Below are 119,139 nucleotides of genomic sequence, written 5' to 3' on the forward strand. Positions count from 1 at the left end.
AAAAAACCCGAAATTTTAAAAAAATTAAAAATCACACACACTGAGAGTCTGAAAGACCAAAGGTAGCATCAGAAATAGCCTGCAGCGTGAGAGGGAAAGATCTCACCTTCCACAGACTCCAGCCCCAGCCTCAGGTACTCCCATCTACTCCCCACCAGACTTCTTTGAAGAAAGAATGTGCTAATAAATTGAGAAGCCCGTCTGAGAGTAAACACCTCTGAATAATTCTCACACTTCTGTCTTCTACTATTACTTCCTCCAAAACAATATCCCTCAAGCCCAGAAAAAACAAACCCCGCTTGAAAAAATACATTTTGAAATTCTACCAAAATCTCTTTTCTGTTTTGTTAACCCTTGCCTAGTCAACATCCTTCTCTGGCCTCAAGGAAAGCAGCTGCCAAGAAGTAGCCTTCAATTCAAACTGCAAAGGCTTCATAACAGAGACATTCACCTGCCAGAGATGAGTTCCAGCTGGATGTTGGTATTTTACATTATTCCCACATGTTAAATATTTAAAAATATACAAGTTACTTAAGCTTTAAGCAATGTGCTAAAATACAAAGACCAAAGCTTCTCCTTTATTAAGGCTTTTAAAAGACAGTACATTAGTTCCACTGATCTCTGCTTTTGCTGAAACAGGTGAAGTTACAGCTCACTTCACGTGTCCTTGGCCATTATTCCCTACTGCACATTCAACTTCCACCTTATTAGTCAGACACATTGTTTCCAGCAGAAACTCCCTCCCATTTGAGCGAGCCTCATGTTTAAACAAGAGGGGCTCACATCAGCCCCCATCTCCTCTCACTCCCTTCTTGCTAATGAGGTAATGGATCTTCACGATTCTTGTAGTTCTATAATTATGGGTATAAGATCTAGGACTTCCTTCTATTTTTAAATGGTGCCAGCTCATCTCAGAAGGTTAAAAAAAATAAAAGCTACAAATCATCGTATACAACAGACTAATAAAAGGCTATGCATCAGCATAACAGACAACATATAACTAACAGTTCTGCTTGTGGAGGAAGTTATGCAAAGGCTCCTGCTGTTAAGCATCTGGAAGGCAAGAACACCCCAGCATGCTATAAAGTGATAGCCCAGCTCCTGGCAGCTCTTTGCTTGCAGGAGAATCAAGCATGTATTCCAGATATCCAGCACTGCTTTCCCTTGTGTCAGCAGCTCTTGTGAACAGGTCCAATCCATTCAGGCAAAGAGGACACACACCCTTTCCATCACTCAGCTATGGTATACTTGAAGAAAGGCACACAAGTTTCAGTCTACATATGCGGAGACTAAAACACAATCAGGCAGCAATAGAATAGAACTGTAGGAAGGACCCTCAGGCACGTCCTTGTTCAGTCATTTTGTTTGCTAGAGTTGCATCTATGACACAGAAGTACTCAAGGCTTTATGGGTTCCGAAAGGGGCTACAGAAGCCTTCCTAATTTCAGAGGCACGAGATGGGGATACTTCTACATATCCAGAGTCAGCAGAATGAAGCAAACATCAAAATAAATTCCTTTAACTTCATGTTATGAAATATATAATCAATAGCAAGATCACCACAATGCAGTAGTCTGTGCTGATGCCTCACAGAGGCCGGAAGAGCCTTCTCAGCTGTATTTCCAGTTCTCCTTCTCATCATCACCTGAAAGGGTGTGCAGCGAATCCTTGGGGGGGGGGGACGGGGGGGGGGGGGACAGACACACAACATGGACAAAACCAAAAAAAATATTGGTTTGTGCGATTTGAAAACAAGAGATATTTTTTTTTTATGTGTCTACTTCCCCTTCAGTCCTTACTGCAAGAGATGGACCAAAGAATTCCAACTCATCCTTTCACCCACAGGGCCAGGTTATACAATCCCAACACTACTATTTTGCCACCAAGATCTGCCCCACCACATTCCACCTCTGGAGTTTCACCTCTCCTGCCACTACAAGTTTTAGTTTGAATCATCTTGCTTAGGAAGAAAAAGAAGCATCTTGGCACAAACATCTGTCATCCTCATTGCACAAGGCAGGCTTTCCTAGCATGAGATTTTTCTTTACCTGGGTTACAAGCTCATGTCGTCTCAGCTGTCTATAGAACTGCAGCACAGAGGGATCAGCTCTCACTACTTTTGGGTCAAAATCCAGAACACGGAGACCTGCAAGGCTACGGGCTCGGGAGAGGGCTACATAAGCCTGCCCGCTTTCAAAGACACGAGACAGGGAGATTTCCACACAATCTAAAGACATACCCTGTCAAAGACACAAAGAAGTTTGTTACAGAACAACAAACAAATAAAACAAGAGCACTGTGCTGTATCACCACTAACCTATCCTGTGAATCTGTCAAAGGTGCAGTCTTGATTTTTATTTAAAAAAAAAAAAAAAGGGAAGTGTCTTGTTCAACTATGTAACCAATTAGAATATAGGGATCGGTAGAAATGACAGTTTTCAACTGTCAGGAAATTGCTAGCAAACAGTCCACTGACTAACTCCAGTGAGCCTCTTGTGTGAAACTCCACAAATCCCATATAATCAACACAACAGGGAAAGAAATCCTGCTGTTTTCACACCTAATAGATAACTGGAGCAGCCACCAGTCTCAGGCAGTCCTCCGGCAAACCATCTGAGACAGAGTTTGGGTAAGACCCAGCCAGCTGTGTCTGCATCAGGAGACATCCCAGGAAGGAGAGGAATTTATCACATGGCCTGGTTTAAATAGTGTCAGAGGAACAAACTCACAGGTCTCCAAGACAAGTATTTACCAAAGTGTACGAAGTCTTCTGGAAAGGTAGGAATTGTAATAATTATATTGAAAAAATCCAACACGTACCACTGAAGGGGGAGACCAGCCCAAAGAGCATAACCATGACTCCTGCAGCTTCCTCAGGGTCATTAGTGCTGATGACCATCAGGGAAACACTATCCTGACCCACCCATTGTGGTAAATAATGCTGTTTTATAAGCTAACACCAACTATGCAGGTAGCAGCACACCTATGGAAACTAGCAGTATTGCTAGCCCATCATTAACGCTATAGACAAGCATCACAACCAGAAGAGGTGCTGCCTTCGCTGCAGCTAGACACACATATTCTAGAGGGCCCCCACAACAAGGGCCTTTCAGTTTTCTCTCCTGTTTTACCAGCAACTGAAGCTCACCCAGGGAATAAGGCTTAGGATGGTGTAAGTCTATAGACAGCTGTATAAGAACACCCACCTGACTCTTGTGAATGGAAATGGCCCACGCCAATTTTAAAGGCAACTGTTGACGACTCAGATGAGCTCCTGATGGTCCTTTGAAAACCCATTTCTCCATTTTTATGACCTGTGTGACCCCACAGAGAAACCTCACCTTAGGCAGCCCTGGAGGAGTAGGAGCAGGAGAGAAACATGGATGTATTTCTGACACTCAACAGCCAGGAAGCAGACAGGCTAAGAACACTTCCCCCCCCCCCCCCCCTCCTTCCCCATGTCAGTCTTTCATGAATTTTAGGGCTGCATTAAAAAAAAAAAAAAAAAAAAAAAGTCCCACAACAAAACCAAAACCAAACCAAACCACAAAAAACAAACCCTAAACGCACACACAGTAATCAGGATGTCCTGAAGTGATGTTGGGACCTACTTAAGCAGGAGAATTAAAGTCAGGTAATTTGTCAGTTGAGATGCAGAGAAAAATACATGTTGCAGGTAGCAGAACATTATTCCGAGTAAAAACAAACAAAAATTTACCCCACCAAGACTTGCTTCAACAGGACAGGAAAATGCAAATGAACATAGAGATCTAGAAAATAAAGAAAAAAATCCACAAGAGGCCCTACAGATAGCTACAGCTGATGTAGCACGTGATATTTTAGCTGACTAGAGCCCCAAGATATTCACTGCAGAGAAGACCTGCTCCTGTCTTTCCCTTAAGTTATTCTTACCAAGCAGTAAAAAAATAAAAATTAACAAGTCATAGCTGTCAATGATAAATTGTTTTTTTTTCCCCTCTTCCTTCAACTACAACATCAAAAAGCTTACTTACCCTTCTGCTCACTTTCAAATCCTACAACAACTCCTCGTGCACCATTCACCAGTCCCTGAGACACATCCAGATTCTTAGCTAGCATCACCTACAGAGAAAAAGAAAATCCCTTAGCACGCTGGCTTTACAGCCTGTTCAGCCAGCTGCAGTTAAGCTTCTAGCCAGGAAGCATAAACATAGCAGGCTGACATGGCCACAACCACATCATCCTATTGCAGGATAGAGCACAACCTCCCATTTGATTGAAATTATTTCACAGCCTTTTCTTCCTAGGATTCCCAGCTACATCATCAGGCAGCACTTAACACTTCACTTGAGCTGCTTGTGTCCACAGCCATGAGCTCAGCTCCAGGCAACACATTCCACTTCCCCAAACACCAACCAGCCTAGACATACAAAGATTCTAGGAACACCCAAGGAACAACTTTCCAAAGCAAACAGTGCTGCTGCTAGGCACAGTCCTGCATCCTTTCCACTCTGACAGCCCTAGCTCACAGCAAGATGCCCAGCCCTGCCGATTTGGCAAGCTGTGCCATACCCTTACAGGCCGGAAGGGCTGCTGCACGTGGAGCTAAGACTGCAGGCAGGGACTGCCTGTGCTTTTTTCTACCTGGAAGCTTCTAAACCAAACTAAAAATGTCTGCCAAAGTCATAGCAGTCAGAGTCCACAAGATACGGACCTGCACTCAAATCAAACTAATTCTGTCTGGATAAGATTCCAAGCAGAAACGATACAAAGACCGAGATAGAATCTTCTGTTGGCCTGACATAGCTGTTCTATGCAGAATCTACATTCTGTACTTCAAGCTACTCTATACATTTATCTGCTATTCCTTTGTTTTTCTTATGCTGTTTGATCCACTGGTCTTTCACAAACATGCGCACACACCTACCTGAGCTCCAAGCTTTAGCTCAACTCTACCACCCACAGGACACTGAGCATCAATTAGCTTCACTAGCTCTGGGTCACTGTCCAAAGCCTCAAAAGCGTGCACTTCTCCTATTAAGGACACAAAGATGTGAAAAATCACAACCATTGAACATATTCCACACAGTGCTGCAGGAGGCTTAGCGCTTATTTCTAACAGCAATTCTTTTAATATCCATTCTGCATTGCTGGTAGGACATTTTCACACAAAGCTTGTCACATCTAAAAGCAGAAAGCTCGTTATGGCCTCTCTTCCAAACCTAACTCCAAGAGCATAAGAAGGCTCAGGAATCAAAGGCCAGCAGGAAATAAGAACTGAGCAGTCACCATTTTGAGCATATGACCAGTTTCGCTTGCTGCCAAAACCAGATCTCCGAAGAGGATTAAGGAAGAATCCTAGGGCCAGACAGGGAGGCAAAAATGAAATAACCCTTAATCCAAGCTGCGGCTCGATAAAGCACAGCCTTTCTTAGTCGCTGTACAAAGAAAAAGCAGGGGTATGAAAACAATAAATCATCTGTCCTACCTCACAGCAAGCAATTAGCTCACTGTCTATTACACACCAAAAAGTAACAGTGTGGATTTTTAAGCAAAAAAAGCTGTGAAGTTTTTCCCCATGCAGCTCAATTTCAACATGCACAGCTTGGACTGGTGCTGCTGGGCATAACAGAACACCAGTTCCTCCTGACACCACAGTATCGACATTGCATCCACTCAGAGCTCAGCCCCAAAGCCAGCAGTGTCCTCCAAGTTGTTCACCTGACAGCTGTTGCAAGCATCTCTCATTAGTTATTTCTACGTCATCTTTATGGGTGCATAGCCGCGTAGCCAGGATCCCATCACGCTCAGACCTGTTAGCAGCAGTCTGCATCAGCTGTCTGGTAACCTCCTCTGTGCACCTGGTAACCAGGAAAAGGGAATTATTATTTAAAGTGATCAGGAACAAGTCTTGAGCAGCAGTAACCTCCACACAGCTGGATCAGCCTGTGTGAGCCCCACGCCTCTAGAGAGGACAGAAAAAGGTAACTACACAAAGCTGACAAGCAGTACAAGTGCCCCAGCCCTGCCCTGGCCACTTCCAGCTCAGGATTCACTGAATTCCTTTGCAGAAATTGCAAAGAGCCACCCTAGAAAGGGTCCTGCCTTACTAGTGCAGCATATACAAAAACTGCTTACATTAACTAAAGCATTTATAGCTACTGCCCCCAGCCACGCGTTCCCAATAGAGCACAGAGAAGTAACACACCACTCTTTCCTCTCCTCCATCAGTAGGGAGCAAGGATTGCAAAGAAAGACAAGTTTCTCCTCACCTGCCTAAACGGATTGCACTCAGGAGCGACACAAAGGTCTTGTCGGTCTGTCTCCGCACTTCAGTCAGCTCCATGTTTACATGGATGCATTTCCTCCAGCTTTTTGCCTGGTAAATAATTTTCTTGTTAAAGAGGAAGACTTGAAGCATGACAATAAGTTTAGGGACAGCTTTGTACCTGGAAGCAGAATTTGGTTTCTTCATTAGCCTTGCAGACTGGGGGTAGCTGCAAGAAGTCTCCACAGATGATTAGTTGAATTCCTCCAAAAGGCTCATCCCGTTTTCTGACCACCCTGAAAGGTAAGAAAGAGAGACATTTGAGTGGCATCCATGACCCGGACATAGTCAGGTCTCAGAAGTTACTTCTTAGTCCATCAGTATATTCAAACATATACTACCTGCAGTAAAATATGATTTTCCTCAGCTGTGTCAGAAGAGCTCAAATAATAAAGCAATGCTCTACAGACATTAAATATGCTTTGCTTACCCACCCCAGGAGTCATTACCAGCCTTGGTTCTTTGGTAGCTGTTAACTACAGCTGCTTCTCTCTGCAAGAGAAAACCGCTGGGCACAGCATAGACAGCTGTATTGTGGACTCAGCTCTACAGACAACACTTGGCTCCACAGAAGGAAACAGCAACCACAACAGCCACAGCTAGAGAGCAGGGACATGATCAAAACCTATCTCAAGAGAAATATCTGCCCAAACGCTGGCTGTGATTTCACACTTCCTTCTGGTCCTATGCCAGCAGTTGCCTTGTATTCCTTCACATAACCAGGGAAAGGAAGCAGCCTGAAAATTTAGGGAAATTCATTTGTTAATTGTGCAACCTGAAGGTTGCTCACCTCGCCACTGCCTCCAGCTTGTCAAAGAACTTGCCATCCACCATGGAGATCTCATCGATAATTAAGTGCTGGCAGGCTAGCCAGTGCTGCCGTACCCCAGGCCTTTCTGCCAGCTGAACACACTGTTCCAGTGGTGCCTTCCCAGAGCCGATCCCTGGCAGGGGAGAAAAAAGCAAAGCTTCAGGAAGCTCCTGATTCTTTGGGAGGAGAGCAAGAGCCCCCAGCCCCTCGCTGTCAGGCAGACCATTACCTGCGAAGGCATGGAGAGTGGTGCCACCAATGTGGCAAGCCGCCACTCCTGTGCTGGCCGTAGTGTAGGTGACACTCGGAGGGAGGGAACCCACGATCTTCTTCAACAGGAACGATTTCCCGGTCCCTTGAAGGAGGGAGAAGAAGCAGGTCAGCAGCGATTCCCGAGGACTTTACCGGGTGACAGCCGCCCGGCCCGCTCACCTGCACAGCCGGTGAAGAAGATGCTCTTCCCACTCCGCACGGCGCCCAGCACCGCCTCCTGCTCCGCCGAGAGCCTCACCGGGGGCCGCCTCTCCGCGCGGGGCACCTGCGGGACAGGCGGCGGCTCGCCGTGAGAGCAGGCCCGGTAACGAGGGCCGGTAAGCGGGGCTACCCCCCAGCCCCGGGACTCACCGCCGCCGGGCGCTGCCCCCGCGCTTCGGGGCCGCGCAGCAGGGCCCGCTCCTGCGGCGGGCTGATGACGGCGAAGGCCGGTGACTGCCGCTCCAGCAGGCGGGGTGTGCGCGGCGGGCCCCGCGGCCCAGCGAGAACCTTGAGCCGGAGGAGTCGGAGGAAGCGGCGCAGCGCGTCTGGGGGACAGTCGGAAAGCAGGACCTGGGCATGGCCCGGCCCCACCCGCACCGCCGCCCGGCCCTCGCCCGCGAACCGCGTAAAGAGCCTCACAGCGTCACCGGCCAGCACGAAGCTCAACACCGACGCCGCCTTGCCGCTGCCGCCGACCACCCGCAGCACCGGCTGCCGCAGCTCGTTGCGGCCCAGCAGCACCAGCGCGCCCCGCATGACGCGGCGCCGCGGGGCCTGTCCCCCCAGCAGCGGCTGCTCCACGGCCACCGTGCAGCGCAGCTCCGCGTCCTCCATCCCTCCGTACCGGCCGTTCAAACCCGCCGCGTGCCGCCACCGCCAATCAGCACCAGGGGCTTTAAACCGGCGGCCAATAAGGAGGCGCGAAGGTAAACGGCCGAGGGGAGGGGCCGAAGCACCAGCCGAGCCAATCAGTAGCCTCGCGGAGGACCACGTGAGCCGTCGCCAGCCGACGGGACGCCGCGTATCTGGGCGGGGCCATGGCCGCCCGCGGCGGGCAGCGGGAGCCGCCGGACCCGGTGCGGCAGAACCAGCTCCTGTGCGAGCGGGTGCGGAAGGAGCGGCAGTGCCAGAGGCTGCGCACCCAGTACAGCGTGAACCCGCTCCACCGTGGTAAGGCGGTCCCACGGTCACGGAGAGCCGGCGCGAAGTCCCGCGCCACCGGGCTGGGGGCAGGCTCCGGGGGCTAGGCTCCGGGGCCGGCCGGTGTGAGGCTGCGGTGGGTCCCGCGGCACTCGGCTGACCGTCAGGGACAAGCGCCCGCACTCGAGAGAGGGGTAGATCTAGAAGGAGCTACCGGTGGGCTTTTCGTTTGCCCAGGGATCCAGCCTGCACGCCCACAGAGCAAACGGCGGCAGGGCCAGCTCACCCACTCGGGTGGTGCCTTGGTAAAGGTGCAGAAGCGAGGCAGCTATTCAGGAACTAGAACTCCCAGGTCCTGAGCAAACAAACCCCTCAGAGCTAAGAAGGGTCCTTGGCAGCACAACGCTACACTGTGTTCCTTCAGCCCACCAATTCATGGTCATAGCGTATCATCATCTGTGCTGGCACAGATGGGTGGTGTGAATTGATTCACTCAGGTCTAGCTTTTACAATAAACCAAAAACAAACCAAAGGAAAATAATTTCCTGGAATTTGGCACTCTACAAGCCACCACTTGGGTGGGGTAGATCTTTGCTGTGGTGAACGCAGGCAGCACCCAGCGAAGGGCCTTTAGCATGTCTAACTCCCTTCCCTTTCTGGGAAGTTGCTGTTAGTCTGCACTCAGCTCATTTTGTTCTGTTCACGTGCAGTTCTTCCTTTACAACAGGGGTCCTCAAACTACGGCCCATGGGCCAGATACGGCCCCCCAGGGTCCTCAATTCGGCCCCCAGTATTTACAGAAACACACACACACACCCCGCCAGGGGTTGCGGGGGGAGGGGGAACCAAGCAGCTGCAGATGACTTGGTGCCACTTAATCTGCGTGCCAGCCCCCTGTTTAAAAAGTTTGAGGACCCCTGGTTTACAACTTAAGTGAAGCAACTGGGCCCAGACTGGGGAATAATTAGAAAGAACATTCACCAAAATAGATATCCTACACTTGGCTATGATGCTAAATTCACATTAAAGTAATTCACCTGCATCGTTTCTTTCCAGTTCACACTATCACCAAGAAGCCTATGTCTTGGCATGATAATATAGAAGAGCCAGCAGATGGTAAGAAATCTCTGAACAGCTTATGATAAGCTTAAGATAAGAAAATGACTAATAAGTAAGATTTTAAAAATCAAATTACTCTAAAAGATGACATAGGTGGAAATAGTCCTCTGACAATATAAGAAAGTTAAACTCATTCATGATTTTTTGATAAACATAAGGCGGGGGGGGTTGACCTTTAGGCCCTTTCCCATTACTTTTCATTATCAGTACAAGCTTGCATTCATGCAGTTATGCTTTTATTTTTGTTTTTAGTTATCATACTATAAAATTCTGCTTGAGAACATAAACCTCTTTCGGGGGAAACCAAAAAAACAAAATAAAATCTAGAAATATGTTTTATATGTACACGTTGCCTGCCATTGCTGAGTCTACCTAACCACCATATATGGTAAATTGCTGAAATGGCTGCTGAGTCTTGCTTTAGAGCACTAATATCAGGAACCCTTACAGCAACTGCTCCCTTATTTCTAACATGCCAGTTTTGTCTAGAAACCATAATGGCTGGTTAGGGTTGGCCTACTCTAGTCAAGGATGGGGGGTGGGGTGGAGAAAACCAGAACAGGGTAAGGCAGCAGGTCTCCTGCAACTGAGAAAGATGAGAGCTAACATGGAGCACTGGTTGATACTAGATGTGATGTAAGATGCTGCAATACAGTAGACAGGGATGACAGAATTAACAGGACAGGACAGCCAGGCAAATCTTGAGACTTCCTCAGGATGAAAATTTGAGTACAAATGTCAACCTGCGTTCTCTTGTAAGATCGTTAACAGAAGCACAGAGGTTGCCTCCAGCCTTGGCTTTCTCACTATTGCTTGGACAGTGTGAAGACGTCCCATTCTAACACATATCCACAGGTGACTGGGTTTTAAACGTACTTTCTTTTACTTGTATTTGTGTCTCTTAAACCAACAGCTGCGTTTCTCAGTCTTATTCACCATGCAGCGCTGGAGCCAACAAAGAAATATTCAGAGCCACAAACTGAAAGCCAAGAAATTGGTTGGAACACACAACCTTTGGTGAGTAGGGTGCTTAAGGACCCAGCTCTTTGCATGGTTTAGACAGATTCAACCCATCACACTGAAAGATGTTCATGCAAGAAATAATTTGTGGCAAACATGGAAAACAGGAATGACTAGGGATTAGGAGAGCTGTTCATGGACAACAAGATTTTACAATTTACACCTAAAATGACTTCACATAACATAGGGTTGTGAACACAGAAACAGTAGACTTCTGAGAAACTTTTATGCAAAATACCTGCCATGACAGTTGACTCCAAGCCTACTGCCAAATGCTGCACACATAATCACGGCTGCTTATTAAAGCATTCAAGCCATGAGAAATGGCATAGTGAGCAATGTGAAGTGACATACTAAGCACTGTGAAAAGAAATGTAATGCTGTACAGTATCTTTCAAACAAACTGCAAGCAGAACCATAAAATCAATAATCAGTTAAGTATACCCGAGGCAGAATACACCAGTGAGGATTCATTTGAGGAAATGTGAATAAATAAGAGGAAAAGAAATCTTATTAAGAAGCTGAGACATCAATCGTATCTGACAAAGCAATAGCTGTGACAATGACTTTGTAGATTAGTGTTTTGAGAAAGGCAAATGAGGACCTCATTAATTTTGGTGTGTTACAAAGAAAAATGAGGCAAGAAAATAAGATGGTCTTCTGCAACTTTTCACATTACACTTCAGGTAAACTAGTTACTCAGGACAAGGCTAGAGACAGACATCCCAGCAGGGCTTTACACTGTTAGATACTGCTGTAGGATTAGACTATTTGTGTGTAGCGAAGTGAGTTACTTTTAGAGAGTCAGTACTCGTGATGCTGTTTCGTATGTTAAAGTTGGTTTTTTCCACCAAGTTCTACCATAACAAAGCAGTGAACAGTGTATTCTCAGATAAGTGGTACCCTATTCATTTGTGACTCAGGCATTTCTCAGCAGCAAGAACACCACACATCGCTCTTCTCAGAAGGGACTACTAATAGTAATTCTAGTAAAAGCACATGACTATTCATCATTTTTCTTTCCCAGATTCACGTGGACCGTACTGATTGCAGGCTCTACTTCCCACGCCGAAGAACTGACATCACTAAATAAATGGCTGCTACAGGGCACAGCGAGGAGCAGTCAGAACTGCAGTAGTAGTGGCAAAACCACACAACTTAGATAGAAGCAGTTAATGGTATCTCCTGTTAGGCCCTGCTTGTTATTAGGTAGACTTCTGGCAAGAGAAGATATTGAGAAAAGGGAAGAGAGAACCTCAATCTGTCCAGATTTTCAGCCTGACAATAGTTACAGAAATAAACCTGTTTATAAGATTGCTGCATTTGTCTCACTGCTGTTTCAAAACACATCTATATAAATAGTCTAAAAATCACTTTAACATCTTGACAGGCTCCAGACTTCTTATTCAGACATTGGCAATGTAACCCAGAACTCAAGTTCACCAAGTACCTGTCAACAGTAGCTGTGGAAAAAGCTGTCAGAATGAAGGGAACACAGAGTAGGCTCCAGCCACCGTTCATAAAACAGCTAAACATGAATTAGACATAATTCTGTGCAAACCATTTAATGTGTTCACACATCAAAGGTTTAAGTAGAAAACAATCCTTCAAGAAAACTGTAAGAAGAAATTAGTGATAAGGCACTAGTTTCCACTTGCCACTTGGAAGCATCCAGCCAGCTCCACAGTGAGCTGCTTGATGACAGCAGAAACACATATCGCAACACACAGAAACACAGGAACCCCACTGGGGAGCACAGTGCTCTTAGCGCGCTCGGCTCTTCATCTTCTGTCTTGCTCTCTTTCCAGGTCTCTTCTGCAAAAAAAGACAGATTATGATCTTTATTTTCATGTCCTCAATCTCTGTTCTAGCTCTACAGCTTGAGCAGGATACCCAGGAGAGGATATTTGTCAGTATCTCTGGACAGGGAGGTTTTGGGACACAGGTAGCAACAAATATTACTTGCTAACTTCCCCACTCATTTCCCTGCTGAGATACTGAACCACTGTCTTCAATTCCGTCCTCAACTGAATAAATGTTCAGCTCCCATCTCTTCCAGATGCTGGAAGCACACATCATATACTCAGCTCTCCCTCACAGACCAGGGCTGGCTTCCTAGCCAACCAGGATTGTTTGCATGCAATTTTACTTACATTGAGGGCTTTTTTTCCTCCTTTTCCTGCTTTTCCTGGGCCTTTGTTGTGAGCCACTTTTGACCGGAAGCTAGATACATCATTAAAACTCTCCTTTGTGTTCCACTTTGAGCCCTTCTTCTTCCCACCAAAACCAAACTTCTGATTCTTGTATCGTCTTTTGGCATTTGGTCTGAAAAACAACCAAACAGCATCATTGCCTATACTCCTTTTCTCACTAAGCTCTCAAGAAGGCATATGTATTTGCTGATGGACTCCCATCAGCCATCATAAACCTTTCTCTTCTTCTTGAAGAGGCAGAAATTAGCACATTTCAGTCTCCACTCCCTTTTGGCCATGGTTTTTCTCGTCTCTAGGGACAGAAAGCTACCTTGGACTTATTTTACATTAATCGGAACAGGTTGCTTGATCTACAAAATTATTCCCTAAAAGACTGAATCAGAGATTCTGCGTTGAAATATCTTTTCTAGTCTCACCCCTTCTTCATCCGTTGACTTGCGCCGCCTTTTTTATTCCCCTGAGATGATGTCTGCTCTTCATCTAGAAAATCCAGCTTGTCAGAGAGACCTGCAAGAACAAAGACATCATAGTTACCACCACAGAAAATACAAATTTTCAGTCTAAGCAAGAAATAGCAAGAAGTCACCCTCACTGAAGAACAGCTACTTGGGAGGATTTTCACTACCACTGCACAGCAGCAGCCTTTCAAGCTCAGTGCCCAGCATTACAGATTGACACCACACATCACGCTGCCTTACATTGCTCACACATGACTATTCCCATTACACATTTGCTCCCTTAGACAAGTTAACTTTACCTTTCTGGTATTTCTTGACTGCATTCAACATATTTTTTTTCTCCTTTTGTCTCCTCTGCAGAATCTCAGTTTGCACCTGAGATTAGAAGCAGAATGTTAGTGTTGTTCCTTGCACTGTTCTCTTTTTTTATTTATTTTTTTTAAGGTATCCCATCTTTTGCTGTCTTCCTTAAAACCAGCTAGATTGAAGACTAGAGAGATTCCATGTATTTTAGCTATGTAGTTCCTCCTCACCTTCTTGCCATATTTTCTCATTGCACGGAGCTGTTTTGCTTTCTCAGACCTTTCCATTGCTTCCTGTTTACTCTTAAGCTTCTGTCGAATCTTATTAGGGGATAGAAAAAACAATGTATCAGTAACACAAAAGAAAAGATGAGAATGTTATGATTGCTGTGTAGTCCTGTAATCAGTAATTATATGTGAACTATCAATGCGTCTAAAAAAACCAATCAATCAGATAATGCCTTATAAGGCATAATGTTTTTTCAGCTCAAGGCTTTAACAGTATTACAGAAACGCCTCAACTGATCTGTAGCCAAAATCTGGTTGTAAAGACAAAACTCACACAGGGACAAGACAAAGCCTTATAATGAGCTCTGATGGAACCACTAAACCCAGAGTATCTTGTCAGTCTAATCAGGTGTGTGTAGAAGACTTGATAGTTTCTTTCTTGTCACCATTAAAACTAAGGCACTGAAGAAGAGTCAACAAACCTTCCGTGCCATAGAACACATCTTTTTCATTCCTTCCTTGCTCACAAACATTTCTATAAGGATGCCACATTACAAGGGATTACAAAGATTTCAACATAGATCTTCTGGATGCAGTCTGTGACTCCAATAGGAGATAAAACCTGTTCTTCAAACAGTTCCCAGCAAAAGAAGGTAACAGTAATGTGCGGAATTAACTTAAGCCTCAGCACAAGCTAATTATTAATTTTCACCTTCTCTAGGAAGATTCTATCAGCCAACAAAAGTGACCAAATCATACATGAACCTCCAAATTAGACTCCAGCTCATGTTTGTTTAACTTACACAATATAGTCTTTTTCTTCCAAAACTAGAACAAAAAATAGGGTTCCGTTTTGAACAAACACCACAATCAAGACGCAAGTCCATTAAATTCTTGTGTCCTACACAAATCTGACTTACTACCGGCAACAGATTAATTCAGTAACACACAGTTTAAAATCACAGAGAACCAAAACACACTGACTATAAACAAAGGGTGAAACTTAAACAGGGAAAAAGGATCATGTTAATGCTACAGCTGACTGCAAGTCTTACGACAAAGAGCATGAACACAGCCAACCTTACAACCACTGTTACACATATGGAGAAGTCATCTCCATTTTTAATATTAAATAAATTCAGGACAGAATATAAATTGGCCTTTTCTACTTTATGTTCCAACCTGAAATCCCCACATTGCAATGAAATACCTACACAGGAAGAAATTTCCTGTCACTAACAAAATTTCAAAACACAAACATTGTCACAGGCATTTGTCAGAGAGATGAAGGTATATATTTGCACATCACACCTTCAAGTTAATCCCTAACACAAGCTAAAACCAACACATAACACAGGAAAGAAAGCCATTATTCACTGCACATACCTTCTGCATCTGTTGGTCTGATTTGGCCATCTCTGCAAAGTAATCATCCGGCCTTCTAGTAGGAATTTGGAGCTTATGCAGCCGCGGTAGGGCTTCCAGGACCGCTGCCTGAGCCTGCCGGTAACTAGGGAGACAGCGCAGCACCAGCTCTGTCACTGGGTACCGGGCATCTCACAGTGCTGACAGAAACTCTGCTCACATAAGAGTAGCTGATACTGGAATCTACACTGATCTAGAATTATATCAACATTCTATGCCCTACAGCATTCAGTGCTATTAAAAATAATTTAGGGCCAGTACAATATTAACCCTTTTATCTTGCACACATACATTTATCTAGTTTCCAGTTAATTTTATATGTTGGATTATAAAAGGCAAAGCAAAACATGAGAACTGTAATAATGCCAAAACAAATCCACAAAGAAAAATACATATCCTGTGTTAAATCCATAGCGCCACAACCAAGGAACTTTTAAAATAAACTTTTCAGCAAAGGATGGAAGTCTGCTGCGAGGAAGGAAATTACTTCCAGTCACAAGACAAGTTAAATATACCGAAATTAATTTGTAGCTACTCTGGAAAACATTCAGAGCCATCAAATATAAAATACATGGCCCCAAAGTGCCACAGTGACAGCCAGCGCGGCAGTCTGCAGCACACCTGTGGAACACAACTGACATGCAGCAGCATGCCGACACCCTACAAGAAGTCCTCCTTTTTGACACTTACAAGCTCATCTCTCTCTGGAAATCATTCTCAGGGTCAACAGCTTCTTTGTTAGAAGCACTCTGTGAGGTGGGGTCCACAACCTGGCCCAAAGTGACGTCCAGCCTCTCCACCCACTCCAGCTGCTGCCTGAATTCGGACAGGCACTGCTTCAGGCCGTTCTGTGAAGGAAGCACAGCTCTGCACAGCACCGCACAGACACCACCACCCCCACCACACACAATGCTGCAATCGCTGCATGAACCTCTGCTCTAGTGTGTAAAGAAACTAGCTTTTAGCGTAGGTCGGCTGTGTCCTTGGGGCCAGCTATTGTTTAGGCTTTGTAACTCTTGTATGTAGCTACTAATCGCCCAAGGAAGCATTATTTTAGTCAAGGAATAAGTTAAGAGGGAGTCTGCAGCAGAAAAACCAGGCCAAGCTGGTTCTGTGGTTCGTGAAGGTGTCAAGCTGGGGATATGTGCAGGAACTTAGGGGGAGTCGTGAGACAAACAACGGGATGAAGCGGAGCGAAGAGGCAGTACCGACCACCAGACCGACCACCAGACCGTCAAGACGACCACCTAAGGGGCGTAACTGCGCAGGCGTAAAAGGACATAATAGTAATGAAGGTCCCGAGAAGACTCATACATATGCAGAGAAATCCTGGAAATATCATGAATATGAATAGCTGTGTGATATAAAATGGGACCCGCGAAACTGCTCGGCACCCACGTTAGGTGGGGCGACGCCCCGTGCACCCGGTGCCGCCACAAGTAACGCCTGCTGCTTAATGCTACACCGGCCTGAAGGAGTTTTATTCCCGATTTTCGGTGACGCCAAGGCCGGCGGGGCTGAACACCCAGGCTGCGCCCCCAAGGCCGCTGGGTGACGCCCCAAACCACGGCAGCAGCGCGGGGACCCCGGAGGCCCGACCCGGCCCTGCCCCGATGGCCCCGGCCCCGCCGCTACGGGACGCGGGTCCCGGCCCGGGGCTCCCGCCCGGCCCCGGGAAGGCGCCGCCCCGCCCCGCTCACCACGTCGTTGCGCCGCTTGGGCCTCTCCTCCAGCACCACGTTGAGCCCCGGCTTCAGCGCGCCCCGCGAGAAGGCCTCCTGCAGCTGTGGGGAGGGCACGGTCAGCCCAGCCGCCGGCGGGGGCACCGGGAGAGTCCACCCCGCGGCTACCGGGAGCAGGCCGCGCCGCCCGGCCCCGCCACCGCCGCCTCACCTCCGAGTCTGAGAGCGAGGAGTCGTCCGAGTCCGAGTCGGAGCCGGAGCCAGAGCCGGAGAGGGAGCCGCGCCGCGCCATGCTGCTGCTGCTGCTGCTGCTGCTGCTGCTGCCGCTTCCGGCCGCCTGCGCGCGCCGCCGCCGCCGCTTCCGGGGGCGCCGGGGACGCGGTTGCCACGGCAGCGGCGGCGGCAGCAGCAACATGGCGGCGGCGGTGGCGGCGCAGCCCGTGGCCGTTTTCGGCTGCCGACCGGGGGTCGCCGGCGGCGTCTGCTTCTTGGAGGAGCAGGTCGTGCTGCACGCGGCGGGGGCGGGCTGCCTCCGCGTCCACCTCGAGCAGAAATGGCACAAGTTCATCCCAGGTGGCCCCGGTCCCGACCCCGGCCCCGACCCCGACCCCGGTCCCGGCCCCGGCCCCCCTCCCGGCCCGCCCTGACCCCGCTCCTCCCCGCAGGCACTGAGAAGAGCCGCGGCGTGCTGGCGCTGGCCGTCAGCCCCAACCGGCGGTACCTGGCCCTCTCGGAGGCGGTGGCGGAGCAGCCGGTCATGACGATCTACGAGCTGTCGTCGGTGCCGGCGCGGCGGCGGCGGACGCTGGCCGCGGCCGAGCTGCCGGCGCGGGAGGCGGTGTCCCTGGCCTTCTCCCCCGACGGCCGGTACCTGGCGGCCGCCACGGCCCCCCCCGACGGGCACCTCACCTACTGGCTGTGGGAGAAGCAGCGGCTGATGGCGGCGGCCCGCGTGGAGGCCCCGGGCGGTGGCGTCTGCCAGGTAGCGGCCGCAGCCCCCGGGCTCCACAGCCCCCGGGCTCCACGGCCACCGTGCGGGCCCCTTCGGCCCCCCCGGCCTTGCCGGGGCGCGGGCTGCACACGCCTGCCTGCAAAGCTGGGCTGGGCCGGCGTCTCTGCAGCTTTTAACGTTTCAATTCAGAGTTGACTGGTAGTTGACTGGTTCTTTGGGACCCTGTCGCGCTATTTCAGATGGATGAAAGAACCAAACGGTTCAATGAGTGCCGGGTGCCAGGTAGCACGTAAGCTCGGCCTGCAAGATATGTGCACAGTTTTCCAGAGGAAGAGAGGGAGGAGAGGGCTCCCCGCTGTAGATTTTATGTAGTTTCTGTGGCTTTTCTTGGCGTCTGCTGTTGGCCTTCCTCAGCAATAGGACGCTGGGCTAAATAAATTTTTGCTTTGACCATAATGGACATTATCTTATGTCTGTGTCTCATATATCACATGAGATTCTTTTAAGAGATCTATGGTATAAGGCCAGTACAAGTGGCCAGAGTGGCCAGTGAGTGTGCAATGTGTCCCTGCAGAAATACTCTTTAAATATATTAGCTGTGCTCGGTAGTGTAACACAGCTTGGAAGCTCTCAGCGTGCTCATGTACCTTTTCCTTCCTGCAGTCTGTTCTGTGTGCAGATCAGAGGAGTAGCTCAGGAAGAGTAGCAAGGAGCAGGCTGATGGCACTCAAAGAATTCCTGCATCCTGCTTTGGGTGCCCTTTTTTAGTATCTTTCTTGCAGGAAGGTAAAAGGCTTCCAGTACATGGGTTGGTTGGACCCTAGCTGCTGTTTTTTTCTGGGGAACAGCTACAAGCAGAGGTTGTGTGAACTACTGACCTCATGAGCTCAATTCCTAAATAGAGGAGAGTGACTGTAAAGATAACTGCTGTCTAAAGTCCCGTTGAGCATGAAAAATAAGGTGTAACTACCCCTGCTGTCCTTCATACTGGGTCTTGAGATGGCTATTCTACTGTTTTCACCAACACCTAATTATGTGAATTAATATGTATAATGGGCAAGGTTCATCTGAAATACAGAGTTTATTCCTGGCACTTAAGAATGAATGATGCCACTTTTCAGGAAGCTTCCTACTGGAAAAATTAATTTTGTCATTTAATCCTGAAGGGCAGAGACAACTTTCTCTTCAGTATTGCCTTGTGATTCAGATAGTGTCTTAGCTTAATAGAGTTAATGTATTTTGTAGCATTGTGTAAAATTGATATACACAGTCTTGGAAAGGGAAAAACTGCAATATGTAGTTATGATGGTTATTTCTTAGTCTATTCTGTATTCCTATATATTTCTATGAACCTTCTTCCCTTGTTTGTTTTCCTGTATTTGGTATTGAAAGTCTTCGGAACAGATATTTGCTTATTTGTGAACATACTTGTATAAAATAATTTATGTCTCTCTTGTACCGTAGGTGAGCTTTAGTCCGCAAGACAACGCACAGGTTTGTATCACTGGAAATGGCTTTTTTAAACTTTTTAAGTACAGTGAAGGAACTTTGAAGCAGATGAATTTACAAAAGGGAAAGCCACAAAACTACTTGTGCCATGCCTGGCTGTGTGAGGACAAAGTTATATGTGGCACTGATGCAGGCAAACTTACCTTGTTTAAAACTGGAGAGCTGCACTGGGAGACAAGTGTACAGTACAAAAAACCACCCAGGGAGCTAGAAGAAGATACAACAGAAGAATATGAGAGGTAAATCTGTTAAATACTATTACTAATAGTTTCTTGCTTGTGCATGCAGATTGGTTACAGGCCACTCACTTATTTCCTTCTTGTCCAGTTTATGAATGCATTCTAGTATTTCAGTTGCTGATGATGAGCATTTTTTGTTTTGTCCTTTATTGGTCTTAAGTCTTTGTGCATTTCCTGCTTGCAGTTCTTCTGATATCTCTTGTGGGCTGTCCTCTGAAGATAATGGTTCACAACAGGATTCTTTGCCTCAAATATCTGCACTTGCAGCTTATTCCAAGGGCTTTGCATGTTCATCTAGCCCAGGGGTTGTTCTTCTGTTTGAGAAGGCCAAGGAAAAGGAAGCCTACAAGGAGAGTCAAGAAATCTGGGTAGGGAGAAAAAAGCTTTTACAAGTAATTATGCAGGAGAGGCCTGTATAGAGGCGTGGAGGTGCTTCTGAATCAGATAATAATAATCATTTTAGCATATCTCTAAATTACATTCTAAGCATTAGCTAACTGTGCTGGTGTTATTGAAAGGAAGGGAGTTGCCAGAGGTCACACTGAAAGTCAGTGACAGACGTCCTTTTGCAAGGTAGCTCTGCATGTAAAATGTACTTTGAGACTGCCAAACTTCAGGAAACCTTTAAGAAACTTTTATTTATGGAGACTTTTGAAGCTAAGGAGTAGTCTACATCAGTTTTGAAGAACTAGGCTGCTTGGCTTTTTTCCAAGGCAAAGCTCTTCTCCCCTCAGATATTTATTGTAGCTGCCATGAGAACTGTACATTCTTAAGTAATCTAGTAAGATTTCTAACCCTTCTATAGTGAGCTGTATGTATTGACTTACTGCATTTTTTAGATAAGAACATTTAACTGTGATGACCTGGTCAAGCCTTCATACTGTGGGCCTAAAAGGTCAGATCTTCCCTGTGCACAAGACCCTGTAATAAGACCATTATCAGCCTGAATGATACGCTGCAAAGAACTGTTATTCTGAGATCACGATCTTCAGGCAGTTTTCATTCTGACACTTGCTAGGGTTTTTTCTCAATACTTTTCTGCTACCATTTTCATTTTTGTTTAGCGCAGTACTTAAGATTACTGCTGAAATGTCCTCTGATACTTTTTTCAGCTGTAATGCTATAGGTACAGTTAGGTTATTTTGTCCTCTATTCCCTGCCTTGCAATAGTTATGTATTACTAAATATCCAAGTTGTCTTACTGATATTATGTATATGCTTATTAGACTAGCATTACAGCAAAAGTTTATGTGTGTGTGTGTATGCCTGCTACTAAAACATGGAGACCTGGAATATCCCATGTGATGCATTTCTTGTGCAGCTTCCTCAGGACCTGTTCAGCAGCGAGCCAAAAAAGTTGGGCAGACAGGACATTATATGTATATGCTTCAGCCCCTCTGGGAAAACAATGGTCGTTAACACAAATGAAAACCAGCTTTACATGTTTCCTATGCTCTCCACTAATCTTATGAAGGTAAGTGCAATCCTATCACATTCCACAGCCATCATGTCCAGTAAGGGGTGTATTGTGATGGTACAGGCTATTCAGTATCGCTTTCTATGATGCATTCTCATCAAATCCATCAAAAAACGTCTGAACCCTAAAAACTCACGATATGAAGTGCTCTGCATGCTTCTCTGAGAGCTGTATTTCAGTAGTCCCTTGCTGAAGCATCCTTCCATATGAATACCTGATGTTATTTAGCAGAATGATAGACAACATTGTGAAGTCCTTTTAAGGGTGCCACTTAAGTAAGGCTTTAACAGAGAGATTTTTAACGTAACTGTAGTAGTTTATGCTCCACTGTAATATGCAGAAACCTTAATGCAACAATAAAGCTGAACAGCTATGGGAATCTCATGTTACTCTAAAAGAATAGTTGTTGAAGTCCTGGTTAGAAGTGAAACCTCTTTGTTAAGGACAAACATAATGCAAAACATTCCCTACTCTGTTAAATAATGCAAAGACAAGAGATAAATGTATGATTATGAAATAGACTTGCATGGAGTTAAATACCTAACCTGTGTACGGGTGTACAGAAGGATATTTACAGGAAGAGGTTTGGTAATTACAGGTCCTTTTTCTGTATGCAGCCTAAAATTTAATTGGTGCTTCACTTCCAGCATGTACTAGCTAAACATCCCAGTTAAGTTGCTTATCATTCAGCACTTGATTATTTTTAAATATCAGAAGGTCTTAGCTGAATTCTCTCAGGTCCAGTTTTATTTATTTATCTAACTTGCATTTCTTTGGACACCTGATTACATTCTGCTCCCACTAGTGTATGAGAACTATGGAGACTACATCTTCCCTGCATCACTCTTCTTGATTTTTAGTTATGAAGTTAAAACTGATTCTAACATTGCTATGGTTTTATCATTATTATGTTCAGACCAGTGCAGTGAAAGGATTAAGGAGTTTCCTCAAATGTATTTGATTACTGTATGCAAAGAGCTGTGATAGATTTCTTACCTGACTTTCTGCCTGCAGTGAAATATTTGTGATTTTCTAATGTCTCATTGCTTCTCAGGAGAAGGCAGCTTATTTTGCATACCTGAATTACCCATTGCATTCTGCTTCGATTACTGGTCTGGACATCTGTGTTTGGAAACCCATTCTTGCTACTTCTTCCCTGGATAGATCTGTCCGCGTCTGGAATTACAAAACGAAGTAAAGAGTTTGTTTATTATTATCTCTTGGATTTTTGTATATTACATTTTGCAGGCAACAGCAGCAATCTTATATGAATGAGAGTGTTTCTGGTAAAATTCTTGTGTGGTGTGGAATGTAAATGGTCTTATTGACATGATTTGGGGAGTGTGAGTATGCTGTGCCTTTAAAACCAGTGCCAAAAGAATCCACAGCCTTTTCTGTTAAGCCACTTTTGTGTCACACTTCCCATGCATTTTGGAAAAAAAAGTCTTCAGGAATGTTTCATTCAGCTTTGTCTTAAGATATTGTTGTCCCATCTCCTGCTTCATAGCCGTAGTTCATAAGCAAAATGACTCCAGATTTTAAGGTTCTGTGGAGGGAGAGGGAGAGAAAAACAAATCCAGATCTCAGAAGGGATGTTCTTACAGGTTTGCAATCAGCGGTTCATTTACCTTCTTCATTATGTTACAGTAAACAAGGGTTTGCTCTTGCACCTTCCGCACCTTCTCTGTGAACCAGAAAGCTCAGATTTGCCTTTGTTTCCTGTAACATCTGTGTGATCATTACTTAACTGAATGACAACACATTTCCTCAAGGACAAGGCATGGTCAGATTGTAGCTGCAGGTGTCTTTGCCAGTGCAGATAATGTCCTGTCAGCTGTGTGTAGGGAGTCTGTACTATTCTGTACTGTGCAATGGTTTTCTCTTTCAGCACTTTGGAGCTGTATAAGGAATATCGGGAGGAAGCATACACAGTATCACTTCATCCCACTGGCCTTTTCTGTTTGGTTGGGTTTTCTGACAAACTACGATTTATAAGTCTGCTGTATAAGGACATGCATGTTTTCAAGGAGTTTGCTGTGAGACAGTGTAGAGAGGTAAGGAATGATGCAAAAATGAAATTGGGGAGTTATAGGAAGCAGAGTGGTGAAGAACATGACAGAAGACAGAAACATCTCCAATAGATCCTAGTAGGATTTAGGATACCAAAGCATAGAGGAAAGGATTCCAACTATTGGAAAATAAGCCTGGAGACTGACGCATAATTGTGGACCTGGGAAGCAGCAGAAGGGATGGTTTGCTCACAAATACTTAAGGACTGGATTTTACAGGGGAAAGCAGTAAGAAACTAATTATGTCATGGAGTTTTCTTTTTGTTTAACATTCTGATATTAGATGATGTCATTGGAATTCAATGCATGAATGTTTTTATCCACTGCATCTACAGTAATGGGTAGTTATGTTCTTTTTGTAGTGCTCCTTCAGTAATGGAGGCCATCTTTTTGCTGCAGTTAATGGAAATGTGATTCAAATTTATTCCAGCATCACCTTTGAGAATATTAATAATCTGAAAGGACATAGTGGGAAGGTTAGTAAACAAATCCTGTATGATACAAATCATAAAGTATGAACTAGTTAATAAGATGCATTTTGAAAAGGTGAAGTACAATTTTGGATCAGAAAGGGGCCCTAAAATTAAAAATAGAAATACCGAAGTCAGAAGTCAATGGATGCATGCACTTGATACATCTAAAAAGTCTGTCCTTAAATTGAAGGTGAATGATTGGCAGGTAGCTGAACCAGGAAAAATATCCCAGTAATAAATTTTAAAAATGTACTACTGACTATTCAAATGAGCTTTTCCCAGTGTGTTCATAAAGTAGTTCTTACTGATTTATTTTTTTTTAATGCTAAAACAGAATTAGTTGCAAAACATCTAGAAGTTTTAAGTAAGACTTAGAAGTATGATTCCAAAATTGTCATGGATGTACCAGTTAAGTGACTCCATGCTGCATGTCTATAACCTGCACATCAGGCTCCTTGGTATGTTTTGCTTTTGCCAGATACATGCAGTTAAATGGAGCACAGATGATGCTAAATTTGTCTCCTGTGACACACATGGTGCTGTGTATGAGTGGAACGTGTTGACAGGTCAAAGGGAGTCAGAGAGTGTGCTCAAGTCCTGCATCTACAGCAGCATTGCCCTGTCCTCTGATACCAAAGTCACCTTTGCTGTTGGATCTGACCAAACTCTCAAAGAAATTTCAGAGTCTTCGGTGAGCTAACACACACTGTGTGATTTTGCTAAGTTCTCTGGGGAAGGTATTAGTGCTCTGGTTTCCTTATCATCCATTTGGTAAGCAGGAATCAATCTGGTTTTGATAGCTGTGATATTTTCTGACACTTTTCTTGTGTTCTTATGTCCTTTACCGTGAAACCTGAGATTCTGTTGTAGTTTTGTATTTTTGTAACTTCACTTGGATTTACTTAGAAACCATCTCATCCAGTTCACAAACTTAACTTGGCAATGTTGTATCAACCGCTTTGCTGAAATAGAAGTGTGTTGCATCTACCACTGTAGGCTACATGCATTTTGGTTTTTACCAGATAAGTAGTAAATTGCATGCTGTAACCATTACATCTTTCAGAAGTGATTAACATGTGGACCTCGGCTTGAAATTTTAAGAGTGTGTATCTATAAAGCTTAATCCTAATTATTGTTCATGGCTGTACTCCTATAAGTATGTAGATTCTTCTAACTGCATGATTTGCTGCAGAAGAGGTATGACAATTGCTTATGCAGTAAGTAATCAAATAGTATTGGGGAACTTAATGTAATGCAAGGGGTTCGCGTGATTTTCTCTTGTTTTTGTTTTTGTTTTAGATCCAGAATGAAGTGCCTGCTTTTGGTGTTGTGTATACTGCAGTAGCCGTTTCTCATTCTGGACACATGGTATTTGTTGGTACATCTCTGGGGACAATTCGAGCTATGAAGTACCCATTACCTTTGACAAGGGATTTCAATGAGTATCAGGCCCACGCAGGTGCTGTTACAAAGGTAACAGGGCACTTTATTTTCCCTGCTATACCAGCCGCACACATCTTCTTTAGTGCTGATTCTCCTTCCCATTTCGTGGCATAGTGTGTTAAAAATAAACATGGTAAAACACATTGTCTGGATGGTCCTGCTCATACCTTGCTTCTTCAGGGGGCTCAAGACAAACACCACTGGCATGTTAAGGTTGTCGTTGAGCTCCCTGAGCTCACTGTCTAAGTTAAGCAATCCCTAATTAAAGACAAAAGACTTTTTCGTAAGCAGTAATCAATGTAATAAATTTTCACCACGGTGGGGAGAAAAATTTGGTATAAAATAAAACTGTGTCTCCATTCTTGCTTATCTCTACTATTATTTTGGTTTTCCCTCTAAGATGTCTGTAACAAACGATGACCTGTTTCTGCTGACTGCCTCAGAGGATGGCTCTATATTTATCTGGAAAGTGTGTGATAAAGAAGGTGGGACACTGAAATGGGAAAAGGAAGTTGAGTATGCTGAGGAAGTGCTGATGATGAGATCAGATGTAGAAGAGAAGGTAGGAGGAGCAACTTGTGAATATGAACCATAGGATTCCTAGTGTACAGCTTGTGAATTACATTTGCATAATGTTTGTGACTAGCTGTTCCTATATGGCTTTCTGTTTAAGAGGGCTTGCATGGCTTTTGTCATAAAAAGGTGATACAGCAAGTAACTGCAGCTACTTGTTAACATGCAAGCTGCATTGTATAAACAGTGAGTGAATACTTTCCCCAATCTCTTGAAAGCAGTTTTAATGGAGTAGAGAAGTCAGAAGCTGTATTTCTATAAGCCATCTTGTAAGATAGTAAAGGAACCTTACTTCTGGAACTTGATCTGTCTTTCTGAAAATTCTCTGCAAATGCTATCTTTCATAAATATGTGCATGTAAATGTGTGTATAATTTGCTAATGGCAAACAACCTCTCCAGTAAAATTGTCTTCTCATCCATGTCCTAACAGAGTCAGGCAATGCTAGACCTGCAGATTCGTGTGAAAGAGCTACAGACAGAAAATTATTACCAGCTACATCTCAAAGACATGTACTGTAATGAAAAAATAAAGGAATTAGAAGAGAATTTCGCTCAGGAAATAGGCTCCCTTAAAACCAAACACCAGGTATGATTCATATTGCAGAACCAAATACCAAGAAATCTTTCACTGAAGTTGAAATCAAACTTGCATTACATATGTATGAATGCCAGAAAGCATCTGAAAAATGAAGCATTCCTTTCCAATAAAGATGTTCTTGATATCTGCAAAGCATGAAGCTACCTTCAAGTCAAGTATCTTGTAAGTACAAGGGGATGCAAGAGTTCTCCTAGGTAGCCTTTATGTAAGTATCTTCACGTAAAAACAGTTCCAGTAATAAATGCTGTCTGAGACCAAGGATCAGTAAGCTATGTCACCCTTGAGTAGAAATGAGACCATCCTTTAAAAGCTCCATCACATGTAAGGTTGCAGCTGCTGCAGGATCTTATGCCCTGGCTGCTTAGTTTTTTTAAGAACATCTGCTAAGGTGCCTTGTACGCTTTTTAAAAGCAGAAGTAAAACATATTCCTTGGGTTTCTTCTGTTCACATGTTTATTGATTTCTCTGTGGTCATGAAGCAGGACTTCTCTGAAAGGCAACAGCCATGATAATTCTTCCCAGTGTCTTATTTATCTGTGTCTGTTAACTATTCTGTCCATGTCTGGTGCACACACCGGATTTCTGACCTGTAATTTGCCATTTCTGGACCCCTTTTTATAGGTAGAAGGCAAGTGATCCATTAGCAATTTCTCTGACAGTAAAATGGCTTGAAGTGAGAGATTACATATCATATGATTCAAATCTATCAACCTCATGTTCTTTTTGAGCTTTTAGATGAATGTTACCCTGTCCTGGTGATTTGCTACTGCTCATTTTGTGGAGCTGCACATAGTCCCTTCAAGCAGTATTTCTGTTTGACTCCACATAAAGAAGGATTCCAGTATGAAAGCTTGACAAGTTAGTTACTAGTTTTATTATTTTATGGTCTTGTCATTTTCAAGTGCTCCTTTTATACCTTTCCTGTCTTTTGGCCCTACAAATGTTCTGGGAGGTTTCTGATTTTTTTTTTTTTTGAGGAAGTTTAATTTTTAATTTTAATGTTTTCTTCAAGTTGTTATGGTTTAACCCCAGCTGACAGCTAAGTACCACACAGCTGCTCACTCACTCCCTGCCCCCAGCAGTATAGGGAGGAGAATCACGAAAAAGGTAAAATTTGTGAGTTGAGATAAGAACAATTTAATAAATGAAATAAAACACAGTATTATAATAATTGTATTGAAAATGACAGAGAGGTAGAGAGGAATAAAAGCCAAAAGGAAAAAAAAACCCAAGTGATGCACAATACAATTGCTCACCACTTGCTGACTGGTGCCCAGCCAGTCCCTGAGCAGCGACTGGCCAGCTCTGGCCAAGCCCCCCCAGTTTATATACCGAGCACAATCGTTCTGTGGTATAGAACATCCCTTTGGCTAGTTCAGGTCAGCTGTCCTGGCTGTATCCCTTCCCAATTTCTTGTGCCCCTCCAGCCTTCTTGCTGGCAGGGCCTGAGAAACTGAAAAGTCCTTGATTTCTTATAAGCATTACTTAGCAACAACTAAAAACACCTGTGTGTTATCAACATTGTTTTCATACCAAATCCAAAACACAGCATTGGACCAGCTAGCGAGAAGAAAATTAACTATTCTAGCCAAAACCAGGACACAAGTAGTTCCTCAGGCTCATTTTTTTTCTCCTTGTGGTTTTTGCATTTAAGTAACCTGAGATTTAACCTTTCTATTTTTCCTCATTTTCGTATAGCTTGAGGTTTTACAAAAAAGCCATTTCACTTCTTACAGATTCCTCTACCTGTGTTTTATCTGTGCTGGTTTTCTTCTGTGATTCTTCAGGTCTTTTCCTAAGTGGTGCTTGGCTATAGATTTATAATAATCTCAGCTACAAAGAAACTTCTTTAGGCTTGTTGATTATAGGTTGCGAGCAAATGCCCTTGAAAGTATTCTGTTATTGAAGTTTTCTATGCAGGCAAGTTGTACTTCCCATCCAAGTATCAGCACATGTTCAGGTGAAACTGAATGACAGATTTGGACAGGCTCAGGGCTAACCTTTGTAGTTGTTGTGTCCAGCAGGCAAATGGAGTATTTCTGCTTATGCAAGACCCATACAGTCTTTAAGAAAGTGCAAAAATTGTACCTATGGTACAATTCCTAACTTTTATGGGAAATTTCTTACCTATTTTCTTGTTCCAGTTCTTTGGGCTTTTTTAGGAGACCAAGACATTTGTAGTGGTAGTCAGACATTCCAAGCAAATGGCATTCAAAATTTGCTTTTGCTTAGGCTTATGTCATCTATGCAAATGTCAATGTTTTAGGACCTCAAGGCTGCTTCAAGTGAGACAGGAAGCAGCTTGAACTTTAATATCTGGACAACAATTTGTGGAACTGCAAATTCTCCTCAAGCATGCTCACACAAAGAAGTGGAGGCTTTTGCTGCTCACAAACTTTTCTCATTAGGTTAGGATTATACAGTATCCTGTATTATATCAACTCCATTTGCTACTTTCCCTTAGCTTTCCATAGTTCTGTAACCTGTCATAACAAACTGCTCTGTGAGAAAACTTGGCATCTGAATTTTGGTGAGACACTTGAAAGAAATTGTGTTGTGTATGTGTTCCAGACCATGGGCAAGAGTACAAACAATTTGGACACTGCTTTGCCTAGTTTCAAATTAAAATGTATTTTTCTTATTTTTTTCCCCAGATTTTACAGGCAGAGAAAGAAAAACAGGAGCTACAACACCAGTTTCAACTGTCCGAGCTGATGAATAAACAGGCCAGGAAGGTGCAGCAGCTAGGTTAGATTGTAACAAGTGTTTGTAACTACAATCTGGAGGAAGAGCGTTAGTCATAGCAAGTAATGTGACAGGGATTACTAAAGTACAAGGGAAAAGCATGTGTGTCACATGGGTGTTGCAGACCAAACGTTTGTCTGAACTGCACCACACACATGACCATGATGAGAACATGCACATGGGCACTGTATCTTAGATGTTCGATTTTTGAGATCAGTAGTTTCTTCATTTATCTTATAGCTTACCATGCAAGAGTAGTGAAGTCATACAATTCAGCAAGGAGGCTAATGTACAATGCACACAACATGGAAGTACCCAGACCCCAGATTCGTAATCCAGATAAAACATAAAAATTTCAAATTAGTACCAAAAAGCAAGTCCACCCATAAACGGGTCCATTGCCTGCTCATACTCTGTAACAGTTGTGCTTATGCAGCTCTGTCATGGTTGTCATCTCAAGGGAATGGCTAAATTAGCTGTCATTAATTTTTTGTAATGGCAGAGTAGAAGATTTTGGTGTAGGCTTTAGACTTGTTCAAGCTGGAACAGAACACCCTTCTGTCCCAATGCAACAAACAAAGATATAGCAGAATATTCAAAGACACAACTGGGAAAGGTGAATGACAGCTTTGGAACGGGCATTATTAGTGAAGTGGGAAGTAAAAGGAAGAGCAGGGAACTCAAGAAATGGTTTTCTGATGTAAAATTTTGTGTGGCCACAGAGTCTAAACCCCCTGTATACCTGATGAAGAAAGTGATGAAGTGCTTCTAGTGTAATTTATTGCAACCAGCTGCCAAAAAAGATAATAGAGAATAAGACACTGATGACTGTAGAAGGGTAGGATAAACCTCTTTCCTATTAGTTTTATCTGTTTGTATGTTTCCTGTTACCAGAATCTGACAGTGATCAGAAACTTTTAATGGAAAATGAGAAATACCAGGAGCTGCAAGTGAGATCCCAGAGGATGCAAGAGGAATATGAGAAACAATTGCACGATTTGGAGGAAAGCAAAAGCAGGGCTGTGAAGGAGCTAACAGAGTATTATGAGGAAAAACTTAATGAGAAATCTCTTCTGCTGGAAAAGGTAGGAAACTTGATTTGTTGTTTGAATTATCACAGTTGGTGATAAATTTAGTTAACAAAGTGTCTCCTAGGACAGGAGAGGTTGGCTTCTTCCATGCAAATCCTAATCTGCCTGTAATCTTGAGGAAATATGTAGACAGAATAGTACTGAGGGAGACCCAGCTGAGTTAACAACTTTTCTGGGCTTCACACCTTGAGTAAGTAACCTGCTAAGATTAATATCCTTGGCCATTCTCAGCTTCGCCTCTCTTTCTCCTAGATCCAAGAATTCCTGTTTGTTAATGTGGATTAGATTATACATTTATTGTAATTGAAGAAAGATTCAATCACCTTACTCTAGTGAAGAGATAACATTTCTAAAATGGTGGATTCTATTCCTGATTCCTTGAGGTTCCTGCCTGCATAATTTGGGGAGCAAAGACAAATACAGAGTATTTAAAAAAGTCCTGCACATTGATGTCAGATTTGGCTTGACAAAGGGCAGCCAGCTAACTGATACTTGTATATCTAAAGTCAATAAATTCTATCAACATTACTGTTTGCAGCCCTATGTTGCAATACCAAATTTGGAAAGAATGTGAGGAATTGAATGTGAGAAGAGAGGCATACAGCGACTGATGCAAACCTAGGTGGTTTTTTTTTCGGAGACAATGTATCAGAGACAGCAATGTTAAAAGATGTTCTCAAGTGTTACTTATGTTTGCATTTTCTGCAGCCAGAACAAGTTTATGCTGTTAGTATTTGGGCCACATTCCTAACTTGAGTCATCCAAGCCTTGAAAATAAATTTTTTTAAGAATAATTTTTTTATGTTTGTCTCAACAGTTTTTAAAGTTACTTTAATCCCTTGAGAAGTTAAGTTACCCTAAATAATAGTGCTGCAAATGAAGAGTCTGCTAAATAGAGATCATCTCAGGAGAAACGCAGCTCAAATAAAGAATTCTCCTCTTCTTTATTGGTCTTTTACTGTTTGTTGTCTTCTCTAATGTTGGCTTTCCGTAACTGCAGGCAGGGGAGGACATGAAGCAGCAGCTTCAAGCACATGAAGAAATTAAGAAACAAATTGAGGAAAACGCAGACCAAGAAATCCTGGAAATCAAAATCAAGTATGAGGAACAGCTCTTGGAAGAAAAGGAGTCAAACCTGCAACTGAAAGGTGAAACAGGAGTCATGAATAAAAGGGTATGTCTTATTCTTTGATAGGATCAGACTTGCACGTGGAGACCTATAGCCAAAGACTGGATGTGATTCATGGCATGTCAATTTAGTCTGTTAATTTAGTTTGTAAATATGTGGCATTTCATGTGAGAACAGTAGCCTCTTCTTATACCAATTTGAATGTTTTAGAACATTTGTGCAGATGAAGCAGCTGTGTGCTGATTGTATTTCTGATATGATTAGAGATAGATAATAGAGGAGGTGTGTTTTTATTAGTACACTTTCTTTTATCTTATATAGTTTTAAAGTATAAGTAATAATATTGTTCATCCTATGATGGGAAGGAAATGAGCCTTTTCATTTTTCCAAGATGTAATGCATTGCTTTGTCAGAAAAATACTTCTACTGCTGCATTCGATGCAATAAACAATTTGTATTTTGTATGCATCATCATTTCTAATTGGTTTTACTAGGATTTTTAAGGAGGCATGAAACCTTTCAGCTCCTTCACTGACTGGCTATTACATTTGCCTAAGGATGTTAGAGGGACATTTTTTCTTTTCAGTTTCTTCAGTACCTATCTGGAGACACAGAGTTCTCTTCCCTCCTACTCCCTATTATCATGGTACTGTCTTCAGTTGTGTTGTTTTTTAGACATCAGGAATTTCTTTGTGGGTTCTCACAGTTTGACCAACACCACTTCTTGGTTCTGACTTTCTTGGGTTCACAGATCTTAGTACTGAGGTGGGGATTTTGAGGGTACCCAAGAGCTATGAAACAGGCATCCTTCCAGTCTACTTTTGACATATTTAGAGACATATGACAAATGATCACCTTAAAATAATTTTCCATGGCTTGAAGCTGATTCTTGGATATGACATCCACACTCTTCTTGCTTCTGGATGCAAATTCCTTGATTCCTTGTAGTGCAGTGAATATTCTGTCAGAATATACAGAAAATGCAAAAATGGATATTCAAGCCCCTTTTGAGTTACAGGTAATTAAATGATACGATGCTGCTTCATCATATCTTAGGTGGATATCCTTTATCCCACGCTGTCTGCAAGGTGTCTTACAGAGTAGAATGGCTAATTTGTGCACAGCGTTTGGAGATTGTTCCATTCTTGTTTGCCTCTCTAGCTGAACAGCCTACAGAAAGAGCTCAAGGAGCGAAACAGGGATATGGAAGAAATGCGACTGGAACAGCTGAAGCTACAAGGCATCATTAAGTCACTGGAGGAGGACATCTTGGCACTGAAGACAGAGATTCAAGAGAGAGCCAACACTATCCAAGACAAGGTGAGAGACTGGACAACTGGCTAAGATCAAAGTCACCCTCCCTTAATTTAACACAGACATTTATTTTAATAGTATAATTTTGTGATAATATCACATTACTGGAAACTCAGTTTTAACTTAAAGAATTTGTGATTTTTAGTTTGGGATTTTCATTTTTAGTTGACGTTCTAAACTTTTCTTGGGGAGCTCAAGTTCAGGATGCTGAGTTTATTGTCCCCCGTTCTGGGATCTATACGTGGCTTTCTGCATTATTTGCCCCCTCCCTTCCCACCCAATCTGTGTACATGTGCAACTGAAGTTCAGTCTTCCACTAGATCTGTGACTGCTGGTTTTGCCTCTACCATATTTGTGCCTTGTCCTAGGGATCTATTTGAGAGTGCTCTGTCTGATTCAGATCTCTGTACCTATTTCTCCCAGGAGAAGCATATATATGACCTAAAAAAGAAAAATCAGGAACTTGAAAAGTTCAAGTTAGCACTGGATTACAGAATAGAGGAGTTTAAGAAGCAAATAGAGTCACGTGAAAATGAAATTAAAATAACGAAGGAGCAGATCCATGAGGTGAGTAACATTCTTATTTGGCCTCTGCTACTAAGCCATTTGTCTGAATACAAAGATGACCCAGCAAGTCCCATGGAAGACTCCACCCTGTTTGTTCCTTGACTTCTTTCAAGGATACAGAGCAGTGATTCAGTATCTTTACAACTAATAAAAATATTTGTGCACAATTAGCTGCTATTTACTTTTTTATCACATGCTACCAGTGATCAACACAGTTTTTTAAGCTCCTGTTTCAGTATTTAATTCTAGCCTGTGAGTAATACAGTCTATTTGCTTAAAATATTTGCTTAAAAATAGATCGTATCCTTATGTGGTTGCCCTCCACATACCCTGCAGAGTTTGTAAGACACTCCCTTTTCCAATCTGGAGGAAGAGAGAGTGAACTTTTCTCAGAAAAATTGCAGATTTATGCAAACATAACTGTTCAGGGGTTAGGTATGTGGGAAAATTACTGTTCATCAGCTGCTCCATGGAAAATTTCCGTGCGTTCATACTTGGCTTGCAGCAAATTCATTGAGGCAACTTATTTATGATACAAACTTACTGTGATCTTTCCATAGATGTACCTTTCGCTCAGCCAAATTAGGACTACGGTGACATAGCTAATCAGTGATGTACTAGTTTTCGTAAGTCTGTTTATTCAGAACAAAAGGCTTTTAAATAAAATGCAAACTAATGAACAATTTGTATGTACATCAGACTAGCATGATGAAAGCCCTGTTCTCTCTTCTGGTCACCATCATATGCCAGTAAATGCTGTAGTACCCTTATTGCTTTTTTTCCCTGTATTCTATGTACGTACCCAGAGCTTTTCAATGCATTTGTTTCTTTTCGGTATCAGGTTCTTCTTACTGTTGTACTTACTCTTTCCAGTATTGACTGTTAATTTCCATCTCAGCCATTTTTATTCAGATGGAACAGTAAAGCTCCAGTGCAGGTCAGGGAGATGAAGGGGCATCACGTTACTTAAATACCTGTAACTCAAAAGGGAGTTGAACATCCATTTTTGTGTTTTCTGTATATTCTGGCAGAGGGCAGTGTTGTTCCAAAATTAACTTTTTTCGTGTTGCAATTCAACCTCAAGGGGGTTCTACTCCCTGAAGGCTGTTATTTCCAGCCTCTGGTTTTCCTGTTATGTGTTGTTATTTCACATCTCCTTTTAGTCCTGATTTCCTCCTCCTGCTTCCTTTCAGAGGGAGGGTGAGCTGGAACGATTCCACAAGGAGAGCACACAGCTGAAGCTGAACATCACACAACTGCAACAGAAACTAAAAGCAACTGATCGCGAGTTGCACAGAGAGAAGCAGAAGGTATGGTGCAACCACTATGCAGGTCCTACATAATGAAGTTTGTGGGGACAGAGCACTCCAAAAACATTAATCTGAGCAAACAGACGCTTCAGGGATACTGTCTCCAAAGTCCAGGAGAATCTCTGGTCAGCAGGGACAAAGACAGAAAATTTCCAAGCCTGCAAACAAGTTAGAGAGTTGATTTTAAAAAAATCCAGTTATGTGTCAGTTTGTTCAATCAACATATATTCTCCTGGATTTAACAGAGCAGTGAGGCAAATGCTTAACTGACTACTCCTCCCTGCCCAAGCTTGACATCTGGGGACACTTGGCTTGAATAGGAGCAGCATGTAGGCTACCACCTACAATGATAGGTAGGCATTAGTAGGGTGAATTAGTAGGTATTAGTAGGTATTAGTAGGAATTAGTAGGTGGGCTTCGAAATGGGGGAGACAAGGACCTCTTGTGTTTGACAGCAAGCACGTCAGACATGAGGGAGGGAAAGGGACTACAAGTGATGGTGAAGGACCTTAGCAGGCAGTGCAGGACTGAGAAAGCAGGTCGAAGGGGCCATGTAGAAACCAAGTGAGAATGAGAAGGCAGTCTTGCCCTTACCTTCTATCATTGTTTGTGTGTTGTTTCTAATTAAGAATATAGGTTGTTTGAGAAAGGACAGTGGGGGGATAGCATTCATGACAGTAAGCCGCAGGTTTTCAGATGAGATCTCTGGACATTACCCACAGCAAGTATCTTGGATTAATATTACTGCTATTCAACAGGTAGTGCTTACATCTCTGATGGGTTTCTTAATGTAACGCTTCTTTTTTAATTAAGTGAAAGTATATGAGAGTTTTTGCCAGTTTTACTAACTTCCTAGAAAACTGCACATGATAGAGTGCTCTGATGAGCCAAATAAGAATGTACCTACATCATTCTTGCAGAAGCACAGTATGGAAACTCTCATCAAACGATTTAAAGCAGATCTTCATAATTGTGTGGGCTTCATTCAGGATTCCAGAAAAATGAAGGATGTGATCCGTGAGCTCTACACCAAGTATGTGCAGCAATCAAACTTGGTGAGTCAGGGCCTTTAGCCTTCTCCTTGCAAATGGATTTCTTTGGTAATGTAATTACTGAGGCAACATGCTGTGCCCCCTCAGGTGGAGACTGAAGCAGTAGACACAGATTTGCAGCAGGAGGACATGAAACAGCGAGAATATCTTGAGAGGAATTTGGCAGCTTTAAAAAAGAAGGTGGTGAAAAATCAGGAAATACACCAAGCTGCTTATATGCGTGTCGTGCAGGTAATAAGCCTTTTCCATGTGGTATGGAGAGGAAAAAAGGAGGCAGCTGCGCTAAAGAAACTTTAGTAGCCTTACCACTATGGCTTCTTAGGACTTCGAAACAGTTTTGGTTTGCTTCCTTGCCAGAAATTCCTAAGTTTTTCAAGTGCTTCCATTCAAGGATATTGAGCTACATAAGTTGTATGATTTTCTGGACAAAAAGAGCAAGATCTCTGAAGTCAGAAATTGTTGCTATTTTGTGGATACTTTTGTTTATCTCTCATTCCCTAATGTAAAAGGAGATAGGAAATCTCTGCTGCCTGGATATCTTTAAAGCAATTCATGTATTTATTTCAAACAGTATTTGTAATTGCCATCATAGTCAATTTGTACCTGTCTGAGTGCCAAGCCGTACTTGCTGTGTGGTAGTGTTTAGGAACCAGTTCCGGAGGAACAAAAGAAAAAAAAAACCTACTTGCTTTGGCCACATAATCTCATGCCTGCTGGTCTGAATTCAGAAGAACTTTCTGCTTTTCACATCCAGTTTTTTTGAGGAAGTTCAGAAACACATGATGAATATGCCTATTCATACCAAGATTTCTTGCACAGAATCCTTGTTCCTTACAAGGCAAGGTAAACTTGTGACTGCTGGGGCCAAAGATGCATTTTGTTTTCATCTGGAGTGAGAAGATTTAAAGCCCCACGCCAAACATCCTAAAAGGACAGCTCTTTTATAGTCTCTTCTTACCATGATCTCCTTCTCCTCAGTCAGCATTTCCTTTTCCCCTCAGTAGCCCTTTTTTTCATTGTTACTTTATTATACTTCCTCAGGATCATTATACCTCAGTCCACTCCTAGTTCATCTGTTCTTTGCTGTTTATTCATAGTGCTTCTTCAGGTTTAGGCAGCAGTGATCTTCCCTGGCCCTGTTTTGATTTTTTTACTCCTTCTGTGAGTTAGATGTTTCCTTTGGCACAAAAGCAGACAGCTTCAGAAAATAACCTTAAGAACTTCCTTGCTGGAATAGGGTGACAGATGGTGCTCATAATGATAATACTTGATGTCTTGGATCAGTAAGCCTAACATGAAATGATGATTAAAACCAAATTAATAAAACATCTGGAAGATGAAGATATCAAAGGTTCTAACCAGCCTGGTTTCTTCAAAGAAAAAGCAGTTCTCTGAAGTCTAGTACATTAATGAGACTTTACTGCCAGGAGGAATTAACATGATCTTCTAGTCCTTCACAGGGGACTTTTAAGACTAGTTAGACAAACTTCTATGAGGACTTGGTTTGAAAAAGTAAATGACATCTTGATGGCCTTCCAGCTCTGTATTCCTGTTATTCCTCAGTTGTGCTTATATTTCCAGAGCTGTGCATTCCTCTTGGAGTGACTATTCATAGGTACATTCCACTAGCGACTGCTGCAATGGATGATTAGAACCGTCAAGGTAATTTTAATTATTCTCACCAATTGGCAAGTTGATTGTTTTAGACTATTAGCTTTTCCTCTAGCCTTCTGTATATGTAATGGCTCCTTTGGTCACCTGGAGACATAAGAACAGACACACTGAATAATCTTGTTAAGTAACACTGCTTAAACTGAAGCATGTATAGGATGATCTTTTCTACAGTGTGTCCTACCTGTCTCTGACAGTCAGCACTGTAGGGACTTCCTAGGCTATAGATTGCATCCAGGTGTCATATGCACTTGTACCTGACGGCCCCATCCTCTATGCATTTGATCTCTCCCTTTTCTGAAACAATTCGTATTTTGCCACAACATCCCATAACAATGAGTTTTACCATGAACATTTATTTTAATCCATGGCATGATCATTGCATTGCAGTGCAAGCTTTCTGTCAGAATGAAAAGATTGAGTTAAACTCTAATCTCTCTGCATAGCATGTCTCTTCAGAAAAACAGTATCAGTGTCAACCAGCAGCCTCTTTTAACACCCAGCAAACCAAACAAGAAATTTCTATGTAGCCCAGATGGCCTCATACAAGATACTATGTATTATACTGTCTAATAGACCAAAAGCATGATCTTCATTTTATAGCAGCGTTCAACTACTTGAACTCATGAAGATGTTCGTGACTAAAGTACACCTAAACAGAAATGCTGTGACCTAACTCTCAAAGCTGGTTAAAAGACGATTACCATGACTGATTCTTGGATGTTATTCTTTTCACGTGTTCCTTTCAGAATCAAGCTCTGGGATAAATGCACAGCAGTCAAATTTCCTCTGTGTTTAAAGACTTCAATTAAACAAATCAGAGTCAACAAAATATTATGGTTTCAGAGCAGGCTGCCTGAGCTCACCAGCCCATGCTACATTTAGAGTCCAACACAACCACTGCAAGAACAACTGTTCTCTGTTCTTGCCCAACAAGTTCAGACCTTAATGCACCCCACAATCTTCCTCCAGTCAGTGACCTTCAGTTGAGGGGAAGGTAAAGCACAGTTGGTGTACTTGTCTTAGTGTGAAGTGTTGAGAATCTTGGCACACACATGCACCTTGAGTTATTGCTGCCAACCAGAACTCCTTGAGTGCATCTATATACAGACAATTGCAGCAAGTGTTGTACTTTGTTACTAACCAGTTTTCAGCGGTGTGGTGCCAATACTTTGTAAGTGTACTGTAAGGAACCAAATCATATGCCTTGCATATATCTCTTATGGCAACATAATTATCTCTTATCAACCAAAATTACAATTTTTAAAAGATATCAAATTTGAAGACACCTTTTTCAAAGGAAAATGTTATTGATCCTGGTTCTTATCTCCTGTTGCTTTAGTGAGTTCTCTATTGCTTGAGACTGGTATTATGTGAGGTACCCAAAGCATACCTTTTGGCCATTTATTTTTTTGAAATATTTCCATTTATGATCAAGTTCCAGGGGTTGGAATGGTGCTGTGTTCCAAAACTTCTCTAAAACAACCACAGGTAGCTGAAATCATTGCTATTCTTGATTCAAGTATGATGGCCACTGTTTAACGTTTGCATTAGCTGTGGATGTGATAAGGTATTTCACTGTGTTTGTAAGAGGCAAATGTACAATTCCACTTCTCTTGAATTCAGAAAAGCACTATTTAGTAAATGGTGCTCCTGTTTCTAAATCTTGAGCAACAGTTTTATTGTACTTCACGAGGTTTAGTCCATACTGTTTTTGCTGAAGTCTTTGAATATGTCAAAACAATGGGTAAAGTGCATTTACTTGTACTCTCACAACTCCTTCAGCAAGATGCTTTGCGGTAGGCTATTAAAAAAAAAAATCAGAGGATTGAACTTTTATGGGTTGAAAACTGCCTAAAAAAAGAACAAAAGATGGATACATGGCTAAGTTTTTCTCATAACAGCATGTTAGCAGTAGGTATCTCAAGTCTCCATATGCTTTATATATTCCTTAATAATTTGGCAGGAGTGTTGGAAAATGATGTCTGTCAGAACTAAGAGGGCTTTGTAGAACTGCAAGGAGATAGATAATTTCAGTGAACAGACACATAGTGGTAAATGACAAGCAAAATAATGCACACTGAAGGAAGAAATGGGAATTCTTCACATTAATTCTGAATTAATTGGATCAGTCCAGGAATATACCTGAGCTTCCCTGTGGAACTGGTAAAGAAAATACCTTGGAGTGCAGCTGCAGCCAGAAAAGCAGAATAAATATTAGCTTATTGAATTAACGTGGTTTGAATATTATCATGTTTTGTGTCAAATCTACTGTGGCCTTATCTGAAATGTTGTGTACTGTACTGATTGCCCTGTATCTTCTGCTTGTGATACTGATTCTGTGCTGTCCAGTGGCCTTCCCAAAAATATGAAGACACATATTGCTGAGCGAGATAGTACATGTGCTTTTCCTCATAGAGCATATTGCTTTTGCAGGAAAACGCGAGTCAGATTAAGGAAATTAATGACTTGCGGCAAGAACTGAAGGTGGCCCACACCCAGATACGTGACCTCCAGTCAACACTAAGATTAACCAAGAGAAAACAAGCAATTCAAGACACAGGTGAGTAGTGCTTCTTGTATGTTTTCCATATTGCCAGTACTCATTCCAGAAGCCCTTTTTGTCCTTGGTGAACAATTCTATTACTGTCTCCACATCATTCCAGCTTGTCTGCCTGGTGGTACCTGTTCTGTTGTAATCTTAGTTGTAGAAGCTGCTAAATACTGCAGAATATTACTATTCAGCTCTCCTTCAGCTCCGAAAGATGCCTTTCCTTGTCCATGCCAAAGAATCATGCTAGCTGGAGCTTTTTTACTCTGCTTTATCCTCTCTGATTTTATCTTCTAGCTCCCTCCAGTGAACTGCTGTCCAGCCCAGCTGTCGTGAGGCTGAATGCAGAGAAGGAAAGTGAGAAAATCATAGAAATGCAGCAGCTAGAAATTCAATACCTGCGAGACCAGATCCAGGAAAAAGGGGCAAGTCCTTGCAGTTCAGCCTCTCTTAGAAATCTTCCTAATCTGAATCTGGAAAGAAGCGACAAGACTCAGCAACAGTGACCTGGTTCAAGGATGCCTTACATAATTACATTGTCCTGGCAAGATCAGAAATGCAACAGTTAGATTAGACTTCCATGATCCTGTACTCTTCCACTAGAAGCATTTGTGCAGTGCTGTGAACACAAGGCAGCAGCCTTCACTCCCTTTTACTTTCCTGGAATCCTCCCTTTCCATGAGGCCTAGGAGCCAAGAGAAAATAAAAATAAATTTGTGTTAGTGCCAGACTGATCTTTGTGCTTTCATGCGAGGGCAGGTACACACCTTTCTCTTGAAAAACAGTGTGTCCTAGTTCAGAAGAGCTGGTCAAACTCTGTAAGCCTTTTCTGCTAGAATTCTAATTTGGTGTCATTTTGCTGCAAAAATCAACATCAGCCTTTTATTTTCCAGTATTGAATTGCCTGTGTCTATACAAAGGACTGCCTGCACGTAAGACAGATATCAGTGTTATTCCAAGCCGGTATTTAGTCACAGACTGACATCAATTACCTTGTGAGGGCAACCTTTGACTAGTGGTCAGACACACCTGAGCTAGAGCCTTTGCTCAAGCCTCTGCCTCCCTTCTAGAGACGTGCTCTCTCATCCGTTGCAATCATTTCGGCAGGACAAAAAGGCAGCCCAGTTTCAGACTCTGAAAGCTGGAATAAAGTCCAAACCTTACATCTTAACTCTCCTATAACTTTGATAAACTAATCTTTGATTGTCTTTTTTCCAACAACTGCAATCCCTTCAGTTTAGTTTTTCAATGAAATTCTCCTGAAAAGTCACTCTTCAAAGTACTCTTGTATAGAAAAAGATAGGGAGTAATTCCTTTGATAATGAGGGGTGGGAAATTAATTTTTTCACCCTTTGTTGTCAGTGCATGACACACTGTCTCACTGCAGAATACTTCACATATATCAGAAGTTTAAGCTACAGATTGACCTTGGAATTACATGCCAGTATGTTACTTTTTCTATTTCCTATCCTGAATTGTAGAGAAGTGATGAGTGTTTTCTATATACTATTAATAACAGTATACAGAAGGTGCTGGTGCCAAGGCTGCATAACACGTAAGCTATGTTACCATTAGGGGTACTAGACTCATTTCCAGGCTAACACCATGGCAAACAGATGGTTCAACAAGTTCCTGTGACCTGGGAGACTTCAGCTGAGTGCTTGTCCATGAACGTGGGATTAAGTTAAGTTTTTTTATTCTGCAGCTTTGACCTGTATGAAGCATAGGTTTCACAGGAACAAAAGGAAGAAGTTATGATGGAATTGGTCTGTTAATGCGCTAGCTTAACACCCTTTCTTCCTCCTCCCCTCCCCATATAATCATCTTGATACTTCCTGTACAGAAAGAGGATGTAATTAATGTAATTAGCAAATATTTTAGAAACTAGTTCCCTCTTAGATTTTCAGAACACACCCATTTTAATTTGCCAGACTCCTATGTGGTATAATTTTCTCCTCTCTATGTCAGAAACAGAGTTGTAGAAGCCACTGCTTTAATAGATGTGATTTAGAGAAATGGAATCAGTCTTTCTGAAAAAGAAGAACCTTGTCCTATTAAGAGGAAGAAGCATATACAGGTGAAGAATGATTTCTAAGTGGTGATTAATATGCTTAAGAGTATGTCTGGGTGTCACCCTCGTTAGAAAGATTTTAAAGGCAATACAAGGCCTGTCAAACGAAGCCTCGGTAGATACCTGGCCAGCAAGGTTCAAAAGGATTCTGAACTTGGTCTTAAGTGGCTAAGAGGCAGCTAAAACGTTGTTTGTAAGGGAGGACATTGTCAGGCACAGCAGAGTGTTAAACTGGGCTTTATCAGAGACTTGCTGGAAGCAAAATAGATGTACAAGCTTCTTCTGTACTGGGGAAACTAGACCGAGATCAATCTCCCACACACGTGCTGTAGGAATGTTTTCAGAGTTAAGTTGTAACTGGATTATGGCTTTGTATGCTAATGGTCTTCTGAATTCTCTCGGGTGCAAAAAGACACTTTCCACTCCATCGTCTCTTGGTCTGCGTTGTCTTGTTTCTCCTTTTGCTACCTCTCCAAAGGAGCTGGTAAGCATCTCATGCTCTTATAAAGTTATAGCACACTTTTAAAATTGAATATATGGCTATCTTTAAAGCTGATTAAGGTTTCCTCTTGGGTGACATGTTTGTTAACTGGCCCAGCTAAAGGACAAGGTTTTCCAGGGTAAGGACAAGCTTATTGTTCAAGGGTGTTTGTAGAGTGAAATCCACCACATCCCATTTGTTGGTTTAGGACAGCAACCACTGGACAGGTGATATTTCGCAAGTTCCAAAAGATCTATCAGATTTTACTCAGACAAATTCCTGAAGCTGTCACACTAATTGGTGTCTGTTGTATTGGTGTACCCTAAGCTTCCCTTCCCATTGCCTGCTAAAAAACTAGCATGTGGCTTAATAGCTGAGTCTCCTTTTCCTTTAGTCGGGTGAGAGCTGTTCAGCCCCCTTCTCTTCTTCCTACACCTCCCAGGAGATTTTCCAGCTTCTGAGACTCACAGTAGTGATCCCTTCTGCTGTCATTAAGCCCAGCCACAAAGGATGGGGCATGCACTCAGCCTGTGAGTCCCATTCCCCTGCTGACTTCAGTGTTCCCTGCTGCTCCCTTCTTTTCTCTTCCTCTTTCAAATGAGGCCTTTGCTGTTTTCCTAATTCCTCTCAAAATGGTCACCTTTGTCTTTCCACTACATTACCAGAAAGTCAGCTCTTCTGCAGCTCGGTAGGCTCTGCTGATGCCACTGGCTCCTAGAGAGGGGGGTACCACAGCTGCCTGGTGATGGGGAGATGGCACCACAGTGACATCTCGCCTGACTTAGGTGCCTGTCTGGGCTAACGCCATATACGAAGATCCAGTCCTGATGTGACCTGATGGCCCTAGCCCAGCCAGTGGTGCAGGAGCTACTTAATACTGCATAATACCAAACACTTGCTGTACGTGTCAAATCTTTCCCAGCGCTGCCAGCCTGGCTGCAGGCTTCCTCTCACCTGCTGCCTGGGAGCTGCTCCCTGGCTCGGCTGGGAGGAAATGAGCCACCTTCCAGGATCGGTGCGGTGCGTGGCCAGGTCCTGCCCGGGGAGGGAGGGGTAGTGCCTGCACACCGGCGCAGCGCTGGAGCCTCTCCAAAGCCAGCAGCAGGTTTGCTGAGACGCCACCCTGCCGGGGAATGCACCTGCCCGGGCGAGAGGCGAGAGGCGAGAGGCGAGAGGCGAGGGCTCCAACCTGTCGGTGCTGCCTGCGCCGCACCAGGAAGGGCAGCCGGCAGAGGCACCTGTTCCTTGGCAGGCAGTTGCCAGAGGAAGGGAAGAGATTCGCCCCGTGAGTTCGCTCGTTAGCTCGATCCAGTGGAAGGAAAGCCAGGAAAAGCCATTGCTGCCAGCCAGGAGCGGGGAACGGTGCTGGGCTGTCGTGTGTGGGCAGCGTCTGCTGGAGGTGAGTGAAGCCCCCTCCCCGGGACCCGTGCGTGTGCGGGCAGGGCTGGACTTCATCAGGAGATGCTGGCAGGTTTGGGGGTTTCTTCAGACATGCTTCTTAAAAGATCCTGCCTCTTGCCTCCATGTCATTCCTTGCACCACTGTGTTTCCTCTTGGCACGTAAGGCTCAGGAGTTTTTTGTCCCTTTGGGACTCTCAGGCTTCCCTCGGCAGAGGTGCATCAGGACAGGCTCTGTGGGGTCAGGATGATGGATGCCCGTTACACAAACAGAGAGGAAGGGGAGCACGAAACTTTATAATGGAGCATACCAAAGCTTTCTAGATTTCTGTGTGCTGACCCTGTTACAAGCCCTCCACCATCCTTACCCCCGGAGCCCCTAGGCTTGGTGAAAGGAAGGAATGGTCCATCATCACTCAGGGCTTTCCTAGGGCTTCCCAAATGATGTCTGGTGGCAGGAGCCCTGGTGGGACAGACAATCACTTCTGGAAAAGCATTATTCCTCTGGCAGGGTAGAGGACAGGCTCTCCCCAGAGCCACAGATTAGTCAGTATAGGTTTGCCTGGGTTTTGAGCAGCCCCAGAAAGGAGTGCTGGGAATTGGTGGTTGATGTAGCAGCCAAAGGAGTGTGGATCTCTTGCTAGGATTTTGGGTGAGACAGACAGATACCACATAGAAGTCCCATTACCCCAATTCCCTATGCGTTCCTCTATCTCCACTCCTGAGTTCTCAGAAGAGAGAAGAGCTTCCCACACATCCCAGGGCAGTAGTGTCCCTGCTCGCAGGGGCACAGGCAGACCTTGAACACTACGACATTCTGAGCTGCTGGGTTGTTTATTAGCAGTAGTTCAGGCTTAAAACAAGATATATAAGCTTCATTCTCTTTGAGCCTACTAGTAAGTTACAATAGAATAGAATATGCTTTAGGAAGCATTTCTTTACCACGAGGGTGGTCAAACACTGGAACAGGCTTTCTAGAGAGGTGGGCGATGCCCCAAGCCTGTCAGCGTTTAGGGGGCATTTGGACAATGCCTGTAATAATGTGCTTTAACTTGGTCAGCCCTGAATTGCTGTAGGTCCTTTCCAACTGAAATAGTCTGTTCTATTCTATTCTATTTCAGCTGGAAGGGACCTACGATGATCATTTAGTCCAACTGCCGGACCACTTCAGGGCTGACCAAGTTAAAGCACTTGGGGCATCAACCACCTCTCTAGGAAGCCTGTTCCAGTGTTTGACCACCCTCATGATAAAGAAATGCTTCCAAAAGCATTGGAAGTTGGAAAAATCACAGGAACGGACAGAAAATACTTATGCCTGTTCTGGACTAGAGGTTTCTGTGAGGCACAGAGTGGTTGCAAGTCCATCCCAAACAGGCTATGGCCAGACCTGGCCAAGAAACAAATAAGCTGTGATGGACTGGAGAAGCATAGGAAGGAGACAGCTTCTGTTTGAGGTTGCGGGGCTCTGTTGGCTCTCACCTAGATTGCTCATGCGTTGTTTATGTATTGTTATTTTACAGCAAATCTTGCCGGACTCTCCTGGTCTCCACCATGCTCACAAAGTCCACATAGCTGCATAAAACCCCTCCAAGGCTGGAAGCGCTGCAGGAGCCTGTCCCACCCCCAGGCTTCCCCTCCTGAACGCTGTGGGTAAGCAATGTCTCATGGTGTACCCTGGGTTCAGGGAGAGGGGGGAAGTGTATTTCAACAGCCGAGTTGTATGTGGCTCTGAAATGAAAGTGTTAGCATACAGTCCGCGGCCAGTCTGTCAGATATCAGACAGTCAGACATAGAAAGTCTCTAAGTAAATAAATAAATAAATGCATATACCATTCCCAGGTGGTCAGCAGGCATGCGTCTCCCACACCTGCAGACTGGAGTGACCAGAAACCGCTTGATGATGACCTTCAATTCCCAGTTAAATTTTGTCAGAGTAGGAAAAAAACCCTCAACAATGAAAAAGGAAAAACATGGACATTTTTGTTTTCCTGCATTCCCAGTGCTTTCCTGTTCTTCCTCCCCAGCTGCCAGCCAGCAGTGGGGAAGGACAGCCTGTCAATTTTTTTCCTAAAATGTGACCTTCAGTCAGAAAGCACCGTGTGGCTGGGCTGGCCCACGACTCCTTTTTCTCTTGCTAACAAAGAGAGCACTGAAGTTACTGGGTTCAGCAGTAAGTAAATGGTAGAGATTAATGACTTGTGATACACATTATCAAACTGGCTAATCTGATGGGCCAACTGGCTTATGCTCCCAAAGGGTCTGTGTTGTGGTCTAGCCCAGACCAGTGAGAGCAGGTAGCCCAAAGAAGAGCTACATCAGGGGCAACCACTGTGGAGAGGCTGTCCTTCCTCTGGCAGAGCAGGGATCAACATCCCTTCCTTCCGGTCCGATGTGGGCAAACTGATGTGATGCGTGATGCGGAGAAACCAGATCAGCCAAGCTGCTGTGAGATCTAGTTTCACCCCTTTGCACCCCTTTCACCCCTTTAACACACCCAAGCAGTGATGGGTGACAGCCCAGGATAGGGCTCTTTGGTTTAATATATAAAGACAGTCAGATTTTTCTTAACAGGAAGGGAGGCAATGCACTCATGCTTGAGGAATGGGGAACTATATTTAGATTTAAGGAAAAATGTATTCATGGTGAGAATGGTTAAACACTGGAATGACCCCGGAGGGACTGTGGATCCTCCACCCTTGGCAGTATCCAGCACCCGAGTGGATGGGGCCTTGAGCTACTCAGTCTGACTTTGAGGTTAACTCTGCTATAAGCAGGTGAACGCACCAGGTGACCACAAGGTCCCATCCCGCTTGAATTATTCTGTGATTCTAGGAGTAAAAATACTGTTATTAGCAGCACAAACTCTCACAGTCCGGAGAAGGCCAAGCAAGTGTGGATGCTTATAGAGCAAAAGTTTATATTCCCAGAACATTTTAAAACAGACACAAAGAAACATGGAGGCATACCTCAGTGGAAGCCTTTGCCCCTTCAAATAATTTCTTTAATAGAGGTAAATATAACACCGGGAAATACATGTTCGTACAAGTCACACCTTATTTTGTTCTGCAGCCAGACGCTCTAACAGTTTTATGTTGCCCCCTGACCTTCTTCTGAGCAAATAAAAATTAAAATGTGTTTAAATGGTTACATTTTTTTAAAGTAACATGAGAATGCAGTGCCGTAGCTTGATTTTTGGGTTGCATTTTCCCTCACTTGGTTTGCACTGTTGTGGTTTGTTGGGTTTTTTTGCTTACTGTTTGACTTACAACTTGTGTGAGCAACTTCGGTCATGCAGCAGAAGGCCACAGACTTTGCACTTCTCCAAGCTTTATGTTTTCTTAGTTCAAAATCTCAATCTAATCTACAAACCTGCTATCTACTAGACTCACCCGTTCACTGGTAAGGACGAGATAAGGCACCTCTGTGCTTGGAGAAGGAAAGGCAGGAGGAAGTAGTGCTTAGGATGGAGCTGGTTTGCGTAGGCTGGGGGAATGTCTCCAGGCTCACCATCTTCTCGCTTCTCCACTTTGAAAGTGCCACATGACATCCCCACCTTCTCGGGGACCCGTGTCCTGGGCACATGCGGGCAGCACAAGGTATCTTCGGTCTCATGCAAAATCGAGGTAGGTCCCAGCAGGCACAAACCGGCATACTCCGCCACAGCTGGGTTTTTCTCTCTAATTGATGCTTTCTGAGCTAGCCAGGAGCCGCAGATCTGCCACAGGCCACCAAGCCAGCATTCCCTCTGGAGCCCAGGTTTCTGTGTCCTAGCTTGCTCTCTGACCAGGCACGTCACGCACCAGCAGCTGTGCAGAACAGCACAGTGCACAGTCCACATGGCGCGGTGGGTCCCGCGCTTGCAAACCCGCGGTGGTTAAGACTTCCTGGACACGTGCTGCCAGCTGGCAGCATGCCCTGAGCCACGTCCAAAGTGACCTCATGTTCCATCACAGCCTGGGGAGTGACTCAGGAGGAGCTTGGCCTGACACGGTCAGGCAGTGTCTGGTTCGAGCACCCCCACGCTATTGTCCTCCCTCTCCCCCCCACCCTACGTTGGCTTATCCCAGAGGGAGGGGGATTTCGAGGCGTTTGCTCGTAGCAAAGGCATTGCCATCAGGGGATGCGGCGTGTAGAGACTGCCTGAGGGACAGGGAGAGCTGTGGGAGGAGAGATCCCTGGTGTGTGCAGAGCTGCCATGCGTGGAGGTCAGAAATCATCCCCACCCGTCTGCAATGAGCCCGGAGTCCCAGTGCCACGCAGAGCTGGGCACAGAGGCAGAGGGAGTGTGTTTGGCATGGGCTGACGGGCTCCTAGGGGACCATTTCTAGCAGGCAGGGTGCTGCATGGCCACCCCCCCAACCTGGGCAAAGTGACACAGCTCTGACACAGGGGATCTGCATCCGCTCCCATCCCCGCCACGGGCTCCTGTGGGACTGAGCCGTTTGTGTGTGTGGCTGTGACGGGCGAGGGTGCGCCATCCATCCTGGAAGGTGACCAGCGAGGCAGCTTGTGGGTCTCCAGGGTCTGCCCCACGTCTCAAGGGCTCAGCCATACCCAAGATGCTTGTGTGTTGCCTTCCCCAGCAGTCCTTGCATTGGGTACTAGCTGTGCTGGAGGGTCCCTTTGGTGCTGTGGGACCAGCTGGAGCACTCACATGCCAGGGCAGAACATCATATAAGAGCAATGCAAGTGGTTTCCACTCTTGGTGTAAAACTGCACCCAGAGAAGCGCTGAGAGGGGGCAGGATGCTGGGGAGGCGATGAGCCCGGGAAGCCGAGCTGCAGGTTGAGGCAAGGCGCTGTGCTGAGGGGACACCAGCTAAGCAGAGCACCACAGAGCCTTCCAGTGGTGAAGTGCTTCAGGGACCAGCAGGGAAGAGAGCAGAATTGTAGGGTGCCAGGTCCCAGCTGTCTGGGGGCTCTTTCTGGGGAAGTGCTGAGATCACTGGAGATGTAACCTTCAGGTTTCTGTAGGCAACTTGGGAGGGGAACCCACTGGCAGTGCAGAGGTAGGAACATGGCTGAGAACACACAGCAAGGGCAGCTCTTGCTCTTCCAGCAACTGGACTGGAAGGGTTAAGCCCCGGTCCTGACCCCCACCTCCCGCTGTCGTTCTGGGCTGCAGAGCCAGTTGGTGACAAGAGGCTGATGCTGATGAGGGAGCATGTGAAGCCCGAGCTGTGAATGGGGCTTTATCCCAGGAGGGACCTGCCTCTGCTCCATCCCTGCCCTGCTGCCAGCACCAGCTGCAGGCGCAGTGATGTGCCAGTAGCCTCTGAGCTGGGAGGCAGGAAACTCGCCCTTGGGGCAGGCTGAGGTCTCCCTGCAGTGCGTGGAGGTCTCCTGGGAAGACATGCATGGGCAATCTGTGCTCCAACGCATAGGGCCTTTGTGAGGGAGGCAGGAAAGGTCTGCAGGCCAGCCTGGCGCAACCAAGGCCCAGGGTTTGGCGGGGGATTGTTTGGTACAGGGGAGCAGGGTCTCTGTTTAATGATATCTTCTCTTCTTGACTCTTACAGATGAAAGACACAGGAAAGGAAGGACACAGCCCTGGTTGTTCTCTTATGGTGCTGCTCTGGGGATGCTCTACCACGTCCTGCAGCCCTGCCTGAGGGGTGGGCTCAGCCCCAGTGCATGGACCATAGCTCTCCAGGTGGCACTGATGCAGAAAGGAGCTCCACTAGGCTCCAAAGAATGAGACAGAGGCATCCCCGCATAAGAAATGCAGCTGCATTTGCAACTGCTGCTGCCTTGGCTCTGCACTTTGCTGTAAGGGTATAGATTCATCTGTGCAACCGCCCCACTGTGCCCTCCCCACCCAGCCACCCACCATGCCAGAGCTGGCAGAACTGAGCAACCCCCGCACCCCTGCGGACGCGGACCACATCCAGAGGAACATCTTGGAGGAGCATGTGGAGCTTTGGTGGTTCCAGGACCCCAAGAAGTCCATCCTGTGCTATGGGATGGCTGTGGTGCTGATCCTGGCCTGCGGGATTGGGGGCATCATCCTGCTGTACAGCACTAGCAGCCGGTCTGGGGAGTGGCGGCTGGCCGTGGGCACCACGCTTTGCCTCCTGGCCCTGCTTGTGCTGCTGAAGCAGCTGCTGAGCTCTGCAATCCAGGACATGAACTGCATCCGCAGCCGGGATCAGATCGAGCTCCTGAAGAGCGGGGGCTTCTCGGACTGCCTGATGCTGCTGCTCAGCGCCCTGGTGCTGGTGGTCTGTGGGGTTGTGCTCACCATCCTCTCCACCACGACCATGCAGCTCAGCCCCGCGCGGCCACTGGCCAGCATGTTCACCAGTGGGGTTGTCCTCCTGACTGCTGGCAGTGCCATCCTCCTCTCCCTGCTGCTCTACCTGCTCTGCACCTCCTGCCGCCAGGCTGCTCCTCGGAGCCTGGAGACTGGCGACATCCGTGTCTTCACCATCTCCGGCCGCCTTGCTGCGAACAGGCGGCTTCCTCCCACCTCCAGCATGGCCAACCTGATCTGACTCAGGACACCCCTGCATGAGCTTCACTGGATACGACCCATCAGCAGGGCTTGTGCCAGCCTTTCCAGAGCATTGCGGTGTGCCTCGTGCTTCTTCTGGAGATGACTGCTGTTTGCTTTGCCCCAGGCTGACAGCACAGCAGGGACCTGGGGTGCCTGGACAGGCTCCGTGACCTGGAGAGCGCAGCGCTGGCCTGTTGGTGTTTTATTTCCACAAAGCCTTCTGCAACAGCTGCTGCCTGCCCGGCTGTGACCTCTGGGACAGAGTTAAGGTGAGCCTGCCCTTAACCCTGAGGACCCCAGGAGTTGGTTCCTGCGGTTCCCAGAGCTGCGTCGTGTGCTCTCCTGGTCGAAGGGGCTGTGATCGCAGGTGGCATAAATCCACCCTGTGCTCTGTGCACAGCCACCAGCTCCCAAGCAAAGTAGAGCCTTTAGCAGCTAATGAACGGCAGGAATATTCTGCGTGTCAGCAGGAATGCAGCACAAGTGAAGGGAGCTTAGTGGGAGGTACGGCTGCAGGGTTTGCTCCCAAGAAAGCACCAGTGTGTCTGTGGAGGCAAGTGTGGGATTTGCATGGGATTCTGTGTGCCAGAGCCCCAGCATAGCTGGACCTCACATGAAATGCCATTTGTGTTTGCAGTGCCAAGGTTTGTTCCAATATTACATTTCTGTAGCCCACCATCTTCTGTGGTGGTTTATCAAAGGGGCGATCACATGGTGTTGGTGTCAGGGCTGAACTGTGTGTTAGGGCTCCGCTATCATGCCAGCGTGCTCCAGCCGTGCCAGCCACAAACAGCAAGGTGCAGTCACTGGGGGATGATGGTGGGATGCCCAGATCCTGGGGCTGCTGCTGTGCCAGGGTGGTGCGAGGGGGGAGCACTGTTGCCCTCTGACAGCACTTTCCCAAGCAGAGGCATCTCTGCTGCCACGGGAGCACTGCAGCTCATCCCAGTCCCTGCACGTTCCCATGCTGTTTGTCTCCCAAGTGCTGCAGCTGCTGCCGGGCAGAAAAGTTCTTCTGCTTCAACTTGGCCCTTACCTGGAGCTTTTTTAGTGTTTTCTTTCCACAAAGTGTCTATCACTGAGGTATCTTTCCCAGAGGCAGACTAACAACTCATCCCTGGGAGCTTTTCTTGTGACTTGAGGCTAATTTATCTGTCAAAATTCTCATTTCCTCCATAGACCCATGAACCATTTCACTGCCCTTTCTATCTATAGACACAGATCCTAACCTCCTAACGAAGCTGCTCCTGTGCAACCTTCTCTTCCTTTTCATCTTCCTGTCTCCTCCTATCACCCCCTTGCCTGAGCTGCTCTGCCCTGGAGGTTATTTTAGCTCATTATTTGCTAAGTTCCCTCTGTAATGGGACAAGACTGAGCTATTATTTTTTGGTGCCTGGTAGCGAATTTATTTGGAAGAGGACAGTAGCTCATTCCCTTAGTAACAGCTTGAATCACTGGCTATGTTACACCTGGAGGCAGTGTCAGAGTTCAGCATCAGTGAACCCCACCAGGTATATGCTGGACAATGAGGACTTCATCCCTTTGCAGCTCCAGACCACACCATCCCGATGCACTCAGATAACACGAGGGTAATTCTGCATTCATCCACTCTTGCCCTGCACCTGCTGGCTTTCCTTACCCTAAAGACCTGGTTTGTTTTCTCCAAAGTATGGGAACATCATTTTGGCTTCTCTTTCTGTACCTCTGTTACTTCTACATTTTCATCTGCCACTTTCATATTATCCATAAATTTTATTAAACTGCTGTTCCTCCTGCCTCCTCATCTGCCCAAGAGTTCAGAGGGTGTTACTAAGCTCAGGTCCTTCTGTGCTAAACCCTCTGCAAAGGAAAAAGGCACCCTTCCCCTCCAGGCTGTTTGACTGTGGGTCCAGTGGGGACCCCTGTGCATACACTGGGAGGGACAGGCCAGAGCTGACAGTTTTGCACCGTCACTGTTACTGCTGCTCTGCACGTCTGTGTCAGTGCGTGTGCAGAGCTGCACCACCTCTGCCCACATCAGTGCTTTAGTAGTTACTCCCAGCTCCCCCAACCTGCACGTGTGGACAGGCCACAGCTGCCTGCACACCAGCTGCTTTGCACATCTGGGCATTTCTGTGAAGATGCGTGACTGTGCCTAGCTCACAGCTCTGCACTGCCTGCATGGCAATGCATCTTCCCCTTCGTAGCCCCTCCAAAATGTGCCCCAAGTATCCATGAATTGTGCCAGAAAACGATGCTGGTGGGCTGCGTCAGCAACCCAAGGAAGGAACGGCTGAGGACAAGCTGTTCCTGAAGGTGGTGGCTTGGGTGTCTGGTGCCCGGATGGACAGCCCGCACTGCCCCAGTCACTGACTCATCTCTGCAGCAGCGGTACTGGTTTGTTCCTTTCTTGGTTCCTATGTTGTGCGTGGAAATACATAATAAAGTGTTACAGAAGTCGACCACGTTGAAGGCTGATGCTTGAGCGTCAGCCTCTCTGTGAAGCGCGAAGTGGCAGGACTATGCAGAGCTGGCCTCTGCTCAGGCTGAGCCCAGGGCAGAAATCACGACAGCCCAGGTTCCCTCCTGTGGCCATGGTTTTGGCTCACCAGCTAGTGTGGCAATGCCACCCCAGTCCCCAGATGCATGTACTTATTTCCTGATACACAACTCCCACCTCCAGATGCGCATGCATCTCCCTCTGCTTAAGGACAGGGAAGGCATAGCTGGTCCCCCTTACCACTGCTCTGTGAACCTAAGACCTTGCTGTGCCCCTGAAAGATGCTCGTGTGGAGCACGCAAACCTCCTGAATGTGTCAGTGCTGGCTGGTTTGTTTATAGAGAAGCTGTTTCGCCCTGTGGTGGGGCCGAGCCTTGAGCCTTGCGGCAGCAGCTGCTGCCTGCAACAAGCCTGGAACCAGTCTGCCTGCATACCTGCTGCTGCTCCCGTCCACCAGCCTCAACCGTGGCCCTTCCAGCAGCTCCCTGGGGGGACACCCCTGGAGAAAGCTTCTCCTTTTCTCCTCTGACGCCCTTGTACTCCCAGCTCTGCAAGCCAGATGCATTACCCCCCCATGCAAGCTGCCAGGCTCCTGCCCGCTTGCACTGGGGCTGCCTGGAGAAGGGTCAGAGGGGCGGCCATGGGACCTGGGCCCCCTGCATGCCAGAAAAACAGCCACATCTGCTCAGTTAAAGAATAAATGGGTGGGCCTCCCAGCACGGTCAAAGGAGACAAGCAACCCACCACTAGGCACTGCAGGACAAGAGCCAGCAAGATCCTGGATAAATAAGCCTGGGCAGCTGTTCTTTTAATCTCAAAATTTTAAGACATCGCTGAGACCAAAAGTAAAATAATGCATCTAGCAGTTCACGTGATTGAAAAGCCCAGAAAACACCCTCCAAAAGATAACCAAAATGCATTTTCCCAGCCCTCAGATTTGTCTCCTATCTTACCTGAAAGATATCGTGAATTTCCAAAAATTACAGCATATATTCCAATTTCACAGGTAACTGTTAACATGAGCCCAGAAGGCAAAACATGAGGCAGTGACTGCAAAAGTAAAGGTCGGTTTAGAAATACAGCATTGAAGAGTGAAAACTGGCTGACCACTGAAACAAGCCAGCAGGTTTTCCTCCTGCTCTTCATGACTTCAAATGGCACGTTCCCTCTCTGGAAGGTGCTTTAAGTCACTGGCCTGTATCACCTATCCAACACCTAACCCAGTCGTCCCCTTTGGTTTACATTCTGTGATGTGTATTATTTACTTTTGTACACACTGTGCTCTATAAATAGCTTAATGTGTAGGGAAAGAGAAAGGCAGTTACAGTGACATGGGGGTTTGAAGGAGATTCAAGCATTAGCTGTGCGGCAGGGCTGCAGAAATGCTGTCGCTTCATGCTTTGAAGCATGACAGAGAGATTCCCGTGCTATCAGGGACGGTAATGACCAGGCTGTGCCCTGGGAAATCTTCCCAGCTGGATGGTACCAGTCTTGTGAATCACTTACTAAGGAGCTGAATGCCACTGCTGCTCTCTGCTTTTAACTCCAGCATGACCCACACAGGCATGACCGGCTACAGCAGAAACAGCTTGCAGTTACCTATGTCTCATGTGCTGTTTGTCGTACCACAAAGATGACAGGAATGCAAAAATTATAATGTGCGTATAACTCCACGGGTAGAGATACAGATGGGACTCTGTAATGGGTGCCAGGGGACAGGGCTGTCTCGCCCCAGCGCACGTGCCTGCCTGACGCCACAACTAGTGCTGCCAAGTTTGCTCAGCTGTGCTGAGCTGACATGGGAAAGGTAAGTGCCCTTCTAGCATGTCTTGCTGGAGAGGGAAAAGAGAGAAGGGACATGGCGGGAAGTAACACTGGAGAGATATGCACAGAAACCCTGCAACGACACACCAGGGCTGCCTGCGCCACAGCAGGTGACAGATTTGATGCACAAGAGCACTCTATGCCACAGACCTGTCCTCTCACCGCTGCGGTTAACAACGTATGCATTTATGGTCCTTGAAAGCACATGCAAAAGAAGTTGCACCGCAGCTATGGGCTGGGGGTCTTCTCCCAGCACCACTGCTAGGATAGCCCCAACAAACCATCACAGGCAGCAGCAGGGTTAAATCATGTTTAATCACATCCTGGAGTGACACAACATTGAGGGACAGAGCAGGGCTGGGTCTGGTCTTGTGGGTCAGTGGGGCTGGTGCCTGAGATACCGTAGGAAGCACAAGGTCGGTCACCTCTTCCCACCCCACCAGGCTGCCTGGACACAAAAGGCACATTCTCTTCATCTTCAGCGTCCAAGCAGGGCTGGGAGAGCCGCAGAGGGTCCATTGTCCCTGCCTCATGCTGAGGCACCATGGATCTGGCTGCCTTCAGCCTCCATCACCACTCCGAGCCTTTCTCTCCCCTCCTTTCCGCTCCTTTCCTCCTGCCCCCAGCCACGTGGGGCCAACAGCCAAGGGAAAGTGGGAAAGAGCAGGAAGGGGATGGAGGCAGGGGGGACAGCAAATGCCGCAGCGGTGGTGGCTGGGCTGCAGGCTCAGATGGAGAGGTGGGACTCCCGCTCCTCTTCCCCTGGCAGCTGCTCACTTGGCTGGATGTAATTGTCCTCAATGAAGCCATCATCATCCTCAGCTTGCAGGTCGGCAGCACCAGGCATGGGGTGTCTCTCGCAGGCCCCCCGGCCTGAGGAGACCCTGTCCCAGCCGCTGCCATCCTCCATCGGGCTGCCTCCGATCGAGCTGGTTTCGGGCAGCGGCCGGTGGCGGTAGCTGGCGAAGTTCTTGTGGAAGAGCTTGCATTTGGCACCCAGTGCAATCAGGATGGAGATGACAATTGCTGCCACCAGGAAGCCCACGAGGTACGGCCAGCTCCTTCCCCCCTTCCCGGCAGGTGGTGTGGTGGCTGCGGCACAGGAAAGGCACATCAGGGCATGGCCGCTCAGCCTGCAGCGTGTCTGGTGCTTCTCAGCAGCCAGCCACATGCGTGCTTGCAGCATGCAGCCAGCGCTGGATTGCTTTCGTTAGGAGCAATATAAATGCTCTTCACCAGAGTGTGTGAGCACTGTGGGGAAAACTGCCAGATGGCTGTCTGATACTGGTGTCCATCACCGTGGCGTCTGCGCTCCGTACGGCTTTGTGGCATCTGCGAACTTTTCTGTTGCAAAGCCAGCAAACACCTCCAGGTGGTGGCCACTCTCCCCACCAAGCCACCACTGGAGGCCACCCTTCCCACCAAGCCACTGCACCAGCGGTGGCCAGGCAGCCTGAGCACCTGGGACTGTGGGGCAGAGCAGGGGGTCTCTGCCTGCGGTCCCCTCTGGGGTAGCAGGGGCAGGAGGGAGATAGACCTTACAGAGGCCGCTGCGGCTCCACAACTTACCGTTGCTGTGGGTCACTGGGATCTGCCGCGCCGTGCTGACCCCCCGAGGAAACCGCTGCTTCATCCGGCAGCCGAGGTCCCGGGGATGCAGGGCAGCGAGCTCCCGGCCCCGCAGCCCCGGGGGCGACGCGCAGGTCACCTGCACAGCTGGGAGACACATGGACTAAAGTGAGATGGGGGGTCTTTGCCCATCCCCTCCCCAGTTTAGAGAAGACAATCCCCACTTTCTCCTGGGTTAAATGGGACACATTGCAAGGTGCTCCTGGCCCTGCCCTGCAGCCTCACTGGCCCTCAGGATATTGTAAGGCACAACCAAAGAAAAGATTCCCTGACCAGGGACCTATGTGTGACTGTGATGAGCAGGCTCTTTTTAACTGGATAATGCCAAATTCATGGATACTGATAGAAACCCCACTGTCGCAGGACTGCTCTTGCCTGGGAGCTGGGCTCAGAGGGTTGGCCTGATCCAGCTCCACTGGAAGAGCTGCCAAGTGGTCAGCAGCTCTTGAAAATGTGGTCACTCCACTTAGATATATATAGGTGAATTTAGGGGCTGAAGTGTATGTGCAGCCCCTTTCCCAGAGAAGTGGCTACATTATCCTGCTGCCATTCCTAGAAATCTTTGGTATGTTTGGCATGTAACTGCAAGCAAGGAACAGAGACATCACCTTTCAGTTTGCTGTCCCTCAGCAGGGTGGGAAAGGGTGGAGAACCATTTGAGAGCCTGCCCAGGGGCTGGAGCGAAAGGATTGAGCCGGACATCTGCACCCAGGGTTCCTCCTGCCCAACACCTCTCCTGCCACCTACTGCCATCTGCTCACCTTGCCTGCGCTGTAGCCACTGCTGCAGAGGGTATGCGGTGCAGTTGCAGCCCCAGGGGTTCCCTTCCAGCCGGACCTGTGGGACTGCCTCCATCAGCTCCAGGCTCAAAGCGTCCACAGAGACCAGCACATTGTGCTGTAGGTCCAGATGGAAAAGAGCCTTCAGCGGCAGGAAGAAAGGGACCTCAAGCTCTTGCAGACTGTTGTTTCTTAGGAGCAGTGTGTGCAAGTTTCCCAAGCCCTTGAAAGAGTCCGTGTGGAGGTAGGCAATGCTGCAGCTACTCAGGTCCAGCAGACGCAGTGCCTCGAGGTTGGAGAACACTGCTGGGCTCAGCACCAGCAGGGCATTGCTAGAGAGGTTGAGGGAGCGCAGTGAAGGGAAATGCATCAAGAGAGTCCTGTGACGGGGCATGACCAAGGAGTTGAAGGAGAGGTCCAAACTGGTGATGTTGCTTGGAAGAGAACTTGGAGAGTGCAGGAGGCTCTTCCTGCTGCAGTCAGCCCGTCCCTGGGAAAAGACCTGCTGTCTGAGATAGACTATCCATGCTGGAGAGGACCTCTACACTGAGACTCCCCAGAAATTCATATGTCTTAACTGATTATCCTTGCAGAGTTTAAAAAAGCAAAGACACAAACAAGTTTAAAAAACACATGAGCTGCTGGTTTGGTGTGGACAAAGATAAATGGACAAAGATGAGCAGGACAGCCCAGGACTGAGAGCAGCAAACTGAAGGAGTAAAGGAGGAGCATAGGGAGCTGGACGGAAACCCAAACAGACAAGGTGGGTGCAGAGGGACCAGGTTGTCACCCTCTTGTCCTCCCTTACAGGGCAGTTGTCATATGGGGTCACCTTGCAGAAGGCCTTCCTCTTCCTTCCCCCGATCCCCACCTCCAGCCCCTGGGGAGCTCTTGCATGATACGGGGGCATCCTCCCAGCTGGGGCAGGGAAGTGGTCGAGACCCCTGCCCGCTGTGACAGCAGGCAGGCAGGCAGCTGGGCTGCTGAGTGGTGGGCACCCGCACCAGGCACCCATGTCAAGAGCTGCTCCCCAGGGCCTGTGCAGGATATAGCACCATGCCTCCAGCCCTCCTGCATTTCTAAGGAGGCACTACAAGCAGCAGCAGCTTAGTGCAGGCTGGCTGTGGCTAAACAAAACAGACCAGGGACCATTTGCTGCCCCAAAAGACCAGCAGCATATGCTGGATGGGTCGATCAACCCAGATGGATGGACTTCTTTCCCGAAAAACAGGGTGGCCAAATTCAAGTTGCTTTTGAGGAGCAGTCCCCAGCATGTATTACTTCTGCCTGGGCTTTATGTGGGGAAGGGCCAGCTGCCCAAACTGAAGCTGCCAGAGAGCAGGTCAGCAGTTTAGGTTTGATTGGGCAGGCACGGGCTCCTGCTGTGTTTGAGCCCCGCAGGCAGAGATGCCATGCTGGAAGTTCACTGTGGTCTATAGTCCCAGGTTTCTACAGCTGGCTGCTTTCCAGCTAGCTGGCCTTTCCATTTCTTTGCCTCTCGCATGATCACATCTCTTTTCATTCTCCTGTATCCGGCCCTGCTGTCCCGGCTTGCTAGAGGAACAGATGTGCACTTATAAACCTGGGCTGCCGAGGACGGGGTTATAATGGAGCCAACCCATGCGGGCACCACACAGATCCTGTCTCAAGCTCAAAGAGGGCTGGGCGCGGGGAGGCTGGGGAAAACAGTGCAAACCTTTTGAGGGAGTATCTGAGAGCTGGATGGGCAGCGCTGCCCTGTGCCATCCACAGCAGCCGCTTTTCCTGCCTCCCCCTGGCTCCCCTCCATGCAGCCCAGCTGCAGGCTGCAGTGCGTGTCCCGGTGGGATGAATTAGTTACAATTCCTGCTGCTCCTCGCTAGGCGCTCAGGGATCCTGACCCCATGGTTGCCCTGACCCTGGCTTCAGTCACTGCACCACCACGCACCGGAGAAGGGAGTGAGGGGTTGGGAGCCCTTCAGGGATGTGCCTGGGTGCTGCTCGCCATGCACCCCTTATGGGTGGCTGTGTTATGGCTGCAGCCAAGAGGCCCCCGGAGCCAGACATGCTGTGGCTCAGACAAAGCCGTGCCAGCCCTGCCCTGTGCCGGCGGACAGGCTGGACAGCCTGACGTGGTCAGGGGCTGCGGGGCTGGGAGTGAGACAGCCAGGCTCCAGCAGTGGGTGAGCCACCCCGGTGGCTAGTGGCCACTGGCACAGCGCATCTCGCAGTCAACTCCGCTTGCTCCTGTGGGGTTTCATTGCTCGTCATCTCTGGCGTGGTGCGGAGCAGGAGCTGCCTGCCAGGGCCCGCTGCCCCGCAGGCACAGGCTGCCGCCACCCCGGCTGTGTCGGAGCGGGGTGCCCCTGCCTGCCCCCGGCTGCTGCCCACACCGCAGCCCCCTTGGCCCCCCTACCTGGTGGTCGAGGCTGCAGGGGTGTCCCATCACCACTGACCAGGCGCCGAGGAGGCTGCAGATCCCGAGCAGGCAGGCAGGAGCCATTTGGCTCCAGGAAACTGCCGGGCAGAAAAACAAGTCTCAGGGAAAGCTGGGAAGGCAGCGGAGCCGGCCGTGCCGGGCGAGGTGTGGCCGCGGCTGCACGTCCCGGGGCCCCCAGCGAGCCCCGCGCCCCGGCCGCACGGCCCCGCAGACCACCCGCACCTGGGAGCCGGCGCGGCCGCCGCCGAGGCCCCGCTGCCGCCCGAGGCCGGCGTGCGGGTGAAAGGTGGCGGTGTGGGTTACACATTAACTGCCGCGCCCCGCCACCTCCCACCTGCTGCCTCCTGGGCCACCACCGACTGCCAGCACCTGCCCGGTGACCGCGAGGTGCCGCGGGGGGCACCTTGGTGGGAGAGAGCACCAGGAGGGGCTGGGGGGCTGGGAGGGGGCACCCCTGTGCCATCCGCCATGAGGCGGCCGGGCTCGAGGGGAGCGGCCGAGACCGGCCCCAGTGCTGTACCCCGGCCCCACGCACCCAGGGCAGGGCAAGCCTCGGCCAGAGGAGCTGGGGCTGAGGCAGCAGGAAAGTTTGCTGCAGGAGAATAAGTCTTGCTGGGATTCAGGTGGAAGAGGATTAAAATGTGCAGCAAATGGGCAGGTCCCTGGGCCTGGCAGTGGCTCCTCGGTGTTGGCTTTCCAGCACTGGGGAGTCACCAATAAAAAAGTGACCTCCCTGAGCAGCACCCGGTGCTCCTGGGAAGGTCCCTGAGGATGGGGGAGCCCCCCACCAGACCTCATCAGCAGTGGCCTCTGCTAGCCCTGCTGTAGAGTCACTGAAAATCTGGGAAATCGTGTCAGAGCAGCATCTTGTGGGTGTTTGCTGGCACGTGGTCAGGTAGGACACGCTCCTGTGCCCATGTGCTTCATGCCGGAGTGGGTGAGTGGGCAAGGGCTGGCAGACCCACGGCCTGGGCAGGGGAGGTGCTGGCAGCGCCCGCTCCCAGCTTTGCCGCTGCAGCAGGAGGGAGCCTCAAGCTCTCTGCTCCCTGCTCCCCATTCCCACTCCTGCTCAGCATCAGGAAGGCGCCTGCCAACAACAGCACTGCGGATCTGCAGTTTCCACCCCAGAGGCAGCCGGGACAGGGCGGCCCCGCTTCCCCCAGCTGCCAAGGGACTCCTCCACAGCCGCGTGTCCCACCCTTTCCTCAGGGAAAGGGCTTCCCAGCAGCCTGTCCTTCATCCTGCAAGTGCGCGGTGGATGCCAGCGCAGTCAGGCAGCTGCCTGCTCCCCAGCCACGCTGCCAATGTGAGCAAGCAGGCTGGGGATGCTCAGCGCTCTGCTCCTGGGCTGCTCTTATGTCTGGCAGCAGCAGCCCTTAACCCAGCCTTGCAGGGCCTCCATGGGAGCCGCTGTGCACGTAAAACAAAACAAACAGCTGGAGAAGCAGGGCTAGAAAATGTTGCTGAGGCAGCCCAGCCCATCGGTGGATTTGCAGGGCGTTTGCGTTTCCTATCAGGAAACGTATCGGTGCGTTATGGTTTCTGGCATACGGTGCCGTGCATTAAAATGTGCAAATGATAACAAAAAGGGGTATTTTTGTCACACTTTTCTTTTTTTTAGCCTGTTGTGATTCAGCAAAAAAGTCGAGGTCTGTGAATTCAGCAGAAATTCAGGTGCTTTCAGTGTGCTGTGGGTTGGGCAGCTGGCGCTTTCTGTATTACAGGAGAGCAAGTGTGGCAAGCTGCTTTGGCTGGGCTCAGCGGCACCCAGCTCCCTTGTTCCTCCTCTGGAGATAGTAAGGTTAAATGGGAGCTGTAGGGTCCTGGTTGGGTCTCCCCACAAAACCTCCCAGCAAGCTTTCTTTCCTACTCTGCTGCCAACCCAAGGGATCTGCACAGATAGACGCGGCTTATCCAGGTGTTCCTAGAAAAAGTGGAAAGGGACAAATCAGCTTGGGTCAGATCCTTTGACGGATCACTGAGATCTCCTGAGCATCACCTGGTGTGGAGAGCTGACCCCAAATGTCTCCCATTCCCTGAAAGAGCAAAGCAATGCGCCATTTCCCCTAGAGCAGTAAGAGGAGCCATGCTCTGCTCCCTGGAGGAGCACACTGCAGGGCCCGCAGTTGCAAAGCCTTCCCATAAAGCATGTTTGTTCTGTCTAAATAATCCTGTCCTCAAATGGATCCTCGTGTCAGAGGACATTTCAGAGTGCACCATAACTCATGTGCACTGGCAGAGCACAGAACAAGTTGCTTCTCCAAGCGCAGCATGTGTAAGCACCTGGTGGCACAATGGCAATTATGGTTCTGAGCATGACTGGCCTCTACAGCCAGTCACCCAGGGGAAGAAGCCATTTATTTGTCCATTGGTGTATCCATTCCCTTCCCACAGCTGTGCTGAGTGCACGGATGACTCCGTGACTCAACGCACTTGCAAATGTGCTTGGGGTTTGCCAGGCAAATGGGGATGTGGGGTTCCCCGGGAGGGCACTCGTGGCAGGAGGGACCAGCCTCTGCTGCCCAGCCCTTGCATGTCCCACTGCAGGACGGCCTTGTGCTCCACATCTACATTATGGTTGTGCCGCAAGTGCCCCAGGTGTCTGCCGAAAAAAGAGCCCCTCGTCTATGCACAGCCCATGGCAAAGCATTGTGCTTAGTGTTCCAGGCAAATGGGGGCAGCTGCATTTGGTGTCCAACTTTTTCAGTCCGCTCCATCCCTCCTGTTGCAGGGTGGCTGTGCTGGAGGAGGCCCTGCCTGCTGCCATCGCTCCCTCGGCACACTGTGGGCACCGCACGGCCCCGGAGCGCGCTGTAAATAGTCGGAAGTGATGAATGGATTTCCCCTTCCTCTCCATGTGTGCTTTAGATTTTTGGCCGGATACAACATGGGCTCGGGACACACCAAAACATGAAGCTCACTCCCCAGCAGCCCTGGCTTTCACGTGGGAACAGTTCGATTTGTGGAGCAGAGTGAGGTTTGGCAGGTGAAGCTTACCGTGATTTCCTGGGGAATGCCTTTCAGTTGCCAGGCAAAGAGCCCAGATCCCACTGGAGGCCAGGGGCAGCCTTGCAGGAGGGTGGGTGTGGGAGCCCCTGGGGCTGGGGGGGCAGCAGGGCCATGCCCTGCCATCCCTGTGCCACTGCCCCCGCTGGCGCTGTGCGTGGGAAAGCACTCAGGGAAAGCCAGGGTTTCTGCTGCTTCCCGCTTCCTCCCAGACATGTTTACTGCAACATGGAAGGTTTTCTGCCCCCGGCAGTGGCTGCCCTCCCACGCCAGCTTTTCGTCGTCCTGCCTGTGCTCCCCCTCAGCTCCTTTCAACCCAGGCAGTGGCCCCGCGACAGGCCACTGCAGGCATGAGTCCAGCCCCGGCATAACAGCCCAGGTGGGGCCGTGCCTCAGCACCCTGGCTCGTGGCGGCAGGAGGCCAAGGTGTCACGAGGTGTGTACGGCCTCAGCATCGCTGCACGCCGCTCGCCGGGGGTCAGTCTGTGCAAGGCAGCTCCCGCCAGCTCCTGGAGTCAGGGCCGTCTCCAAACAATGGGTGGAGAGCAGGAAACGCCGCATGGGAAACAGGATTTGGCTCCGCCGCCGCCGCCGCCAGCCGCGGCCCCTTGGCCCCTTTCCTTTCCCTGCTCCAGAGAGCCCTTCCCACAGCCATCAGCCCCGGGGCTGCACCGAGGGGACAGGGATGCTGCCACCCAGGCGGGCTGGGGCATGAGACCTTCTGCACAGCGGGCAGGGAGGGGGGTCGGGGCACCTCCCGCTGGGCTGGGGGCTCAGCATGGCTTGGGGAGCCCTGAGCGTGCAATCCTAGCCCTGGAGGGGTAGGTGCCTGCTCCCTGGAAGAGCTGCCACCCGGCAGGGGACATCAGTGGCCTCTTCCCCACCAAGCCCTGCTCCTGAGCAACCAGGTGGTGATTGAGCAAGTGGAGACGGGGGCATCTTCCTCGCCGTGCCCAGGCTATGTGCCAGAGGAGGTGGTCCCAGCTGCCCCAGACGCCAAGCAGCAGGGTGCAGGCGAGGTGGGGGCCATGGGCAGGGAGCAGGGGTCCTGAGCTGCCGCTCACGTGGAGCCCCTAGGCAGCCGCAGCCTCCAGCTCTGACACCCGTGGCTGGGACATGCTGGGGATCTTCTGACCTCTGCCAGATTTGGGACACACTCCAAGGACATGGGACTCCAGGTTTATCTTCTACTTCTCCTCCCATGGTTGGCAGGTAAATCGCCCCTTTCCCTCTGCCCCGGGCAGCCGCCCCTGCCCCAGGGAGGCTTGGTGGGACGAGGCATCTGTGGGAGCTCAGTAGCGCTGAGCAGGGTTTGGAGGGAAGAAACATCCCTTTGTGATCAGCCATCTGGAGACCTCAGAGGCCAGCAGTGCCCTCCCCTGCCTGCCTCTCCCAGCACAGGGCCGGGGTGTGGGCAGCTTGTGGGAGGAGAGGGGCCCCAAGACCCCTGTCTTGCTGAACGCTTGGCTCATGGCAGGGGGCTCAGCCCATGGAAATCTCCAAAAGGAGAGTGGAAATGTCCACTGCGTCATCCTGATGGATCTGCGCCTGACTTGGCTGTGCCTCTCCTGGGCTGGGGGTGGCAAAAATGTCCTGGAAAGGGGGTGGCATCTGGGTGATGGGGTCTGGCCCTGAGGCAGGGCTGTGATGGCCGTGCCCTTGTCCAGCCATGACATGCCCTCGTGCTCTCCCACCCCAGGGGCCATCCTGGACATCACCCTGATAGCCAACGTGCGGAGCCTGTCCCACTCCGACTTCTTCCTCTCCTGCGTCATGGGGGAGCGGGACGTGAGCTACCTGCAGATCGAGCGGGAGAACAAGATAGTGATGACACACCCCAAGACAGGCTTCCAAAACTACCGCAACCGCAGCAACCATGTCCAGGCCAGGGGCTTCTCCATGGCTGACCTGGTGGGGATCCTCTACTGCCTGGGGCGCACCCCAACCGAGCAGGCACAGGTGGTCTATGTGCACAACAGCCACAACGGTGAGTCGCTGGGGGGGCAGCAGGCAGCCCCCCGCCTGCTAGCTGGGTCCATGGGGGAGCTTCCTGCCCTGTGCTTCGCAGTCCCAGTGCCATCCAGCATGGTGGGGGGATGGCTGTGACCCACAGGCTAGGTTTGGGGTCCACTAGAACCGGTGGGATGGAGTGGGGAGGGATGTTCAGCTGGAGTAGTGTGGCCGAGCTCCATGGAGGCGTGCGGGGACAGGCAGCAATGCAGGCAGCCCGCTGGGCTGGGAAGGGTTCCCGGGAACAGGGCAAGGTCCAAGAGGAAGTCGGCCACCCTTGGAGGAGGCAGGGGGGTCTGGAAATCATTAACCAGGGTGGGGGGCAGCCCATCGGAGCTGTGTCAGCCTTGTGCCCCCACCACAGGCTCCCAGGGAGGAGGTAGCACCAGGGCACATCTCCAGCAGCCTCCCCAGGCGCTTGGTGAGAACCATGCCACAGCAGCACGTCGTCGCTCTAGCAGTGGGGTCTCACTGAGAGGCACTGCCAGGGCGCGCTGCAGCCAAGGGCAGCACTGGGCTCTTGTGTCCTGCTCCCATTTGGGGCCATATAAGCTGAAAGGCCCCCCAGGTCTGGCCGGTGGCAGGGATACCACCTGGGGCAGCACTATCCCACATTGTCCCCGCAACCTCTGCTCCCTCCGTGCTTCAGACTTTGCAAAACTATCAGGACTGAATTTTTTTGTGATAGGTGTTTCCCTCAGGATGCTTTCTAGCTCTTTTTTAGAAAGTTTTGGCTAAAGCAGTTGACCTTTTGCTGAGAATGAGAGGTGGGAGATAAAAGTTTCCCTGCTTGTGTTAAAACACAGCTTTAGCACACAGCTGTAGCATCTCCAGGCTGGGGAACAGAGGCTACCGGTGGTGTCCAAGCATCCCCCAAGGAGCAGGGACCAGCCTGTATCCTCGGCCAGAGGCTCAACCCAGAAATGGCTGCAGTCTTATCAGAAATGGAGCCTGCTGGTCTGGGCAAGCAGAGCGGCACTGAGGCGCCGAGGAAGGGAGGCAGAGGCACCGGGAGAGAGTGTGGGGGACAGAGGGGACTCTGCACCCCCAGATGTACCTGAATATAGGTCACAGAGGAAGGTGACAGCCCTGGGACTCCATAGGCGTGACAGGGTGTTCCCTGGAGGAGGGTTCCCAACCAGCCCCCTGCTCCTGGGTCAACACAGCCAGGCCAAAAAAGCACTGTGGAGGAGATGGTCGGTGTCCGGATCCCAGCCCCTGCAGGAGTTACAAGTGCCGAACAAGCTGCTGTTGCTCTGTTTAATTTAGAGAAGTAGTAAAAGAAAAAAGGAAAAAGTAAGCAAAGAAATTACATCTTTGCAGGGTGAGGGCGGGCTCGGTACAGAACCCACAGGGGAGGCTTGGCACGTATCGTCTCTCCTGTCAAGCCCAAGAGCGCACCAAAGCAGGCTAGGGTGATGAAACAGAGGGTGGGGAATGCTGTCAGAGGAAAGCTGGCATCTCCTGAAAGGTCATGCATGAAGAAGAACATAGGAAGGATGATAAACCTTGGAAGTTTTTCTGTACAAAGTAAAGCAGATCAAAAAGATCCTGAGAAGCAATTTTCAGAAGGGTTTAAGTCTGGCAATAAACTATTTTTTACAATACCCAGAGCAGAAAGATGCCCAGAAAAACAGTTGCAGAAAACCAAAATAATTTTGGGTTTGCATCCATGTGCACAATAGAGAAGTTGGGAAAACTTGCTGGGAGATCTGTCTAAAATGCCAGCACTGGTAGCAGGAGACAGGTAGATGGAGCAGCGCGGCATGGCCAGGCCAGGCTTGCCATGAGCAGGGCTGCACCGCTGCCTGTGGGGCATGAGTGGAGGGTGGGTGGCAAGGCTGCTCCTGGGACGCCAGCCTTTCCTAAAAGCTTTCTGGGTAGGGAGTTACAGGCCTGTAAATCCAAATTGGGACCAGGCAAATTAGCAGAAACTGTAATAAAGGGCAGAAATTGTGGTTATGTGATCCCTGAGAAAGAGGCAGCTGAGTTTGCAGAGGGAGGGTCTCTGGGGTAGCAGCAGTGAGGATGCTGTGGATGACCCAGTTGACACTGTCTGCTCGGGTTCCTGGAGAAAACTGGGAAAATTCCCTTTCAAAGACTCTTTGGGAGCAACTCTGCACCCAGGGGGTGGCATGGGTAAATAACTGACTAAAAGAAAGGGAGCGAGAACAAGAGTTAATTTGTTGTTCTCGTGACACGGGGAAGTCCCCACCGGCATGGCATGGGGTCTCTGAGGGGACCTGTGCCACCAGTTGTGCTTACAAACAGCAGAACAAGTGGCCAGGCCAGCTGCTGTCCCCGTGCTGCCAGGAGAGCCGGGGAGATGGATGAGCCCTTGCGGGGGGCTGCAGATGCTGCTGAGCAGTGATGGAGTGACGGATAAAATTCAGTGTAGGTAAATGCAAAGCACTGTGTTTGAGGATCCCCAGGGGACGTGTCAGGCTCTCACTCCAGTGAGTGAGATGAAGCGAGACAGAATGGGGCCCACACCTGTGTGCCCTTTAAAAGGGACTGCAAAGTCCATGGTGGAAAGATCCCAACTAAAGGGATAGGCGGGGAGGCGATTCTGTGGAATTACTAGGACGCGGGACCCGTGTTGCCCTTCCCCGGGTGCCTGCGATGTGTGCCACCTCCCTCCTGGCCCCCGGCCACGCTGGGGCTGGATGTGCCTCAGCTCCAACCCAGCATGGCTGCTTTTAGTGGGTGCAAGCCGGCGTGCTGGCAGGCTCCGAGAGCAGCGCCCGTCTGTGCCATCTTTTGTGTCTGTCCTGGCACACCCAGGGCTTGGTTTCCCAGGCCCCGTTTGTGCTCGGAGCTGGGCTTCGGGTGACTCATGTTAATGCGCTGGGAGTTCATTGCTGCTGCATGCCCCAGCCCCTGGGAAAGCTGGAAAGCAGCCATGAGAGGGCCACTGGTGCTGTGGGCTGGAGTGCAGCCCTCCGCACACCCGCTTCCCCGCTCCCTCCCGAGCCAGTAGCCGGCCGGGGGCACCGTGTGGATTTGTCCCAGCTGTCACTTCCCCAGGCTGCTGCCACTGGCATCCTGCACCCGGCTGGGGCTGGCTGGCCGTCAGGCAGGGTGTCCCATCCCAGACCTTGGTGTGTGCCTGTGGGGGATGGAGGGTCGCTGCAGGGGCTCAAGGAGGTCCCAGCTCCCACACGGGGCAGGGGGGCTGGCATGTCAGGGTGTGCCAGCCGAAACGTGTGGCGAGTACTGAGCTGCGCCAGGGCAGTGTTTTGGGGTGGCAGGTCTGGGGGTGCGGGTGCTGCCCTTGGGTGTGAGCGCCCTGGGGGCAATGACTGCTCCGCTTGCTCGTCCTCCTCTGCAGCCCACCTCTTCCCAGTGAAGGCCACGCAATCTGTGAACGTCGGCGAGCCAGCCACCTTCTCTGCCAGGGTCCTCAAGAGGAAGGAGACAGACGTTATGTGGAAAAGAAATGGCAAGTGACCCCAAGAGCAGGCACAGGGCTGGGGCTGCTCCCAGCCAGTACCTGGTGCCTGTCCTGGAGGTGGGGAGGTGGCCCCAGGTCACCCCCTACCCCCTTGCAGGCACCTACTACCAGACCACGGACCGGGGCGAGGTGCGAGGCGACCTCGTCATCCTGACACTCCCCAACGTCAGCGTGAGCGAAAACGGTGTCTACAGCGCCACATTCATGGGGGACAGCCCTCTCTGGAGTGCCTTCTACCGCCTGATCGTGAGAGGTCAGCAAGGTCCTGGCTCCCCAGGACGTGGAGACAGGCAGCTGTACCCTGCCTTCCAGCCCGGTGTCACCCTGTGCCCCCTCTGCTCTCCCCGCAGCCTGCCCTGCAAAGAAATGGGGACCGTCCTGTGAGAAGGACTGTCCCGACTGTCTGAATGGTGGCATCTGCCATGACCATGCTGGTGAATGTGTCTGCCCTCCCGGGTTCATGGGCACCCGCTGTGAGCGAGGTAGGTGCTGGGCTGCCCAGCAGTGGGAGCTGTGGCCAGGACACGCGTGGTGGCCCCGCTGCACCAGTACATCCCTGACCACAGTGGGCCCTGTTTCGGGAGCAGGGCTGGACCATCCACCTTCTCAGCAGGACACGGCTCCTGTGTCTGCTCCGGGTGGAGATACGCAGCTTGGGACACCCGAGCCGGTGCTGTGCTGTGCACGAACAGCACGTGGGTGCATGGCAGGTGAGGGCAGACCACACTTGTTTTTCCAGCCTGCCGGGAAGGCCAGTTTGGCCGCAACTGCCAGGAGACGTGCCAGAGAGACCAGGGCTGCAGGGGACTGAGCTTCTGCCTGCCGGACCCCTACGGCTGCTCCTGCGCCTCAGGCTGGAGCGGCTCTCGCTGCAGCCAAGGTACAGGGATGTGGGCATCCATCAGTTGATCCATCCAGCCTGGGCTTCCTTTGGGGCCTGGCTCTGCTCTGCTCTGCGGCGGCAGCAGCACCTGTGCAAACATCTCCCAGCCGAGAGTTGGCATGGGCTGAGCGGTGCTGCCTCCACGGTACTGCACCACGGCCGCCGGTAGCAGTGAGCTCTCCTCTTCCCACAGCCTGTCCCCTGGGATACTACGGCCCTGACTGCGCCCTGAGGTGCGCCTGCCGAAATGGAGGCAGCTGTAACCGTTTCAGTGGCTGTGTCTGCCCGGCAGGCTGGCATGGGCAACACTGTGAGAAGTCAGGTGAGGCTGGTGCGGGGCTGCGGTGGGTTTCTGTCCCCCACCCTCGGGTGGGCTCCAGCTTCTTCCTCACCGGTGACTGGGGGGGCCATCAGCTGCTGGCCTCACCAGCCCCCCGTTGCCTGCAGAAATAACCCCCAACCCCATGGAAACCAGGATGTTGCAAGGGGAGGATCTGATTTGGTCCCCCGGGGCTGGCCATGCCGAGAATGTTGCTGAGCCTGGCACATGGGTGGGGATCAGGGCTGGACCACAGCGTCTGGCACCAGCCCCCTGGCACCAGGGTCTGGCTGTGGGCAGGACCGGGGAAAGGTGCCAGCCTCTCTTGTGCCCGGTGAGGAGTGGGGCCAGCCCTAATGCCGATATCTGTGTGCCAGACCGGTTCCCCCAGATCATACAACTGGCCTCAGAGCTTGAGTTCAACCTGGGCTCAGAGCCTGTCGTCAGCTGCGTGGCCACTGGCAACCCACTGCCTACCAGCGACAGCGTGGAGCTGCGCAAGGCTGATGGCACTGTACTCAAGGTACCACCCCTGCGCCCTTGCCCCACCACGGTCCCCATCTTTCCAGCTCCTGGAAAAGCACCCATCTCCCCACCGGGCTGCTGGGCAGCTTCAGGCTGGTGCAGGGAGCCAGGGAGCTGACGGCACCCTCTGTGCCTGCAGCTCATCAAAGCCATCATCGAGCCGGGGCAGATCACCTGTGAGTTTCAGGTGCAGCACCTGACGAAGGCAGACACCGGGCTCTGGGAGTGCCGGGTCTCCACGACTGGGGGCCAGGACAGCCGGAAAGTCAAGGTCAACATCCGAGGTGAGAAAAGGGCAGCGGCATAAGTGGGACAAGTCAGGCTTGCTGGGGGAGGCTGACAGCATGGTGTGGCAATGCCAGACCCCCTGCACTGGACTGGGTGCCACCCGTCATGCACCGCAGTGCCAGCAGGCAAGTTTTGGTCATGATAAAAGACTTCCCTGACAAAGTTGGAAGGAGCTAAGAGGTGGTGGATGTACCCACACTCTGCTCCTTGTTGCTCCCAGTCCCACTGGTATCATTCCCTCCTTCCCCCTCAAGTGCCGCCAGCGCCCCTGAGTCCCCCCCGGCTGCTGGCCAAGCAGAGCCGCCAGCTCGTGGTGTCACCAGTGGACTGCTTCTCTGGTGATGGGCCCATCGTCTCCATCAAGCTGCTCTACAAGCCCAAGGATGACACCTCAGCATGGTCATCCATTGTGGGTATGTGTCTGCTGGGGGGTGGGGGCACAGGTATGACCTGGGTGGGAGGGGACAGCTGCCCCAGCCAGTGGAGGTCTGGGGGGTGGGCAGAGGTCTCCGTCCTGGGACCCCCATGGTGACACCAAGGAGGGCAAGTCATGGGTGTGTCTTTGACATGTCATCATCTTGGCCAACAGTTGACAACAGTGAGAACATCACCGTCATGAACCTCCGGCCAGTGACCGCCTACATTGTCAAGGTGCAGCTGAGCCGCCCAGGGGATGGTGGGGAGGGCAGCAAAGGGCCCGAGGCCGTCATGGTGACTGGGTGCCTTGGTGAGCCTCCATCTTCCCCAGCCAGACCCTGACTCTGACCCTAATGCTGATCCTACCCCTAACCCTGCAATGCACAGTGTCTGCAAAGCCCTGGGACTGATGCGCCATGACGTTTTGCTGCATTTTTGTTTGCAGAGCCCACAGTCAAGCCTGTGATTGAAGGCTGGTCCATAGAGGATAAAAACACACTTCACGTCAACTGGAAATTGCCAAGTAACTATGAGCCGGCACATGGGTTCATCGTCCGCCTCCTTGACTCTGCAAGGCGGCTGGTGTCTGACAAAAACATCACATCCATTTCTGTGCTTTCTGCCCGCATCGAGGGCCTGGAGTTCAACAAGGAGTATGGGCTGGAGGTGCTGGTATACCACTGCACCAGCTTGGGGCCCCCCTCCGACCTCTACAAGGTCATGATCAACAGCAAAGGTGAGTCCAGCAGAACACAGGGATTTATCACACGGAACTGCAGTGGTAAGTCAGTTAGAATTTTAACAGCGGCCGTCCTCAGGTCTGGCTGCTCCTGTATGCCATCTCTGATAGAGCATGAACAGCTGCTTGGGGGAAAATGGGTCCTCCTTTCCCCACTAGACCCCACATCCTCCAGAGCCAAGCAGCTGAGAAACATCCCAAGCTGAACATAACATTCATCAGGCTATCACTACTGATGCTCACAAACAGATCCATCCTCCACACCCTTGCCCAACCCTGATGGACCTGTCTATACTTGCAGCATTTACAAGACATTGTAGCAACAACCTAATTGTACTCTGCATGAAAAAACTATTTCCCTTGGGTTTGCTTTAACTTTGCTGCCTGGTAATTTTGCTGTATGGTCACTAGGGCTTGGGGAGACCTGAGGTCCCTCCTGTGGGCACACGCACACATGCACGCAGCCCCCCATGTAGGTGGAAGACCATGGGGAGGTGGAGCACCAGCCTGACCAACCTTTCTGGCAGCCAAGGGGGAAGGAGTGCATGAGGCTTTCAGTGAGGCTCAGTGGCAGCTGGTACATGTTGGGAGGGCTGGTGGGTGTCAGGCTTGGAGGATGTGAGGTTTTCTCCGCTCGGTGCTTGTAGGAGCTTTGTGGGATTTGGGGTTATGAATGTGGGCAGGCTGGAGAAGGCTCAGAGAAGGCAGTGGGAGCACTGTGTGTGAGGGAGGGTTGAAGAAATAAAATATCCCAAGGGTTAGTCAATACAGACATCTAGCTTGGCAGTCCCTGAGGCTGGGAGCATTTGGGAGTACAGTCCTGCCCCACTGTTGTACCCGGAGAGCAGCTCCACCTCCTCCCGCAACTCCTCCAAGCAGGGGCTGGGGGTTCCTCAAACCTGGCACAGCTTTGGTTGCCGTTGTCATCCACGAGGTCTGGTCTTCACTGCAGCATTCAGCCCCTGCAGTGCCAGGAGCCCCGTCCCGGGACTGACACTCTCCTCTCCTTGTCCCAGGGCCCTCCTCCCCACGGTTGCTCTCAGCAGAGTCTGTGTCCGACACCGCCATCAGGCTCTCCTGGCAGGTCCCCGAGTACCCCAACGGGGGCATCACCAAGTACATTGTGGAGCTGCAGCAGGTGGGGGGCACCAGTGAGCCCCAGTGGATCGACACTGACAATGGTGCCGAGACCACCAAGATCGTTGGGGGCCTCAACGCCAGCACCAGCTACCAGTTTCGCGTCCGTGCCAACTCCCATGTCCCGGGAGAATGGAGTCAGCCCGTGAAAGCCAAGACCCTGGGGGATGGTAAGAGAGGTGTCCCAGCAGGCAGGGGCCACATGGCTTTGCTAGAGCTTGGGCTCAGCATCTGGGTCAGCAAAGAGTGACCAGGGAGCTCATTGTAATCTCCGAGAGTGGCTCTGAAGCAGCAGCCCAAGCCCACAACACTTGTGGGCACCTTTAGAAATCCTGCTCCTCCTAGTCCTGATGGGGCAGGGCTGGCATGGTGACAGCACGGCACCCACAGAGAGGCTGTGCCTTAACCAGAGGGTGATGCAGTACATGAGGGGCTAGAGGAACAGGGCAGAGATGGCATGGGAGGAGCTGGTGGTTGGACCCAGAGCTGGTTGGAGGTCCAGAAACTGGCAGGTTTGGTGGCAGGCCCCGGCAGTGACACCCTCATCACTGTGCCACCATGGCACCAGGAGCTCAGGATGTGGTTGTGGTGTCTTCATAGGGTCCCAGGGTGCTGGGAGAGGGCTGCTGTCTTGGTGCTTGGCCACCCATGCAGCCTGGGCAGGACTCAGCCACGGACCACGACCCTCCGTCCCTCCTTTTGACAGGAGCGCTGAGCGTCCCCCCCAGCCTGGGCAGCCAGAGCACCGAGCAGGCAGGAATAGACCAGCAGCTGCTCTTGGCCATCGTTGGCTCCGTGTCCGTCACCTGCCTCACCATCCTCTTTGCCCTTCTGGCACTTTTCCTCATCAAGAAGAACTTTTTCCACCGGCGCCGCACCTTTACGTACCAGTCTGGCTCGGTGAGTGCCGCCTGCCCCACCAGGACCGTGTCCCCAGCTCCCCACGTCCCAGCCCGATCCAGGTCACGCTCCGTAGCCTCCAGTCCAGATGCAGCCAGACCTCACTTCCACGCAGAGAGGGTGCGGAGCCCGCCCTTGCCCACGACACCTGCCCTGCCGGGACTGCCGCGCGGGCAGAGGGGTGCCCGGTGCCTCTAACCTCACCTGCTCCCATCTGCCAGGGGGAAGAGACCATCCTGCAGTTCAACTCAGGAACCCTGACACTGACACGCCGGCCCAAGCCACAGCCCGAGCCCCTCAGCTACCCCATCCTGGAGTGGGAAGACATCAAGTTTGAGGACATGATCGGGGAGGGCAACTTTGGGCAGGTCATTAGGGCCATGATCAAAAAGGATGGCCTGAAAATGAACGCAGCCATCAAGATGCTGAAAGGTGAGCCTGAGGGGAGGCAGTCAGGGTAGGATGGGGGATGCTGCTGCATCCTGGGCCACGCTCGGGTCTGAGGAGGGGCAAGAGCCAGAGGAAGGGTCTTTATTGTAGGACTGAGGTGTCCATCCCTTCTTTGCTTCCAGAGTTTGCTTCGGAGAATGACCATCGTGACTTTGCCGGGGAGCTGGAGGTGCTGTGCAAACTGGGCCATCACCCCAACATCATCAACTTGCTGGGTGCCTGTGAGAACAAAGGTGAGGGCTGTCCCCCTCTCCTCACTCTCCAGCCCCATGGCCCCTGCCCAGCTGTGTATTCCTCTTTGCTGGGGAGAGCCCCATGAGCCCAACCTCCTTCTTCCCCCCAGGCTACCTGTACATCGCCATTGAGTATGCTCCCTACGGAAACCTCCTCGACTTCCTCCGCAAAAGCCGAGTCTTGGAGACAGACCCGGCCTTTGCCAAAGAGCATGGCACCGCCTCCACACTCACCTCCCAGCAGCTCCTCCAGTTTGCTTCAGATGTGGCCAAGGGGATGCAGTACCTGAGTGAGAAGCAGGTACAACCCCAGCAAGCCTCTCAGAGCATCCTTCCCCTGGGGCCTGGGGACTCCTCATCAGGGCATGAGACTCCTGTGGCCAGCAGAAGGGAATGTGTGGCTCCTGCTGACTGCTGGCCTTTCTCAGTTCATTCACAGGGACCTGGCAGCCAGGAATATCCTGGTGGGAGAAAACCTGGCCTCCAAGATTGCTGACTTCGGCCTCTCCAGAGGGGAGGAGGTCTATGTGAAGAAGACGATGGTGAGGCAGGAGCAAAGCATCTCCATGGGATCTGCACCAATGTGGTGGGCGGGACCCTCGCCATCAGCAGGAACAACCCATTATGCCGGGACCAGCTGGGTCACAGCTGCCGTCTATCCGCGGGGCACCCCCACTCCCCTGACAGTCCCTCTCTGTTTCCCCAGGGCCGCTTGCCGGTTCGCTGGATGGCCATCGAGTCCCTGAACTACAGCGTGTACACCACCAAGAGCGATGTGTAAGTCCTGCAGGCAGGGGCACTGGGGCTGGGGCATCACCATGGCCACCTCCATCCCTCTCCAGGGTGGTCAGTGCAGTAATGCTTTTGCTCTGGGTGCTGCAAGGGCAGGAGGTGATGCTGATGCATCTCCCTGGGGAGCCGCTGGCTTGGCCCAAGCCCTGGCTGCCCACTTCTCCCTCTGCTTTGTCCCATGCCCATCAGCGGGGCATGGCTGAGGGCTCCATCACAGCCTCGGCTCCTGCCCTTTCAGGTGGTCATTCGGTGTCCTGCTCTGGGAGATTGTCAGCTTGGGTAAGGCTCTTCTGTGTCCCCTGCCTCCACTCAGGTCCCTGCAGATCTGGTCCTCCTGCAGCCCCAGAGGGGACACCCTGGGTACCACCCCTGTCACAACCAGCTGTGTGTCTCTGGCTGCAGGAGGGACACCATACTGCGGGATGACGTGCGCTGAGCTCTATGAGAAGCTGCCCCAGGGCTACCGCATGGAGAAGCCACGCAACTGTGATGATGAAGTGTAAGTGGGCAGAGCCCCAGCTGATGGTGGCACCTACATCTTCCCTACTACTTCCCACCTACATCAATCCCCACTGCCCCACAGGGTTCCAACCGGCTTGCAGTAGCTCTTGCCTGGTTCCCGCCTGCACTGAGGCTGGGGGTTGACCTGGGGTCCCACATCTCAAACACCCTTTCTGGGCTTTAGTTTCCTGCCTGCTTGCCCCCATCTCCCACAAACAACTTTTCTGGCCCCTCTCCCCGCCCTGTGCATGCTGAGCCACTGCCGGCTCTCTGCCCCCAGGTACGAGCTGATGCGGCAGTGCTGGCGTGACCGTCCCTACGAGCGCCCACCCTTCGCCCAGATCTCCATGCAGCTCATCCGCATGCTGGAGGCCAGGAAGGTGAGTGACAGCAGCTCAGTGGGAGCGATGCCCACCCTGCGCAGGGTATGTCCAAATGCGGGGGGGCTCGGGGCAGGGGGACATCCAGCAGCAGAACCTGTGTGACCCCAGCATGTTTGGGAGTAACGTTTGGGGTGTGGGGAGCCCCGTTGTCTCCCTCCAGAGCACAGCACCCACAAGTGTGCCGGTGGGGATGGGAGGTAGATGGGGACAGTGTTTACAACTGGCTGCTGACTGGGGTTCCCCCACAGGCCTACGTGAACATGGCCCTGTTCGAGAACTTCACCTACGCAGGGATTGATGCCACCGCTGAAGAAGCATGAGGCTGCGCTGGCACCGCACAGAGGGGCAACGCTGGCCCCAGCCTGCTGGGACAGTGCTGTGGGGACAAGGGGCTGCCCGTCCCCCTCTGAGGCTGAGCAACAAAATGCCAGTGCCCTTTCCCAAACTGCCTTCCCTGCAGCAGGACTGTGCCATCCCCTCGCTGGCTGCCCACCCAGCATGTGCTGGCCACGCTGGCATGCCGACAGCCACTGAAATGGCCCCACGCTACTGGGGGACATGCCGGGATGGCCCCCAAGGACAAGCAGCAGCAGGATGTTTGCAACAGAGCGGGCAGGAGAGGGTCTCCCTCAGAAGCCTGGGTGCTGCCACCTGCACCCACAGACACAAATGCCCAAGCTTTGGAATGAGGGAAGAAGCAGTGACCCGGCAGCTGCCTGCCCTGAGGCTCTCAGTGTGCTCTGGGCCTGAAGTGGTGCCAGCAGGGCTGTGAGCATCGCTGCCGGCGTGGGATGTGGGACAGGGCCACCCCGGTGGGTGCAAAAGGAACAAGGGACAGCGTTGGTTGTGCACGGCCGCCAGCTCTGTGGTAGCCCTTTGACGGTGTCAGCTCTGCCTTACAGACAATAAACATGGTGCAACAGGCAGCTGGGTCCAGAGGAGGGGAGGTGGAGACCCAGCTCTTCCCCCTTGATGGCACCAGGGAATAGGATGTGGGGCCCCAACGGTCTGCTGCTGTGGTGGGCACTCTTTGGAATCCTGTCCCCATTGGGGTCCTCTGATGATCCCCAGGGATGCCCCAGCACACCCTGAAAAGTCCCAGGTGTCATCATGCGATGGGGGTGTGTTTTCTTAGTATGCAATGGGGATCTCTGCTCCTGCAATTTAAGATTTTGTCTGGTCCCCAAGGGACAGACTACGTCCTTCCTCTGCGCAACTGCCTCTCATGTGCTTGAAAACTGTTCCTGCGCCTTCTCCTCAGTTGTCTGCTCTTCATGGGGATGGCCCTGCTCCTCTGGCCAGCCCCCGCAGGGCTGTGCAGCTCTGCACCCTTCCCGCCCTGGCCAGCCGGTGCCTGCCCAGCGCTGCGCCGAGCGTTGGGTAACTTCCCACGTATTGCAAAGGGACGATCATGTTCAACCAGCCTGCCTGAACACATGCTGCTGGGGTGATTCTCTCTCATGTGGCAGTCCCTCATGGACCACTGGGGCTCTGTGCTGACCCTCTTGTGGGAGCTCCTGTCCCTGGCTGCGGTCCCTCATCCTGCCCTGCCGCCGCTTGTTGTAGTGACATGGGGTGGGCTTCATCTCTGTTGGCTTCAGCTTGCTAAGCCCTAGGTGTGCCACCTAGCCGCCCACCTAGCTGTCTTCTGTGGTCTGTGGAAGCAAGGGCTGCTCCTCCAGAGCCCAGTATCCCCACCAAGGACAGGGGGATTTGCATTTGCCCTTCCGGGCAAAAGTCTTTTTTCCCCCAGAAGGTGTTTCGACCCTGTCAATACCATTTTGATTTTCCATTCTGGCTTCCAGTGCTCTTTGGTGTGAGCTGCAGCCCTTAGTAAGCAGTCTCTGCCCCATCACTGAGGTGCCCAGTGAAACAGTGACGGGGACTGGCCCACACAGGCAACCTGACATGTGCCACCACCTCTGCACCTCCTCTGCTGCCAGCCAGAAACAGCATCTGAGGCAGCGTCATCAGCCCTGCTCAAACCAAGGGCTTCCTGCTTTTTGCCTCCCTGATGGCAAAGCCCAGTAGCCAGATGAAGGAAGTGGGACTGGTTTGACAAAATTTGACTGTGACAAATTGGTACTGGCTGTTCTCATCTCCCCTCAGTGCCTCCAGTGCTGTCCCTGGCTGCAGGGCAAGGAAAAGCCAACCCACCCTTGGCATGGTGGGGACACATGTGTGAGTGGCTCCTCGTGCCCCAGCTGGTGCTCCCCAGGCTGCGCCGCGGTGCTGCGCCCTGGCAGGGCAGGACACCCCTCCAGCCACCCGCGCTGAGCAGTGGTGGTGGGTTGGCATGAGGTTGAGCATGTCTGCAGGACCCCACCATGGTGGCCCCGCTCCTGCACCAGCACCGCTAGTTATCTGCGTGGGTCCTGCCAATGCCCCCTGTGCCTGCAGCTCTCCTCCCAGCACAGCCACAGGGACGGTGCTGCTGGGCCATGCAGAGCAGACCCAGCGCACACTGGTGCCAGGCAGCACAGGGCGGGATGGAGCCAGAGCAGCCACCCCATGTCCCACGCTCCCACGTGCCTGCAGCCCCCAAGAGCCTGCCCTGCCCTGCACAGGGGCCTCCCTGGTTTCTCAGGCGTTGTTTTTCTTCCTACCCCAGCCTCCCGGCATGCCGGTAGCCACAAGGGCAGGACGTGCCGCCTATCTGATAGGAGCAGTCTCTCTTGGCACTGCGGCTCGTGGCGGAGGGGCTGCAAGCACCGTGGTTTTGGGCACAGGGAAGTGCTGGTGATGGGGCGGGGGGAGCCTCCAGCCAGGCTTCCTGAGCTGCACAGCCACCACTTCCCAGATAAAGGTATCACCCGGAGGAGCTGCAGCAGCTCTCAGGGTGCTGGGAAGGGCTGAGTGTGGCACGCACAGCCCTGGCACACGCGTTGCAGGATGGCAGCCTGCCTGTGCCAGGGCTGGGTGCTCTCGCTGCTCCCTGCCGTCCTGCTCAGCCTCCACAGCCCGCCGCCGGCCCCTGAGCCAGTGACATCACAAGGTAGGTCCTTGGGGCCATTTTCTCCTCTAAGGATAGGCCAGACAGGAGCTGGCATGCTGGGCATGAGCAGCGAGCACCTCGTTGCAGCCAAAATCTGCAGGGTTGGAGAGGGGGCATCCCAGGAGGGTGTGCAGGGGATGTTCAGGGTAGGTGATGGAGCGCCCTTCTCAGCCATGGGACACTCTGGGGTACCCACAGCAAAAGGACATCCCTGCTCCCTGCAGGCAGGACCTGGCAGCCCCCAGGTGCCCCTTTGGGATCACAGCCTGGGGCTCCCAGTCCCACACAGGCAGCAGAGGGGCTCCTGCTCATCAAAAGTTCTTGGAGTTACGATGACGAGGGTCTGCACAAAATTCAAGCAAAAGTCTGGTGGCACAGCTGTGCACCGTGGGTTACGTGGCAGCACTGCCAGGCTAATCCCAATGCTCCCACACCAGCCTTGACATGATGTTACTGCCACACCGAGCATCCTCAGCTCAGCTGCTAGCTGGCCCCAGCCCGGCTTACTGCGCCTGGCAGAGCTGCTTCCCAGCTTTCTCCAATTTTAGGCCTGTCCATGATCTCTTTGAGCCCCTTGTTAGCCCTTTTTTAACACTTTCTGTAACATCATAAAAAGCAGTTTAACTGAGCAGAATCCTATTGATCTCCTGCTTGTCTCTCCAGCCCCACCCCAAGTCTGTGGCCATGGCAGGCTCGGGAGCACGTTCCGAGTCACCCCGTAGGGGCAACGGGAGGAAGGTCAGGGTTGGGCTCATCCTTCCCCTGCCCACAGCCTCTGCAACATCACCATGCCCCGAGCCCACCGCTGGCTTGGCAGTGCCACTGCCCAGGCGTGGCTGCTGTGGGCTGCAGAGCTGTGTGGGTGCTCTTCCTAGGAAACGATCTGCGCCCAGCAAAGATGCTCTGGTAGCCCCACTGGACTGGGGTGGCCTCTCACCAATTCCATGGGTCCCTGTGCCACTAGGCTGCTGGGACCTGGCCACCCCATCCCCTGGTACTAGTGGCTGGTGGGGTCATGGAGCTGCTACGAAGCCTGGGGTGGGGTGCGAAAAGGGAAGAGGTGGGGGGGGCTGTGGCCAGTGGCAGGGGACATGGACTGGGGGTGGAATGCAATGCAGGGCTAGGAAAGGAGGGACAGGGCTGAGAAGTCAGGGCAAAGAAGGGACAGGGAGAGCAGAAGGACACTGAGAAGGTGGCAAGGACATTTGGGGACTGTCACTTACTCTTCACCCAGGGTAGGCTCAACTGACATTGCGGGGGGGGGGTGGTGTAGCAGAGAATGGATGCACTCAGCACATGGAACAGAGCCAAGTGTTGGCAGGGGGCTTGTTGTGGCGTCCTGCAGCTGGGGACAGCCCCTGGGGAGGAGGACACATCCCAGGAGGAAGAGGAGGAGGAAGAGGGCTGGAGCAGGTCCCAGGGCAGAGGCAGTGGGGGAGATGAGAGTGCTGGAGCAATGCTGGGGGCAATGAGGCCACTCCTGTGCTTTACGAATTGTCATCTTGGGGCTGTCCTCTTTTCCCTGACCTCAGGGACAGGTGCCCATGTGCTAGCCAAGCCACTGGTGCTTGGGATGGAGATCCCGCAGGGATGAGCTCCAGCTCATCCCTGCAACAACAGGGAGAGCAGCTTGCTAAGTGGAGCAGAGAAACCCACAACCCCCTAAGCAGTCCCTGGGCTGGGGTTTGAGCATCACCCCCTGCTCAGGACCACACACCCCCACACCAGCCCCAGGCCCTTTCCCTCTCCCCAGGGCGCTGCTCCTCCTTATCTCGCTTCCGCGCACCTTCCGGTGCGAGCAGGGCAGGGGTGCTTCCCCCCGATCCCCGGGCCCTGAGCCCCCCTCCGACCACAGGGCTATTTTGGGATGTTTGTTTGTCCCAAAGGACCCCGCGTGCTACAGTGGGGCTGGCCAGCAGGGAGCCCTGCCGCCAGCCAGGAGCCCAGTGCCAGCCAGCAGGCATGCCGTGTCCCTCCCTGCCCTGCCAAGCAGGCCATGCCCACACTGCCCCAGGTGCCTGCGCAGACTGGCTCAGGGGGCAGCTGGTCAGTGGGCATGGGGCAGGGGGACACCCACAGGTGAGGCGGGGACAAGTTTGTGCCCAGGGGCTCCTTCATGCCCGCACTCTCCCAGATGCTGCGCTGCTGGTGGGAGTGCCTGAGGACATCCTCTGCTTCTCTCGCTCCTTTGAGGACCTCACCTGCTTCTGGGATGAGGAGGAGGAGGCGGCGGCAAGCAGGATGTGCCACTTCTACTACTGGTACAGCAGGTAGGAGGTGGCGGGGACACAAGCCAGCCTCTCCCTTGCCTGCACAGAGAGCAGCAGGGTCAGGGTGCTGCAGCTCTCTGTGCCATCCCGGTGGCTCCCAGCTGCAAGGAGAGATGGTGGAGAGCCCTCAGGAGATACACAGCAGTCACCACATACCCTGCAGCAAGACTGGGACCTTGGCTGTCCCTCAGACCTACGGGGACAGTGCCTGCAGTGGATGGGTGCACAAGGAAGGAGATGGTCTCAGTGCCGTGCCCCAGGTCCCCTCTACTCCAGCCTGGTCCTGGGCAGGAGGCATGGGGTGCTGCAGGACCCTGCTCTCCGTTCCTCAGGGACATGCCCACAGCATGCACAGTCTCCACATGGCGCCATGGAGCTGGTGGGACACGGCACGCCTGTATGTTCCCTGGCCAGGATGTGCGTCTCTTTACCCAACTGCACCTCCGTGTCCTGGATGCCACCACCAACCAGACCAAGTACTGGCGGGAGCTCAGCGTGGATGCGGTGGGTGAGTCCATCCCACTGAGCAATACTCCTGTGGCACCAGGACAGTCCCCAGACCTTGGTCCCCTGCCCTTCTGCCTGCTGTGGGGGCTGGCAGCACCCTGCACAGAAGCAGCCCTGGGGGACCACTGGCTGTCCCCCAGCAGGACCAGGGGATGCCCAGACAGGGGCTTCCGCAGGACAAATGTCCCAACATGTTCCCTGCAGGTCTCATCGCTCCCCCGGCAAACATCACAGCCCGCTGGGCTGGGGCTGCAGGGCAGCTCTGTGTGTCATGGCAGCCACCGCTCGCAGACTACCTGAACTTCTTCCTCTACGAGGTGCAGTACTGCCCTGCCAGCTCCCCAGAGATGCTGTGCAGCACCACGCTGGACCCCAGCGGGCAGCACCTCGGGGACCCCTCCAGCCAGCCAGCCGTCAGCACCCACGCACCCATGGCCAGGGCAGCCACAGCCTCCCTGGGAGCGCGGCAGGTACACAGGGGGGCCAGGGACGGGCAGGGGGATTTGGGAGCCGCAGCCGCTCCCCAGCCTGATCCCTCTCCTGCAGGAGCTGGTCCAGACCAACACCTGGGTGGTCCTCCAGAACCTGCAGCCAGGGGTGAGGTACCACATCCAGGTGCGCAGCAAGCCAGATGGCACCTCCTTGGATGGTGTCTGGGGGCCCTGGTCTCAGGCAGTGGCTGCGGAGACACCCCACTCCTCCGGTGAGTGGCCATCCCCACTGCTGGGGTGCTGGCAGGCACAGCAGGGAGACAACCACACCTGGGGCTGTGAGGAGTGGGGGTCTGGGGATAGGTGAGGTGCAGCACCCAGGTTTTGGGGGGGTTAGGAGGAAGCAAACCCCTCCCTGCCCTGGCTCTCACCTGCCCAGGAGACATCGGGCTGCACTGCAGCACCCCTGACTTGCAGCACGTGCTCTGCGAGTGGAGCTGGGACCCCACAGAGACCGGCAGCTCCCACCAACTCTTCTACCGGCCACCTCCAAGCAGGGCTGGCACAAGGTAAGAGGCGTGGCAGGGACACGGTGCTCAGGCAGAGGGGCAGCACATCCCAGGGATTGCTGGCCCTGCTCAGTGTCCCACATCCCACGCTGTGCCACATGGCCCCGTGCCCCACTCTGCCCTACCACCATCGACTTCATACCTCCCCATCATCGCTCCCAGCCACACTGACCCCTCTGACTATGGGCAGCACTGGCTTTCCTTAGCATGTGCAGGAGCGAGGCAGCACTGGCTGCAGGGGCAGGGTGGCCCCTGAGCAGGGCTGGCAGCAGGCAAGGGGAAGGGGGCTGCTAAGGTGGGCTGACTGGCTCCCTGCTCTTTGCGCAGGGAAGATGCATGGCGCCAGTGCAAGGAGGCGAGTGTGAGGGCACAAGGCACCCATGCCTGCACTTTCCAGCCCAGGGCTGGCAGCACCATCTCCGTCCTGGTGAACATCACCCGGCCCCTCGCACTGCCCACGCTCAGCTACTTCAAGGAGCCCTTCTGGCTGCATGAGGCCGGTGAGTCCCAGCGCCTCTGTGGCCTCTGCCCTTGTCCACACCCAGTTCATGGCGGACACAGCGTCCCATGTCCCGTTCCATGGCAGTGACACATCCCTGTCCCCAACAGTGCTCACAGATGCCCCACAGCTCGTGCAGGCAACAGTGTCACAGGGCCGGCTGAGCCTGCAGTGGCTGCCACCCCTGGAGGCACTGGCAGAGCAGCTGGAATACCAGGTCCGCTATGGCGTGGAGAACAGCCACGACTGGAAGGTGAGGCATGGCCAGTGCTCCCCTGAGCAGCGCTGCCCTCCTCTGCTGCTGGCACATGGCCCACACAGGGTCAGGCAGGACCAGCTTGTACCCCAGCGCTGCCCCTTGGCCGCTCCACAGCGGCCATCATCTCCAGCTCGGCTGTGTCCCACAGGTCCTGCAGGTCCCGCGGGCAGCCAGGAAAGAAGTCCTTGACCTACGGCCAGGCGCCCGCTACCATGCCCAGGTGCGGGCCCAGCCCAGCGGGCCATGGTACCAGGGCAGCTGGAGCGCCTGGTCCAAACCCGTGGTGGTTGATGCCATGGCCGATGCGGGTAAGGGACAGGGCAGGAGCGGAGGCGCCACACGGCTGACGGCAGAAGACTGAGAATGTTTGACATGGGATGGGTAGCACCGGGCAGAGGGTGACAGGCCCGCAAAGGGCTCGGTGGTGGCGGGTCCGGAGAGGGCTCCAGTCCCAGCGTTCCTCCCCCGGTGCAGGCTGGATCATCCCGAGTGTTACGGTGGTTCCACTGCTGTTCACAGGAGTGCTCCTGGGGCTGCGCTGCACCTTCCCCTCCCTCTACAGGTAAGGGCTGTGCCTGGGGCAGGCGGGGCGGCCGGCACCAGCCCCCAGCACCCTGCCCGCCGCGTCAGGGCACCCCAAGGCTGAGGTTTGCCTTCGACAACCCCCTCCCAGCAACGTGAAGCAGAAGCTGTGGCCCCCCGTCCCCGACCTGCACCGCGCACTGGGCAGCTTCCTCCACGAAAGCAGCAAGCACGGCCAGGTGAGCGGGCCGGGGCAGCGCCCGCCGCGGCCGAGCCCCCCGGGGGCAGCTCGAAGGGCAGCGCCCACCGCGCCCCCTCCGTGTCCCCCAGGCCAACGCCTTCTACAAGCAGCCGCCGGAGGAGGAGGCCGTCCTGCCCTGCCTGCTGGAGGTGCTGCCCGGCCCGCGGCGGGAGGCGGCCGCGCCGCCGGAGCACGCCGCCGGCCGGCTGCCCAGCACCGACATCGCCAACCAGTCCTACCTGCTCATGAGCGGCTGGGAGCCGCGCGGGCCGCCCTGAGCCGGCCCCCCCGCCCGAACATAAACGCGAGGCACATCCACCCGGTCTCCTCGCTCCTTCGCGGCGCCCGCCCCGCCCCGCCCCGCCCCCCGGTCCCGCGGGAAGCGGAGCAGCGCACGCCCCGCCGCGAGCCCCTCCGCCCGCCTACTAACGGCACCCGTATCCGCCCGCTGGGGAGAGCCCCGCCCCGCGGCCCAGCCAATCGCGACGCGAGCGCGGTGGTCGCCATAGCAGTGCGCGGCGGTTGGGTTTGAAGCAGCCAATAGGAGGAGCGGCAGTTGCGGGGTTTAAATGCAGCGGCGGTGGAGAAGGGCCGGGCGAGTCTCGGCCGCAAGGCGGAGGTGAGGGGCGGCCGGTGGCGAGGGCAGCGGCAGGTGGGGAGGGCTGGCACTGCGGGGGGTCCGGGTGAGCCTGAGGAGTCGTCCGGGGGGCTGTGGTGAAGCGGCCTGGGCGGGGGCGGGGGGGGGTCTTCGGTGGTGAAGAGGGCCCTGGGGAGCAGCTTGAGAGTCTCCTGAGGTGGAGGGGGCCCGGGGGAGCGGCCTGCGGGGGGGGGAGGGCGGCCTGAGGGGGAGGGAGGGCGGCCTGAGGGGGAGGGGGCCCGGGGGAGCGGCCTGCAGGGGGGAGGAGGGCGGCCTGAGGTGGAGGGGGCCCGGAGGAGCGGCCTGCCGAGGGGAGGAGGGCGGCCTGAGGTGGAGGGGACCCGGCCGGAGGAGCGGCCTGCGGGGGGGGGGGGGGGCGGCCTGAGGTGGAGGGGACCCGGCCGGAGGAGCGGCCTGCGGGGGGGGGGGGGACGGCCTGAGGTGGAGGGGACCCGGCCGGAGGAGCGGCCTGCGGCGGGGGGGGGGGCGGCCTGAGGTGGAGGGGGCCCGGCCGGAGGAGCGGCCTGCCGAGGGGAGGAGGGCGGCCTGAGGTGGAGGGGGCCCGGCCGGAGGAGCGGCCTGCGGGGGGGAGGAGGGCGGCCTGAGGTGGAGGGGACCCGGCCGGAGGAGCGGCCTGCGGGGGGGGGGGGGGCGGCCTGAGGTGGAGGGGACCCGGAGGAGCGGCCTGCGGGGGGGGGGGGGGGGGCGGCCTGAGGTGGAGGGGACCCGGAGGAGCGGCCTGCGGGGGGGGGGGGGGGCGGCCTGAGGTGGAGGCGGCCCGGCCGGAGGAGCGGCCTGCGGGGGGGAGGAGGGCGGCCTGAGGTGGAGGGGACCCGGCCGGAGGAGCGGCCTGCGGGGGGGGGGGGGGGGGCGGCCTGAGGTGGAGGGGACCCGGAGGAGTGGCCTGCGGGGGGGGGGGGGGGGGGGGGCGGCCTGAGGTGGAGGCGGCCCGGGGCGGGGGGCGGCCTGAGGGGGGACCCGGCGGAGGAGGGCTGCAGCCCGGCCGGTGACCCTGCGCGGCCCCGCTGACGCCGCCCGCCCGCAGCACCATGGCGCAGTTCCTGTTCGAGGCCGACCTGCACGGGCTGCTGAAGCTGGACGCGCCGATCCCGAACGCGCCACCCGCGCGGTGGCAGCGCAAGGCCAAGGAGAACGGCGCCCTGGGGCCCAACCCCGCCGGCGTGTCGCCCATGAAGCCGGCCAATCGCTCCTACAGCAGCAAGACACCGTCCCAGACACCCGGTGAGCGGCAGGGACCGGCGGAGTGGGTTAGGTGGGGACAGCGTGGTCCGGGCTGCTTGCCTGTATCTGTGGGGCTCTGGGGTCTGTGCCAGGCTGCCCTAGTCGGCTTCCTAGTCAGGCAGGAGGAGGTGGGCTATGCTGACAGGCTCCTGGGAATCGCCCACCTTCTCCCCAGCATGAGGTGGGCAGAGCTCTGTGCTCTGGGGCTGGCTGAAATACCTTGCTGGCACTGTTGTGTGTTGGGACAAATGCGGGTAAGACCGCTGTAACTATTTTTGTATCCTCCCCTTATCTGTGAACTCTGGGATTGTTGCGCTAAAACAAAGGAGTTGTCTCCTGGCAGACCCTAACCAGAGCTTAATACAATTATACAGGGAGGTGCAAAAATTAGAGTTGTGACTGAATGCTGTGAGCTTTGAGTTCTGTTTGTCTGTTCTGTTTGTGTTGGAAGAGTGCTGGGTTTGCTGTTTCTTGTAAGCTCTAATACAGGCTGTTCAATAGATGTAAGACTACTTATGTGTGTGAATGCAGGTAAATCTGGATCCAAAATCCAGAGCACTCCAACAAGGGCCGGAGGGGATCGCTACATTCCCAACCGCAGCACTATGCAGATGGAGGTGGCCAACTTCCTCCTAACCAAAGAGAATGACCCTGCTGAGGAGTCACCTACCAAGAAGGTGAGCATCTTGCGAAGACGGCTACAATGATCACTACCAAACACCTAATCCTTCCTGGCCTTTTACAGAGAAGCAAACTGTAAGTTCAGCAGGCACATGGGGCTGACAGCCCCAGCCATCACTGCTTCCAGCTCTGGGCTTCAGGAGCCTGGGATGAGGTAGAAGCTCTAGAGCCTGAAGATGGCACAGGTACACAGATGCTACACAGGAGCCTGAGCATAGCTGCTCTGTAGGGTTGTTTCCCTAGGCACAGGGAAGAGCATAGAGCAGTACACCTCTGTTTCCACTCACTCTAGCCTCTGCTACTTCTGGTAGCAAAATTCAACTTTGGGCTAATGAGACTTTAAAACAGAGCAGGCTACAGAGACAGAAAGCTGTGAGCCTGTGCACTGTGAAACTGCTGCTGGCAGCTATTTCAGGACAATGTCTACATGGGGAGCTATTCTGGAATGTCTACAGTGTTCTGAAATCTGTTTATGAAGCATTTGTCCCTTGTGGCTGTGGCTCTCCCCACTGGCAGTGAGACATTCAACTTGCCACTCTTCTGTATGAAAACACGAGCAGGACAGTGTGCCAAAGTCTAAGGAAAGACTTTGACCTGCTTGCCTGTAGCTGACTTGCACAGCACTATACCTGCTAGAAGGGGGCTTAGGTGTGTGCTCTGCCAACTGCAGTTCCAAGTGCAGCATGGGCTTAGTGTTTCAAATGCCTCTCACTGAGGGTGGTTTGTCTCTGTAGGAGCAACAGAAAGCCTGGGCAGTGAATCTGAATGGCTTTGATGTAGAAGAGGCAAAGATCCTCCGCCTCAGTGGAAAGCCGCAGAATGCTCCAGAAGGTATGATAACAGGGTCTGTGTGAGTTGACTCAGCTGGAGAGATCTGGGCAGGGGAACAGCAACACCAAGGCCCGGTGTGGTGGACACAGGAGAGATCAGCTGGCTTCTCAGAGCTCCTGTGCATATTGGAATCTCCTGCCTTGGGGTTCTTGAGGCTGAAAGACTGCTTAACAGCTACAGTGAATTTATTTACAAAAGTTGAAAGACTGCCAGTTGTTCACTTGTAGTACAAGTGGCAAACCTTCCTGAGGTCTGCAAAAGCTTCAGATTCTTTGCTGTGCACTTCTTAGCTTAACTGTCACTGAACATAATGGGATACAGAAAACCAGGTGCTTGTCAGTTAAACTTGTTGCTGTGAATCAGGGATCTGGAGTTCATCCTGCCAGTGATGTTGACACTGCACTGTTCTGAGTGTATCTCTTCCCTCAGAACTTCACTTTCACTGGAAGGGATTTCTAGTTGGGTGAGCAGTGCTTAGCTTGGAGGAAATAGTAACTTGTGCTAACAAATCTCTTCCTCTGCACACAGGCTATCAGAATAACCTGAAAGTGCTCTACAGTCAGAAACTGACACCTGGATCCAGCAGGAAGAATGGCAGATACATTCCCTCAATGCCAGACAGGATCCTGGATGCACCAGAGATCCGCAATGACTACTGTAAGTAGGCTGAAATGTTGAGTGTTGGGCATAGAGGTCATTCTCCATTGGAGTGCAGCTCCTAGGACAGTGTAAGTGGGCTGTTTCAGTATCTTAAGCACTTGGGCTGGAATATAGTGTTCCTGTGTAGTCATAATAGGAACAGTGGTCCAAAGTGCTATGTAGGTGACTTGGATCAGGGCTAACTGACACCACTAGCAGGGCATGGTGACACCCAGGTGTCCCCTTACCTGTATGTGCATGTTCACGTGTGTGTGTGTGTGTGCATACACCTGGTGCAGGTGGAAGATCTGACATCAGCACTGGTGAAGAGCGGTGTGACCTGCATTGTTCTTCCAAACTGTAGATCTGAATCTTATTGACTGGAGCTCTCAGAACTTCCTGGCCGTGGCTCTGGACGGCTCTGTCTATCTGTGGAATCACACCTCTGGGGAGATTATCCAGCTGCTGCAGATGGAGCATCCAGATGATTATGTTTCCTCTTTGTCATGGATTAAGGAAGGAAACTACCTTGCTGTTGGCACAAGTAATGCTGAGGTCCAGGTGAGTGCAGGAGTAAAACTAGAGGTGTTGTCTAGGGATTGCTGGAGCTGTGGAGCCTTGGGACAAAGGCCTGGCTAGCACAAGAGGAGCGCATGCACCCTGACTTGTCTTGACTGATGTGGGGTGGAAATGTCCACAGCCAGTGACCAGCTGCAGCATGTAAGGCAGAGTTTGGGTTCGGGTTTTTCTGACACCTGAAGGGAGTTAGCTTCTGTTCTGTAGGCATGCAAGATACAAGTGATCTCTGACAAAGCTGAATGCCAGAGCCTGTGCAGGGAGGTTTCTAGGGCAGTGCAACAGGGCTGGGGTTTCTTCATCCTCTGAAGAACTTACTGCTCTGCTTCTCTAGCTATGGGACATACAACAACAGAAACGTCTCCGAAATATGACCAGCCATTCTTCCCGTGTGGGGTCTCTCAGCTGGAACAGCTACATCCTCTCCAGGTAAAGTAGTGTGTTGGGGTGGGTGAGGGACCGTGTCCAGCTGTTGCAGATTTCTGTCCTAGATCTGTGAGTGGTGCAGGTTAGGGATGGCAGAGGGGAGTCTGTCCTAGCTTGGGATTCTTACTCAGCCTGTTCTGTTGGGACTATGGGGAGAAGGCCTCTCTTGTCTTCAGCCCTTTGTGCTGAAGTTGTGAAGAGTTTCTGCAGCTGCTTTGCTCACACCAACAGGCCAGCAATGCTGGTAACACTGGCTGAAACCCAGTGGCAGGTACAGCAGTCTTGCAACAGTACAAAACTTAATTTTGCTGAAAACACTTGCCAGCCTGACCCCGCAAACCTTCTCTCCGCAGTGGGGCACGGACTGGCCACATCCACCACCATGATGTCAGAGTGGCTGACCATCATGTGGCCACACTTGCTGGCCACACACAGGAGGTGTGTGGACTCAAGTGGTCTCTAGATGGCCGTTACCTCGCCAGTGGTGGCAATGACAATCTGGTGAACATCTGGCCATGCACCCAGGGGGACAGTGGAGACTTTGCTCCTATACATACCTTCACTCAGCACCAGGGTGCTGTCAAGGTGAGTGCAGGGCTGCAGTGGACACATGTCTGTGTGCAAGGCAGACATGCGGCACTGGCTGTGCACAGGTTGCCTCTTGCATGTCTTAGAATTAACCCTTTTTTTTTTTCTCAGGCTGTGGCATGGTGTCCATGGCAGTCTAATGTTCTAGCCACTGGTGGTGGGACTAGTGACAGATATATCCGCATCTGGAATGTGTGCTCTGGTGCCTGCCTCAGTGCTGTTGATGCCCATTCCCAGGTAAGACACAAACTTGGAGACAAACACCTTCTAGCAGGACACCTATGCAAAGCTGCTGGCTTCTGAGGCATGGGGAAGGAGGGAACCATGCTCATCTCTGGGTAGTGAGCATCAGCACATGTAGTTTGTCTGAACTGCGTTATTCACTCTTCCCAGGTCTGCTCTATCCTGTGGTCAACAAACTACAAGGAGTTCATTTCAGGCCATGGCTTTGCACAGAATCAGCTAGTTATATGGAAGTATCCAACAATGGCCAAGGTCACTGAGCTACGAGGTAGGCTGGGCCCTTTTGCCTGGGGAAGGGAGGGCTGCTAGAGGCTCGAGGCAGATGTAGTCCTTGGTTTGAGCAGACTGGTGATCCAGCCTGGAGCACTGCTGATGCAGCATGGTGCCTAGCATGCTGCTAGAGGGAGGCACTCCTGTTTGCTGCTGGAAAAGCACTGTTGCTCCAAAGGCATGCTGAGGATGTGAATTCATGCTGCTGCAGCATGGCGTGGGGACAGCTGTACAAACTGGTGGTGCTCATGGGGCATACACTTACTCCTGTATCTATTCTGTTAGAACCAGATGGACCACAGCATGTGGTGATCAGGCTAGCCCTGACTGCACATCTCTTCCTTCCCAGGTCACACTGCTAGAGTCCTGAATCTGACTATGAGCCCTGATGGTGCAACAGTGGCCTCAGCAGCTGCTGATGAAACACTGCGGCTCTGGCGCTGTTTTGAGATGGACCCGGTAAAGAAGAAGAAAGAGAGGGCAAATAGTGTCAAAAGCAGCATCATGTACCAGGGCATCAGATAAGTTCACAGGCCTGTTGTGGGAAGGGGAAAACTCTTGGTTTACACACTGTACAGTATTTTAAATGTTTTAAATGTTAATAAAGTGCTTTAACTTAACTGTTTGTTTTTTTATGGATGTGATGGAAGAAGCTGTGGTTTACAGAACCAAGCCCTTCCTCCCTGGAGTTTGGGGTCTGGGTGAGTGGTGGAGCTCTTGTTCTTAAGGTAGAGTTTGCAGGCAGCCTGAGAAAAAGTAGGAGAAAAGGATGCTGTGACACTGCTGTGCTTGTCTGTCTGTCCCAGTTAGGGCAAGTATGTCATAATCAGCTGCTGCACCACAGGGAAGCTGTAGCCTGGGTGACTTCCTAGTCCTCTGTTCCTGGTCAGGGCATGAAAACTGATACTTCCAGCAGTGGGGCTAGGAGGAAGTGGCCTCACCATGCCTCAGCTTCTACCAACTAGTGAACTGGCTCATGCCTATGGCAAGGCCCTCTGCTTAGCAGCTGCCTGCTTTGGTGCCAGATGTGGGGAGGCGCAAGACTCAACTGAAAGCACAACATATGTGCCCCCAGCTTCTGCTGTGCCCTGTCTCTTGGCCAGGTGCACCTTACGGTGCCTCTGCAGGCAACTACCAGCAGTTACTACCTGTGCCAGAGCAGTCTGGGGACTTGTTCTTGGCAATCTGAGCTGCAGCAGTTAGTCTTGTTCTGCTACATGCAGCCTCTGTGCAGCAGCCAGTGCTGCTTGTGCTTACAGTGCTAGGGTAGAACAGCTACTTTTGCAGTAAGTGTAGTACTGAATTAAGGAGCCAAATGCTACTGCAAAAAAAGGAGGGTGCAGGGGCTGGAAACATACAGCAACAGCAGTAATCACTCCAAAGGCAAGAAAGGGGCTGGCAATGGTATGAAGCCTGATGCAAAACAAAATGTTGGTTTTGCTGGGGCAAACTTGGACAGCCATGCAAGAGGCTTCCCAAAGCACCATCAACCCAGTGCAGGGCCCTTAGTCATACATTCCTCCAGCAGCCCTTATCTCTGCTCTGCCCTCCCCTGCTGCTGAGGGAAAGCCGTAGTGCCAAGCTCAGGCTGCACAGGGGGAAGCAGGCAGCGCAGCTCAGCTGACAGCTGGTAGAGCCTGATTCCCCAGCACCTGGCAAAATAAATTTGTTTCAGGCTGTTTTGCTAGTGCAAGCTGCAGGGAGCATATCTGAGCCTTTACCTGAGTAAAGCTGTGCTGCTCTGCAGCCAGTGTGACTGAGGTTGTGGGGCTGCACCAGACCCATCAAACCTGTCCTTGAGCTGCACCAGCGCTGCCAGGGACACTGTACAGCTGATTAGCACCTTGGCCTGTGCAAAGCAGCACAACAAAGCCCGTGCCTCCCATCAGCCTGTGATTAGCTGAAGGTGGATTATTAACTCTTTTCACCTTCCTCTCAGCACGGTGCCATGGTGTACCTGGCATGCGGCTCCTGCTCTGCCTCCTGAGCTTTAAGCCAGCTGCAGCCTTCAAAGGCAGGCAGCACTGGCACCCACTTGTGCTGTGACTAGCCTATGCACACCCCACACCCCCCCAGAGCAGCCCCACACCTACTGCTGCTATGGGGGGCACTCAGGCAACCACTTGCAGCAGGGCTGTTGGTCCACCCCCGTTTGGCCACGTGGGGAAGAGGTTCAAGGAGGAAGAAGCAGTTCTCCTTCCTCTTCAGAAGCAAATACTAGAACAGCAGCTGGATCTAATGGGGAAGGGGATGCAGCCTAATCAGAGCTGTGCTGCTGTTGTAGGAGTGCTGCCCGCGCCCCTGCAGTTTGATGCTGGGAGTTAGTATAGACTTGCCCTGGAGCCACACGGCAGATTAAGGCTTCCCATGGTCCCTGACCCTGCAAGGAAGGCTTTACCTGCCTGAAAGCTGGCGTGTTTTCTTCACTCCCAAAGTTCATCTTTCTCAGAGGGAGCCTGCCTTGCCTCTCTCCTTAGCACATACCCATCCCCAGAAGCCATGTATTACACCCCTTGAAAGTCCTCTGTGCATTACTAGAAGATGATGATATTGCAGCCTGCCTTTGGCTCCATACTAGTCCTATGCCTGGGAGAGAGGAGGAACAGAGGCAGGAGCTGGCAGGATCCCGCAGGCCCAGGAAATGCTGCCATATACGGTGCGAATGCAGCTCGGAGCAGCAGCCCAGACTGACCCATGACAGCATATAAATTACCAAGTGCCACGGCCAGCCCATGGAAAGATCACAGCTAACAGGAACAATTGGAGGAAGGGAGAGTAGAGCACGCACAGGGAACCCAGCATACCAAGCGTAAGTAGTCTAAAGAATTGTTACTATTTTGGGCAAAGACAGCCCTCTCTTTACCAAGAGCCAGCTGAGGCAGGGGAGAAGGAGGCTAGACAGGAAAGTTCCATCTCAGCTGGGCTGTCATCTACAGCTTCTCAAGCGATGGCTTCTAAGCACGGAGTTAACGTTACACACCACTTCAGCAGGGACCAGAACGAGCCCTGCTGCCAGTCCCTGCCCAGAGAGAAGCAGCGACAACTAGAAGAACACTACACAGTGGAGCAGGCAGATCCCATTTTAAGGCTTCATACATACAAGGGCACCGAGCCTTGTAAAACTGGGTGATGCCCACCTGCACTTGGGCATATTGGTCACAACAGGTCACTCAAAGAGTTTTTTTCTACACTTCGGAGCACGGCCTTGAGGAGTACAGCAGCTCAGGCAGGGTCAGCAGAGCCTTCCCTCACACCAAGCCCTGCTCGAGGGCTTTGGCTGGACATCCACTAAAACCCTCCCACACTGCAACCAAACCTATGGTGAAACTCAGCTTCTGGAAGCCTGCTGGCCTAAGGCACTCCTCCCAACCAGAAGTCCACCCCTCTTTCCAGGCTTCAGTCACATCAGAGGGCCCCTGTCATGAGGTGATGGGGAAGGCAGTGCTGCACCCTAACAGCACTGAAGTGAAGCCAGACTGCTCCAGCCAGCCAAGATGCACTTCTGTAGTGCGAACAAGGCGGCAGCAGCAACATAAACCTCCTTCTGATCAACCGGAGCAGTGTTCTGCACAGCCCCACGCTGCAGGGGCATTCACAGATGGCAGCAGCTTTAGCAGATGCAGAAAGCAGACTGCTGTTACTCCACCACCTGGGTTTCCAGGGTCTCTGATCCCTGCCGTGCTACACCTCGGCTCCCCAGGATTTCTGAAAAGCAGCAGCTCCTCCTGGGCAGCTGGCCCCTGTCCCAGCCCACACCCACACTCCACCCCAGCCATTCTTTGACAGGGTGGAGCCACTTTCACAACAGGAGCCTTGACACACTTCCTGCCCCCAGCCCGGCTCTACCAAAACACTTGGAAACAATCTGCCATCAGCATGCTTCATCAGCACAGCGCTATCGCCCTCTCCCCCCAACACATAAACCTGCTACGCCAGCTGCTTCTTGCAGCCCTCCCTCCAACCACACCGGGCAGGACAAGCACCTGGAACAGTTTCTGAGCACAGCAAGCTTGGAAAAAAAAAAACAAAACAAGAGGGCAGAGCCATTTCTCCTTCTGTCTGTTTATTTGTGATAGAAGAGCAGCCCAATCTGACAGGGCCTGGCTCCTTCACCTCATCCTCAAGGCCATGAGCATGGTTTCAGTTACGGCCAGAGCAGGTGACGGGCACGAGGCCCTGCCCTGCTGCAGGGCAGAGTACACCTTCACCCAGGCCCAGTCAGATCCACAGAGGGAAGCGGTACTCACTGTTACACCACAGCAGGGCACACTACAACCATCCTCTGCTGTGTTCACACTGGGCCAAGCAGGGCTGGTCCCCAGCAAGGGAGCCCAGGAGCTGATTCTAGGGGCACTTATTGCTCAAGTCTTGAGTTTGCAGAAGTGGAAATGGTCCAAGACAAAGCTGAGCTTGGCCTCCCCCACTCCGGAGCAAGCCACCAGCTGCCATACAGGATCCCATAAGTGTGGCTAAAGCACACACCAAGCACCCAGCCCAGGCACAGAAAGGCAAGGCAACCTGGGCTTATTGTGTGGGGGAAGAATTTCAGGCAGTCACAAACCCTGCAACATACTAGGCACAGGGCATATGTACTGTACTGGGCAGGTCTGGACCCTCGAGTCCTATAGACACTGCCCCTACATTCTCCGCAGCCATGCCTGAGCACAGATATGCCAGGGCAGGACCCCCAGCCTAGGCACACAGGGACCAGAAGGGACATGCAGCACTGTGGTATGGAACAAAATGGCACAAGGCATGGTAGAGCAGGACCACTCACACTTGAGCTGGCAGCAGCAAGCAGCCAGGGACAAGTCTGCTCATCCACACAGGCTCTCATGAGACAGGGGAGAGGAGAGGGCACCAGGACAGGGACCGGTCTCTTCTTTTGGTCCTACTCAGAAGGAAATGGCCCCCAGGCAGAAGGGCCAGATGTAGGCACTTGGGGGAAGTTCCTTTGGAAACACTGGAATGGGACTGGAGCCCCACAGCTGTGATGCAGGCAGCTGCCTCTCTGCTCAGCAATGCCGAGAAACAGCACAAGCCCTCCCAGGAGCAGGAAAAGTTGCCCATGGCTGCTCAGAGCAGAGGGGCTGGGCATGCAGACAGAGGACAGCAGGGCTGGACACAGGGGTACAACAGTCTGTAGGCACTTGGCTTGTGGCACCCAGGAGCAGGGGAACAGGTCCCAGCTGCCTCTGCCCCGGGGCTCTCATTGGCTCTGGGAGGGCCTTGCCCTCTAGTTGGCTTTGACCTTGCCATTGGTGACAGTGCCGTTCTCATGAATGCTGCTACCGTTGTGCTGGGCTGCTTGCTGAGCCACCCTGGGCAACCGTTTGCCCTTGGTGTAGGACTGGTACCAAAAGTTGGAGAAGAGGATGAAGAAGATGGTCCCATAAATCCAGATGAGATGGATGAAGATGGGGAACTGGTACTGGCAGCTGGGCATGAAGTAATACTGGGAGATGTGGACGGAGACAATCACAAACTGTGCCTGGGAGCAAGGCAGAGTAAGGACAAGTTATTCATGGGAGCGGGGTCAGGGATCCCACTAGAAACCTTTCTAAACGAAACCAGTAGGGTCCTTTCCCTCTCTAAAGCAGAGGTCCTTACAGTGAGGCACACTCAGCAGCAGTTGGAAGAGGCAGGCACAAGTCTCAAGGCAGCACGTGCCTCTCACCCTCCCACTGTGGCTGCAGCCCAGGGGCAGAAGTCTGAGCAGCACCTACATGCTAACCAGGCTGACAGGGCTACTGGAGGCCCACAGTGGGCCAGAGCAAGCAGCTACAGAAGAGACAGCTACAGCTGCTGGCTACACCTTTCATAGGTACAAGGGGTGGCCTGCTCCTCTCACATCAGAGGCTGAGGGCACATGCTCTGCTCCACAGCACCGACTCACCAGCTGGATGGCTGTGATGTGCTTCTTCCACCACAGGTACTTCTGAAAGGCAGGTCCTGCTGCTGAGAGCCCATAGTAGAAGTACATGACAACATGCACCATGGAATTGATCATGGCATGGAATGAACCCATTCCCCCTGTTAAGACACATTTTCATTAGCGCAAGTCAATCTCACACAGCAGCCTGCACTACAAGCAGCTCCTAGGAGCCCAGCAGGGCCAAACAACCCTTCTCAGCATGCTGGGGCTAACCTCACCCTTTCCCCAAGCTGTGCACCCAGACTGTTTCCATCTTACCTGGACCAAATTTTGCTCCCCACCACCAGCTCCAAGGCAGAACAGAGTGGTGGAAGAGGTGCAGGAATGTGACCTGTTCATTCTTCTTCCGCAGGACAAAGATCACCTGCAACGAGAGTCCAAAAGCATCAAGGACCTGCAGCTCTGAGAGCAGCTAGAGCTGTCTGAGCCACTAACTCAGCATATAATCTCAGTGATGCTTCCCCCATCTCCAAGCTGACTGTCACCACACAGAGTGGTCTCCTCAGCAGCAAGGCCAGACAGACTACTAGGTCAGACTGGAAGGGCTGAAGAAAGCACCTACCCCAAAGCACACTGGCCTCAACTCCCTGCCCAGCAGCAGTGACAAGGCCTCCCCAGCAACTCACTCACCGTGTCAGTCAGTTCGATGAACTTGGAGAAGACAAAGAGCCAAGCAACACTGACCATCTGTAACAGAACAGGTTAACATTTTAGACCCACCTCAGCCTGAACATGCCCAGTGACCAAGGGTCTCCATAGAGTAATCCTGCAGTGAAACCAAAGGCCAGGAACTGCAAGTTCTCTGCCTCAGGAGAGGCACCTGTGACCTTGCTGTCCAGACAGAAGCACTAAAGGCCACCCCCACCCTTACCAGGAGAGGGATGAGAACTCACCCTGAGGGCCTTGGGGTCCTGCGAGAAGTCCACAGGGTCACATCGCCACGTGTACCCAGTAAGCCACCCTGCCATCAGGAACTACAACAAGAGCATCATCAGGATGAGACCCAACACATCACCCACTGCACTTCAAGCCCTGCACAGAAGGGCAGAGAACAGCCTGCAAAAGGGCTCCCCATCACCCAAACAGCATGCATGTTCTGCTTTATACATGCCAGACAAAGCCTACTGCCAACAACTCACCTCATAGACTATGTAGAGTGACAGCCCCACCAGAAAGAAGTTGTACAGGACCATGAACTTTTTCAGGTTTAAAGGCTTCCTGTTGGCCATTAGCCGGGGACCCAAGGACAGTACAAAGTAGACATATGCCAGAAGGATGCCCATCACAAGGAACGGGGACTGCATCAGTGGATAATCAGCAATGCGGGGGTCTGTGGAGAAAGGCATGATACAGAGTGGTTAGCATCCTCACCCCAACCTGCTGCCAGAGTGGCAGCAAGGACTTGGCAATCCTGTTCTCCTAGGACAGGAGCACAGGTAAGGAGGGCAGCCTGGAAGCAGAGGCTGGTGAAGCCAGCCAAACTGACTAAGGCACAGCCTGAAGCCACACTGCAGGGCAGCCTGGAGATCTTCCACCAAGGAAAGCAGAAGTGCCCCAAAAGGCCCTGCACAAGCACTGAAGCAAGACAGCCTCATAACAGGCAGCCCAAAAAAACCCAGAGCCATATCTATGTCAGGGCAGAGGCAGGATGCAGCTAGACCCAGATTGCTTCAGGGATGACAGACCCCCCACAACACCTGTGGCAGTAAGCCTGCCCACAGCTGGGCAGAGCCAAACACTCACCTGCTTTCTTCATGAAGTCCTGATACATGGTCACAATCCCCTCCATGGTGGTGGCAGTACCTCTGCGAAGAGAGGAAGGGCAGATCAGGCAGCTGTTTTCCCAGGCATGCAGCCTGCAGAGCACAGCCCTTGCACATCGGCAAGTTTCAAGCACAGCTTGTGAGATAGTCATGTGTATGTGGCCAGCATTGCTCTCCTCTCAGCTGATCACACACCGGCAACCACTTTCAAGTTGAGCCATATGCTCCCCACTTCTCACTGAGCCTGGCCCTATCTCCCCAGTTCTGCTGGGAATCCCATCACTCACCACCAGCAGTCCTTCCAAGGCAGGATCCTAACATTTCAAGCCAGCTGGAAAGTTTCCAACCTCAGCACCATCTCCAGCCCTTTACTCTTGCTCCTGCTGTATACAGGCTCAAGCATTATCACCCACAACCACCACGATGTTGCCACCAGCCTTGCCACCCACAGCCACCCAACACACCGCTCTGCTTGACTCTGGTGCAAGGTCTCCAAGGGAAACAGAGCTGGCCCACACCCTCCACACAGCAGTAGTTTTATGATCAGCTTTGGGCTCCTGTCCAGTGACCCTCACCAGAGAGGAGACACATCATCACTGGCACACCCACTGCACAGGGAAGGAAAGCCATTGGTTCAGAAGCAAACACCAGTTTCTGGTGTCAGAGCTCCTGCTTTTGCACCCTTGCACCAAACTCTCCTGACAAGAGCTACCACCCCATAACCCAGCACCTCAGAGGCTAGGTGCAGCCTACTTGGCAATGACATTTCCACCCCTCTTCCAGACAGGGCACAGTATCCCCAGACAGGGGAAAGCTGCAGGAGAAGGATATAAGGCTGCAGGGAAAAGTACTGGCACACCCCACACTTGCTCAGCCTCACTATGAGCACGCACCAGACAGATGTTCTCCAGAAAAGCAAGAAGGGCCCAGGCAGGCAAGTTTGAAACAGCCTCACACAGCACCTTGTGCTCCCCAGCCTCTCCCCAGACCACAGGATACCAGAGCAGCAGGAAAGTAGGTAGAGCACAGGCCCAGCCTCACCTGATTCACCCACCTGCAAGGGAGGCATTCCCCACAGCTGCTACCAGACACTCCACCCACCCCTTCCTCCAGGAAGGCACACAGCCATCACTGCCCAGGCACAGGCCTGGGGAAACAGGTCCCCAGCCCAGTCTCCCCAGGACATTTATTGCTGCCACCACCAGGAAGCACAGAGCCTCTCCCAGACCAGCAGTCAGGAGGCTGAAGTCAGAGTAACCTTCTTCCCAGTAAGGTCCCAGCTGAAGTATCCAGCAGCCTCTGCCACCTCAAGCCCTCCCCAGCCAGCACCAGCATCACTCCTTCAGCTTTGCTGCAAGAGTAAGAGCTCAGCAAAGTCCTTTTTGCTCTGGCTGGGACCCCCACAGGACAGCAGCAGACACTATAAAGCACCTACACAACAGGCTTCACTGGCAGCAGTCTACACAGGAGGCTGGCACACACCATCCTGGCTCACCATTCTCTGCAAGTCACTTCAGTGCAGCAGCAGCAGCACGAGCTCTGGGCCCTGTGCCTGCACAGTCATACCCTCTCTGTGCTCCTCCAAACTAGGGAGTGCCATGCACCTCTCTGCAACAGCAGTGGGGTGGAACACATTCCCCCACTTCACCCCCCAGCCCCTGAAGTACCCACTCCTCCAAGCAAGGCTCTAGAGCAGCCTGTGCAGCCACACACCCCACTGACAGTCCAAGTTTTGCTGTGCTTCAGAAAGCACAGAAGGTGGACCCCCATTCCACCTCAGCAGGTAGCTGCAGCAAAGCCCATTTGGGACAGATTCCCACACCTCAAGGGCACCAGCAGCAGACAGATGCTCCCCTTTCCAAACCAAGGCTTCAAGGGTTTTAACAGCAAAGAATACTTACTTGTAGTATCACTGTGACATAAGTAATATTTAAGGTCCAGGGCACTACCAAGATCATCCACTCTCCACACGCAACAGAAAAGTGTAGCAGGAACTACATCATCCTTGAGAGCCACTCAAGGCTCCAGCTGTGGGAAACGTAGTAAGTACAAGTCCTGAAAGCTGCCGAGTTTTATGTTGCTTTAGTGGCCAAGAGCAAGCTCTGAACTTGTCCGTCTAGTTTCAGCTTTCAACCACTACATCCAGCTACACCTTTATTTGCTAGATTGAGGAGCCCTCAAGAGTTAGCTCCCAGCACAGGTACCTGACTATTCAAGCTCTGTGTTTATCTTATCAAGCTGAATGAGTCAGCCTTACTACAGGTCCAGGGCAGAGACAAAACCCTGAAGAGTACTTGCCTATTTTGGGCAAGCTAGGATGAGAAGATTGTATCAGTCACCCACAAGCTCAGAGCTATCTCTCACAGTACAGGGACACACAAGCTCAGGCACTATGGATTACTTTGCTGACCCTAATGCCAGCAATGCTGCAGCACCACTGGCCAACTAGGAACCCAGGTCAAAACAATTTGGGGTCTCAGGACACTGGAGACTTGGGTGAGAAGACTCAGGGCAAAGCTGCCGTGTGACAGACCTGCCAAAGGCTGCACAGAGCACACAGCAGACAAGAGTCTTCCCGGCAGCAGCCCTGAACCCAGACAGCTGTCCCCCCAAGCAGTGGGAGAAGCGCACTTCAACCCAGCACTAGCACAGAAGTCCCTACCAGGGTGAACAGCAACATCTCATTGCTGTGCCTTGTGACACACCTCCAGCATTCCTAGTCATACATGCCTCACGGAGACAGGAGGCATTGGACTTGTCCTGAACACAGGCTCTGGGCAAGCACCAGGACTTCTACCAGGGCAGAACTAACGAAGTTATGCTACAGGCCCTTATGAGAAGGGCCTATGCATTTTCCACAGCTTTTCCTAGGCAGCTGAATGCAGCAGGATGTTCTAACAGAGCAACTACATATCCAGGGAAGCCCCAAGGTCTTCAGGTCTTTGCGAGACTTAGTACCCCCACTGGCATGCTACACGCCCTGCATCAGAGAGGCTGAAGTGTGCGCCTTGCTCAGTGGGCAGATGCAGGCTTGTCTCACCCTCCTGTCTCCCAAGGGGCAGCCACTGGCCTCGAGGCGTTGGCAATGAAGCTGCAAAGGGGGAGTTACAAAGTAGGCCCAAGCATCACCTTCACTAAGCAGGAGGGTGGGAAGTGCACTGGCCTGCCTGACCATGATGGCTCCACACCAGCCTTTCTGCTGTTGGCAGGGGTTCTCCAGCACAGAGCAGCAAGTGCCTGGGAACCTGAATTCACCTCTGCCATCTCCTCCACATGCAACACCAACACTTCATGTCTCTCTGCACTGAGGGGTTCACCATCCAGCCAGGCATCTGCTCTTAATGCACATCACACACTACAGGTGTTCACAGCTCAGTGGTCGGTATCTGTCCTCTCTGCACGGGGGAGACTTTACTCTCCTTTGACTCCTTCCGGATCCTGATCCTCTTGGACAAGGGAGGAGATGGGGAACCCAAAGCCAAGCCTTCAACAGCCAAAGAGAAGTCAAGCAAACAAGTCCAAACATCCCAAAGCACCAGGAACCCTTGGGACCCAAACACACCCTGCATGATATCTAGAGACCTTGCAACACATCTTCTTCCACCTTTCACCAACAAGGTGTCACTTCCCCACCTCAGTGAGAGAGTTCCCACCATCTGCAAACCAGAGTATCAGGCCACATTCTGCCCTAGTAACCAACATCAAGGATTAGATACTTGCTTACGCCAAGCAATGTGTACGCTGCATATTTCCAACGAGCTATACAGCTAATTAGTGCTACTTCAGCAAGAACAGCAAGGCCTTTAAAAACAGCCCCAGCAGCCAGGCCACAGCACTGGTAACCACGACACTGACAGAGAGCAGGACTCAACCTAGCTTTCTTTGTTAACAGCCTCACTCACAGCATGCATCTCTCTCCACACAGCAGCCACCTGCAAGCAACACTCTGCCTCAGCCATCCAACACCCAACACCCCTACCCCATCAGCATGGGAGTCAGAAATCAGTCCTGTAAGAAGTACAAAAGCAAGCCACCCTCATCTCCCCACTAGTTTAATTACAGGCAACACCAAAACAGCCTGGTAGGTGGCCACAGAGCTGCCACCTCAGGGAGACCTGGCACAGGGCCCTTGCTGAACTGGCTAAAGCAGGCCTGGCCACTGTGGGGCTCCCGAGAAGGTAGCAACCCTCAAAGGTCAGGAGATAACCAGTTGGCCAGGTATCAAACCAACCTGCATCCCTGACCTACAAGCTGGCAACAAGACTTGCTGCCTGATGTAGCTCTGAGTTTCACAGCCTCTAAGGAAGAAGCATCTTCCTCCTCCAGCTCCCCATCACAGCACCTGCCCAGCTTCCTGGAGCTCCAGAAAGGCATTGTGGGGTCCAGTAACAACTACACAGAGCTCTGTGCACCCAGGGAGTGTTTTCCAGCACAGCTACGGGGACTTGTGGTTCAGAAGCAGCAGCCGCTGCTCTGGAAGAGTGGGACTGACCAGCCCAGGGTCTGCTGGCCCCAGATCAGGCACAGACAGGGCTGTGCACAGCACACACAGAAGCTGGCACCACAAACCATCACCAAGAGCACTCAGTCACAGCTCCAGAAGCTTTCCTGAGCTTATGCATAAGTGAATCCAGCAAGATGGGGAACACAAAACCACGTCTACCCCGAACACCGCACAAGCAGTAAGGCAGTCAGAGCAAGTCAACATGGAGAAGGAGCCTGGCCAGCCCTAAGCAGCTAAACCCTGTTCTTTACCAACTTCGCAGTGGGATCGCTCCAAGGCTAAAGTTTACAGTGAAGCACAGAACACTGGAGTTGGATCTCCTTCTGCTGCTCTGTGCCCTGGTAAAAGGGAGAGAGGCCTGTAACCAGACACTGCATACTTGTTTCACACATAGCATCTCAGGACACCAGCTCTAGCACATGCAGAAGAGAGCAAGCACTCAACAGGCGAGTGTATTCAAGTACACCTACATTATAGCTAATGATTTCAGCCATCTGACTGAAGGCCCACTTAAGGCACTGTTGCCCACATGCTACTAAAGTCATGGTTTTACCCTCAAGAGGGATCACAGCTGAAAGATGCCTATGCACCACGGCACAGAAGACCAGTCTGGTAGGAAAGCATGAACTGCTATGTTTCAAGCATGGAAAGTCACACCAGCACATTAGGTCAGAGGAAGGAAAGCTGCTCTCCTAGCCTGGCACCTTGGCTCTGAGGATCTGGGACAGAGTCTGATCAGAATTTGAGGACAACCAGTCCCAGAACTCTCAGCCCACAACATAACCACAAAGTCTACAAAGAAACTTCATACTAACACCACCAGGTAAGTTTTCCTACTTGAATCACATCCATTTGTCACTTCCTCTGGCTCAGCTACTTCATGCTGAGTGTCAAATAACACAGCCTGGTACCATATGCTCTGCATCAGCATACCCTGAAGTCAGTATAGGACTGTGTTCGCAGAGAAGGGATGCAAACTCTCAAATCCTTGATATGCAACAACTCTGGCAGGAGTCACACTGGCTGAGCACTGCTCCTGGCACATGGCTTCAAGTGGTAGGAGGCAACCTGTCTAAAGTTGAGGAGTTTCCCCATCTTCACCAAGTATGTGTTAATACTCTACCATTATCTCACACAGTGGCCGTAAAACCCTGAGGCCTTTGGATACCATCCTTCAAACTGAGATTAAGCTCTCCTCTTCCCATGCTTATTGGAAGCAGGGAGAGCAAAAGACAACTCCCAGATTAGCAGGCAAACTCTGCAGAGCCTAGGCAGTCAGCGTGGCACCTTGCAAGTTTTCAGGGAAAGAAGCAAGCCCATTGCAACAGGGTATGGGTAACCTTGTACAAAAAACAAGGCAGGTAATCAGAATTCAAGGGCCCACAAGAACATGTTGCAGTAAAAGGTCTATACGCCACAGCATACACAATTTCTTTTCCAGGGACAGCACCTCCCCAGACTGATCAGGCAAGCTATTAAGAGTAGGCTTACTCCTTATCATGTTCAACACTAGTAGCTGCATATTCAGGGCACTGATATCAGTACAGATGAGAGCAGCTGGGGAAAAAAAAGCAGGGGAAAGGCCACATTAGGTTTAAAGTCTGACATAGCAAGGAACAAAGGAGTAAAGTGAAGGAACAGAAGAAACTGAGGACAAGATGCCTACAGAAGTGGAAAAAATCATTTCCTTTCTGAGCTAACCACACAGCCATGTCCACTCCTTTGTGCAGCACCAGATGAGGAGTGAAGCAAGCAGAGATGGCTGGGGGCCCTCTCTGAAGTGATGGCACTCAGCAGCCCCCCCCCCCCCCCCCAGGTGCATGGGAGAGCACATCAGGAAGGACAGAATAGGTGACACAGGAGGGCAGGTAGGGCTAGGTTGAGCAAGGCTGACTCCTGACACCTGCTTCTAGAAACAGGTCAAGCCTTCTGAAGCCCTCTAGCAGAGGAACACAGAGCACCCCTACCTGGAGGCAAGGAAGGCTGTACCAGAGTATTCATCTCTGTGGTTTTAATCATTATGCAAGTGCCTCACCTCTGTTCCCACAGCTGTGTCTGTAATCATTACACAGTAATGATTAACATGCTCTGCCCCATCCAGGCCTGTGCATTAATTGGACAGGCACACCAAGACAAGATGGACAACAGAAGTCCACAAAGCAAGTCCTAAAACCTTTCCAACAGTTCTATCTGGGCCATTCAAGAAGCCCAAGCGTGAACCCAGAGGCACTTCTCACTGAGACAAGGGGTCACTGCCTGGAACTCACCATGACACCAGCTTTGGGCCTCACTACCCTCTGCATCAAGGCGGCAGTGCAGCCACACAACCGCTTTCCAACAAGAGAAAGATCTTCTCCAACAATACTAGGGAAGTCAGACTCCAGCAGCACAGTACAGGCACCAGCAATCCCAACAGGCATAAGGCTCAATAGATACCACCCTTAACAGGTTTCATAGCCCTCCACACACACAAAAAAAGCAGCATTAGGGCTGATTAACTCCACAGGTGTAGATGGACCACTCAAAGCCAGGGCTGTTACTCCTACTGCTGGTCCTCTACAGACAGGGACAGCAGAAGCAGCATGAGATATAAACCTGTATATATACAGAGCAAATTATTAAAAAACCATCAGGGCAAGCTAGCCAATTTGATCCACAGGGTTAAAGCAACCCTTGCAGCAAGACTGGAGAACGTGCTGCCACAGTGACAGTTTACTACACAGATCCATCCCACAGGGAAGAACCAACCAGAAATTAAATACCCCATGAGATGCTATGGGAAAATCAAGAAACATCAGACCCAGTTACCACCTCCATCTCCACACCACTAAAGTTTCAGATAGCATCCAGACATAGGCCTGCTGGTGGGGAGCTGGCTGTGGCAGCTGCAACTTGTCATCTCCGAGCAACAGCAGCCCCACAACTTCTGCAGCAAAGAGCCCTGGCTCCTCCCTGCAGGAGCCCAGGCTGCCTCACCTGTTTGACTGGCAAGAACCAGACTTTCCAGCCCAAGTACTCCCACCATCTGACAGCCAGTAGGGCACACACTAGTATAAATCCAATACAAAGGCACAGAAATGCAGATAATCTCTTGGGCCATCACAGGCACCACTCCCAATATCTCCCATAAGCTTTTTCCTAAAAGAAGGATCTCAATCCAAATGCTGACTGTGCTATAACCCCAGCAGAAAAAGGGAGTGTTCACCTGCAACCTTCGAGGACAGTGCCAAGCCAAGCATGCAACAATGCACTTGCTTCCAATGCCAGCTTTAGAGCTTCCTAGGAATACAAAGCTTTTCTCCACCAGGAAAGAAAACACTATGCACCTTGTATAAGCTCACTTATTTTCACATCCAAAACATGGTGTGAGAAACCTCTAGGTCAAAATCAGTTTTTACCTTCCTAGTCTCAGTTTTAACAGTACTTTCTCTCATATTATATTTCTGTCCTGAAGGACCACATAATGCCCCCCACCTAAGAGACTTTCAGGAAAGAAGGGAGAATACGATGCAGGGCAGGACTGCAGAGGCCCAGGCTGTGTGGGTGGCATGGCTTAATCACCATAGCGAGATGCAGCAAGTAGATGCTGCAACAGCTGGCATTGTGCTACTTCCTATGAGAAGTAGCTATCAGCAGCAGTTCACACCCATGAGCTAGAGGGGCTTCCTAGGAAAGAAATAAAACACAGCAGTCTCAGTCAAGCGTTTGACTCTCTAAACCATCCTCAAGAAGCTGCCCAGCAGGTCTGGTTGGAAGGTCAGCTCTATCCAGCTAGGAATCTGCCCTGGCTGCATTCTGGCAGAAGAGAAGGTGGTCAATTTGGGGCAGCACATCAGGATGGATGCACTGCTGCACAGGCAATCTGGGCCTCCGAGAGGGGAGGAGATCCTCTGACAACACGCTAGCAGGTAAAGCGCCAAGCGCTATCCTGCACTGCCCAGTGACCATGGGAAGGGCTATTCATGCCACTTCTTCCTGCCCTTAGGACTCCAGAACCAAAGTGGTCGGTCAGGGCAAGAGCACCTGACAGACCTCCTGTGGGAAGCAGCCTGGGCACCAAGGCACAGACCTGCCACCCCCAACCTGCAGCCGCCCTGCAAGTGCGGACCCCTGTGCATGACCACACGCCAACCCAAGGTGAGCTTGCAACCAAGCTACTGCTGCCACCAGGAGGGTGACAGTGACCTCCTCCTCCTCCCACCCGCGTTCCAGAGCAAGGGCCAGAGAGCAGCCAAGCACCTACACAAGCCCCGCTCAAAGCTAACATTGTGTCGCAGCAGCGGGGGAGGCCTGGTACTGCCACCCTGCCCAGGGGAGGAGGGAAGAGCCCTCTCAATGGTACATTGATGCTGAGGGCTGTGTGGAAGGCTCTCCGAGCGGCCAGCACCGCCACCGGAGGCTGCTCTTGCCCTGCTACAGTGAAGCCTCAGCAGAGCGCTGAGCCTCGGCTGTTCCACATCCCCACCGCCTCCAGCCAGCCCAGCCCAGCGGCCGCACCAGGGCGGAGGGTCCCCGGGCAGCACCGCGCACAGGCCTCGCTCCCGCACCCCGGCGCTGGCGGGAGGGAGCGCCGCGCCCCGCAGGGACCCCCAGCCCGGGAGCGGGCAGCGCGGGCGGCTCCCGGCGCGGCCTCGGGGTGGGGCCCGGCCGGGGCCTGCCGCCGCCCCGGGACCCGGAAGCGCGGTGCCGCGGCACGGCCGAGCGCCGGCGCTGCCGCCAGCGGGGCCTGCAGGGCCGGGCCCGGGGCCGCCGCTCGGCTGCGGGGAAGGGCCGCTGCGTGACACCCCGGCGGCCGCTGGCCCCAAGGAGGCCCCGCACCGCCACCGCCGTGACGGGGGGGGTTCAGCCACCTTCCAGCGAGCCCTGGCTGCGGCCTGCCCTGCTGCCCGCGGGAGGGGCAGGCCAGGGCCGGCCATAGCAGCTGTGCCAGCCCCACCAGAGGGACCAGTGCAGCGATGCCCATCCCCTCCCCCGAAGCTGTGCGGCCACCAGATCCTGACCCGGAGAGGAAACACACAGCTGGCCCAGGGCCCATCTCTGCCAGCAGCAGGGAAGCAGCCCCAGCACAGCTGGGACCCCCGTCCCCAGCATGGCCGCCAGGCACAGACCTGCCGGGCCAGAGGCCAAGGTGTTTGTGCCCTGGCACACAACCAGCAAGGAGAGGCAGTCCTTCCTCCTGGCAGGCTGGAAAAGCATCCCAAGCACTAAACAGAGGCAGTAAGTACGGAGGGGACAGCTGTAGCATGCTACTGTCCCGAAAGAGGGCAGCCCGGCCACGGGAAGGGAACTGCACCCTTCCCTGGACACCCTGGGGGTGCCCTGGGGCAGTGGCACCAGGCCATGAGCCGGGGCGCTGTGATCACTGCAGCTCCTCACACCATCAGGACCCAGGTACTTATAAAAACCCACTTGAACAACCAAACTTGGACCCCACTTATCTTCCTCCCTCTGACACTGGCAGGTCTGCACACTGCTGGCCTGCCACAGGATCCACGCTGTTATTATAGTTATCTCCCCCTCCATAGGGGTGACAGTCTCAGCTAGCACCTTCTAGCCGCACCCAGCCTCACCACCTGCCAAGGGCATGTTGCAACACCCATCCCACCCATCAGGCCACAGCCTCCCCAGACACATCCCTCTACCACTTTCGTGAGGGGGACACCACCCACCTCCTCCCGTACCCCAGAGCATCCCAGGTGACAGGGACATAGACACACACACACCTCCTGCCTCTTCCACTCCTGAAGGCTGTATAGCAGGTGCCAAGCTGGCACATGGCCTCTACCGGGGTAGGGCCCACCATCCCTAGCAAGCAGAACTTCAATCCCAAAACAGCTAAACCCTGCTAAGGCCTTAGCACTCCCCTGGCCTGCAACAGCCTTCAGCAAACAGCCCCAAAAGCCATTCTGGCACACACCCCAACCCACCACCAAGCTCGGACACCTCTTCCCAAGGCCCCCTAAACTTTTACCCATCTCAAAAGATCCAAAAGCACCCCTGAGAAAAACCAAGCACCCCCAGCCCAGCCCCACCATACAGGGCGGGACCCAGCACCCGGCACCGACCCCCCCCACGTGTACGCAGCACCCCACAAGCACACTCACTCACCGCCGGCCGCACCCCACTCTACCCGCCACCACGGCTGCCCCCGCCCTTAAAAGGAGCTGCCCTACCCCCCTCGCCGCTGCCGATTGGCTTCGGGGGGAGAGATCCGCCCACAAAGGCGGATCTCTGCCCCCGAAGCCAATCGACGCTGGCGCCGCGGCCCGCCTATTTCATAGCCACGCCCACGCCGGCAGGGCCTCAGGGGCCGGGGCTGCGCAGCGCCCTGACATTTTGAGGCGGGGCGGTGCTGGGCTTTGGGGCGGGTTTAGCTGATATTTAGGGGCGAGGCAGCTGTCTGGGAAGGCTGAGGGGTTGGAGGGGCAGCAACAGAACGGAAAAAAAATGGAAAATGACTGGGAAAAGGCTGTGGGTTTGGGCAGGGCCTGGGCGGGGTGCAGGGTTGGCTGGAGGGCAGTGATGAGGGCATGAAAGAAATGGCAGAAAGAGGGTCCTTGCTTAGCTCTCACTCCGACCTCTGCTTTCTCTGGTGTTCCTGAGGTGAGGCCGATCCTGTCACAGTCCAGTGCCATCTCAACATCTATTTCAAATGGGACTCCCAGGCCTCCTTCGGGTTCCTGCATGGCGGCCATCGTCCACCCCACCAGGCAAAACAGCAGCACAGTGGGCAGAGAGGCCAGGCAAAGCCTGTGTCATCGTCTGTAGCCAAGGCACAGCGTCCTTGTCACTCGCAGGTGGTGCATACACCTTCACAAGAGCTCAGTGTCAGTGGCAGGCCCTCAACTTGGATGATTTAGGTGGACTCTTCCAGCCTTACACTTGTAGGAAACAACCAACTACAGATTAATAAATAAGTGGCATGGTACATATGCTCATTTTTTTTCCCAGTGACACCACAACAGCTACTGTGAGCATTTGGACAGGACAGAAGGACACCCCAGAGATACTAGGTCTGACTGTATACTGTTTCCAGCACAGCTTCATCTCATGTTGTCTTCACAGACTTAACCAAGCCTCATCACAAAGTGGCTGAGCTTTGTCTTGTGCTCATCTGATCTGAAGCTGGTTTCAGAAATCACTATTCTAATTGTTAGGAATCATCTTCTAATTTCTGGCTTAATTGGATGTATGGCCAGTTAATATCCATTTGTTCCTGTGCCAACATGTCTTTTACCTCACATAGATCCTTGCCTTGGTATTTATGCCCCAATGTATTAGTAGACAGCAATCATCTCCCTCTCAGCCATTACATGGAAGACTAAAGTTTTTCCAGCATTTTCTTCCTAACCAGCCTGCTTGTGCACCTAATGCTATGGTAACCCTTCTGGCCATGCTGCTGTTCAGGTTCCTGCTCCTGAAGACAAGTGACCAGGAGTGGTCGCAGACTTTGTGCTCACCTGGTGAGAATTCCACATCTGCATACGGCCAGGGCTGCATTTGCCCTTCTCAGTCCCACTTTGCAGGTACAGCTCAGAGTCACTCTGGCCAGTTACACCTGTAACTCCTTTTCTTCAGGTACTTGCATCTCACAAAGTCCCCAAAATGAAGAACAGTACTCCTGGTGACTTTAATGGCTTTTTTTTGGTGGTACAGCATTCCTCTACTTTCCCCTACAGTGCCAATGCACCACAACATTCTGATATCATCAGATTACACCTAGTATTTGTGCCAATCCTTAAGGAAATTTATAAGAACATCCACAAAGTAACTCAGCAGTAATCTGCATGTACTGATACGCTCCCTTTCACCAGGCTCTGCTTTCATCTTGACCTTAAACTTTCTTTCCCACATGAAATTCCTGTGCTCGTTTCTGCCCCAACATTTACCAAGGTTCCCAACTGGCCTCAAGGTTCCCAGATGCTTCTCTGGAGTCTGCACAGGGCCTATAGCTTTATAGAAAGGGGGTTTTAACTATCAGGTTAGTCAGACTGTATTTTATCCCACCTTCCATTTCCTGTCCATGTGCTGTGTTACTCTTTAACTATTAACATCAGACTGGCAGGCCGGCAGCTGTCTGGATGACTCTTTCTTCCTTGGTAAGTATATGCTTCAGTCGTTTGCGATTCTTCACTTCTTTTTCTTTTTTGTCCTCCTTTTATTTTGCACCATTACTCCATTTTTAGTTTATTTGTGGTCCAGTTCAGTGGGAATCTTGCTATGTTGTTTGTCATGAAAGCAGAGATCACCAGTGGATTCCTTCACACTCCCTACTAGATACTTTTCCACCTTATATCCCACATCTCATAGCTTTCTCCAAGCATTCCTTCTCTCTTTGGGATCCACCCTTGCTGGCAGGCTTGCCAGGCTCTAACAATGAGCCCCAAATTGCACAGCCCAGCCTCTTCCTGCTATTGGAATAAATTTCCAGGTCACTCTCTTTTCTCCTGTTCTGAATGCAATTTCTTTCTCCTCTCTCTTGGTCCTGGACTCTACTTCCCTGTTGCATATGCTGTCTCCACCATTGTTGCTCTGTGGTATTTGCTCTTTAGTTTTCCCTTGCTACTTCATCTTCCATTGCTCTCCTTAATTCTCCAACACATCAAATATATGTTTCCATTTTATTTCTCCTTTATTAGTTGGCTTTTCTTTTCACAGTCACTTGCTTTGGTGGGTTACCTTTGCCTGCATGTCTGCCTTTTTTCACTTCTCGTGCTCAGCAGGTGCCTGCAGTTCCTTGATGTTCCCCCTTCTTACCACATCCCCTGAGCTTCAGCAGCCTGGGCAGGAGCTCCAGCTGTCGCAAGAACCCTGATCTGCTGGAGCACCTTGGGTGTGGGCAAGTGGATCCAGCACAGTGCTGGCCCAGTTACAGCTGCCTGGGGGGGTGGTGCAGAGTTACCTCCTAATCCTTGGGGACAGGTGTCCAGCAAGGCAGCTGGTCACAAGTGGTGTTCCCCAGGGCTCAGTATTTGGGCCAGTCCTGTTTAATATCTTTAGCAGTGGTCTGGACCAGGGGATCAACTGCACCCTCAGTAAGTTTGCAGATGACACCAGGCTGGGCAGGACTGTTGATCTGCTTGAGGGCAGGAAGGCTCTGCAGAGGGATCTGGACAGGCCGGACTGATGGGCCGAGGCCAACTGTATGAGGTTCCACAAGGAGAAGTGCCAGGTCCTGCACCGGGGTCACACCAGCCCCACCAGCGCTACAGGCCTGGGAAGAGTGGCTGGAAACTGCCCGGTGGGAAAGGACCTGGAGGTGGTGGTCAGCAGCCGGCTAAACATGAACCAGCAGTGTGCCCAGGTGGCCGAGAAGGCCAACAGCATCCTGGCTTCTATCAGAAACAGCATGGCCAGTGGGACAAGGGCAATGATTGTCCCCCTGTACTCGGCACTGGTAAGGCTGCACCTCAACATTGTGTTCAGTTCTGGGCCCCTCACTGCAAGACAGACATTGAGGTGCTGGAGCGTGTCCAGAGATGGGCAATGGAGTGGGTGAAGGTCTTAAAAGACCTTATGAATCCTATGAGGAGCAGCTCATGGAACTGGGCTTGTTTATCCTGGAGAGGAGAAGGCTGTAGCCAGGTGGGTGTTGGTCTCTTCTCCCAGACAACAAGCATTAGCAGAAGAGGAAAAGGCCTCAAGCTGCACCAGGGGAGGTTAGATTGGATGTTAGGAAAAAATTCTTCACTGAAAGGGTGGTCAAGCATTGGAAGAGGCTGCCCAGGGAAGTGCATGAGTCACCGTCCCTGGAGGTGTTTAAAAGATGTGTAGATGTGGCACTTAGGGACACAATTTAGTGGTGGACTTGGCAATGCTAGGTTAACGGTTGGACTCTATGATCTCAGAGGTCTTTTCCAACTTAAACAATTCTATGATTCTATGACTGATCTGCTGTGTGTTGCAGATCTGGGTTTCTGCCTTCTGGCTTCTTTGGAAGCAGGGTAGCATAAGCACATGTAAAGAAAATCCCTCAAAAATAATGGAGGTGAGGGTGAGAGAGAGTAATGTGACATGTTGTGACCAGGCTGATGTTCCCAAAGTGTCTGGAGAGACTTTTGTTAATGGATGATCTTCTGCTTCCATCTTGAATCCTGCCTGTGTGACCTGAAATCTGGGAGAGAAGCTGTTTGCAGCCAACCAAGCATGTTGCTCTGACTGCAGTCCGGACTGCCAAACCAGAGATGACTGTGTCACACACCTGCACAAGAGTGTCCTTCCTGCAACAACCACTCCTGCAGTGGGCAAAGCCCAGCGGGTCATTAACTCTGCACCTGCAATTCAGGAAACAACCTGGCTGTTGTGCTTTTGGTCACAGCAGCCTGGGCTGCACCGGGCTCCAGTTCGGGAGAACTTAAGCTCCTTCCTCCATTGCTTATCCTGGAGAACAACACACTATTTCCACTGTAGCTTCACTGAGGGTCTTCTCAACGTGGAGATTGAATCAGAGGTGGGTGTGAGCCTCTACACACCTCCTGTCCCATTTTTCCCTCCACCAGGCCGTACCTTCTGCTTTCTCCTTGCTTCTTGCAGAGCCAGGTGTGCCTCTCTTACTCCTTGTTGCTCTGTCTTGGTGCAAAAAGCAGGCATGCACTAATGTAACTTGCTGAAGGCACAAAGACTGAAGCCATCATCAGTGCAGAGGATTATCAGACTATCAGATGGGAAGGTCTGGAGTAACTAAGCAATGAAAAAGGAATGAAGTTCAATGGAAGGTTATGACCTTAGAGATTAGTAACAATAATTTCTTCTGCAAGTGATGAGAGATGCTGGTGCAGTTTCTTAGTGTTGTACCTTCTCTGGTGCCAGTCTTGAAGAGTGGCTTATGATCACCATGCAGCTGGGTGGGGAAAAGGGGGGGTTCAGCCCCTCCAGGTGCTAAGTTTCTCAGGTTTTATGACCAATAGAAATTCTCAAAATCTTGGCTTTCTGAGGAGCTAAAATATATTTTTGATTGTGTCAAATTTATATTCTCTTATTCACTGGATTTATAACTATTAATTTATTTTTTTTAAATACTGAAAAATTGAATCAGGAACTTTTTATGTGGCAAAAACATTGACATTATTCAACTTGAAAAATCTAAAAGGTAATAAAAAGACCAAATTAATTTAGTGAAATTTAACACATGCACTTAGGCCTCTAATTTTTCAGTAATGTATTTAACATACATAGTTAGCAAATTCACCTACCTTATTACACTTGGGGAGTGAAAAGATTATTTCCAGATCCTCCCATGCTTTCCTTCTTGATCCTGAAAAACCAGAGATTTTGCATGTGATCAGACAAAAACACTGAATGTAAATTGGCTCTCTAATGTTTAACCCTTCTCCCTTTTTCCTGAAGTTGGACCCTAAAGCACTATCAACCACACATCGTTGCTTACACCTTCTCTGTGGCTCCATGACAAAAAATGACAAGTTGGTTACGCTGGCAACTGCAAAACATCCAAGAAATGCTCCTACACCACCTCTGTCTATGCTAAGAGAACAAAACAAAGCTTTCCTGGCCGCTAAAAGTGGAGATAGATGACAATACTGGAGCCTGGAAGGGACCATTAAATGCCATAATGTCAGTCTGCGATTTCAACAAATGGAGATAGGCAGATATGCTATGCCTGAGCACGCATGCTTTTCTAAGCGCAGGCTGATGTGCTGCCTCCATCCACGGTTGATATCAACATTAAGTGACTCATCTTGTGCAAACTTTTGTCTGTTATTTATGCTGATTACATCATCCTGGCAGTAAAGGCCAATTACCCCATCACTGCCAGTGTTGCCCTCTTCCCCTTCAGCCAAAAGAAATACCTTCAGTCCTGGAACCCGAAGTCCCTAGAAGCCACTCAAGTTACCAGAAAACAACTCACAACATTTCTGTATCCAGCAGGCGTGAGATGACCCCGCTGAAATCCCTGCTGTAAAAGATACTGTATTTTTTCTTTAAAATATCATCTGGAAAATGGCATACTGTGAGATAACAAGGAAGGTAGCAGCATCACCCAGAAGCTTGCAGGCACTGGTGGTGATGCACAGGAGCACAGAGGCTTTGATGGCAGACTTTCACCCTAGTGTGTTTAATTGCTGGACTTTGTCAGCCAGAGTGGGCAGCATGCATGACTGCAGTTTCCTGCTGGGATGAGAATTCTTTATCAGCTGCATAAAAGCCAGCAGCCTCTCCAGCCTGAGCCCTGACACCCACCTCTGTGGGCTGGCAACGTCACCCCAGAAATGCATAACATTTTGGGGTCATCCACAGACATGCCAGAAGTCTCAGCCCACTTTGGACCTGCTAAAACATCTCCATTTGTTTCTGTGGCCTATAGGATAACCTTATGGAATAGTGGTGCTTGTTCCAAATCCACACAAATGATGGGTGGAGAACAAGCAGCAGAGCCACAGCTGGAGCAAGGCATCCAAGGAGACTAAAAGCCTGGAGAAACCTATTCTTCAGTGCCTCTGTGTGGCAGCAGGCACAGAAGGGCCAGCTCTAGGACCAGAATGGACTGGTGGGAGGCTGGAAAGGGTCAGGAGGTTTGGGGGCTTCAACGCATGCGGCACAACAGGAGTCCTTGGTTACCAGTGCAAGTGTTTGTGACTGCCCACGTGCAGCATGCTGTGGCAGAAGACCACAGCAGCTCTGTGAGCTCTGTCTCTGGTAGGGACCTGAAAACTGCCCCTTGTCAGAGAGCTTTTGAAGCTGTCTCATGGGCATATGCTCCTGAAGAGAGAAAATACAGGTGATGAGAAAACCCTGGTCCTGCTCATCTTCAGAATCTCCCTTTCCATCTGTGCCATTTCATTTTATATCCATGATTTAGAGCCCAAGGAGCTGATCAGCTCCGGCAACCTGTCCCAGACTGCCTGGCGCCTGAGAGAACAGCTTGGCAAAGCCAGTTGACTTCTCCACCTCTGGCAGGCAGTTGGGATTACAGTCAGATTTGGTGACTTGACAGCCACATGCCACGTTCCAACGTGCCAACTGCATCCCAGGGCTGTCCTCCTAACGTGTCGTGCAGCGGCACCATGCAGCTACACAGAGCAAACAAAGTCAGAAGAAAAACCCCTCCCAAGTGTTCCAGGCTTAGCTGGAGACTTTCCTGGGAAGACTTTGCCTTGACTTGAAGTGGACAGAGAGTCCCAAGCAGTGGCTGCCCAGGCCAGGGGTCTCAGGTGCTGCTGCTCAGCTGTGGGGCAGCAGGGCTGTGGGCATGCGCTGGTGCAAGCTGCCAGGCATCAGGCTGAGCACGCTGCTGGTCGCTGTGCAGGGACTAAGCCACAGAAAAGACATTGTCAGAGCAGAGGATTGTTCTGGGAGAACAGGCCACACAAAGAGGGATTGTTTTGCTGTGAAATGAGGCCGTGTTTTAGCTCCAGCCGGGGCTGGGCTTTGCCTGCCTGTCCTGGCTGCAGGCTGGCAGGGGACACTGCCTGCTCCCCAGTGGCTGCTATCATCCTTGGCCTGCCTGGCATCTTCTCCGTTTCTGAGGTTCTGCACTGGTGCAGTCAGCAGCACAGTGCATGCCCTGATACCCACAGTGGGTGGCGAGGAAAAGGAAATTGAGGGCTACGAGAACCTGTGGCAGGTCCTGCCAAGGGCACCATCACGTGCCTGGCAGGTCCAAGGGGCACAGGGGCAGGAGAGAGCAGCAGTGGGGCAGCTCCCATGGTGAGGAGCTGCAATGTTCTCCCAGACAGCCAGGAGCAACTGTCCTCTCTTAAAGGGACAGATACAACCAGGAGAGAAATGGAAGTATGCAGAAAAATGTTCCAAGATGGTGGGCAGAGAACATAGTGGCCTCCTTTCTGGAAATACCTTTCCAAAAAGTGTTGTTGATGGTGAACATCACAAGCCTCTTTGGATGCCCTCATGCCTGCACTGTGTATGGGGACAAGCATCTTGCACTTGAGCTCCAGGAAAACACAGCAGAGAGCACAGGACATGAAGAAAGGAAGGAGAGGGAGCTGCACACTCAAAATATGGGTTGGAGCATTCCTATTAATTCCTATTTTTTATTCCTTATCTGAGTGAATACAGACAGTTAAGAAAGTTGGTGGGTGCACCCACAGAGGCTTTGCGTGAGTCATTCCCGGCTTGGCAGCAGCTCTGGGGCTTCAGCAGCCCAGGGCTGTGGGTCCTGCTGCCCAGCTCCTCCTGCTTGCACACCCATGGTGCCCAGCTCCCTGCCCAGCCCTGAGCTCTGCGGCATGGGGCTGCACATGATGCGTGCTCCCCAAAACACCATGCAGCCGAGTCACGACCTGGTGCATTGCTCTGCTGGCTGGAGTGAAACAGGCTGCGCTATGATGGTGAAGATGACTGTTTCTGTCACTGCGATGCCCATGGGAACCTAAATATACAAAACTGAGACAGCCAAAATTATGGGTCCTCAACCCCACTTATACAGAATGCATTTCTCAGGGGGGATACAAACCAGTCCTGCCATTAGCTCTTTAGGTAGTGCTCTGAAGTCCTGTCATGCTGCAGCAGCAGAGCAGGAGACAAGAGCCACCTCTCCCATCCCACACAGCAGGACCCTGACTTCAGTACTGCATCAGTACCAAAACCAAACTCCACGTAAACATCCACTGCACGCCTCAGAGCCCAGTCCCCGCAGGAGCAGCACACTGCCGTGCTGTATGCCAGGGCAGGCAGAGCCCAGGAGGGGCACATGACAGTGGGAGACAGACATGTCCCACCAAGGCCACCTGGCAATAGGCATAGAAGGGGGAGGTCTGGGTTCAGGAGAGGAACATCCTGAGAAATGCTGCAGCTTCACAGACATCAGTGATGCCCCTTTGGCCCAAAGCGTGGCCAGCAGACACTCAATGGAAAAAAATAATGCTGAAGTACCCTGAGGCACAGTCTCACCAAGAGGAAAGGAGCTGCCATGCCAAGCGAGACCTTAGCACTACTGCTAATTCAGTGCAGAAACTGCTTGGACACGATGGTAGTAAAGTGAGAAGCCTTATGGCAAGCGAGTAAATCAGTGACAGAATCTGAGCAGCAGTGACAAGATAGCCACTGCAGGAACCATGACTCTTGATCCCCTGACTCTGGGAAATATGCATCTCAGAAAAATACAGGCAGTAATTTTCTTTCTTTAAAAAGTATGCACCAAAAAAAACCCCAACCCCCCCAAACAAATGACAAAAGCTGCCCCTTTAGAGGAGCCAGCCAGCACACTTTGCATTATTCTTATGTGCTTCCTCATGTACAGGATTACCCCTGAGCAAATTGCAGAAGGTTTTCATTAAATTTTAAGTGCAGGTTTCCACCAAAGCAATGTTAATGAATCCAGCCAGAGAGCTACAGTATCATAAGGACAATAAATAAACTGTGGAGTCACATCAGCCTGAACTATCTTTATGGTATATATTACAAATACTTCCAAACATCCTGTGTTTTGAGTGTGTGCTTTTACTACCACAGCATCAATGTGAGGTATGAAGTAGTAACATTTTACTTCTAAGACAGATGAAGACTTATTACACTTGGTTGGAAGGAGGAGCTCCACGGGATTTTTCCAAAGTGCCTGTATATTCATTTGTAGGCACAAGCTGTCACGTAGATATGCTCTGGCTCTCCTGGGGCCACCAAGCTCATGGTGGGAGCCCAGGGGAAAGTGGAGAGCCAACCTGGGGTTTCTGCTTTCAGCATTCAACTGTTTGTACCTTTGACTTTCAAGTAGTTTCTGAGCTTTTCAATGGCCACTTCAGAGGGAGGGTTTGCTGCTCTTTCTGTGTGTTTATCTTTCCTCTGTGAGCTGCAGGTGAAGCTGTTTTGGGAGGGATGCAGATGCAAAACTTGGCTTACTGCCCTTTGGCAGCACACACACCATTATGTTGCTTCTTAGCATAACAAAGTGCTCAGGCTCCTGCAACGAAATCACCAGAAGACTTCTCCTTTGGTCCCAGATGTTTCTGTCAGAAAGGTCCTATACTAGTAGGAGGATGGAAACCAGTTCCCCTGAGACCTTGCCTTCCTGCCTTACCTGGGGCATGGAGAGTGGAGAACTGCTGAGGTTCCCCTCCCTCAGCTGTCCCCCTGATCTTTTTGGTCACATCTCCCCTCACACCTTACATACTTCACCTTCACTGTAAAGGCTTAATGACACCCACTGAAAAGATCTGGAAGTTAAAAAACAGACAAAAATGTTATACCTTTCTTTTTTAAACAGAACAAGACACCTGTGTGCACATCTCTGCTTGGGGATGGGACAAGAGAACAAACACGTGGCAGATGTTAGTCATGCTGATCAGTGGATGCAGAGATACAGGGAAACAACGGCACTACACCGAGCTTCACAGCTTCCAGAGGTGAGCCAGGCCAGGGCAAGAGCAGGACAGGCTGCAGGCACCACCCAGCACGGCTGGATGTGTGATGCGGGCTGGGAATGGTGGGACTGCAGATAGCTGGGCAGGAAGGAAGGGCAATAAATATCTCATTCCTGCATTTGGGAGGAAGCCAGATGAAGCATTCCAGTCACAAGGGTGAAACACTTTCCACTCTAACAGTAACTTAGGAAGATGTTAAACAACAGTTGCATAAGGCAAAACCTCAGTACTCTGAGTATCCTGCATCTCAAAATTAAAAAAAAAAAAAAAAAGTAAACCTCTGTTTTTAAAAATCCAAATTATTAATGCTGATATTCAGTAAGACAAGGAAGCCTGGAGAAGCTCCAGAGAACAAGCAAGCTGATGTTATGCCAGCATTTTAAAAAAGTAAACAGGATGGCCTTGTAAACAGGTGTGTCTATTTGACAGTCATTCCATGCAAAATAATGACCAAAAAATATGTGATCATATTGATAAAGACTTAAAGCAGAGAAATATAAATACCAATCATCAGGGATTACAGACAATGAACCTGTCAAACTAACACGATAATTTTTGTGGCACTGTATACTCTTAAGTATTGGAGAGCAAGCTGGCTGGTACTGCGACGTGTGCGATCAAGGAACAAGAGCGCTGGCAACCTGGCCAAGTGCAAGGTAGCAGAGGAGATGCTCCCTGGGGAATTGACACCGAGGATATGTTTCTAGCAGGGGGTGCTAAATAGTGTAAAGCTGATGACCTAGAAGGAAATGAAGTCATGATGGGTAAAGCATGCTGTTCTGGGAGCCAGGGGCATGTCCGTGGTCTGGAGCCCTTGGGGTCCCTGGGGCAAGGGGGCCAT

General features: G+C 51.5%; 9 protein-coding genes across 12 annotated transcripts; 6 read left to right on the forward strand and 3 right to left on the reverse strand.

Annotated features, from left to right (window-relative positions):
- Window positions 1–551: 551 nt before the first annotated feature.
- On the reverse strand, window positions 552–8,253 carry PIF1 (PIF1 5'-to-3' DNA helicase). Its single transcript, XM_055724756.1, has 12 exons — window positions 7,743–8,253; window positions 7,551–7,656; window positions 7,348–7,473; window positions 7,098–7,251; window positions 6,429–6,543; window positions 6,252–6,358; window positions 5,701–5,840; window positions 4,907–5,013; window positions 4,014–4,101; window positions 3,207–3,352; window positions 2,049–2,240; window positions 552–1,667 (listed from the first exon to the last, which is right to left on the reverse strand). Exons 1-12 carry the CDS (start codon window positions 8,205–8,207, stop codon window positions 1,611–1,613), a joined length of 1,803 nt encoding a protein of 600 aa, XP_055580731.1. The 5' UTR covers window positions 8,208–8,253; the 3' UTR covers window positions 552–1,610.
- Window positions 8,254–8,370: 117 nt separating this feature from the next.
- CFAP144 (cilia and flagella associated protein 144) lies at window positions 8,371–11,966 on the forward strand. The gene is made up of 4 exons (XM_055724757.1): window positions 8,371–8,543; window positions 9,570–9,629; window positions 10,546–10,649; window positions 11,680–11,966. Exons 1-4 carry the CDS (start codon window positions 8,411–8,413, stop codon window positions 11,743–11,745), a joined length of 363 nt encoding a protein of 120 aa, XP_055580732.1. The 5' UTR covers window positions 8,371–8,410; the 3' UTR covers window positions 11,746–11,966.
- Window positions 11,967–17,174: 5,208 nt separating this feature from the next.
- Window positions 17,175–40,450, forward strand: CFAP57 (cilia and flagella associated protein 57). Of its 3 annotated transcripts, XM_055724753.1 has the most exons (22): window positions 17,175–17,533; window positions 17,626–17,942; window positions 19,377–19,660; window positions 19,845–20,028; window positions 20,982–21,134; window positions 22,192–22,331; window positions 23,026–23,191; window positions 23,569–23,682; window positions 24,158–24,370; window positions 24,979–25,152; window positions 25,523–25,684; window positions 26,127–26,282; window positions 28,949–29,042; window positions 29,934–30,124; window positions 31,131–31,304; window positions 32,421–32,579; window positions 32,997–33,140; window positions 34,334–34,450; window positions 35,371–35,505; window positions 35,590–35,733; window positions 39,610–39,736; window positions 40,022–40,450. In XM_055724753.1, the coding sequence occupies exons 1-22, from the start codon at window positions 17,251–17,253 to the stop codon at window positions 40,228–40,230; spliced, it is 3,840 nt and encodes a 1,279-aa protein (XP_055580728.1). In that variant the 5' UTR covers window positions 17,175–17,250; the 3' UTR covers window positions 40,231–40,450. The 3 variants fall into 3 exon arrangements, with proteins under 3 accessions (XP_055580728.1, XP_055580729.1, XP_055580730.1); XM_055724754.1 differs by lacking the exon at window positions 35,590–35,733; XM_055724755.1 differs by lacking the exons at window positions 28,949–29,042; window positions 31,131–31,304; window positions 32,421–32,579; ... (4 more) ...; window positions 39,610–39,736; window positions 40,022–40,450 and having other exon boundaries at window positions 29,934–30,094.
- A 7,988-nt stretch (window positions 40,451–48,438) lies between these two features.
- Window positions 48,439–52,724, forward strand: TMEM125 (transmembrane protein 125). Its single transcript, XM_005437351.3, has 2 exons — window positions 48,439–49,082; window positions 49,193–52,724. Exon 2 carries the CDS (start codon window positions 49,505–49,507, stop codon window positions 50,165–50,167), a length of 663 nt encoding a protein of 220 aa, XP_005437408.1. The 5' UTR covers window positions 48,439–49,082; window positions 49,193–49,504; the 3' UTR covers window positions 50,168–52,724.
- A 2,044-nt stretch (window positions 52,725–54,768) lies between these two features.
- Window positions 54,769–59,588, reverse strand: C12H1orf210 (chromosome 12 C1orf210 homolog). Its single transcript, XM_055725176.1, has 5 exons — window positions 59,522–59,588; window positions 59,276–59,376; window positions 56,863–57,370; window positions 56,042–56,188; window positions 54,769–55,564 (listed from the first exon to the last, which is right to left on the reverse strand). Exons 2-5 carry the CDS (start codon window positions 59,360–59,362, stop codon window positions 55,200–55,202), a joined length of 1,107 nt encoding a protein of 368 aa, XP_055581151.1. The 5' UTR covers window positions 59,363–59,376; window positions 59,522–59,588; the 3' UTR covers window positions 54,769–55,199.
- A 3,271-nt stretch (window positions 59,589–62,859) lies between these two features.
- Window positions 62,860–76,260, forward strand: TIE1 (tyrosine kinase with immunoglobulin like and EGF like domains 1). 2 transcript variants are annotated; one of them, XM_014278529.3, is made up of 23 exons: window positions 62,860–63,517; window positions 64,005–64,292; window positions 67,647–67,757; window positions 67,867–68,022; window positions 68,120–68,251; window positions 68,509–68,649; window positions 68,846–68,974; window positions 69,349–69,494; window positions 69,636–69,780; window positions 70,039–70,197; window positions 70,374–70,511; window positions 70,647–70,937; window positions 71,957–72,247; window positions 72,784–73,097; window positions 73,199–73,409; window positions 73,550–73,660; window positions 73,771–73,961; window positions 74,089–74,202; window positions 74,367–74,437; window positions 74,691–74,731; window positions 74,855–74,951; window positions 75,234–75,333; window positions 75,585–76,260. In XM_014278529.3, the coding sequence occupies exons 1-23, from the start codon at window positions 63,472–63,474 to the stop codon at window positions 75,654–75,656; spliced, it is 3,495 nt and encodes a 1,164-aa protein (XP_014134004.1). In that variant the 5' UTR covers window positions 62,860–63,471; the 3' UTR covers window positions 75,657–76,260. The 2 variants fall into 2 exon arrangements, with proteins under 2 accessions (XP_014134004.1, XP_027658501.1); XM_027802700.2 differs by having other exon boundaries at window positions 62,864–63,517; window positions 72,784–72,977.
- Window positions 76,261–76,401: 141 nt separating this feature from the next.
- On the forward strand, window positions 76,402–83,947 carry MPL (MPL proto-oncogene, thrombopoietin receptor). Its single transcript, XM_055724462.1, has 12 exons — window positions 76,402–78,331; window positions 80,466–80,601; window positions 80,934–81,109; window positions 81,313–81,578; window positions 81,655–81,811; window positions 81,979–82,108; window positions 82,436–82,608; window positions 82,718–82,860; window positions 83,015–83,174; window positions 83,341–83,428; window positions 83,540–83,627; window positions 83,719–83,947. The coding sequence occupies exons 1-12, from the start codon at window positions 78,229–78,231 to the stop codon at window positions 83,905–83,907; spliced, it is 1,809 nt and encodes a 602-aa protein (XP_055580437.1). The 5' UTR covers window positions 76,402–78,228; the 3' UTR covers window positions 83,908–83,947.
- Window positions 83,948–84,117: 170 nt separating this feature from the next.
- Window positions 84,118–90,380, forward strand: CDC20 (cell division cycle 20). The gene is made up of 11 exons (XM_055724463.1): window positions 84,118–84,248; window positions 85,312–85,508; window positions 86,040–86,185; window positions 86,924–87,020; window positions 87,549–87,677; window positions 88,024–88,220; window positions 88,570–88,664; window positions 89,015–89,246; window positions 89,361–89,486; window positions 89,643–89,760; window positions 90,112–90,380. Exons 1-11 carry the CDS (start codon window positions 84,199–84,201, stop codon window positions 90,285–90,287), a joined length of 1,563 nt encoding a protein of 520 aa, XP_055580438.1. The 5' UTR covers window positions 84,118–84,198; the 3' UTR covers window positions 90,288–90,380.
- A 3,424-nt stretch (window positions 90,381–93,804) lies between these two features.
- ELOVL1 (ELOVL fatty acid elongase 1) lies at window positions 93,805–108,097 on the reverse strand. Its single transcript, XM_005437354.4, has 8 exons — window positions 108,073–108,097; window positions 97,441–97,502; window positions 96,837–97,027; window positions 96,591–96,671; window positions 96,328–96,384; window positions 95,956–96,061; window positions 95,659–95,795; window positions 93,805–95,253 (listed from the first exon to the last, which is right to left on the reverse strand). The coding sequence occupies exons 2-8, from the start codon at window positions 97,484–97,486 to the stop codon at window positions 94,999–95,001; spliced, it is 873 nt and encodes a 290-aa protein (XP_005437411.1). The 5' UTR covers window positions 97,487–97,502; window positions 108,073–108,097; the 3' UTR covers window positions 93,805–94,998.
- Between the last annotated feature and the right edge of the window lie 11,042 nt (window positions 108,098–119,139).

Source organism: Falco cherrug, chromosome 12 (genome assembly GCF_023634085.1).
Source record: "Falco cherrug isolate bFalChe1 chromosome 12, bFalChe1.pri, whole genome shotgun sequence".
Lineage (NCBI taxonomy): Eukaryota > Metazoa > Chordata > Aves > Falconiformes > Falconidae > Falco > Falco cherrug.

Coding starts and splice junctions, on each gene's coding strand:
- CFAP144 (XM_055724757.1), top strand. CDS start 8,411: ATGGCCGCCCGCGGCGGGCAGCGGGAGCCGCCGGACCCGGTGCGGCAG. Junction 8,544..9,569: donor CGTGAACCCGCTCCACCGTG/GTAAGGCGGTCC, acceptor GTTTCTTTCCAG/TTCACACTATCACCAAGAAG. Junction 10,650..11,679: donor GTTGGAACACACAACCTTTG/GTGAGTAGGGTG, acceptor TTTCTTTCCCAG/ATTCACGTGGACCGTACTGA.
- CFAP57 (XM_055724753.1), top strand. CDS start 17,251: ATGCTGCTGCTGCTGCTGCTGCTGCTGCTGCTGCCGCTTCCGGCCGCC. Junction 17,943..19,376: donor CGGGCGGTGGCGTCTGCCAG/GTAGCGGCCGCA, acceptor CTTGTACCGTAG/GTGAGCTTTAGTCCGCAAGA. Junction 35,506..35,589: donor ATGTGCAGCAATCAAACTTG/GTGAGTCAGGGC, acceptor GTGCCCCCTCAG/GTGGAGACTGAAGCAGTAGA.
- TMEM125 (XM_005437351.3), top strand. CDS start 49,505: ATGCCAGAGCTGGCAGAACTGAGCAACCCCCGCACCCCTGCGGACGCG.
- ELOVL1 (XM_005437354.4), bottom strand. CDS start 97,486: ATGGAGGGGATTGTGACCATGTATCAGGACTTCATGAAGAAAGCAG. Junction 96,062..96,327: donor TCATCGAACTGACTGACACG/GTGAGTGAGTTG, acceptor CTCTCGTTGCAG/GTGATCTTTGTCCTGCGGAA. Junction 95,796..95,955: donor GGGAGCAAAATTTGGTCCAG/GTAAGATGGAAA, acceptor GTGTCTTAACAG/GGGGAATGGGTTCATTCCAT.
- C12H1orf210 (XM_055725176.1), bottom strand. CDS start 59,362: ATGGCTCCTGCCTGCCTGCTCGGGATCTGCAGCCTCCTCGGCGCCTGG. Junction 57,371..59,275: donor CCTGCAGCCTCGACCACCAG/GTAGGGGGGCCA, acceptor GTCTTTTCCCAG/GGACGGGCTGACTGCAGCAG. Junction 55,565..56,041: donor CCCAGTGACCCACAGCAACG/GTAAGTTGTGGA, acceptor CCTGTGCCGCAG/CCACCACACCACCTGCCGGG.
- CDC20 (XM_055724463.1), top strand. CDS start 84,199: ATGCAGCGGCGGTGGAGAAGGGCCGGGCGAGTCTCGGCCGCAAGGCGG. Junction 87,678..88,023: donor AGAGATCCGCAATGACTACT/GTAAGTAGGCTG, acceptor TCCAAACTGTAG/ATCTGAATCTTATTGACTGG. Junction 88,221..88,569: donor CAAGTAATGCTGAGGTCCAG/GTGAGTGCAGGA, acceptor CTGCTTCTCTAG/CTATGGGACATACAACAACA.
- TIE1 (XM_014278529.3), top strand. CDS start 63,472: ATGGGACTCCAGGTTTATCTTCTACTTCTCCTCCCATGGTTGGCAG. Junction 68,650..68,845: donor CGGCTCTCGCTGCAGCCAAG/GTACAGGGATGT, acceptor CTCTTCCCACAG/CCTGTCCCCTGGGATACTAC. Junction 74,952..75,233: donor CGCAACTGTGATGATGAAGT/GTAAGTGGGCAG, acceptor CTCTGCCCCCAG/GTACGAGCTGATGCGGCAGT.
- MPL (XM_055724462.1), top strand. CDS start 78,229: ATGGCAGCCTGCCTGTGCCAGGGCTGGGTGCTCTCGCTGCTCCCTGCC. Junction 78,332..80,465: donor TGAGCCAGTGACATCACAAG/GTAGGTCCTTGG, acceptor GCACTCTCCCAG/ATGCTGCGCTGCTGGTGGGA. Junction 81,812..81,978: donor GGAGACACCCCACTCCTCCG/GTGAGTGGCCAT, acceptor TCACCTGCCCAG/GAGACATCGGGCTGCACTGC.
- PIF1 (XM_055724756.1), bottom strand. CDS start 8,207: ATGGAGGACGCGGAGCTGCGCTGCACGGTGGCCGTGGAGCAGCCGCTG. Junction 7,252..7,347: donor CACTCTCCATGCCTTCGCAG/GTAATGGTCTGC, acceptor CTCCCCTGCCAG/GGATCGGCTCTGGGAAGGCA. Junction 3,353..4,013: donor ATTTGAAAGTGAGCAGAAGG/GTAAGTAAGCTT, acceptor CTACTCCTCCAG/GGCTGCCTAAGGTGAGGTTT.